This window comes from Meles meles, chromosome 14, assembly GCF_922984935.1.
Source record: "Meles meles chromosome 14, mMelMel3.1 paternal haplotype, whole genome shotgun sequence".
Taxonomy (NCBI): domain Eukaryota; kingdom Metazoa; phylum Chordata; class Mammalia; order Carnivora; family Mustelidae; genus Meles; species Meles meles.
The window spans coordinates 23,364,303-23,508,481 of NC_060079.1; the positions used below are offsets into that span (position 1 = coordinate 23,364,303).

General features: G+C 39.6%; 2 protein-coding genes across 5 annotated transcripts in view; one reads left to right on the top strand and one right to left on the bottom strand.

Annotated features, from left to right (window-relative positions):
* Positions 1–17,055: 17,055 nt before the first annotated feature.
* RNASEH2B (ribonuclease H2 subunit B) lies at positions 17,056–84,520 on the bottom strand. Of its 4 annotated transcripts, none has more exons than XM_045978298.1 (11): positions 83,797–84,512; positions 58,764–58,835; positions 56,865–56,972; positions 51,603–51,679; positions 46,892–47,006; positions 39,351–39,415; positions 37,697–37,802; positions 34,971–35,052; positions 33,032–33,074; positions 28,629–28,709; positions 25,555–25,993 (listed from the first exon to the last, which is right to left on the bottom strand). In XM_045978298.1, the coding sequence occupies exons 1-11, from the start codon at positions 83,846–83,848 to the stop codon at positions 25,877–25,879; spliced, it is 918 nt and encodes a 305-aa protein (XP_045834254.1). In that variant the 5' UTR covers positions 83,849–84,512; the 3' UTR covers positions 25,555–25,876. The 4 variants fall into 4 exon arrangements, with proteins under 4 accessions (XP_045834257.1, XP_045834254.1, XP_045834256.1 ...); XM_045978300.1 differs by having other exon boundaries at positions 56,865–56,986; positions 83,797–83,829; XM_045978301.1 differs by lacking the exons at positions 25,555–25,993; positions 28,629–28,709 and adding an exon at positions 17,056–17,720 and having other exon boundaries at positions 83,797–84,517.
* A 50,187-nt stretch (positions 84,521–134,707) lies between these two features.
* DLEU7 (deleted in lymphocytic leukemia 7) overlaps positions 134,708–144,179 on the top strand; it is a 17,749-nt gene continuing 8,277 nt past the window's right edge. Inside the window, exon 1 of the mRNA XM_045978291.1 lies at positions 134,708–135,166. Within this exon, the coding sequence (XP_045834247.1) occupies positions 134,708–135,166 (459 nt within the window). The remainder of the gene's footprint in view (positions 135,167–144,179) is intronic.

Below are 144,179 nucleotides of genomic sequence, written 5' to 3' on the forward strand. Positions count from 1 at the left end.
GTTAGCCTCAAAATATATGTCATAGCTAATGTCATTCAATTTGTTAGTGTACAAGATCAGTTATTAGCATATAATATCTTTCCATAAAGAACTTGGCTTAATGTCTTCATCATAAGTTCTTTATATATCAAAAAGTATTTTTAATTAAACATTTGACAAAAAATAAATCAGTTCAGAGAAATCTCTAAAAAATTTTCAGATTCAACCATTTGCCATATAAAGGTTTTTTGTTTTTTTTTTAAAAAAACCTCTGAAGAGGAGTTTGGTTTGTTTTGCTTTTTTCTTCTCTTTAACACATTTATTTGAAAATATTATTGTAATCTTGTGATTGTGACATTTTCAAAGTGAGTATGATTGGCAAAATCAGAATTGATTTTGACCCAACTCTTCCAAAAACTAATGTGTGTGTGTGTGTGTGGTGTGTGTGTGTGTGTGTTTGAATATGAACCTGGCTCTCAGGTAACATGTATTGTAAATGTATTGTAATTCTGTATGTGACTTTGTGTGCATATCACCACAGTACTTAGCATCTTAAGAAAAGTGAAGCAGGTTGCTATCCAAAGAGGGTACAGTAGAAATGCGACAGTGCAGGAAAGCTTTCCACCAACCAATCTAGCAAAAACATATCAAATTTCTTTATACCTGATTATGGACAATATGCACTTTGAAAAACCATGCCATTTATTAGAAGAGGAAATAAACGAGACAGTGAGCAGACCATATAAAAATCACATGTGGGATTTTTCAGATCACACCTTTCACACCCTCGAGAAAAATCTTTTCAGAGGGCGTCCCAGTTACTCAGTTACTCGTGAGTCACAGACCTCAGCTGGACTGAGTTGAAATGATTGAAAGCCATTGGTTTAGATCAAAATGGTAATGGTAGTCATCTTTGGAAGCTAGAATTATGGGTGACTTCATTTTTCTTAATCATGAGTTTCTGAGTTTTCCAAGTAATAATGTGAAGCATTTACAGCATGATGTTTACATGAGTGGGCACTCGGGCCAAGCCATGAGATTTGGAGTCTGGCTCTATGGCTCATTGGCTTATCCAAAGCATTTTCCACCTTTGGGCTCTCCGTTTCATCTCTGAAGAACGGAAACCATCATAGGGCCTATTTCAAAAGTTGTTAGGATGACCACGGAGATAATGCTTGCAGAACACCTAGTATCTTCCATGTGTAACTAACTGTGCAATAAATGTTAACTATTTAAGAAAAATCCTTTCCTGGTCCACGTCTGTACAGTTTCTTACAGAAAGAGAGAAAGTGGAAACCCTAAGTCTCATTTATGAAGTCAGTATAATTTCCATATACCATCTCCCCTGATCCCTGGTGTACGTGAGCACCCCTTCTGTTCCTTCTCTTCTACAGTTCCCTGTGTTTTTCATTCATACATTCATTGCAACCTGATGCTAGTTTATTTGTTTATGTGTTCCGGAAGGAGCTGCCATGGTCGATTTCAAGCTACCCATGGTTTAACAAATGGCTTGGAAAACTCCTGAATATTTAACAGTTAGCATACCACTGGCTAATCTTCTATTTTGACAATTTTGACATATTGAAAATTGCATTTGAAATGGCACTTGAAGAAAAATAACCCCCTTCTCCATACTCTCAGACCATCACAAGTAGAACAATTAATTTGTAGGCAGTATTACTAGTGGGGGCCATTGGCTCTAACTAACCAGATGACCAAATGCACTATTTTCTGGGTTGATTTTTATTATTGTGATGGTGAAATGAAGATTTCTTGGAAACCAATGGGACTGTCAAAATAGAGCCCATCACATGGATCTCCAAATAGCTCCAGCACCCTGAGGAAATGAGCAGGGTTGAGCATCTTTGCATTTCTTTAAGATTTCCAAGTATTTTGTTTTCCAAACCCAAAAGTCAAAGTAACCTAAAAAGTCATATATTGAGATTGTTTTTCCTATCTCTCAATCTATCCACCTATTGCTCTCATTATAGATAAGCATTTTTAACCAATTTCTTGTTAATATTTTTTTTATGAAAATAGCCACAAAACACATGGGTGTTTTTATTCCCCACACCTACCGACTTTACACAAAAGATGTTATCTACATTGTTATACACTTGGTTTTTTCACTTAACAATAGAACCTGACATTTTTCCACATCAGTAGAGAATATCCTCACTCTTCTTTACAGCTGCATGTTTTCATTATGTGACACATTAAAGACAGCCCCATTTTCTTTGTTCCTCTTCCCCATGGAGAGGTAGATTCTACTTCCCTCCCCTTGAATATGTGTTGGTCTTAAATGATTTGTTCAATTAGCAGAATACAGTGCAAGTGAGCCTGTGTGTGGAGGTTAGGCATGAAGAGGCCGGCTGCCTCCACCTTCTGACACTCTCCTGGGAGAAAGATGCTGGGGGAGAAATCGGACTCCCCTGAGACCATCATGCTGTGTGGAAGCCAAGCTAGCCACGTGGGGAGACCACATGTGGAGAGGTGTTTGGTCAGTCCCTAGCTATTTTAGCCATGCCAGCCTGTGTGCCAGATGTGGCAGTGAAGACCGTGGAGGCCTCCCATGATCTCAGCCCGGCCACCATCTGACTTTAACCCCATGAGAAAGCCCAGCTGAGTCCAGCCAACCCACAGAACACTGAGCAAAGATGATGCATTTTTGTTCTAATCACTATATTTTGAGGTCGTTTGCTACATAGCAATTGGTAACCTGAACACAATATGCAGATGCACATAATCCACTTAATTAGCCCCTTCTAGATCAACATTCGGGTTGTTTCCCATCTTTTGTTATGTCAATCAGTGATGTCATGAATAATCTTACCTATATATTGTTTTGCACATGTGCAGGTTTATAAATTCCCAAAACTGGAATTAGTGAGTCAAAGAACATGCATTTGCAATTTGGTGCATTTTCTTTCATTTAAAGTGCCAAATCCTTGGCCATTTTCCTACTGGTTTGTTCTTTTATATCTCAGTTTCTAGAAAATGGGCTCTTTGATATGAGGTACAAATAGTTTTCCCCACTTGTCTTTTGACTTTGCTTATATTGATTTTTGCTAGGAAGAATTTTATTTTTAAGTCTCTCATATTTCTTCCATTTCTTTTTTCTTTTACCATTTGATCTTTGATCCATTTAGAATTCATCCTGATGCATCTAACTTTGTTTTCTAAATTAGTACTTTTGAAATCACATATTAAATAGGTTCATATTTTTGTTACTGATTTGAGATGTTACTTTTATCATATTCTAAATTTTAGTATGTATTTAGTTCTATCTGTAGTATTTTTATTCTGATTCTTTGTCTATTCATTTGATATCCCACTCTTAATTTTTGTAACCAAAAACTATCATTTAATATGTGAGATGACTAGTTAAGTGCCTTGTTAGTCTTGTTTCAAAGAATTCTTCTGAATAGTCTTCCTAATTAATTTTCTCATGTGAGCTTTAGAATCAATTTGTTGCATCACAAAATAATCTGGCAGTATACTAACTGGAATTACACACAGGGAGATTTAATTTAGGGAGACTTGCCATCTTTAGGAGGGTCACTTCTTTTATCCAAGCATGGTATGCCCGCTTTTGTTTAAAACTGCTTTTGTATCTTTCAAGATCAGTTTAAAGTTTTTGTTTCATAAAGATCTGGAACATTATCCTTGGTTATTTAGCTTTTTTGTTGTTATTCTAAGTGTAAAAAGGTCTTCCATTATATCTCCTAACCAGTTGTTTAAATGTATGAAAGCTTTTAAAAACTATTTATTGATTTTATGTTAAGCCATTTCATTAAATTCTTTTTTTTTTTTGTAGTCTTTTTCAGATGATCAATCTTACTGGGTCATCAAAGCATACAAATATTTAATTTGCAAATAATGATAATTTTATATCTTTTCAATTCTTATGGGCCTAATTTCTCTTTTCTGTTTATGACATTTTTAGCTTATTCTTGACTTTATTGGGAATGCTGTTGGTATTTTTCCTTTAAACATAACATTGACTTTCAACTTGGTTTATGTTAGCAAGTACATATCTGTTCCTATGCCACTGATTTTCTTTTTAGATCAATAGTGGAAGTTGAATTTTACTACACATCTTCAAATCATCTAAAGAGATAATACATAGTTTTTTCTTTGGTCATTTATATGGGAATTCATGTAAGTAGACTTCCTAAAATTGAACCATCTTTGCCTAGAATAAATCCCACTTTGTCATATTATTACTATGCTTTTAATGTGTCACTTGAGTCTATTTTGTAGAATTTTTTTTTTTTTTTTTTTTTTTAATATACTAATAATATTTATTTATTTTTTTTTCAGCATAACAGTATTCATTCTTTTTGCACAACACCCAGTGCTCCATGCAAAACGTGCCCTCCCCATCACCCACCACCTGTTCCCCCAACCTCCCACCCCTGACCCTTCAAAACCCTCAGGTTGTTTTTCAGAGTCCATAGTCTCTTATGGTTCGCCTCCCCTCCCCAATGTCCATAGCCCGCTCCCCTTCTCCCAATCCCACCTCCCCCCAGCAACCCCCAGTTTGTTTTGTGAGATTAAGAGTCATTTATGGTTTGTCTCCCCCCCAATCCCATCTTGTTTCATTTATTCTTCTCCTATCCCCCTACCCCCCCATGTTGCTTCTCCATGTCCTCATATCAGGGAGATCATATGATAGTTGTCTTTCTCCGATTGACTTATTTCACTAAGCATGATACGCTCTAGTTCCATCCACGTCGTCGCAAATGGCAAGATTTCATTTCTTTTGATGGCTGCATAGTATTCCATTGTGTATATATACCACATCTTCTTGATCCATTCATCTGTTGATGGACATCTAGGTTCTTTCCATAGTCTGGCTATTGTAGACATTGCTGCTATAAACATTCGGGTACACGTGCCCCTTCGGATCACTATGTTTGTATCTTTAGGGTAAATACCCAGTAGTGCAATTGCTGGGTCATAGGGTAGTTCTATTTTCAACATTTTGAGGAACCTCCATGCTGTTTTCCAGAGTGGTTGAACCAGCTTGCATTCCCACCAACAGTGGAGGAGGGTTCCCCTTTCTCCACATCCTCTCCAGCATCTGTCATTTCCTGACTTGTTAATTTTAGCCATTCTGACTGGTGTGAGGTGATATCTCATTGTGGTTTTGATTTGTATTTCCCTGATGCCGAGTGATGTGGAGCACTTTTTCATGTGTCTGTTGGCCATCTGGATGTCTTCTTTGCAGAAATGTCTGTTCATGTCCTCTGCCCATTTCTTGATTGGATTGTTTGTTCTTTGGGTGTTGAGTTTGCTAAGTTCCTTATAGATTTTGGATACTAGCCCTTTATCTGATATGTCGTTTGCAAATATCTTCTCCCATTCTGTCAGCTGTCTTTTGGTTTTGTTAACTGTTTCCTTTGCTGTGCAAAAGCTTTTGATCTTGATGAAATCCCAATAGTTCATTTTCGCCCTTGCTTCCCTTGCCTTTGCCGTTGTTCCTAGGAAGATGTTGCTGCGGCTGAGGTCGAAGAGGTTGCTGCCTGCGTTCTCCTCAAGGATTTTGATGGATTCCTTTCTCACATTGAGGTCCTTCATCCATTTGGAGTCTATTTTCGTGTGTGGTGTAAGGAAGTGGTCCAATTTCATTTTTCTGCATGTGGCTGTCCAATTTTCCCAGCACCATTTATTGAAGAGGCTGTCTTTTTTCCATTGGACATTCTTTCCTGCTTTGTCAAAGATTAGTTGACCATAGAGTTGAGGGTCGATTTCTGGGCTCTCTATTCTGTTCCACTGGTCTATGTGTCTGTTTTTGTGCCAGTACCATGCTGTCTTGATGATGACAGCTTTGTAATAGAGCTTGAAGTCCGGAATTGTGATGCCACCAACTTTGGCTTTGTTCTTCAATATTCCTTTGGCTATTCGAGGTCTTTTCTGGTTCCATATAAATTTGAGGATTATTTGTTCCATTTCTTTGAAAAAAATGGATGGTATTTTGATAGGGATTGCATTAAATGTGTAGATTGCTTTAGGTAGCATAGACATTTTCACAATATTTATTCTTCCAATCCAGGAGCATGGAACATTTTTCCATTTTTTTGTGTCTTCCTCAATTTCTTTCATGAGTACTTTATAATTTTCTGTGTATAGATTCTTAGTCTCTTTGGTTAGGTTTATTCCTAGGTATCTTATAGTTTTGGGTACAATTGTGAATGGGATTGACTCCTTAATTTCTCTTTCTTCAGTCTTGTTGTTGGTGTACAGAAATGCAACTGATTTCTGTGCATTGATTTTATATCCTGACACTTTACTGAATTCCTGTACAAGTTCTAGCAGTTTTGGAGTGGAGTCTTTTGGGTTTTCCACATATAGTATCATATCATCTGCGAAGAGTGATAGTTTGACTTCTTCTTTACCAATTTGGATGCCTTTAATTTCTTTTTGTTGTCTGATTGCTGAGGCTAGGACTTCTAATACTATGTTGAATAGCAGTGGTGATAATGGACATCCCTGCCGTGTTCCTGACCTTAATGGAAAAGCTTTCAGTTTTTCTCCATTGAGAATGATATTTGCGGTGGGTTTTTCATAGATGGCTTTGATAATATTGAGGTATGTGCCCTCTATCCCTACACTTTGAAGAGTTTTGATCAGGAAGGGATGCTGTACTTTGTCAAATGCTTTTTCAGCATCTATTGAGAGTATCATATGGTTCTTGTTCTTTCTTTTATTAATGTGTTGTATCACATTGATTGATTTGCGGATGTTGAACCAACCCTGCAGCCCTGGAATAAATCCCACTTGATCGTGGTGAATAATCCTTTTAATGTACTGTTGAATCCTATTGGCTAGTATTTTGGCGAGAATTTTTGCGTCTGTGTTCATCAAGGATATTGGTCTGTAGTTCTCTTTTTTGGTGGGATCCTTGTCTGGTTTTGGGATCAAGGTGATGCTGGCCTCATAGAATGAGTTTGGAAGTTTTCCTTCCATTTCTATTTTTTGGAACAGTTTCAGGAGAATAGGAATGAGTTCTTCTTTAAATGTTTGGTAGAATTCCCCTGGGAAGCCGTCTGGCCCTGGGCTTTTGTTTGTTTGGAGATTTTTGATGACTGTTTCAATCTCCTTACTGGTTATGGGCCTGTTCAGGTTTTCGATTTCTTCCTGGTTCAGTTGTGGTAGTTTATATGTCTCTAGGAATGCATCCATTTCTTCCAGATTGTCCAATTTGTTGGCGTAGAGTTGCTCATAGTATGTTCTTATAATTGTCTGTATTTCTTTGGTGTTAGTTGTGATCTCTCCTCTTTCATTCATGATTTTATTGATTTGGGTCCTTTCTCTTTTCTTTTTGATGAGTCTGGCCAGGGGTTTATCAATCCTATTGATTCTTTCAAAGAACCAGCTCCTAGTTTCATTGATTTTTTCTATTGTTTTTTTGGTTTCTATTTCATTGATTTCTGCTCTGATCTTTATGATTTCTCTTCTCCTGCTGGGTTTAGGGTTTCTTTCTTGTTCTTTCTCCAGCTCCTTTACGCGTAGGGTTAGGTTGTGTACTTGAGACCTTTCTTGTTTCTTGAGAAAGGCTTGTACCGCTATATATTTTCCTCTCAGGACTGCCTTTGCTGTGTCCCACAGATTTTGAACTGTTGTGTTTTCATTATCATTTGTTTCCATGAATTTTTTCAATTCTTCTTTAATTTCCTGGTTGACCCATTCATTCTTTAGAAGGATGCTGTTTAGTCTCCATGTATTTGGGTTCTTTCCAGCTTTCGTCTTGTGATTGAGTTCTAGCTTCAGAGCATTGTGGTCTGAAAATATGCAGGGAATAATCCTAATCTTTTGATACCAGTTGAGACCTGATTTGTGACCCAGGATGTGATCTATTCTGGAGAAGGTTCCATGTGCACTAGAGAAGAATGTGTATTCTGTTGCTTTGGGATGAAATGTTCTGAATATATCTGTGATGTCCATCTGGTCCAGTGTGTCATTTAAGGCCTTTATTTCCTTGTTGATCTTTGGCTTGGATGATCTGTCCATTTCAGTGAGGGGAGTGTTAAAGTCCCCTACTATTATTGTATTATTATTGATGTGTTTCTTTGATTTTGTTATTAATTGGTTGATATAGTTGGCTGCTCCCACGTTAGGGGCATAGATATTTAAAATTGTTAGATCTTCTTGTTGGACAGACCCTTTGAGTAGGATATAGTGTCCTTCCTCATCTCTTATTATAGTCTTTGGCTTAAAATCTAATTGATCTGATATAAGGATTGCCACTCCAGCTTTCTTCTGATGCCCATTAGCATGGTAAATTGTTTTCCACCCCCTCACTTTAAATCTGGAGGTGTCTTCGCGTCTAAAATGAGTTTCTTGTAGGCAACATACTGATGGGTTTTGTTTTTTTATCCATTCTGATACCCTGTGTCTTTTGATTGGGGCATTTAGCCCATTAACATTCAGGGTAACTATTGAGAGATATGAATTTAGTGCCATTATTAGCCTGTAAGGTGACTGTTACTGTATATTGTCTCTGTACCTTTCTGATCTACTACTTTTAGGCTCTCTCTTTGCTTAGAGGACCCCTTTCAATATTTCCTGGAGAGCTGGTTTGGTGTTTGCAAATTCTTTCAGTTTTTGTTTGTCCCAGAAGCTTTTTATCTCTCCTTCTATTTTCAATGATAGCCTAGCTGGATAGAGTATTCTTGGCTGCATGTTTTTCTCGTTGAGTGCTCTGAATATATCATGCCAGCTCTTTCTGGCCTGCCAGGTCTCTGTGGATAAGTCTGCCGCCAATCTAATATTTTTACCATTGTATGTTACAGACTTCTTTTCTCGGGCTGCTTTCAGGATTTTCTCTTTGTCACTAAGACTTGTCAATTTTACTATTAGGTGACGGGGTGTGGACCTATTCTTGTTGACTTTGAGGGGGGTTCTCTGCATCTCCTGGATTTTAATGCTTGTTCCCTTTGCCATATTAGGGAAATTCTCTCCAATGATTCTCTCCAGTAGACCCTCTGCTCCCCTCTCTGTTTCTTCTTCTTCTGGAATCCCAATTATTCTAATGTTGTTTCGTCTTATGGTGTCACTTATCTCTCGAATTCTCCCCTCATGGTCCAGTAGCTGTTTGTCCCTCTTTTGCTCGGCTTCCTTATTCTCTGTCATTTGGTCTTCTATATCACTAATTCTTTCTTCTGCCTCATTGATCCTAGCAGTGAGAGCCTCCATTTTTGATTGCACCTCATTAATAGCTTTTTTGATTTCAACTTGGTTAGACTTTAGTTCTTTAATTTCTCCAGAAAGGGCTTTAATATCTCCAGAGAGGGTTTCTCTAATATCTTCCATGCCTTTTTCGAGCCCGGCTAGAATGTTCAGAATCGTCATTCTGAACTCTTGATCTGACATAGTACCAATGTCTGTGTTGATTAGGTCCCTAGCCTTCGGTACTGTCTCTTGTTCTTTTGTTTGTGGTGATTTTTTCCGCCTTGTCATTTTGTCCAGATAAGAGGATATGAAGGAGCAAATAAACTACTAATAGGGTGGCAAAGACCCCGGAAAAATGCGCTGTAACCAAATCAGAAGAGACCCCAAATTGTGGGGGGTGGGGAAGGGGATAAAAAACAGGTTCTGAAAAAAAAGAAAAAAAGAAAAAAAAAAAAGAAAAAAATTTAAAAAATAAAACAAATAAAAAAATATAAAAAAGAAAGAAAAAATATATATATTTAGATGAACTAGTCAAAAAACGTTAAAAAAGAAAAGGGTAAAAGTTTTTTAAAAAATTTAGCAGAAGAAGAAAAAAGAAAAAAGAAAAAAAAATTGAAAAAAGAAAAAAAAATAAAAAATTGAAAAAAGAAAAAAAAATTGAAGTAGCCGCAAGACTAAAGAATCATGGGGAGAAAGCCATGAGTTCCGTGCTTTGCTTTCTCCTCCTCTGGAATTGCTCTGCTGTCTTAGGAATTGAATCTGCTTTCTCCTTGATAGATGAACTTCGTCCTGGCTGGATATTTTGTTGATCTTCTGGGGGAGGGGCCTGTTGTAGTGATTCTCAAGTGTCTTTGCCCGAGGCGGGATTGCACCGCCCTTACCGGCGGCCGGACTAAGTAATCGGCTCGGGTTCGCTTTTGGGAGCTTCTGTTCCCTGAACGCTTTCCGTAGAGTTCCGGAGGACAGGAATGAAAATGGCGGCCTCCCAGTCTCCGGCCCGGAGGAGCCAAGAGCCTGGGGCCCCACTCCTCAGTGCGCCCCCCGAGGACAGCACCCAATCACTCCCGTATCCCCAGCCTCCAGCCGCGCTCCGAGCTCACCCAGCCCGCGACCAGTTCAAGGTACCCCGAGCTGAGAGTTCAGTCCTCGGCTCTGTCTTTGCAGCCGGTTTCTCCGTTCTAATAGCTGCGAGCTCTCCGACACTCTGACACCCCCGATCCTTCTGTGACCTTGCGGGGCCTGGGGCCACGCTGGCCCCGCGTGGGCTTCACCCCGGTTTAGCCCCTGGAGCAATGTCCCTCAGTGGAACAGACTTTTAAAAGTCCTGATTTTGTGCTCCGTTCCTCCGCCGCTTGCCGGGAGCCGGCCCCTCCCCCCGCGGTCTATCTTCCCGTCGTTTTAGATTCACTTCTCCGCCAGTCCTACCTTTCAGAAAGTGGTTGATTTTCTGTTTCTAGAGTTGCTGTTCTTCTTCTCTTCGCTCTCCCGTTGGATTTGTAGGTGTTTGCTATGTTTAGATAAGCTATCGAGCTGATCTCCTGTTACCTGATGTAGTCTCAGGCTGCTACTTCTCCGCCATCTTGACTCCTCCTCCTATTTTGTAGAATTTTGCTTTGTATTTTTAAATAGCTTTGGTTTTTAAAAGTTGTACAATTATAACCAGGTTTTTGTATCAATCTTAAGCTCAGTTCTCGTGTCCTGCTTAATAAATCTTTCCTACACCCATATCCATTTCATTCTGTTTGGTTTTCTCATATCTTATCCTCTAAGCTCCTTACTGTGTTTTATCACTGTTTATTTTCTCTCTCAGTTCATCTTCATTTCTTTGACGGTTTATTTTTTCTCCCATTTCTACCCTGAATCTCTCCAGCTCACTCTTGGTCTCTTGTCTTGCCATCACTGCCATTGGGTAGGACAGTCCTGCCTCTCCTTTGTGCCCCGGCTTTGTAGAGGTGGGCACAAGTATTTATGACTGTGCCATTAAATATTTCACATCTGTAGTAAAACACCTTTTACTATTTTCATCTGCTCTTTGGCAGCACTTCACCTGCCATTTGCTTTTCCCGATCTTTCTCTTGTTTCATTTCTCGAATCTCTAAAATAATTTGGGTAGGTTATTTTTAATGTCTCGCCTTGGAGGCCCGCGAGTTTTTCTTGGACCAAATATTTGCAGGGTCACATCCTAACCTAGTAGGGATTTTCGCTATGAGTCAAGGTTTTGTGCATGAGTTTTAGATCTATTCTCCCCAGCCAATAAAGAGAGGCAGCTATGGGGGTTTTCAAAAAGCACCTCTCTTCTTTTTTGCTGTTTACAGATAGGGCTTGCCAGACAAGAAAGAGTGTGTGTGTGTGTGTGTGTGGGTGTGTGTGTGTGTGTTTTCATCTGGTCATTTCTACTTTTCACAACTAAATTGGGTCCAGAAAGTTCTTGCTGCCCTTATTTGTGCATTGTCTCCTCTTTAGTAACACGTGAAACTCAGATTCTGCTCCTCACCTCATCTCTCCCTTTTTATGAAGGTATTTTTCTGACTCATCTTGATTTCTGAAGCCATACACTCTTCTCTCCTCTTTTTCATGCCCCAGCTTGCTCCCCTGCTGTGTGGGGAGCTATTTTTTTATTATTTATTTACTTTTGCTGTTTTTGTTTTTGCTATTTCGCTGTTCTTAGTTTTAGCTCCCTCTTAGTTTTGCTGAAAATGGATATTTTATTTTCATTTTTTATTTTACCTTTGCCTTCCACAACTTCAAAGAAGGGGAGAGACAACTCTCCCATTTTTATACTCAAACCGGGAAAGTCCATGGACATTCATATTTCAAATTCAATGTGAACAGTCTAAAGGATTGAAGCCGTGAACTTGGTGAAAATGTTCTAAAGGAAAACAATATGCGATTTACTTTCCAGAGCATGGAGATGTTTTGAAGCCTAGGATGGATTTAAAGTATTCAGGATATTTTCTTGGTTTATCACTGGGGCAAATCATTTCTCTGGACCTCATTTCTCCAACGAAGGGAAGGATTTCTAAAGCCTTACAACAGAGTGGACAACCCTAGGTTTTAACTCTAAGAAATGAATCACAGATGGTGGAAATTAGGCTCAAGATACGTAGATGGGGTAGAAGACCTTCCTGGTCTAGGAGCCCAGTGTTCTTCCCTAAACAATTCTCTTCCATGTGCTGGCCTGTTCTGCGAGAAATGCATGGACTATGGTAACATTTCCAGTCACTAAGCCCTTCGGCTCCCCTGCCTTCCTTCCTATCTCCATGGCAGTTATTTAAAAACCAGACATTTTAATACACATCGTATTGATATAATCAAGAATACAACCACGATAATTAGATTCACTCTGCTATTAATCCCCCAATGAACAAATCCAGGGTGTGTTACGGTAACTACATTCTGTCTGTTCAGGCTAGTGCTCTGGAAACTATACTCCAAACAAAGGGGTATTCATTTACTCAAATTTTAATCAAATAATTGTAGGCAAATTAGTCATTTTTAAAACGGACAAAACACGTCTTTTACCGAGCTTATCTTTTAAAACAAGACAAAACAAACAAAAAAACCATTGGTACTTTTGATCACATTTTAAAAACTTAACCCTGCATTTCAACCATTTTTCACTGTTCACTAATAAAATCAATGCAAATAACCTATATATTTGTTAAAAGAAAAAAATGTGAAAAATCAATTTCCCAAAAATATATTTGCTTAGAAATTCTTTTTACCTTATGAACTTCCTTGGCCTTATAAACCTGTCAGCAGAGCAAACTGGGAGCCAGTTTCCTGCAGTCATAAACCCCACCACCCTTTTTACGAGTCTTTATTCTTTGGAAATGTAAACACTTGTGCTGAAAAGCATTCACTGGGAAGATAAATGAGTAGTAAAATGATTAGTGCCCATTTAATGATTTCTTACCTCTGGGCTGGTTGACAACTGAGACCTGGACGGATGGGCTTTGAAAGCTGACTCCCTCTCCGCACCTGGGTAGATGGGTCTCCTGGGGCCTTGCCTGGGCCTGCTGACCCCAGGGCCTCTGCACAGCTGCTCCTGGCAGGCCTGTTAGTCTTTGGAGTGTCTCCTTGGAGAGCACCTTCTAACCACAAATTATCTTGAAACCTGTCACTGCCATCTTCCGGCCATGGCACCAGGCCGGGAGAAGGGAAATGATATCCCTAGGAGATTCTTCACACCCCTTAGGAGCTGAGGCTGCGTCCTCCTGCGACCTCACCTGCTGCTTCATCTGAGGAAGGGGGCGGGCCCTTCCGCCTCGCGGCGCCTTGCCTCAGGCCACACCCACCTAGAGCCTAATCATTCCAGTTCAGGCGCACCTGCGGGTCTCTCCTCCGCCCCCTCACCCCCCACCCCGCAATCCCCAACGCTCTCTTTCTGCGGCTCTTCTCTTCGTTTGGTGAAGCTACATTTCCTGCCGTTCAACACCCCGCAATCCCCATGTCTCCCTTTCTGGGGCTCTGCTCTTCTCATGTGAAGCTACATTTCCATCCGCTTCCAAGACCTCCACCCGGCTTTCAGGCTTCCGTCACCCAGTTGACCTCGAGCCGCTCCTGGAGCCATGCCCTGGGGCTCGAAGTTAGGATCGCTCACAGCTCTGTCAGTTAACAGCTGATGGGCTTCCGAGCCTGCAGTCTTCCCTGGAGAAAAGTTTAAAGATGGCAAATGCATGGGCTTACATTTGAAGGAAGACAGGGCTTCCCCAAGACAGTAGGTACCATATGCATGCTCATTACTGAGAATGAGTTCTTTCCAAATATTCAAAATCAGCATTAAAATTAATTGGCCTCAGCTTGTATATGTCAAGCAAAGCGTGTAAAACTGAACGTGGTACCGAGAGGTGGTGTAGACTACAGTCATGCTTGAACACATCATTCTCAGGAATGACGGCACCAGGATATTCTTAGGAGGGACCCACTCTGAAATCACCCTGATTTTTATGGTTTTGAGTTCTTTTACTTGTCCTAACTGGTCCCCTCTTCTCATGGTGTTGATAAAAAGGTGGTGTTTTTCCTTATCAGTGTGCCTGCCCACTGGCTGTGTGAGCTAGGAAACTAGAAAAAGAGTTTTAGAAAGTCTTTGAAAAATAAGAATAAATTGGCCTTGAGTGGAAGCCTGGACCTTGTGAAATACAGTTTTCAAAGGCAGGGTCTGGGGTGGAAGGGCAGGGCAGTGGGGGTGTTGGGAGGGGCTGCGCCTTGAAATCCCAGCGCCCAGACACTGCAGACCAATTCTACCAGATTTTGGAGGGGAGAGGCCCTAGCGTGAGTGTTTTTCAAAACTTCCAGATGACTCCCAACGTGCAGCCCAGGTTGAGAAGCCTTCCCTGGTGCCCATACTGTGTATTACCCTATGTGATGGAATTACCAACCTGGGGTGGGGGAGAGGGGAGATGGGGAAAGCCAGGGAGCTTCTATCCAGGCCATTGTTCCCTGTGTCTCCCCCACTTCAGCTGCAGAAAATTCTTCTTAAGAAAAAAGGTTGACTGGCTTTGACTGTATTAAATTTCCTGAATCATTTTTTATTCTGCTTTTTGGGGAAGAGTATACATTCTTTATTTGTGTCATGGGGATGTAGTTAATCAATTGTGTTTCTTAGTTCTTTGGAGAATTTTCACAGGATAGATTTAACTCCAGCCCGCTGAAGTTGTTTTCACTTTCCTTAAAAAATAGGTAATAAACCACTTCATAAATGTCAAGTACCGTGCAATGGTGGGGACACAATGGTGGGTTGAGGGGTCCTGCAGACAACTCCCATGTTTGAATATCTGCTGTAAGGACTCACAGGAGTTGTCAAATAGTTGGATTCACAGCTTAGATTTCTCACAGTGGTGTACTAAGGGTATACAGCCAGAGCACAAGGGACAGAGACACCAGTGGAGTCGGGAGCAATCGTGTACCGTCTTCCTTAAGCTCTCTCTCCCTCCCTCTCCTTCCTGTGAGGGGTCACAGGGTGTAGCTAAATCTTTGCACACATTCCTGATCGTCTCTTATATTTCTAACAGTAGGTATAGCTGAAGCAAAGAGACTACAGCATTTTAAGGCTTTTGATATTTTTTTCCCCAACTTGGTCTCCAGAAGTTGCCCTTTTTAATATCCTTCCTAGCAGTGGCTCATTTCCCACATCCTCTCTGGCTCTAAGCAGGACTGTTTTCTAGAAGTCCTTGACCATCTGACATGGAAGGAGTATCTCATTTTATTGAGGTATCAGTGACCCATGTGCTGAGGGTGAAACACGTGAGGCTGGTTCAGCTCTATGGAAACTAGGGACACAGGTCATATGGTCTCTGCCCTCCAGGCCGCTGACAGGGCAGGTGGGGAAGGGCCTTACGCAGCAGCAGGTGTGCAGAGGAATGGGCTTTTTTGAAAGGACTGGGGTCTTATTGCTGTTGATCTGCTTTTAGTTTTCCTGTGAAGTATTTCTGAAGGAAGAATCAATGGAATAATATATCATATAACATATATAAATATATACCAATTTAATAAAACAATATAGGTAAAATAATAAAGTAGTTTACAGAAAGTGGGGGACTGCCAGCTAGAAAAAGGATAGAAACTGGACATTGGAAATTGGATGACTAAGAAAAGAAGCAGATTCAGAGCCAAGGAAACAGTACCTAGAGGGGCCTGAGCAGAGGTAGGTGTAGGGCTCATTTTGGCCTATGCTTGTCTTTTTAACTTTTGGGGTATATCATGAAATACTGTGTAAAGATTTAAAACGTCATGAATTTTTTATAATTTCGGTGTGTTGAATTTAAAGCGTTAGTTGTTCTTTAAAGTTCAGAGGCCAATGGAGTATGAGGTTGGGCCACAGGTAAGAGAGTGGGGCTTCCTGTGACAGCTCAGCTGTCACCAGTATTCGGTGACTTCGGTCACTAAGGAGTGGGTTATATTTGAGGCAGTAAGTGAGTGAGCGAGTGTGTGTGTGTGTGTAGAGGTGGGGAGTGGGGAGGGAGGGAGAGAGAGAAAGAGAAAGGAAGCAGTAGGCCAAAGACACAATTGGTCGGTGGAGCCAGTGGAAGACACAGAACTGTTCCCACAAGCCTTTCTGAAGTTGGGGCAGCCTTATACCTGTGGGAACATGGTGTCCACACAGAGGTTTCCCAGAAGTGTCTTTCTGCAGGAGAAAGAGATAAGGGACAGCTAACACGTTAGCTGGTTCTCCTGCCCTGAAATGAGGTCCTGAGAGGCAAACTAATTTGCACAAGGAGGCACAACACACTTGACAGTACGTCTCCAGTGTGCGCAGTTGCTTTGGGCCATATACATGGCCTCCGATGACTAGGCTTGGGATGATGCAAGGAGAGGACAGAAAAGGCTAGATCTTAACTCCACAACTGTATGTTGCACTTGGTGTCAGGCTCTTGGTTCTTACCCAAATGGCCTGGAGTCCAAACAGGTGATTTCTGCTGAGCGCTCCCTCTTAGAAGCCTGTCATACACCTGATTTCCACAGCAGGCTCTCAGAGTTGTGTTTTTGAAGAGGAGGGTTCACGTATCAACCTCAGAGCATCAACTACAGAAATATTAAAAGGTCTTCAATGTTAAAGCAAATTTCTCTGTGTGAAAGGAGGTGTGGAAAAAATGACAGAATGAGGTTCTCCTTACCTGCTGGAATTAGAGAACCAGAACAATGTCGTTTCTGGAAGAAGAGGTTTGGGGTCCTGAGCGAATGCAGGAAGATGACTGAGTGGGTTCTACCCTACTTCACTTGTGTGTCATGTGGATGAACCAGCTCAAATCTCTGGGTATTTTTGCACAAATCTCTTTACTACCGCCCCCTCTCCCCCCAGTGTATACACTGTGCATCAGAATTCCCCACTAACTTCCTTTCAACTTTCCCATGTCTTATGCCCTTACTTAAAACAAACAAACAAACAAACAAACAACACATACTAGACTTCTTTTAAAAATGAATCAGTGTTTATACCTCCAGCAGATTGTAAGATGTACATGTCCAGGTATCATTTTAAATTAGTAGCTGCCAAACTGATCAGGAGTAAAGAAAAGTCAAGCTTTTTCTTTTTTAAGTCTGGGTAGGAAGTTGGCTTGTCAAAGTTTTTGCTGTGGAATCAAGTTTTGATAGTCAGCACACATACCGACCCCACGCTCATCTAGCCCCAGGAGGGGACACAGGCCAACAGGGTCAGGTTTCAGAAAGGACGCCCATTTCACCATGTACCTTCCTCTCCCACTGTTTTGAAATGAGAAGCATGATACTGTACCATGGGAGACAGGCCAGGGCTGAGGGGTGACGTGGCTTGAGTTCTCAGACTCGGCACTCTGGGGAAGCATTCAAGTTCCATGACAGAGTGGCCTTAAGGACATAAGGTCATTCATTACCCACTTCCACTAGTGATGTTAATCAAAGAAGTAAATTGTTACTGGTTAGTTCTTTAAAGTACACCTTTTGGCATATGCAGAATTTCTAGAAGGTGCAGAAGAAAAAGTCTTAGCCCCTTGAGAGTGTCTTAAGTTATAGAAGAAGCAGCCCGGCTTTGCGTTCCACCTGCTGTCACTCTGTCACTTGCCCCTTTTCTGTCTTTGTGCTGCCACCTAGAGAGAAAAGGAAAACATGTTGTATTCTGGCAAGCCGAAGTAGTCACCTTAAACCCCAAGCACTCGCTGCACCTTCTAGAACAAAGAAGCAGGGTGGGCTGCTTTAGTTCTGAGAAACAGCAACCTTACACCTTTGCTTCTGAGGGAAGACTTCAGGGAAGGGGTGGGGTCCCCGTCCTGGCCAGCCTCCCTTCCTGAGCTCATTCTGGGGCTACAATTAGTCTCCTGGAGGAGCGTGCATGGGTAGGAAGCCTATTTTCTTTCCACTGTGCAAAGGGAGTGAAATACAAAATCTTCACGTCACCCAGATTTGGGGAATGAACACCATCATTTCAGAAGGAAACCAAAGATATAAGAAACATATGAAAACAAGGTTCTGAGTAATTCTTAAACCCTCTTTCTACTCACTTCCTTTTGCTTTCATTTTGAAAGACAGATGCTTTTTTTTTTCTCTAAAAAGTAGGAGGCCAATGTATAAAAAATAGATAAATGGAGATTTGCCGGGAGCAATAGTGCCATTAGTGGCCCCTAATGTTGCTCTAAAGAATGCCTTTCATGCGTTTAATGACGACATGCAGCTTTCTGACTGTATACAAGGTCAAACATAATTTACTCTGCAGCTATTATGTTCTCAAAAACATTTTTTTAAGTTGATGGAAATCATATTTCTATGCCATAATGTGGAGAAGTTGAGGTCAGACCTTCCCTAACCAGCTGCCTCTGCAGGACCCTGTCACCCTCTGCTCAGCCTCTTCCATAGACCTCCCCCCACCCACTCCTAGAGCAGAAACTTCTTGAAGGTGCTTTTGCGGGCCACACTGACAGCTGCATTTCTAGTGCCTAGAACATTTGGCATGTGGCAGGTGCTCAGTATAAAGTCTTAAAGGGATACATGAATCTGAGCTTGTCCCTGGGCTTTTTTTCTTTAGAAAAGAACAAATCACAAGACTAACTTTACTTGTATACATATTCTGATTAAAACACATGTGTAAGGTTAACAATTCTTTGAACATCTATGAAGTCAGTTCCTCTATAAATCATATTTGGTGATCCCTCTCTCTCAAATAGGCTTGATTAATGTGAGACCATCAAAATAACATTAACAAAAGTACAGTAAATGCGAAAAGGCCGACAGCTGAATTAAAGAGCTGACATGCAAATACACCAGCTGAGAAGCTTTACTTCAATTCTGGCCCATCGCTGTCGAGGATAAATTGACCAGCAGAATTCATTTTGAATAGAGCAAGACGATATAGCACAGTAAATCTGATTTTTCCTCCCTTAAAATAAAATTCACAATTAAAACAGACTTGTGAGGGAAAAATGGCCATAAAGCTAGACACACAATGGTATGAAGAAGCAGCTTAGGTCAGTCAGCAGAAAGGAAAGAGTCCTGGGCTTGAGGGTAAAAGGGCAGCGGTGGAGCCTGCCACTTTCAGTCCGTGCCACCTACTTTCACCAACGTGGAACGGGGTACACCCCCTTTCCGGTCTACCTCAGGGGTTTGTCGTGAAGATCAGCGTAGCTACTGATAAGTGGTTGCTGCAGACACCGTAAAGAACTATTAAACATAAAGTAGGGAACCTCTTTGTCAGTCTAATGACCCTGAGGAGTATAGGAATCCCAGCATAGGAAAGGCGTATAAATCTTGTCATTTCTTGCCATTATTCAGACGAGTCAAAGCCAGTGGCCATCTTCCAAGGACATTAAGAAAATGCCAGTGCCCTTCCCATCCTGGACCGGGAGCTCTCTGTCTTCCACGAAGAGACTGCATCTGACTCTGGTGCTCTCCAAAGCTTGGCTTCGTCCTGGAGAGAGGGCTGTTTGGGAGGACGTATGTGATACCAGGTGTCTAGTCAAGCTAGGTCATATTTAATAGCAGATGGTGTGACTTCCCCGGTGTAATGGAAGTCAGTTCCTCTGGGGAGAGGGAGTTTGGTGTGGAGAGTCTGGGAATCAGAGGTCCTGAGCTGACCTTCTGGTTCAGCTCTTTATTAGCTGTGTGACCTTGGGCTTTCAACTGTAAAATGGGGAAATAATACCAATGGTGCCATACTGTTTCTGGAAGAAGTAATCACGTAAATTCATGTGAAAAGTGCTTAAAACCAGCAAAGCACTTGGTCAGCCTTTGTTAGCACTTTCCGATAATTGTGCTCTTCACATTTCTTTTTACTACAAGGTAATGTAATGTACGGAAAATGAAGAGAAGATGAGATAGTCTGAGAGCCAGAGTATGGGGAAAATTTAAATTGAAGATAAACCAGACATACAAAGAAAAGAATGTTGGTAATCTGAGATCCGTTTCAGAAATATGTATGGTTTGATGAAAATGATGGAGGTGTGTGTACATAGCGGTTTTCTAGTTTGAAGAAAGTTTTAGAAGCCTACCCCATATCAGCACATTAATCAAAAAGATAAACAATGTAAGTAAGAGAAGCAAAGGGCCAAGGGATTTAAGCAAGCCCTTTGGGTTGGCTGTCACTATCCTGGCTGCTATGGTGTCCACCCTATTACTCTAGCTGTTGTGGGGGTTAAAGGACTTACACATAGAGCAAAGAGCTCAGAACAGTACTACTCCAAAAAGGTGGTAGATTGGTTAATAGTATTGCATTATTGTAAATATCCTGGGCTTGATAATTATACTATGGTTATGTCAGGTGTTAACAGTAGAGGAAGCTCGATTAAAAGTATATGGAAACTTGGGGCGCCTGGGTGGCTCAGAGGATTAAGCCGCTGCCTTCAGCTCAGGTCATGATCTCGGGATCGAGCCCCGCATCGGGCTCTCTGCTCCGCAGGGAACCTGCTTCCTCCTCTCTCTCTGCCTGCCTCTCTGCCTACTTGTGATCTTCTCTCTGTCAAATAAATAAATAAAATCTTTAAAAAGAAAAAAAAAGTATATGGAAACTCTACTGTTTTTGCAACTTTCCTGTACATCTAAAATTATCTTGAAGTAAAAAATAAAGAAAAAAAAAGGAAAGAGAAAGAGACCCAGAAGTGACAGCGATGATGCAACCAGTAGACATTTATGGAGTTATTGTAACTATAAAGAAATATTTAAAGAAAACACAATGAAAGAAATGGAAAGACATAAAAAGAACCAAATAGAGCATCTAGAACTGAAAATTCCCATATTTGAAATAAAAATTCACTAGCTAAGGTTAATTGAAGATGAAACACTACAAGACAAAGTAAACTTGAAAATACAAGAAAACTGTCTAACATGAACATAAAATAAAACAAAATCCAGAAACTCAGTGAAAGGATGACGAAGTATTATCAAGTGGTCTAACATACATGTAAATGAAGTCCTGGAAGCTGAGAGGGTGAGAAGAAAAAAAGCAGAAAAATATTTAAAGAAACACTGGCCAGAAATTTTCCAAATTTGATGAAAATTACAAACTCAAAGATTCAAGACGCTCAATACACTCACAAACAAGTTAACACAAAGAAAACCACACCAACACATCATAATCAACTTGCTGAAAACTAGTAATAAAGAAAAAAAAATCTAAAAGAAGCCCAGGAGGAAAGGGGACACCCTTTAATATAAAGTAGAAGAAATACAAAAAGTATCACAGATGTCTCATCAGAAATAACATGAGCCACAAGACAATGATTCTCTGACAGGATCAAAGAAGTTAAAAAACATTCAGCTAGATTAACTAAGAAAACAAAAAAGATACAAATGACCAACCAGGTATGAAAAAAGAAATGACTACTAATCCACAGATATAAAAAGATACTAAAAATATGAGAAATAAGTTATGCCAATAAATTTGACAACACAGATGAAACACATTTCTTAAAAGACATAAATTACTAAAACTGGCATATACACATGCAAAAGAAAATTAGAATAGCTCTATGTCAATTACAGAAATTGAATTAGTAATTAAAAACTTTCTTAGAAAGAAAATTCCAGGACCAAATGGCTTCATTTGTTGAATTCTGTCCAATATAAAAGGAAGAAACAATTACTAATCTTATATAAACTCAGAAAATAGATGATGAGAGGATATTTCTCAATTCATTTTCTGAGGTCAGTTTTGCTCTGATACTAAACTAGACAGAATTATTACAAGTAAGGAAAACCACAGACCAACATTCTTCATGAATGGAGATATAAAAACCCTTAACAAAATATTAGGAAGTAAAACACAATACTGTATATGAAAAGAAAAATACACTATAGACCGGGGCACCTGGGTGGCTCAGTGGGTTAAAGCCTCTGCCTTCGGCTCAGGTCATGATCCCAGAGTCCTGGGATCGAGTCCCACATCGGGCTCTCTGCTCTGCAGGGAGACTGCTTACTCCTCTCTCTCTCTGCCTGCCTCTCTGCCTACTTGTAATCTCTGTCTGTCAAATAAATAAATAAAAAATCTTAAAAAAAAATACACTATAGACCAAGTAGGGTTTATCTCAGGGATGTCATGGTATTTTAACTTTCAAAAATCAATCATTGTGCTTCACATATTAAAAGACAATCCATTATTAAAGGAAAGCTACATGAGCATCTCAATAAATGAGGAAAAATATGTGACAAAATTCATATCCATTCCTGATCAAAACTCTTGGTGAACTGGGAATAGGAGAGAAATCTACAAAGACTACACACATTGATGGATAGAAGGAATGAGCACATCCTGTGCCTAGATTTTGGTTTCTAAATATCATTCTCCATGAAAAGGAACCTTGGCTGTTTAAGAGAAAGACTGATTCACAGCTTGAGCAGAAACAGTACAAGTGCCTGAAAGACCCTGGCACAGAAGAAGAAACCCACTGGACAAAATACAAAATCTACAATTCCATACTGATATAAGTTCATAAATGAATAAATAAGTAGAGAAAGAAAGCTATTCCTCTTAAAGAAAATGTCAGCTAAATATGAAAGAAAGAAATAAAGACAAAATAAAGGAGTTAGAAAAATTACCAGTCGATTCTAAACTTTGTCGGTGAATGTTTAATAAGGAATAGCATACTTAAAAGTCCCCGAGTATTTCCCACAAATTGCCTATTAATTACAAAGAAAAAAGTAGTAACTCTGCAGTGGATAAACCTGTATCAAAGTGAATGAAAGTGAATGTCATTGGAAGTGGGTCACACCAGGGCTCCTGAGATAGTTCACTGAGAAAGACAGATCGTTACTTCTGTGGGTGCCCATAAGGTATCGCTTGAATCTAGTCAAGACAAAACATCAGGCAAACTCAAAGTGCGGAACATTCTGCCAAGTAATTAGGCTGTACTCTTCAGTAATGTCAAGGTCAAGTAAGACAAAGACCAGGTGAGAAATTCTCCAGATTAAAGACTGTAACAATAATGAAAAAGAAGTCTCAGTGCTAAACAGTTTTACCATTTTCTTAAATATGACCCAATAATAGAGTGTTCCTATGCAAAATTATTCCTTCCAGAACACTGGTCAAAATGGGAAGGTTAGCACGAGTCTAACACTAAAACCTAACAGCAATATTGCTTTTGAATTCAGAAGAGAAAATTCTAAGTAAAAGCCCAGAAAAACGAATTAACAGCTACATTTGACATAGCTAGCCCAGAGCATATACTGTGGTATTCTTTATACAACGTCAGGGAGGGTTTATCATGGAACTCAAGCACAGTTCAACAGTGATAAAAACCCCCTCATCACCTCGAGGTGCTAGAAACATATTTGATAACAACCAACACCAATTACTAATTAAAACTTTAAGGAAACAAAGTATGAAAGAAAATATCAAAAATAGATATTCTTTATCATATTAACAACAGCTAGTGTCAGAATTAATGGTAACGTACATTAATCAAATCACAAATCAGACCGATTGACTACTATTACTCTTCAACACTGTTCTAGGTATTGTCATCCATGTAAAAGGATATAAAGGATATCAAAGAGGTATAACTATTAGAATTGAACCCATTTTGGGGGCGCCTGGGTGGCTCAGTGGGTTAAGCCGCTGCCTTCAGCTCAGGTCATGATCTCAGGATCCTGGGATCGAGTCCCACATTGGGCTCTCTGCTCAGCGGAGAGCCTGCTTCCCTTCCTCTCTCTCTGCCTGCCTCTCTTGTGATTTCTCTGTCAAATAAATAAATAAAAAAAAATCTTAAAAACAAAAAAAAAGAATTGAACCCATTTTTTCCCAAGATTACATACCTTATGTATCAAAACCCCAATATGAATATAATAAAGTTAAATTAATAGTTTAATAAATTGGTTATTTAAAAGATAAATATGTAAAAATATAGAAGTTTACCACAAAATATCCAGTTAGAAGATGTGACTAAAAAATAGATTTCATTACTAGACAAAAATACCCAGATATATGCCTAAAAAGAAATATTTAGAACCTATATGAAGATGAAGAGCAAAATGGTAGTGGAAGATATGGTTAGGATTTTAGCAAATACAGAGAAATCCTACATTCCTAAAGAGCAAAAAGGAATTTTATAAACATGTCTGTTTTTCCCCCAAATAATTTATGTGTCTAACAAAAATCTCAATAAAATATCCCATTGGAACTTACTCTTGAACCCTGACAAAATAATTGTAGAGATCTAATGGAAAAATCAACAGGTAAGAAAACAATCAAATTAGAGCTTTATTTCACAGTATATTTAAATACAAATTTTGTAGATAATTTAAGTAATTAAATATAAAACAAAAAATTTATTAAAAAATCAGAAGAAGTGACTGGTTAACTTTCCTACAAAGGAAATGTATGTAAATCGATGTAAAGGAAAAGTTTATATATCTATATCTATAGATATAAGTATCTATCTATATATATAGTGGTATGTTACCATACACACACACACACACACACACACATACATATATATGTGTGTATCTACATAAAAACCAAAAACACCTGCATGACAAAAAAAATCATACACAAAATTGAAGACAATTTGCAGACCAAGAAAAAATTTACAATGAACACAGTGGACAAAAACTAATGTCTTTGAGTTATAGAATATCTCTAGAGTCCATAAGAAAAACACTGCCACTGCCACAATTTAATAGAGGACATACACAGACAATGGTTTAGAAGATGATGAACGGTTAAGTAAATGTGAAAAATGTTCAACATTATTACTAATGGGGAAATGTGAATTAAAATGACAATAAAATGCCTTCCCCCCACTTACTTGCAAAGCTAACATTTGATGTTAACAAGGGGGCAGTGAATAAGATAAGAACTGAAACGACCATGTGTTACAGTATAAGATCCTGTATGCTTTCTATGAAAGATCTACCCACAAATATGTATTTGGACAATTCTGTTATAAACTGGGAAGCCCACATCTAAAATCCATTCTAAGGGATCAATAAAAGATGTGAACTAAACATTGACTTGTAATCTGATTCTTCAAAGAGTGAACACTTGTAAGCAATTTAAATGTACAAAAGAGGGTCATGGTCATTAAATAATCACATATCCAAATAATTTAAAAAGGACCATCATTAAAAAAGCATATTTATGAATAATACTTTAGTAGCCTGGGAAAATGCTCACAAAATGATGCTGCCAAGAAAGAAGATGATAAAATTACTATTATAATTCCTTAAAAAAATTATTACAAGAACACGTGCCACATGATCTTCTGGTAATGTCACACTGAGCAATTACAATTTTAATATTATGCATTTCTTTATTTTCTACAACAAACACAGATTCATAGGACAGAAAATATTCAACAGAAGATTTATCAAAAACTCAAGGCTTTGAAAAAGCAGTGGTTTCTCTGATCGCGGTTATCGATTTCTGTCAGTATGCTGAAAATCATATTGTCACTTCCATGTGGCAGAGTGGCTTAAAAGAACAGGCATACACTCAAATATTGTCACACGCCAGTTTATTGAGGAAACTGTGATGCTAGCTAGAGGTTATTAACTCTATTCACTTGATTACTTTTCATGATGTCAAACAAGAGTCTGAAGGCTATAAGCCATGAATTTACACAATGACTTTCCCATATTTTGTTCAGAAACACAAAAACCAAATACCAAGAAATGTTTGACGCTGAAAATTGTCCTTATTTTTTTTTTTTTTCCCCAAAAGGTGGTAATTAAGGGTCAGGAGGCACAATGGTGTGGGGGAAGGACACAAATGGAACATGTAACAGGCAAATATTTTGGCTAGATTTCATTTTCCAAAGTTTCAGATCTCTCCAATTTTTTTTTTATTTTTTGTAGCAAAAAAGGAATCAATACTTTTCATTCCACTCTTGTCAACTTTAGCCAAAGCCTTCTGAGCTGCAGTCATTTTGCTATTTTTCTGTTAAGGAAAATAAGAGAAGAATTATTACAAATGTAACTAACCTTTATAAATCGTACATGCAAACCAAACAAGACCGTGCATGCATGTCTCACGGTTCACGAAGAGAACTATTGGCTGCTAACATGATTCATAAGGGAGTGATTATTATTATTATTATTATTATTATTATTATTATTTTTAAATCTGATTTCCATTCAGAATTCAGACCTAAGACAAAATCCAGTAAAAGAGGCGGGAGACCAAACTGCCACCTTCTAAGGAGTGGAATGCCACAGCCAATGGTTTACTTTACGGGGATAATTCTGGAGGGTGTATGAAGTACAATAACACCAACAAAGGACCTGACACAGGCGTGACTGTCAGAGAGGAATGCCAGCCTGGCGGTTCTGCGCGATGAATAATTCACCACCATAGGCCGGTGCATTTTACTCATAGGCTCTACGGGAAACCAAGGACAACACTATTATATTCAAAAAATAACCCGTACTGAAGAGCATCCTGGACCAGCAGGATGATTGCCCCAGTTTTCCTCCAACAGAGTAATACTTGTCAAAAAGCTGACTTCAAGTAACTCTGCCTTTGAAATTCCTGGTCCCTGTGTTTTGTTTGTTTTGCTTTGGTTTGGTTTTGTGCCGTATCCTGAACTAGCACCGCGGGCAGGTGAACAGCCGCGGACTCTGCTTCAGTGCATCTCACCTTCTCCAGCAGGAGCAAACCTGATGGGACTCAGCAAAGGGAAAAACTCATCTGTCTCCCTGAGAACGGGGAGACAAGGTCACTGTCAAAGACCCTTTTACAGGCACAGTATATGATCCCTGAAATCTTGCTTCTCACATTCTGTCACTTACATCTTAGGAGGCTTATTTTTTGGCTGGATGGTGAGAAGGGATGGCTCTTTGTGACCAGTTATCCTCCGTATTTAACTAAAACATACTAGCCCAGCCCCTATTTCCCTGGGGCTATGCCCAAGGAGATGTAACAAAAAGCCACAGTTACAAGGGTGGGGCAGAATTAGTACTAGCAGAGAAACTCAACATTCCTGCTTAGGAAGCCATGGGGATAACTAGCTATCTTGCCAAATCTCAGCTGGGATTATCCCCCTGACATCACATGCCCAGATAAATTACATATAGATAAAAGAATAAAATCTATAAAAAACATTAAATGCTAAGGAGGGAGAATGTTGTTAAAACCTAAGAGGAAGTGAATTTATCTTGGGATGGACAAGGTCTAAGCATAAAAATAATGAGAAAGTCACAAGGAAAAACAATTCCTATATTTAATCCCCAGAAAAACTTAAAACTTAAAAAAATCGAATGAAAGGCTAAACACAAATTAGAAAGTTATTTGTACCCTATATGTCATCAAGTGTTAATAATTCCTAATCTAGAATGAGCTCTTAAAAATCAACAAGAAAAACATTACTATCCCAATACCAAAAACGGGCAAGGGACATGAACTGACAACTTCTAAAAATGCAAACGGGCAAATAAGCATTTGGAAAAACAACTAACCTTTCTCATCGAAGAAATGTACCCTAATTAGACAGTCAAAAATTTTGAAGAATAAAAATAATATTCAGTGTTGTCAAGAAAGCAAGATGAGCAATCTTGCAGCAATAATGGTTGGGGATACAAATTTCTACATTTTTGGAAAGCATTTTACATATATATTGTGTATACACACATATAATCAATCATATATATGATTATATATGATATATATCATATATATGACTATATATGATAAAATATATATGATAAAATCATATATATTATTATATATAATACAATATATAGGATAAAATCACAAGCATACACACACACACACACACATATATTCTCTCGATAATCATAGAAAGAGCTCATGTTTTCTAAGCCCTTACTCTTAGTTCTAAATTGTGTATAATGAAATAATCAGAGATACAGACTATAAATAAGAATGTTTATCACTTCATTAAAACAAAGAAAGAAAAAAGCAGAAATAACCTATGTGTCCAAAAACAGGGGAATGACTAAATAGATTATATGCCCTATAGTGAAATAAAATAACACAAATGATTGCATATCATGAAACCATTAATAATTTGTCAGAGAATGCCTAATGACATGAGAATATTTTCATAATATACTACTAACTGAAGAGGACAAAACCCCCAAACTATAAATATATTAAAATGCCAATTTTAAAAGCTGTATATATTTTTATAATGATAAAACTTTGTAAGAAAGGTTCCAAAAATATTTGCTGGGCTGACTGCTGAACGGTAGGGTTATTAATAATTACTGTCATCATTATAAGTTCGGGGAAGCTTCTAGGCAGTAGAGTTGACAGAAAATGAGCTGTGGAAGCTCCCCCCGACCCTGTTCCCCCCCACTCTGAATACACTGCAAAGTGTAGGCATGCTCTTGCTAAGTATAGTGCCTTGCCTTGATTCAGAAAAAGTCTTCCTGGCATGACATATTCACTGTCATTTGTAATTTTGAATTAATTACTGAGTCACAGAAAGGCAAGTTCACAATCCCTTGTGGTTAAAATTGTAACATCAGAATCAAGCATGAAATCACTCCCGGATGTCCTCAGGGCCACCTACTGAATCCAGGAATATGCCACTCCGGCTGGACACACATACCTTTTCAGTCTTCAAATCTTTCCTGTTAAACTTAGTGTAATCTTCTTTTGCTTCTACAGGCTCATCAGATAACTTTACTTTCTGCAATGTTAGAGTAGTGAAGTGATGTCAAATGTCACCTTGACATGTCAATCCATTTTTTTAAAAAACAGTGGGGTCCATTTGGACCTGCATCAAGGCCAAAAGGAACAACAAACCCTGCAAAGGGCTTATTCTGCATTTTGTCAATTATCTGGGGGAAAGAAGCCACATATCCCTTCTGAGAAGCAGCGTCGGTGGTGGGGGGATATGCTAGGGTGAGTCCGTGACCTAGCCCGTTGGGCAGTCTAGTGGTTCTGATCACATATTTTGTATGTACCGGGACTGGGAGGCATTTAGGAGACTGCTGACTTATAGACAGTCTAAAGGGGTGAAGGCAGGCACATAAGTCAAAGATAAAAATTTCCTCTAAGGGGGCCAGGAGTCCAGCCAGAAACACCACTTCATTCACCTTCTGGACTGGTGTAATGTCCATTTGGGAATAAGGCACAACATTATTCTGTTATTACCATTTTTGTATAGCTTCATGTTCTTACCTCCTTTCAATTCAACTATCTCATTTTGTCCACACAGGGACAACCCTGCAAGGCAAGCAGCCAGCGGGAGAAGGAAGCACAGAGAGAGTAAACAAATGACTTAAGCCCACTTAGCAGAGGACAAGGCTTAAGATCTCCATTTCTGGACAAGAGCTCTTTCCATGAGGCCCCGTACAACTTTACTTCATGTTTTCACCTTTCACGTGGGCATTCTGTACCAATGAATGTGAGAGCCTTGTCAAGAGCTAGACTGTGGCCTTAATGTTCACATTATGGAAGGAACTGTGACACATTTACTATGTAAAAGGCCCATAACAGGGCAGGTAAGTCTTGATGTTTAACATGGAGAATTGACTGCATGTGACCACAACCTGGATTTCTGCAGATCTTCCAGCTCTTTGTGGAGACACCAGGGTTGAAAGACCCAATGTGGATCTTCCCTAGGAAATGCAGATTTATTCCCCGCCTCCCTCTTCATAACCCAGCATTTGCCAAACAAAGAGCTGTGGAGTTAGTTTTAAAACATGCCACGGCAGATGTCTAAAACCCAAAGGGATAAAAAAACGTGTCTTGAAATTCTTCACTGTAAAGAAACAGGGGGGACCTCCTGGAAATATAGAACATCATATGGCAAAACTTTCTCTTGGTCTCACAGCAATCTCCAGCAAACGAATCTTCCAAAGAAAAAGACTAGCTTATCACGAATGAACTACTACCAGCAAAGTAGGTATATAAGCAACTTTCTTAAGAATATGTTTCTACTTAAAAATTAAGATCGGTAAAGGGCGTTTAGGTGATGCATATTTTTACTAGAAAAGTATCTTCAACCAGGAGAGTGGAACTCACAGGTCATAACGACGAAGGCTATAATTGTCTCAAACTGCAAAAAGCTTAAAGTTATCAGGTGGTTTGTGCTCTGCTGTGGCAAAATGTTCCACTACAGATGTCGCTAGAAATGCTTGGGCATAGTCCCTTTTTGCTGGTAAGTCAAATGAAAAATGCTCAAGACAAGAGCTAAAGATGAAAAGTGCTTCTTTATTAAGTATACAGAGGTGTCACATATACAGAGATGATGACTCGTTCAGGTGTTTTAATAGCTCCAGGACACCGGTAATCAGTGCTCACAAAAAAGATGATGACTGTGGTCAGCCTCTGCACTGAACTTTTCCTAATGTCACAGCACATGCTGAATATATTTGAAAGAATCACAACTGTTACACTTATTTGAACTGTTCTTATTTAAAAGACCAAATAGGGCCGTGTAGAGTCCGACTCTTAATGTCAGCTCAGGTCTCTGTCTCAGAGTTGTGTGTTTAAGGCCCGCGTTGGGCTCTGTGTTTGGCTCCATGCTGGGCACGGAGCCTACTTTCAAGAAAAAAAAAAAAAAAAGACCAAATCACTACAGATCTGGGGGGAATGTTTCAGAAGAAACAGAGGAAGGACCCAGAAAGACAGTAACAAAGGCTGCGACTGAATGGACACAGTTCTGGCAAGAGAAGAGCCAAGAGCAGAGCACCACGGGAATTAATGCCAGGACGGGTCTTATTCTTACAGATGATCTGCAGGAAGGAACTCCAGAGTATCTCCAGTCCACTGACTGCACTCAGCTCTGCCAGCGATAAATGCAAACGATGGAAGAGCACGGGGGCTGGAGGCTGAGCATCGACACAGGCAAACATGGGATAGTAAGAAACTAATGCAAAACATATTAAGGATGCCAGGCTTTATGCTATTTTTTACACAGATACAAAGATACCTAATAGCCACTGGAACAGATTTGCTGAAAACCATCAACTGTCTGACTGTAAAAACTGATCAAATCCCGGACACAGACAAGAAGGCTGGCAGAAGATGTTATCCTAAGCTTGTTTAAAGCATGGTACATCACCCAGTCCAGTTTGCACTCCAGACACTAGAGCCCCAGCCAGACATCACAGACTGGGAGATCTTGAACAGCAACTAAGCAGCCCAGGAGATGAGGCTGAGGTTTAGGAGAAGCAGGACTGTGAGATCTAGATCAGGGCTTGGCAAACCGCCCACCAGCCCAGCCCCACCGGCCGCCTGTTTTTATAAATGAAGTTTGGCTGGAACGCCACCGCCCGCATCCGTTCAGAAATCGTCTGCGGTGGTCTCTGTGCTCCCACAGCGGAGCTGAGGAGCTGTGATACAGACCATCTGCCTCGTGAGGCCTCCAACTGTCACTATGTGGCCTTTACAGGATAAGCCTGCCGACCCCTGATCTGAATCATACACTATGACATCACAAACGATTTAAAGTTTGGAAATTAAAATAGGCAAACAGAAAACCGGGTTAAAAATAAATGCAGGGGGGCGCCTGGGTGGCTCAGTGGGTTAAAGCCTCTGCTTTCAGCTCAGGTCATGATCCCAGGATCCTGGGATCGAGCCCCGCATCGGGCTCTCTGCTCAGCAGGGAGCCTGCTTCCTCCTCTCTCTCTCTGCCTGCCTCTCTGCCTACTTGTGATCTCTGTCTGTCAAATAAATAAATAAAATCTTAAAAAAAAAAAAAAAAGTAAATGTAGGAAATGTATTACCCTGGATGGTATCAAAGGCCAAACCTTCAAGAACAGGCTTTGATCCTTCACGAATGATCTCTAAGTTACTAAGGAAGACAGATATTTGGGAGAAAGAAAGATGCTTTGTTTCTGGAAAGAGAGAAGTAAGAGAGGAACAAATACGCCCATCTTCTTAGTTCCAGCAAGGCAAGCATGGCTCTGTCGTCCAGAGCTACTGTCAGAGATGAACTATGAGACTGGAAGAAATGTGGGTCTGACCTAGAAGGACCTTATGCCTTATAGCAGCTGACCTCTGCCTAGCGCTATTCCTCCCAAAGGAAAAGGATGGTGCTCCTTTAACAGCCTGCTGAAAATGGCCACTGCTAAGGTTGACACACTTGAAATTTTCTGTCCTTCTCATAAGTCAAGGTAATGAGCGCTTTCAGAGCTGTCACAACCTCCAAACAGAACATGAGACCAAAAAAAAAAAAAAAAAAATCCAAGCATGTTGGCCACCTTGAAGGCCGGGAGAGAGGAAAGTTCTTCAACATGCACTTTCCAGTCTCAAGGGATCCATTATTCTATTGGCAAGAGAATGGCCTCACGGACGAGCTGGTGCGTGTATTTATTTCCCCGTCTCTGAGCAGCGCTCACTTGTCTGAGATCAGGCCTGGACTGAGGGACCCTGCAGTTTGACATCCCATGTGGTTTACCGCTGGTTTCTCTGCTCTCCGCATCTGGGAGACAGAAACAAACTGCGGCCCATGGGAACGAGGAGCTGTGGGTGGCAGTTTGAGAACATCTGGAAGAGGAAGGGTTTTTTGCAAGACACAAATTGCGCTGATCATTCCTAGCACAGAAAGAAAAAGTTTGGCTATCCTTGCTCAAAGGATTCTTTGTGTGGCAAAATCATGCTCTGTTCGCCTCTGCACCCGTAACAGTTAGATCAGGCAAAATGAGTTGTAGTTACCCGTCGAGTATTCCTGATGATTAATCAGGGTAATTGCGGGACCCTGCTAACTCAAGAAGGCTGAATCTTAATTATGTATCTATGAGGCCTTTAGGTAGGTATCTGGTACAGCCAACTCTTACCTGGTTTTCTCAGCACTACAAAAAAAATCTACAAAATCTACAAATCTACAAAAATAAAAAAATACTAATGGAGAGTTCCTTACAACCTTTAATCCACACAACATCACTCCACCCAAGGAGGATTTAGTATGCTTTAAAATGGACTAGAGCGCGCTAATCCTATGTGGTAAAAATGTACTATTTTTCCAAGTCCCCCAAAGATATCTTAGTCACAGCTCCTTACCTTTGATGGAGGGTTTGGCAACGATGCTGAAGTTTCTGGAAGCCTATGGAGTAAAAAATAAGAATCAGTCATGGTTTTTCATAGACAAGCAAACAGAGACTGGGCCAGCGGATTTAGCAAGTGCTACTTTCATGGACTCGCTACACCTCCATGTGTCTTCCTGGACTATCACCCCAGCGTCAAGAATGACATTTCTCTAGGGGCGCCTGGGTGGCTCAGTGGGTTAAGGCCTCTGCCTTCAGCTTGGGTCATGATCTCAGGGTCCTGGGATCGAGCCCCGCATCGGGCTCTCTGCTCGGCGGGGAGCCTGCTTCCTCCTCTCTCTCTGCCTGCTTGTGATCTCTCTCTCTGTCAAACAAATAAATAAAATCTTAAAAAAAAAAAAAAAAAGAATGACATTTCTCTAAATGAAGAAATCTTTATTTTCTTCACATTGGAAATGTCTGAACTAAAAAAAAAATAAAATTAGAACTCATTTGTTGCAATGGAACTGCTTTTCTTTAGCCTCTATACATTTACATTTTGGCATTGTAATTTTTTTTTTCCTTCATAAATGACAAATCCAGCATATATATATTTTTTATTTAAATACAACTTAGTTAACATAGAGTGGAATCCAGCATCTATTTAAAAGTAAAAATTATTTTAACTATTGACAAAAAGTCAGACAAACTTGACTTTTCTTCAGTTAAAGAGAAGTTTAATTGACATATCTTTCCACTTGAATCTTTAACCAAAAGCTAATCACTTCAGAGGAAAGAAAAGAATCTAAAAAGTAACGGGAGTACAAAGACATTGGTCTTGAATGAGATAAACAGGCACAGAGGAACCCAGGGAAATATTAAACAGAAAGACAGGGTTATCACTTTAAAGCAGGCTTTCAAACACTTCAACTACTACAGAAACCAGTTTCCACTAATTGTTTTTTAAATTAGGACCTATGCAATTTGCTAAAACACCAACTATATATCTATTAAGAAGCCACTTTAAAAAAAAAAAGAAGCCACTTTATCTTCATGTATCAGAAGAGAAAGCTATTATAAGAATCAGGAAAAGCTATTATCACACCCATAAAATCTTAACAATAGTTGCTAAAATCAAGAAAAGAAACACATTCTTTTAAGCCTAAGGTAAAGTCTTTATATTATATTAAATATCTTTATGAAGGACATAACACAAATCAAATCATTCATAAACCCATTTTCTGCCCTCAGACACAGATTGTGTTTCATCCTTTGAGTTCCAATCCTGGGCATAATAAAGGTACTTGGCAAACATCTAATGAAAGTGAAAATGGTACAAAACCTTTAAATGTAACTTTCAAAAATATTCTAGGGGCACCTGGATGGCTCAGTTGGTTAAGCATCTGCCTTTGGCTCTGGTCATGATCTCAGAGTCCTGGGATCGAGTCCTGCACTGGGCTCCTTGCTCAGCAGGGACTTGCTTCTCCCACTCCTTCTGTCCCTCCCCTCCACCTTCCCCAACCCCCGCTCTTGCTCTTTCTCTCTCAAATTAAAAATAAAAATCTTAAAAAAAAAAAATTCTACATGCCATCTCTTATTTTCTTCTAATCTTTATTTCTCTTAAAATAATCACAGAGCTCGCTTCAGCTGCACATATACTAAAATGATCACAAAAAACCACATTAGTGAAGTCTAACTGGAGATAAAACTGTATACCATTCACACTCTAAAATCACACCAACCCATAATTCCAGTCCTAATACTCACCAGTTTCTACAATCAGTATCCACCAAATCATTTTGTTCCAATAAATCAGTGTCTATTAAAAACCACCTTCAACCATAGAGTCTAGGAGGTAACTCAAGAATAATTTATGAGAAGCAGTGATGTGATAGAGCCATTAAGGAACCTGTTGCTGGGAAACCAAGAAGCACCAAGGTACTTCCTAATTATGGCTAAAGATGAATGATACTTACTTTAAATATTTCGCTAAGTCATCACTTAATTCTTTAGGGATGTAATCAGAAATCAGGCCATGAGCATAACAAATATAATCCTCTGAAAGAAAGAGAATGGAGAGTGCAAGAAAAAAAATCAGTTGCAATTATGGTAATTTTAGTCAAATTGATCAGAGTTAAGTTCTGGCTCTCTCTGGCCTTAGAGACTCACTTAAGCTCTTAGCCTCAATTTTCCCATTTGTAAAATGGGGATGTTAATATCCATGGTTACAGCAGTGAGCGATTTCATGGATGCGATATGACAGAATATAGCAGATGCCCACCAAATGATAATTAAAACAAAAATTTAGGGTCTTTTTCTTGGTTGAGGCCTTTAAATACAAATAAGCTCAAAATCAGCTGTAATAGTGTGACATATTCATGCTTATAAAGACTAATTTTTTCAGGTCTGTTTCAATATAGAATGAATCTAGTTAGTGAATAGTAATGAATACATTCATTTAAGAGACATCTTAGATGACATGTCTCTGTCAAGTACCTGAACATTATATATACTCTCAAACTAATAAAAATGTCTTCAAAAATGGAAAAAACTAAGCTCAGCAGAATGTATGATCATTAATTCTAAAGCACCTGGACACTCAGTACTAAAAGGAAGCTGTGGTATGGATGAGACGCAGTTATGGAAGTCAGAATCTGTTCTGAAGCCCTGTTTTTTATTCATATTTTATGTAGAGTACTAGAGGATAATCAAACTTAATATATGGGATGACCACACGGGGAATATAAGCTACCAAAAGGACCATCTCAGGTTTGTTGCTGGGATATTCGTTCGCTTCTTTTTTTCTTTCTCTTCTGCCTTCAAGCTAAGACAATAATTTGCCTGACCATTAAAGTGACTGCTTTCTGGAGCACATAACCTCAATGTCTTCAGTGAGAGACCTTGACTACCAACATAGTAAAGTTATTTACTGAAAACTGAAAGTTATCACTGGGCCCTTCTAAAAAATGTGCTCTTGGTTCTAGGTTAGTATTTATCCAATAAGTCATGAATAGACAAAAGGAATTAAGAAAGCTAACACATTATTCGTTTGCCACTTCTGGTGCCTTACTAAGCTAAAGATCTAAAAAAAGGAAAGCTTACTTTCTGGCTAGGCCTTAAATGGCAATATAGCCTTGCCCAGACCGTTATGTTTAGAGACTGGCACAAACACGGGATTCAGAGCAGAAGATGTGGCCTCCCAACTAGGACTGGTGACCTTGGATAAGTCATCTACTCTCTGAAACCACAGTTCTTTACTTTAAAAATGAGATCTGCCTAAATCATCTCTAACATGAGAGCTGGTAAACTCAGGATGGCCAAAGCTGTCCACCATTTCCAGGATGCTGGGAGTCCTCCACCATCTGTATGTGCAAAGGTGTTTTAAGCTAGATTTCTGCAAATCAAGGACTGCCTGAATTACCTTCAATCACAAACAGGACCCTGGTCCTAGTTTTATTTGTTTTAATGATGATAATCAGATGCTTTGGAGTTGTATGCCCACAATAGGGGAACACTGAATTGGAGCTTAAAGTCAGAAAAGTTTCTGTCCCACCATTTGGGAATGTTAATTGCATTATATAGCTGTTTTTATTCAACTATACATACAAAAACAAGAGGACACATACTATAAAAAGCAGAAGAATATATTATGTTAATAACCTAAAAGAAAAAAATTGCCCAGGGAATCAATTTTCATCTAAAATCGACATACTAAGACCAATAGTAGGACATATACTTTTATTTTTTTTTTAAGATTTTATTTATTTATTTGGCAGACAGAGATCACAGGTAGGCAGAGAGGCAGGCAGAGAGAGAGGAGGAAGCAGGCTCCCTGCTGAGCAGAGAGCCAGATGTGGGGCTCGATCTCAGGACCCTGGGATCATGACCTGAGCCGAAGGCAGGGGCTTTAACCCACTGAGCTACCCAGGTGCCCCAGGACATATACTTCTTGAGAGTAAGATGCAGAGAGGTGCAGTCCCTTGGAAACCCAGGGCCACACAAACAGTAGGACAAAAACAGGAAGCATGTGGGCTTCAGAGTCAGGCAATCTCCATGGGTCGCTCAGCTTCACCACTCACCCACTGTGGGACTCCGGGTGCAGCCTCCAGACTCTCACTGTCAGATAAGACTTACAGGGAGGGTCGGCTGACATCCTGTGTGTCCACAGGCCACTCAGGCAAAGGGCTTGGCACAGAGAACACCCTCAATAAATGATAGCCACAGCTGTTAGGCTGGTTATTGCTATTAGTGCAAAATAGTATATGTGCCGAAGGCATGATGTAAGTATCAATTGGTGACAGAAATGATCGATGGTAGAAATATTCCTGAGTTCTGAACTGAAACGCACACATGCCACAAGATCTAAGAGAACACAAAGGCAAGATAGCGAAGCTTCTGAGACACTAAGACGGTAAAATCGGGGATGCCTGGGTGGCTCAGCCAGTTAAGCGTCCGCCTGCAGCTCAGGTCAAGACCTCAGGGTCCTGGGATCAAGTCCCATGGCTGGCTTCCTGCTCAGCAGGGGTTCTGCTTGTCCCTCTTTCTCTTCCCTTCCCCTCCTCCATACTCGTGCATGTGCCCTCTCTCTCTCTCTCAAACAAATAAAATCTTAAAAAAAAGATTTTAAAATCATAAGACAGGCATTTATACACCAGCAACTTACTGCAGGCAAAAATGATTTCTGACAAAATGACTTACTTACCTTCCTTGTCACTGGAAACCTGGTCCCCAGAGAAAAATGCATTTGCCTGTACCCGGGCACTGACATTTATGTTATTGGTTTTTAAGGCTGATACAGTCTGATGAACCTGTGAAGTAACCAAAAAGGAAACATCAGGGTATTTCCAACTAACGTTAGAAATCCACCACCTTCCAGATGGTTCTCAATCCATTTAAGATGCAGGAAGAATATCTGAGGATCTAGAAATGTCTTCACTGGGTATCAGACGAAGAGAGATGGCCACAGCATTTTGGCATAATGTCATGACATGGACTTCTTAAGGCCTGTACAATATGAGAGCACTGGCTCTGGAGTTGGGCTGCTTGGGTATGCTTTGTGACCATGGACTACTTACTTAACCTCTCTGTGCCTCTATCTAATGGGGATGTGAGTAGTACCTAATGCATAGTATAGCTGTGAGCATTAAATGAGTTCATGTAAAGCCCTTAGAATAGAACCCGGCACAAAGTTAATATGCAATCATTTTTCTAAATAGAATAAATCATAAATTTCCTGCTTCCTAGGAATTTAAGAGACACAATCAATAAATATAAATATAACTTTGCTATTCATGTCATTATCATTTGCTAAGGACAAAAACTAAACGCCAAGATCCTTCTCAGGACTTACCCTGATTCTTCACGTACCACTAATGCAGATAAGGGTGAATGGTGGGGGCACTTTTGAAATCCTTCCACTACTTTGGATAGAAGCGACCTAACTCTGTAAGGTTCATTTCCATGTTTCCAGGTTCTCCATGTGCCCCATAACATGATATGACAAGCATGTTTTTACATACAAGATAGAAGAGAATCTTAGGAATCTGTACTATACCGGTATCCACTGAACTTGAAAAACTTTGTTATCAATAGACGTGGTCTGGTGAGATTCTTAATGAGTATCAAAGTGCACAATTTTCTTAGACCAGTGGCTTTCACAGTGGTTGGTTTGTTTGTACTATAAGCACAGCAAGAAATACACAGCAACCCAATAAACACATATATAAATACATGTTTCAAAGAATCATACTTAATACTTGTCTTTACTCTGTGCTATATTTTAATACATCCCATCCCATCCCATCCCATTCCAAGAGAAATACTGGTTGTGAGCCACTAAACATGTTTGAAAAACACTGTCCTAGACCTTATATTAGTTCTAGCATTTTAGGATCACTAAAATCCCTCAGGCTAAAATCTCACCAGACGGTGAGAATGAGGCAGACTTCCTCTAAGCCTGGATCCTGTCTGCCTCAGACCCCTGCCTTGCTGTGTGAACAACAAAACCTCTGAGACAACAGCAGGACTAACAGCAGCAAATGTGCATCCTGCCTCACCTTATCTGGCATGGAAGACACAAATCTGTATCACCAAGTAGTGAGAACTTCTTTCGTCCAGTGGTGAGGATCACGGGCAATGGGGATGCAGGTCAAAGGAAAATGTCAAGCTAACTCCAGAGAAGAGTTAGGGAGGATGAAAAGTAAAAGATTTCTTTTCATATTTGGATATATTTATACAAGTTCTCTTTTAGCTGGATATGTAAGATGGCCATTTGATTCACACTTAGCACCTTTTCTGAACAGTTTTTTTAGAGCATTAAACTTTTTCTGCCATAAGGTATTGGAGATGTACTATACCTTTTTTTCCAGCCACTTTATTGTCTTCTCTTTGCTGTACTTGTAGTATTTCTTTTTGTCTATTTCTGGATTAAAGAGAGAAAAACAGAAAAGTGTATTAAACAAAAAATAAATTAATAAAGTTATATACAAGACACACATATATATATATATACACACACACACATATATAATATCAACAATTTTAAAATGTCTCATAACAGTTTATACTCTTGAAAAACTCAATTTATAAGCCTGAGAGCATATTTAGAGGTTAAAAAAATCCCCAAACAGAACTTAGGTGCCTCAGGTTTCACTCAACCATCAAATGAATGGGAATTTAAGCAAATCATCAAATAATACTACAGTTCTCATCCCAAGGAGAAATTTTTCTTTTCTTTTTATTACATCTTTATGAGATGACAGATGTTAATTAAACTTATTGTGGTGATCAATTCATCAAACATGTGAGTCACCTTAGACAATGATGTGTATCAATTACTTCTTAATAAAACTGGAAAAAAGTATACAAACAAATCTGTAGAAAATCTCTAATTTTTACAACTCAGCAAATTAACATGCCAAGGAACCTTCATTTTTGGAACTGATTTGAAGCTTAGCTCAGTATTTTCAATGAGACTTCTTTTCTAAAATAAGGATGGAAATCCCAAGAAAGGAAACTGAAACTAAATGCAGACGCGCTGCAGACATTGAGGGAAAAAATCTTGTTAACTACTTGGTACTCTTCTGGTGGGATTAGCAAGAAAGAAGAAAAGATATGCCTATCTTTGAATGCATTACCAGTATAACCGACTATGTTTCAGGAGAATTTGGATTTACAATAGGCTTGACCTGGCCCTTTTTGGGGATAAAAGTGCCACCTCAGATTCTAAGTTACACTTCCGCCCTTCTCAATCCACCTAGCTTTACATACTGTGACATGAGCTGTTATTTCCTCGGTAACAATTCATTCATGGAGTTTCTTGCTTTCTGTGCAATCGGGAGAGGCAGATGCCTGCGCTCCCAGCCCCCTGCCTCATGCAGGAGTGATCTTTGGGACCCCTGGAAATCCTAGGGCAGATGCAAACTCCCCCCATGTGACTTGGCTAGCCATGTGGAATGGCGTTTCTCTTTCCTCCATATTCGTCGTGGGAGATGGAAATGCTTATTCAGGGATCATTTTCGGCAGTCTTCTGAAGTCAGTCTTCAGAAGTCTTTCGGCAGTCTTCGGAAGTTGCTTGCCTTCCACAAAATGATTTATATATATGGGAGAGGGGCTGGCCTTAGCTCCTGTACGTGCCCTTCCCCATTCCAGCCTGTGGTTGTTAACACTGTGGTGATAGGAGACAAGATGGAAGGAGGAGGGCTGGGCCTCTGCGCCCATCTCCTTGGGATGTGTCACTGGAATCACAGAGGACAGACAGTTTGGGAATTCCAAGGCGACAGCTGCTGTGTGGGAGCCAGAGGCAGACCTGGGCAAAGAGCCCGCTGTGGAACCAAGGCAGGTAAGACTGGACTCAACTTCCCTGGAGACAGCGTCCCGCCCACGTACAAAAATAAGCGGAATTCTAAGAGCACACAGCAATCACTCAATAAATGTACACTGTCGTGTGGGTTAAAACGTCTAAAGAAGCTCCCTTCGTTGTCTGAGATAAATCTCCGAAGAAGTTCAGTGTAGAGGTCTCTCCTAAGAAATCCCTCCTAAGAAATCCCACCTAGACTCTTCTACTCACTTCTCTCTTGCCTCTGATGTCTACATTTCTTGAAAGAATGTTCTACAGCATTTCCTTCCTCTCTCTCACTCCCTGAGCCCCTTGTAGACCCTTCCTTAATCCTCTTGCAAATGCTCTGTTGGTAGAAGTGGAGACCACAGGCTCGGGGACATACTGCCTGGGCTCCGGCACACCCAGTGCAGACTGATTTTCTAATGTATGGATATTGGCCTGGTTTTCTTTCTTTCTTTTTTTTAAAGATTTTATTTATTTATTTCACAGACAGAGATCACAAGTCAGACAGAGATCACAAGTAGGCAGAGAGGCAGGCAGAGAGAGGGGGAAGCGGGCTCCCTGCTGAGCAGAGAGCCTGATGCGGGGCTCGATCCCAGGACTCTGGGATCATGACCTGAGCCGAAGGCAGAGGCTTTAACCCACTGAGCCACCCAGGCACCCCAGCCTGGTTTTCTTTCAAAAGTAATTTGGTAGTGGGATAATTCTGGCTTCATAAAATTAGTTGGGAAATATTCTTTTCTCATGTAATTTCTGAAAGGGTTTGCGTAAGTATCACTATTTGAGTATTAGTTCTATCTTAAGGTATGGCAGAATTCATCAGTGATGCTAATTGGGCCTGGAGGTTTTTTTCCCTAGGAAGTTTTAAATTGTCCGTTTATTTCTAACTGAATACTCCCTGGACAAGAATAAGCACTAAGAAATATCCAACTTGGATATCCCAGGATGCTACAAAAGGACCAAGTGCAAAAACTGCTTAATTTTGAAATTCGCAAATTTCGATAAGGAGGTTCAAAATATTCATGAAGGCCACAGATTACCCAAAATTATGAAAAATACCATGTTGTTCACATCTTAAATTTAATATTCGCAAGAATTGGTGAGTTAGATAATATGTGCATATGCTGGAAAGGTTTCTTTCCTTAATGTGTCTGGTGCCTATAAAACTGGTCTCAAACATCTGGAAAGATTGGGTTTACAAAATAAAGATGGAATAAAAGTGAGTCCACAATTAAATAACATGTTCAGCAATTGGGTAATCGGCTCATAATCCTGAATTTCCCTGATGTATTATTGAACAAACTGCCTAGAGCACATTTTCACATCTACTTTCCCAATGTTTTCCATAACAGAAACTCATATAGTCTCTTTTTTCCCCTGCCTCCTGGGGACAGAAACTTGGCAACAGTACTTGGGGTATTTTAATCAGGTAAGTTTTCCTGCTCTTCTTGTTAATCACATCGGACAGCCCAGTGCAGCTCTGGCTAGCAATAGGAAACAGTGTTATACTCAAGATGAAGTTCAAGCCTTTATTAGGCCCTTCCCCTGTTATCCCTCCACTGAACGTGAGCTTCTTCGGCAAGAAGTGTACTGAGCTCCAGAGCTAGAAAACACAGACACATCATCTCCTTCACTAATAGAGCAGGCAGTGCTAACTAAGGTCACCGCCATCGTCATTTAGGATACAAACAACTGGGGCTGGGTTTACTGGGCAGGGACGAGGTGCGTAGGGGGAGGTGCTCATAAACCTACAGGCTTAACTAGATCCTTAATGCCACAGACTTCTGAGACAGCATCTGAAGTCTGATATCGAAGCAGCTGGCTGGGGAATCTGAGTGTTTCAAATTTTGCTCTACCTGCAGAGTGCCTATGGAGAGAATGGACGTTAGAGACCGTCAGCTCTCTCCTTCGTCTTTGCTCCCTCTTCTGGATATCACCTGACCACTCCTTAGCAGTCCTCTTTGTTTATTTTGAGAATCCTAGCAATAAAATATGGAACGGAACCAAACAGTAATTTACAAATGGACAGTAAGCTAAATTCGAGTAGGCAGCTGGGACTTTTCGAATAGGCAATTGCCGAAAGGAGGGAAATGGGTGCTGGAGAATAGAAAGCTCACTGCCGGGATGAGAATCATCTTTTCCTTACGTTAGCATAGTTCTCCGTCTTTCCCGTCTCTCTCTTTTTGCCTCACAAAGGGAAATTATGAAGACGGGATATACAAGATTTTTTTTAAAAATAAGTTTCTATCTTTACATGAGATACCACCTAACAATTCTACCCGCGTGTTCTGGAAGGTGTGGCACAGTTGCAAGAAGGAGAGGAAAGAGTGGCTGTCAGACACAGGCTCCAGTTCTGGTTCCCCGGCTTCTACTTCTGTGACGCTAGTCCAGTGACTTCACCTCTTTGAGACTTGGTCTCCTCATATGAAAAATGCAGGTTGTAAGGATAACGAGAGGGAATTACTGTAAGGATATGATGATATATAACTTTGCATTAGATAGTAGATATTTTTATTATCACTTATCCCCATTCTACTTAAACCACTTCAATACGTATTTAGCAATGGACCATCAAACAGATGTGTATGGGTGTGCCCAGCACTTACACATCAGCAAAGAATTAATAATTTCTAATTCAGAAGTCTTAATAGTACTTATATTAACTGAGCTTTTACTGTCTATCCAGTACTCTCTGGGCATTGATTTACCTCTACTACATAATTTAATTCCAGAAGCATCTCTTTATGGTAGACACCAGATACTATTAACTGCAATACTTAAATAATGTTCACATCCTGGTTACTCAATAATTTCAACACTATAAAGCTAAAAGAATAAAATCATTGCTTTATTTTATGATCTAGAACAACTTTGCAAAGTACTAATTATAATGTATGGGGGATACTCTCAACCCTTCAAACTCTTCATCTGATAGATCAAGGATGTTGGAAAGTTTGAATGATTTCTTCAAAACTGTATAGCAAATATACTTTTAATTTCCCTTGCAAGCCATCAGATCCTGCGATCAGATTACCAGACTGTTCTTAAAGAAATTCTTTCCCCAAAAAGAAAGGAAGCAAATATAATAAACTATTAACATTGGTTGATTATTGGATTGAGTACTAAATAATATTTAGTTTTTTATTTGAATTTTTTGTATCTTTAATTTTCTTAAGTTAAAATATTTGTTTTACCAGTCCATGCACTTTCATTTTCAAAGCAGATATATTATCAGCCTATATATTTTTCAGGTTTCTAACATGCTAGGCTTCAAATTTTTCTTTCTTTTTTAGTGATAGTAAGACAAAACATAAAGTGATAATTCAGCTTAAATTTCATATAGTAAAAGATGTATGCAATTCTTTCTAAAAGTCTTGACAGTTTCTTCATAATCAAATTCTTCTCCTAATAAATGACATCTGTATATCCTAAAATGATGGAAAGTTTAAAAACAAAACCAAAAATTTTAAAAATGAGGAAAAAAATGATATAGAAATAGTAGGATCTCTTACATCTCTTAAAAATGCATCATCCTGAAAAAGTCCTCTTCATTAAAATACACATAAACAATCTTACATTACTGGCCTTACCCCTTAACCCAGAACACAAATATGTGAAATATTTTCTTTATGTCAGTTCTGTATACAAGGTCAGCATACTGAGATAGAAATCTTTTCCCATGAAGATCCAAAGGGAAATTCATAGTATTTTGAAGTTTACTTAGAGCTGGTCAAACAAGATAAGCATAGGACATGCACTTTCTCCTGCAGCTGAACTCCGTCAGGCAATGTTGAGGAGTGAAAGAGATTAGGATAGGAGCTCAGATAATGATTCAATCAATGGTCAGGGGATCCAAGTGAAAGAAGGAAGGAATGAGAGAGAGGGAAGCTCTTGTTTTGAAATGCAGGTTATAACAAATAACAAATGCCAGTGCATTAACATCGTTTCTGAATCTGGGTTTCTGGGTTTTAAGATAACTGTTCTTTATATAGCTCATGTAAGAATTTGGGATAATGAATTAATTGCATTTTCAATTTATGTTAGCTTGGCAAAATTAAAATGACTTTTACTTATTTAAGCTTTCAGAAATGGCTGTAAGCCACTTCATTTGTTCACCACAAAAAGATTGTTATCTCCTCCAAGCTCAGCATCGGGGAATGTCTTTAATGGGACTGTTTTGATATGAGGACATGGAGAAGCAACATGGGGGGGTAGGGGGATAGGAGAAGAATACATGAAACAAGATGGGATTGGGAGGGAGACAAACCATAAATGACTCTTAATCTCACAAAACAAACTGGGGGTTGCTGGGGGGAAGTGGGATTGGGAGAGGGGGAGGGGGCTATGGACATTGGGGAGGGGAGGCGAACCATAAGAGACTATGGACTCTGAAAAACAACCTGAGGGTTTTGAAGGGTCAGGGGTGGGAGGTTGGGGGAACAGGTGGTGGGTGATGGGGAGGGCACGTTTTGCATGGAGCACTGGGTGTTGTGCAAAAAGAATGAATACTGTTACGCTGAAAAAAAATAAATAAAAAAAAAAAAAAAAAAAAAAAAAAAACCTTGGTGCCACATTCCAAATCCAAAATGGAGCCCGAAGCTTGGTCAAGGGTGATTTAGCTGAACCTACAATGTAAAATGTAATCAGCGAGGTTCTCTCCTTTCCCACTGTAAGCTTACACTTCTTGGAACCACCACTTTGTTGGGCTCAGAACTGTCACGGTTGCCAAACCAACCATGACTAACCACAGCTCATCAGCCTGTTGGTTTGGTTCCCACACTCTATGTCCATGTTAACCCTGAAGCTACTTGGATGACTTTTTGGAGACACGGATGCTAAGTTTGTATAGTGTTTCCAACTTAACAAGACATACTCACATACGCTCACATATGCTTCACTTTATTCTCTCAAAATTCAAATGAAAAGTATCTACAACTCCTCTCTTCAGTAGCCTCAGCCTCCTCCCACCCGTGTCTCCAGGAGGCCACCCTCACCACAGATCAGGGCACAGCTCAACAGTTATCCCTGACTCCCCTGCTGTCTTGACTACCACCCAATACCGAATGACGCTGGTTCTACCTCTTGGGGCTACTGTCTGTTAGTTCCAGTGCTAAGTTCAGGCTGATGGTAGCCTGAGGCTACCAGCCTCTGTGGACCTGACCTTGGATTCTCCAGTAGGTTTTCCACATTATAGCCCTGCCCTGCTCAAACTCTGCTGACGCTCCGCTACCATCACACAAAGTCAGACACACATCAGGTCCTTCATCACCTGACCCTTGCCCTGCATGGGCAAGGGTGGGAACACCTTTCCTTCCTTCCCGACCTTCACGTACCCCTGGAATTCTACACTCTGGCTAACCTGAACTCCTTAGAGGTTTTTACACATGATGAACTTTCCCATACATCCATGCCTCCGTTATGCGGCTACTCTGACTCACCCTTCAAGGCTCCACTTAGAGGCCCTCTCCCACAGGACAGCAACACCATAGCCAACTCCCCGCACTCCCCACTGCCAGGTTATAAATCTGTACTGTGCATCCCCAGAAAGCCAGGAGTTCACTTTGATTACTCTCTGCTGTCATTGCCCTATTTGCATTTGTCCCCAATAGACTCAGAGCCTAGTAAGGGAAAGGATAATGTCTTATTTATCACTAGTTTAACTCTAGTGCTCAACATATGCTTCTTAGCAGGCATTCAATAAACACTTCTTGATTTAATGAAGGTACAGGTTCTATGTAATTTTATAAGAGAGAAATCTGAGGCAGAAAGCAGTCAAGGAACTTAACTGAAGTCACAGACTAGTTCAAAGAAGAACTGAGACCAAAGCCCAAGCCTCATGATTTCTGGCCCTGTGGGAGACAGGCCCCTGTATTCCACTGGTTAGAATTTCCAACACTGAACAGGCCAGTGGAACAGAGGACTAGCACTGACAAGCGGAAGCAAGTCTGGATGACAGCCTCCCCTCCGACTGACACAGAACAAGCCTTATTGTCAGAGGGACCGGCGCCCAGCCTTTCCAGCAGCCATAAGCATGATTTCAAAGGCCACATACTCTACCTTTCTCCTCTGTCACATGTCGAAGTAACTTCTCAAGATCGGGAAGTTTCAGCAACAAGACGCAATTTGGAAACATGTCATCCACCACAACTTGATTTAGGGGCTGGAATTTTCCCTGAAAAAAGACTTCATTCAGTCAGAAGGTAAGCACTCCAGTCAGCAAACTCACCCATTATAAAAAAAGGAAAAAGATACATCACCTCATAGATGGACCTTTAACTGAGTTCAAAGTCATTTGTCTCACCTAAAGAACCCCTCCACTGGGATAGGCTCCAGAATGGGCTCTCAAGTCCCTCTAGGAAGCTCTTGAAAGCCCTGGGGTTCCAACCAGCATACCACCCATATCAAAAGTACAGTCACAGGAGGGAAAAGTTCTAGAAAAGCTCTAGAAGCCGTGGAAGCTTATGGAAATGGTTGCACTGGGCTGGTCCAACCCATTCACTAGTGAGGAAGAACCAACTGAGGTCACAGAGCAGGGGTCCTAACCATCACTCAGGAAAAAGTCCAGATCACACAGAACAAATAGCTTCCTTCCCTATCTTTACCCCAGGGCTGAAGAAAGAAATACTACAGCAAGGAGAAAATTACCAAAACGAATCTGCTCCTGCCAGAACTGTCTGATGGTGCTTCCAAATGTAGACCATGATAAAAGAAAAGATAGCCAGAGGGATAAGTACAAGGAAGCTATACACATATTAAATCAGGCCCATCTACAGAGGTGTGCACGGCGTGGTAGCCAATGGGCCAGAATTCAGAACACAGGAGTTCAGAAGATTCTTCTTCTCAGTCAGGTTATTTTTACTTAACTGTGCAGGAGCATGAAGTCTGTCTAAATCATTACTCCCCTGACTTGGATAGTGGACTTTATAAAAAAATGTATGGTTCTACCCATGTCCCACTTTTAGCTCACTCTGCTTTTCTGTTTTGGTGACAACTCCATTTGGAGACAAAGAAACTGTCTGATCAGTTTTCTTTCTGCAAATGCAGCTTTCCTTGGTTTGAAGGGTGAAATCTCATTCATTCAGTAGCATATGTCAAAGTTTGTCATACTTTCTGTTAAGTCAACGAGTGGCAAGAAATGACTCAATTTCAATCAATACTGTCTTCTTCCTTCAGATAGTAACAATATCCACACACTTTCCAAGTCTGCCTGTCTCCAGATAACTACTTTAATCTATATTCTTTCATGGTCAACAAATATTTTAAGTATTTAGCAATTTATTATTTATTTATTTATTTATTTATTTTAAAAGATTTTATTTATTTATTTGACAGAGAGAAATCACAACAAGGCAGAGAGGCAGGCAGAGAGAGAGAGGGAAGCAGGCTCCCCGCTGAGCAGAGAGCCTGATGCGGGACTCGATCCCAGGACCCTGAGATCATGACCTGAGCTGAAGGCAGCGGCTTAACCCACTGAGCCACTCAGGCGCCCCAGTATTTAGCAATTTAAAACAATAATCATATACAATGAACTGCCACACAGTTATGTTAATTTCATTAAGTAACTAATATTTCATTCTCACTTTCTTTACCATATATACTCAAAAAGGAAATACAAGAAGCAACTTGTTTTGAATATAAAGTTAGTAACAGCTGGGACAGCTAAAAATTCTAGAAGAACTTTCCTGATGTTAAATCTTATGATTAAAAAAGACTAGGTCGGGGTGCCTGGGTGGCTCAGTGGGTTAAGCCTCTGCCTTTAGCTCAGGTCATGATCTCAGGGTCCTGGGATCGAGCTCCGCATCAGGCTCTCTGCTCAGCAGGGAGCCTGCTTCCCCCCTCACTCTGCCTGCTGCTCTGCCTACTTGTGATCTCTCTCTCTCTCTGTCAAATGAATAAAATATTAAAAAAAAAGAAAACAACTAGGTCAATGTTTCAAAAGTGCATACCAATATTCTTTAACTCAATAAGAAAATATCCTGTTTAACATGCAGGGAAGGAAATACCTAAATGTTTCATGAGTTATTTTATAGTGTACTTCAAGTATTTGAGAAAAAAAAGTAAGATGGTTTACAGTGAAAGCCAACCACCACTCTTCTTCACTCTGTATCTGTTGACTTGAAACAGCCCTCAGGACTCCCAAGAGGCCCAGGGTGAGGGTAATTCACCATGGTCATGGTCTCAGTGGAACACAGGGAAACAGCCCCACAACATGGGGTGAGGGGCTTTAAATGTGCACCAGTACAGGTGCTAAGGCTGGCTGGTGACTTTCCCTCTGTTAATGTAACCTAGAAAACAAATGGGAGCCAACTGAAGTATTCAACTGAAAACTACCAGATCCTTGCTTCTGGTGGTGACCAGACCATTTCCATTCATTTAGAGATGAAGACTTACTGTCCTCGCTGCTCATATACCCTAAATATGCTGGCTCCATGATAGCTTCCAGAGAATGAGCACCATGAATGAAGTAAGGAATAAAACTTCGCCAATCCACAGTAACGGACAGAGGATGTAGGAAAGGAGGGGAAGAAAAGAAGCTACGCTGCATCCAGAGACAGCATGACTTAAAGTTTGAAGTCCCTTTTATTGCTTTCGGTTTTTACAGCAAATTAAACTGATATACCCACCGTATGGAAGTTTTGGAAATTTGGTGTAAGGACTAAATAAGATGAGCCCATAAACATTTAAACTATAAGCAAATATCAAAGTACGAAGATTCAGATTCTTCTAAGCAGTTTAAAATAACACTTATTCCTTAAAATTGTTAATTCACAGATTTTCAGACTGTGATTGGTAGATGCTGGGGGGTCTCTCACACCCTTTCAGGGGGTCCAGAGCTCAAGACTATTTTCACAATAATGCTAGGATGCTATCTGCATCTTCACTGTGCTGACACGGGCACGGCCAAGGGAGTAAGAACTGCAGGCTTCTTAGCACCAGTCATGGCCACGGCACCAACCCGTCCTACAGCTCCCGTGCTCTTCACTGCCAGGCAGGGCAGGTTAAAAAAAAAAAAAAGAAGAAGAAAGAAAGAAAGAAAGAAAGAAAGAAAGAAAGAAAGAAAGAAAGCAAGCAAGCAAGCCAATGTCACTTTAGGATACCCTTGATCAAGGAGTTAAAGCAATTACTTTTAGTTAAACCTTGACCCTGAGTGCAAACCTTTCAAATATTCTCTGTGTTAAAAGTGATGCTGAAGCCCCTTCTGCTGCTACCCAGGTGCAGTAATCACCCCGAGGAAAAGTGCTCGCATCACTGAGTCAAAGGCAGAAATAGCTACTTTTTGTGGGATACCATTTTTAACTGAAAAAACCATTACGGACTAGTGCTGTTCAGACTTGGGTATTTGGCAGAACATAAAAGAAGTGAGCCTGTGACTTCAAGGAAAAGACTGAAAGTACTTGCAGCCAGTGATATAATTTTAACTTCCAAGCAAAAATTAGAATTGTAGAAAAGTTGTATCTGCTATGGCAGCTTCCCAATATATAGTTTTCTGATGAGATCAGTGGGGATATTAACAGAGGTGAGAGAGAGAGAAATGAGCTGTGTTAATATTTGGAAGATCTGCAGAAATCAGTGAAGCAGTATTTTCCAAATGACCAAGACATGATATTACAAAGTCCTACATGGGTAAAAAATCCATTCTCAGTGCAAGGCAGACCAATGGATTCTCATGTAAACAGAACACAGGAAATTCACTGACAGGGTTTCAGATTCTACATTGCAACGGATTTTTAAGAAACCACTTCCCCTTGTTGATATTTAGATTAGTATCAAAGAATACGGTTGTCTGAAAGCGCTATTGTACCAGTCCTCCCTTTTCTGACTCCATGTCTGTTGTGAGGCTGCAAATTCTTCATATACATCCACGGAAACAATACATGAAGATGGACCGAATGCAGAACCAGATAGGAGAATCTCGATGTCCTCTATTCAGCCAGACATCAACAAGATTTGCAAAAATGGAAAACATGCCACACTCTTCACTGAATTTTGTTATTTGTTTCATTAAAAACATGTTATTTGTGTTAACATGTAATGGGCTCATTATTTTTATTTCAAAATAAATTAATAAAACTATTTTAAGTTTCTCAGTTTTAATTTCTAATGCAGTAAATATTGATAGATAAAACCCACAGGAACAAAAAGCTTTTGGGGATCCTTAAACATTTTTAAAAGTGTAAAGGTATCCTAAAACCAAAATGTTTTAGAACCTCTGACTGAAACGATTACTGTTAATGAACTCTTTTATTGGAAGGGTCTATTTCATCTATTAAGGATTCCTTAAGTCTCAAGTACAGCTTCCAAGTTAATGAGCTTTTACTAGGCACACCCCAACTGACCTATTTAACATCTCACAGAAAGAAAATAAAAGAAAATGTATTCTTTCCTCTCTTCAGGGCCAGGGTCAGTTTCTTAACATTTGTATTGTATTTCAAAACGAATGAGTACTTAACAATAAAATCTTCCTCATCCTTAGGCTTTTTGTCAAACAAGTAAGTCATGGGGCATAGAGGACTAGGCCAGTCTTAAAAGTCACAGGTAAACCAGTCAGAGATTAGCGCAGGTACTCAGGTTTGTGTCAGTGCTCTAACCCGTCCCAGCACACGTGATACAGGTATTCTAGACCAAATCTACCAACCTGAATCAAACTAAATTATATCTGAATTGTTGGGACTCTACATTTGGGTCATTAAAAGGAGAGAGAGAAGATCAAGTAAAAAACGATCTATTCTGTTCCCTCTCTGTTAAAGTCCCAAACAGAGAAACTCACCTCTTTACCAGTCTTTCTGAGGTAGTGGAGAAGTAGAAATAGAGGGTCCATGGGTGTGGCAAAGTGGAGAAGACCTCCTACAGATTAAAAAGAGAACAAAGGGAATTAAATGTCTTAGAAAGACAATTTAGTTATTTCATCTTAATCCCAGTGTGGAAACCATTCCTTGAAAAATATATGTGAAATTCTCAATTCAGAAACTCTTCTTACATAGACGCATGATTCTACATGACTCCTTCGAAAGGCAGAATGTGCTACAGTTAAGTGTAGTCACCAGAGTAGAATATACTCTTTGTTAAATCAGTACAAGTTCAAATTAAGCAGTTGAGAACACTACCTTCCTAGTTAACAATGAACTAATGAGATTAAATGTTTTTATTAATGTAAATGTCTGTTTCAATGTTTTTATTACATATATAAACAGAGTTAATTCCCTAACTCTAGACCCACGGAATTTACATAATATGTACACAACATAATGGGTAGTACACAAATGTGGTATACTGTTTAAAAAACAAAAACAAAAACACAACACCTGCTTTCAGAAACAGCAATAATGAGAAGTGTAGCTATTGCTACCTCCGTTAACTATATTGTAAAAGGACTGCCGGGAGAATGCAAGCTATCTAAATAAAATTTGTCCATCTGTCAGCACACAACGTTATTACAGTCTTACTGACTGTAGACTCCATGCTATACTTTTCACTTCTGTGACTTATTTATTTTACAACCGGAAGTCTGTACCTTTTTCATCTCCTTTATTTATTTCAGCCACCCCCCCAAACCACTTTCCCTCTGGCAATCACCAGTTTGCCCTTTGTATTTAAGAGTCTGTTTTTTGGGGAGTGCCTGGGTGGCTCAGTCAGTTAGGCATCTGCCTTTGGCTCAGGTCATGATGGGGGTGGGTGCCTGGGATTAAGCCCGTGTTGGGCTCCCTGATCAGTGGGGAGTCTGCGTGTCCCTATCCCCAACTTGTGTTCTCTCTCAAATAAAGAAAATCTTTAAAAAAAAAAAAAGAGTTTTTTAAAAAAAATTTGTTTCTTTTTTTCTTTTTTATTGTTTGGTTTCTTAAATTCCATTTATAAGTGAAATCATACGGTATTTGTTTTTCGGTCTGGCCTATTTCATGTAGCATTATACCCTCTAGGTCCATCCATGTTGTCACAAATGGCCAGATCCCATTCCTTTTTATGGCTGGGTAATAATCCATTTTAAGTGTAAGTGTGTCTGTGTGTATCTATCTATCTATATTTTTTACATATAGATACCGGTATCTATATGTACATATAGATAGATATAGATATATATCTCCTCAGGCAAGGGAAAGAAAAGCAAAAATGAACCATTGGAACTACACCAAAAAAAAAAAAAAAAAAAAAAAGATCTGCAGTGAAGGAAACCATCAACCAAAGGAAAAGGCAACTACCGAATGGAAAAAGATATTTGCAGATGATATATCCCATAAAGGGCTAATACCCAAAATACATAAAGAACTGATATAACTCAATGCCAGAAAAACAAATAATTTGATTAAAAATGGGCCAAAGACTTGAATAGACATTTTTCCAGAGAAGACATACATGACCAACAGACCCATGAAAAGACCAACATTCCTCATCATCAGGTAAATGGAAATCAAAACCACAATAAGATATCAACTCCCAACTCCCACCTGTTAGAATGGCTAAAATCAAATACAAGAAATAATAATAATAAATAAAAATAATAAAAAATATAATAAATAACAAGTGTTGACAAGGATGTAGAGAAAAAGGAACCCTTGTGCACTATTGGCAGGAATGCAAACTGGTTCAGCCACTGTGGAAAACAGTATGGAGGTTCCTCAAGAAAGTAAAAATAGAAATAGCATATGATCCAGTAATTCCACTACTGGGTATTTACCCAAAGAAAATAAAAACACTAATTCAAAAAGATATATGTACCCTGATGTTTACTGCAGCATTATTTACAATAGCCAAGGGATGGGAACAATCTAAGTGTCCACTGAAGGATGAATGAATAAAGAAGATATGAAATATTAGGAATCATTTTTTATTGTTATGTTAGTCACCATACAGTATGTCATTAGTTTTTGATGTAGTGTTTTGTGATTCATTGTTTGCATCTAACACCCAGTGCTCATTGCAATACGTGCCCTCCTTAAGATCCACCACCAGGCTAACCCATCCCTCCACCCCCCTCCCCTCTGAAACCCTCAGTTCGTTTCCCAGCGTCCATAAAAATCATTTTTAACAGAGGTCCTCCTACCACCACAAAAAAAGGAAAAGTTGGGAGAAATATTGACAGAACGTGAACCAGGCAAACATTAGGAGACCTGTATGTGTAAGTTTATCTATAAAACTGCAGTAAAATGTCATTTCCTATGCATCTGAGGATGAAGCCATGGGCAAGCAATATTGTTCTCTCCATGAATAGCTCCTTCTATGGTCTGTGGGTTCACAGCTTGGAACTGCCAATAATTCAAAGCTGAGAAAGTGGTTCCCCACCTAAGACCCCACCCTATTCAGACTTTACCCTACCCTCCTACTCCCTAGGGAAAAGGCTAGAGGAAAGAAGTGTAACAAAGACTGAACATAAGGAACAGGAGGCTCTGTAGTAAGATTACTACCCAGGCTAGAAGGAGAAGAAGGCTCTGTAGTAAGATTACTACCCAGGCTAGAAGGAGAAGAAGGCTCTGTAGTAAGATTACTACCCAGGCTAGAAGGAGAAGAAGGCTCTGTAGTAAGATTACTACCCAGGCTAGAAGGAGAAGAAGGCTCTGTAGTAAGATTACTACCCAGGCTAGAAGGAGAAGAAGGCTCTGTAGTAAGATTACTACCCAGGCTAGAAGGAGAAGAAGGCTCTGTAGTAAGATTACTACCCAGGCTAGAAGGAGAAGAAGGCTCTGTAGTAAGATTACTACCCAGGCTAGAAGGAGAAGAAGGCTCTGTAGTAAGATTACTACCCAGGCTAGAAGGAGAAGAAGGCTCTGTAGTAAGATTACTACCCAGGCTAGAAGGAGAAGAAGGCTCTGTAGTAAGATTACTACCCAGGCTAGAAGGAGAAGAAGGCTCTGTAGTAAGATTACTACCCAGGCTAGAAGGAGAAGAAGGCTCTGTAGTAAGATTACTACCCAGGCTAGAAGGAGAAGAAGGCTCTGTAGTAAGATTACTACCCAGGCTAGAAGGAGAAGAAGGCTCTGTAGTAAGATTACTACCCAGGCTAGAAGGAGAAGAAGGCTCTGTAGTAAGATTACTACCCAGGCTAGAAGGAGAAGAAGGCTCTGTAGTAAGATTACTACCCAGGCTAGAAGGAGAAGAAGGCTCTGTAGTAAGATTACTACCCAGGCTAGAAGGAGAAGAAGGCTCTGTAGTAAGATTACTACCCAGGCTAGAAGGAGAAGAAGGCTCTGTAGTAAGATTACTACCCAGGCTAGAAGGAGAAGAGGCAAATCAAGAAAACTAGCTACCTATTCCCCACTCTTCCTTCCTTTATCACAGCCTCTCTAAACTCCTTTTTACAGACTCCTTCTTCCATGGATGTGAACGAGAAGAGATATTTCATCACATGGAACAATAAACAATTCCTTTATCTTTATACTTATTTTGGTTTCAGGAAACATATGTACTTTCTTTTATTTCCAAACAGAGCAACCTATCTATAACAGGCAAGAAATTCTAACCTTAAATTATATATATGATTCCAATTCACAGAAAGTAAAAAAACTTAAGAAAGTAATTTCATATCATGATATTACTTGATTATTTTTGTAAAGTAGAAGAGAAACTTATGAAAACAACCTATCAGAAGCTCTAAGCTCATTTTATTCGAGGCATCCATGATAGAAATTAGGAACAGGTTTCTAGGTCTGAAAACAATATCCTGGTGGCTATTCTTAAAAGCAGCTCTTTCTTCAAGGCTAAGTTTAAAAAGAAGACAATGATGAAAAAAGCAGGCACCTTTGCTATGAACATAAAACCACTCAAATAATTAAGGTCTATTAAAAAGAAAAAAAAAAAAAAAAAGCAGGTACCAACTCAGACAGTCCAGGAGAGGTGATCAATCACTGCCTCCCAATATTTCCCAGTTTCATCAGGATATTACTGTGTCTACCTAGCTAAACCCAACTGCAAGTGTATTACGTTAGAAGTTAGAACTCTCGTGCTTTGCCAAACGAATAAGCATAGAAGCGACAATAAAAGGGAATATATACTTTCCACCTGCCAGACTATATCACGTCTGCCATTGCATTTTGGCAACTGAAAGCCATTTCAAATATTTTCATGCACACAGGTATATGAAATTTATCACCAGCAATAAAGTCTTGTTCTGGAACGTCCTAGGAGAAAGACAAAGTGGCCTTTCTACATTGGCTCTAAGTGGAGACATACACAGTCAACAGAAAACAGAGGGCTTACAAAGAAATAGAAAATACTCTCAGGAAACAATGAGAGCCCAGGTAGAGGGAATGTAGAATGGACTCAACTATCGCTGACTCGCCCTTCCCCCGACACCTTGAACCATCAGAACATGCGGAATCCCTTCTCCTTCTGAGTCAACACTGCCCCCAAATTAGAGGAACATTAAATTTGGTGTTGGTGTTGGGGACAGTTGTAATTTTATGACAACACGTTAAAAAAATCTTTGCTATATTCTATTTCATTTTAGAAGTGCATCCATTTGCACAGAAATAAGACGTTAACACTTGAAGATCCTCAAAAGTGTCTAAAAGAGGGGCACCTGGGTGGCTCAGTGGGTTGAGCCACTGCCTTCAGCTCAGGTCGTGATCTCAGGGTCCTGGGATCGAGCCCACATCGGGCTCTCTCTCAGCAGAGAGCCCGCTTCCTTTCCTCTCTCTCTGCCTGCCTCTCTTGTGATTTCTCTCTGTCAAATAAATAAATAAAATCTTTAAAAAAAAAAAAAAGTGTCTAAAAGAAGAACAAAGAGTTCCAGTCCACACAATGTACGCTCCCGTGTTAGAAAAATGACCTAATTCCCAACCAGCGAGGCATCTGTGTTTTAGGAGACAAAGTGGAGTTACTAGTTTCAATTTGCCTACTACCTACAATACAAAGATACCGATTTAAACTTGTTCAAACTATCTTTCCTTTCCCCCTGATTAAATCCTTCTCTGATGCCAAGGAAGGCTAAAGCATGGACCAGACTCCAAACTGGGCAGACAGGCCTGTACTCCTATGCATGAAGGATGGAAAAGCTAGAGTATGTGTTTAGTTAACGGAAATATATACACTAGTCACTTACCTGATTGGACTGATTGATTTATAAACCAAGAATGGTGTTTTTCTTTGAAAACTTTTATTTCAAACAGCTGCTGTTGACACATATTGAACAAGTAAATGGTTCCTGCCCCTGTTAAGACAAATCTGTTTTTTATTTGTAAGTTTTCACACACACACACAAAATCAAAAGACTGTCCAATAGTTCTGAGGAATGTTCCTAATATGGACATAAACATACATAGATATATTCTATACAAACTGACTCCGAGGAAAGTTTACAGCTATTATATACAGATGCTTGTTTCTCAGCTCTATAATCCTCACTGAACTTAAACCAATAAATAAAAAAAAAAAAACCGCAATCATTCATCTTAACTGCTACAAAGCCTCTCATTGACTCCTCCATTAGATCGCAAGGGGAAACCAGTTCTTAAACTACCCAAGCCTAACGCTTCCGCCAGATGAACTGAGCTGGCATGTGGGTCCTGTCACCAGAGGGCCCAAGATAGACCCTGAGGGCCAGCACCAAGTGAGAAAGGCAAGGGCCCTTTGATGCATGAAATTTTTTTCTAAACACAGCACTATCAAGGACCCCGAGTTTGAATCTATGTGGACCACATGTTGGGGGTGTGCCCTTGGGGAAGTTGTGCAAACCCTTTTGTGCCTCTGTTTCCATATCTGTAAAATGGAGGGAACCTACCTCACAGGGTTTTGTAAGGATTGGAAAGGCAGAACACATGTAAAGTTCCTAAAATAGTAAATGCTCAGCACATGTTAGCCTTTATTTTTCCACAGTCAATGTAGTAAATGCGAACATTTGTTCCTCTGTTGTTTATGGACATGTAGATAAAACAGAAATTCTACAAGAAGCCTGACTTTTTTGTATACCTTTACTTTCATTAAATGCTTTACAACCTTTACTGCTACCTAAGACTTCTCTAGAAAAAATGTGCTTGCCTCAACTTAGTCTCATGTATAATCAGAAGTTAAAGATAATAGGAATTTTCAATTCAAATTCAATTCCATCTTGAGGAAAAGGAAACTGGAAGAAGCCAGGACTTTTTGCCTTTTTTATGGCTTCTATTTATGTCTTTCCATCAACAACAGTAACAAGGCACTACCCAATAAATTTCTCTTGCTTTTACTATTCAATTTTGTACCCGCCAGCACAATGTTCTAATTTGCTAAGTATCAGATGTCTACACAAAATCTTACAAAATTAATAACAACCCTATAACATATATCTTGTGAAATAAATTAACAAAAAAAACCCACAAAGAGATAAATATCAATATTACTACATTTTATGGTATATTTTAATATTTTTGCCTAAAAATTAGGAAACAAAATGCATTGAATATAAAGTTAAAATGAAATTAGTTGCAATAAAATATGTATCTGTATACAATGCTTTTAGTACAAAAAAATCATCTCTTGAATGGGAACAAGTATACCACCTTTTGGTTAGAACAAAATAAGGAAAGTACCACTAAAAATGAAAACACTCAAAATCTTGGCATGTCAAGTAAAAACTCTATTTTTTCTTTTTTACTCTGTCTGTTTATTTTACAACACAAAATGAATATAAGTGGACATTAATATTGGATAACTATTTAAGAAGAACTGGCTTAAAAAAGCCAAAGAAAATCAGTCTGTTTTCAGAGAGAAGCCAAACACACCACTTTCTGTCTTGTATGCATTTCTGATGAGTGAATAGTTCTATGGATTTAAATTAGAAGAAGAAATAAACAAAATTTAGGCCAAGCTTGCTGTTGTCACCCAGCAATGCCATCTTACTTTTAAAACCTATTAAGGAAGAACAAACGTAGAAAGGTAAATAAGTATATACACTTTTTATGCACAATGTTTAAAAAATATTAAAATTACTGTAATTGGAAGAGAAGGGGGGAAGAAAGCTTACCTGAACACGGGTTAACCAATTTTACAAATATAAGCCCACTTTTCATCTTCTTTGAAGCATCTTTTAAATATTCTGAAAAGAAATGATGAATTTGTTAAATTAAAAGACATTTGCTTTCTTGCTCACCTTATTTACCTTATTCTTTCTCTCTTTTTTTTTTCCTTCTGTTTGAATGATTTTTCTTTGTAAACTCTCTAACTCCAATTTGGTTGTACCCTCTGTGTCATACTTAAAAAGGCCCTCTCTCCCTCAAGCCTATATGAATCACTTATATTTTCTCTCAACAACATTGTTATCTTTAATCTATCTGAAATATAGCTGGGTTTAAGGTATGGAGAGGAGATCCAACTTTTTTTTTTCAATGAATTGTCCAGTTGTACCAACGCTACTTCTGAATAACGCATGCCTGAAATAATTCCTTTATGCTAAATGTTTAAACTACATTTATAAGTCTGCCTATGGAAATTCTATTTTGGTCTACTAGTCTGTGTCAATATTAGCATTACTACTTCAATATTTTGATTATTATAGCTTTAAAATACATTTTAATATCTACTGTAGTAAGTTCTCTCATTATGTTTCCTCTACGATATTTTACTGTCGAAGTTTTAATGGTGTAGATCAAAACACAATGACCATGACCATTTGATTTATAACATCTTCCATATATTTTGAATGCACATTCATAGAATGCATTTGGCGACTCTCTCTCCAAAAGAAACAAAGGGGTCTCATAATCCAGCAGATCAACAACCTACCAAAGAGTAAATCAGAGAGCTTTGGGGTAAGGAGTGGCACTTCATTGTTTTTATTTTCTGTGCCCCCCTTCAGATAAACTTGAATACAGCAAGCATGATTAGAAACCGGCTTACACATAAATGGTTAAAATACAACTTTCTTCTTCAAATAAGAGGAATATTAAATAAGCAAAAGAAAAAATAAACATCAATTTTGAGATTTCCAATCACAACTAAATGGAATACCAAGAACTTCACTTACCCTCCCACCTAAAACCATCAATGACAACAACAACAACAACAAAACATAGGAAACTATTATGTTCACCACACGGGGCATTGAGCCGTACAGGACAGTGATCCCTGAGAGATTGGTGACAATTAAGGTGACCACTACGAATGCCCCTGCGTATTGCCATGAGGAGTTTCCACCTGCCGCAGGGGGAGGCTGGCAGACACCCTGCATTGACAAGGAGGGGCTGCAGATTCACTGGGTGGCGCACAGGAAAGGAGAGAGGTACAGAGAAAGAAAACCCTAGAGCTGTGCAAAGGACACTGCCTGAGTATCCAACTGAGAACTGATTAGTACACGCAGGTGATGAAACTACCTGAGGGCTAGGAGATGAGAGGGGAGAGTACCTCACATTCTTGCAGGGCTCGGAACTCCAGACAGAAGGGGAAGCCTCTTGATTCCGAGGACACAAAAGGGTCTTGCCTCAACAGCAGGGAACAAAGAACCCTAGCCTAAATGCAGCTGTGGTACCAAGAAATTAATTTTATTTAAAAAGCAAGACCTAAAAAAAAAAAAAAAAAAAAAAAAAGCAAGACCTAGGGGCACCTGGGTGGCTCAGTGGGTTAAAGGCTCTGCATTCGGCTTAGGTCATGATCCCAGAGTCCTGGGATGGAGCCCCACATTGGGCTCTCTGCCCAGCGGGGAGCCTGCTTCTTCCTGTCTCTCTGCCTGCCTCTCTGCGTACCTGTAATCTCTGCCTGTCAAATAAATAAATAAAATCTTAAAAAAAAAAAAAAAAGCAAGACCTAAAAGTATCAAACTGTTTCTGAGTACCTTCACTGGGCCCCAGAATGAAGCTCAAGATTATTTATAGGAATACAAAAATATTCCTTGGCCCAAAAGGTAAAATTCACAATGTCTGGCATCTAAGCAAATATTACTGGGCATTCAAAGAAGCAGAAAAATATGGTCCGAAATGAGAAAAATGAAGAACCCAATTATTGAGAGAGGGGTCCTGATATTAGACACAGATGTTCAAATGAACAGGCAGGAGCATAAGGACGGTATTCCTCATGCACAAAAAATTAAGTAGAGACACATAAGTTTTCTCAAAAGACCCAAGTTGAAATGAAAAATACACTACATGGGATTAATGGCGGAAGAAAAGATTAATGAACTGAAGACATGGCAATAGAAACTATGTGAAATGAAAACACAGAGAAAAAAGAATGAAAAATAAATAGACATTAGTGAACTGTGGGACAACTTCAAGCATCCTAATACATGTGTCTGAAAGAGAGGATGTGGAACGGAAAAAATATTTGAAGAAATTATAGCCAAATATTTTCAAATCTGATGAAAACAATAAACCTACACATCCAAGAAGTTCAATAAAGCCAAAACACAGGAAATAGGAATAAACTATGTATCACGATCAATACTTCAAAGCCAGTAATAAAGAGACAGATCTTAAAAGCAGACAGAGTTAAAGAAGACATACTATGTACAGCGGAACAAAACTAAGAATGACAGCAAGTTACTTCATTGGAAACAATGCAAGCCAGAAGACATCTGTAAAGTACTGAAAGAAAACATGATGATCCTAAAGAAATTACCCTTGAAAAAATAAAGGTGATAAATAGACTTTTTCAGACATGCAGGAGCTGAGAGCAATAACCACTAACAGGCCCACACTACCAGGAATGTAAAGGAAGTCCTGGCAGAAGGAATAGGCTACCAGATGAAAATAAGAATTTAAACAAAGAAATAAGAAGCACTGGTAATGGTGACCAAAGGAGTAATCAATAACAATTTTTTTTCTATTACTTAAATCTCTTTAAAGATCACTGACTAAACAAAAATAACAAGTTAGTGTGGGGTTTACAACATACATATAAATAAAATACATGACAAGATAGCATGAAGGCCAGGACAGGGTAAAGGAAAGCATACTACTGTATGTTTCATCCTACTGTGAGTTTCTTCTGCCATCGGTGGAATGGCGTGACATCACCTGAGGGCAGATGGGATCAATATACGTGTGCAATAAACCCCAAAGTGGCCACAAAATTAAGAAAAAATGCTGTCACTAATAAGACAATATAGGAGATGAAATAGAACCATAAAAAAAAATTCAATCCAAAAAGAAAAAGGCAGAAGGGGAATGAAAGAAGTTAAAAGGGGCAGAAGAGACAAACAAAACAAAGAGCAAAATGACAGACTCAAACCTAAACCTATCAATAATCACACGCAACGTAAATGTCTGTACACCCTAATTCAAAGGCAGAAATTTTCAGATTGGTTAAAAAAGTAAGGTAATTCTCTACACTGCATACAGAAACACTCGAAAGCTGCAAGCAGATTAAAAGGAAGAAGATACGCTTTTCATGCTAACACTAATTAAAAGAAAGATGGAATGGCTTTGTTAATAACAGACTTAGAACATTACCAGTAATAAAGAAGATCATCCCACTGACTGCACTTAGCATCATACCCTCTAGCTCCACCCATGCTGCTGCAAATGGTGATTTCATTTCTTTTTTATGGCTGAGTAATAATAGTCCATCGTGTATTCACACACCACCTCTTCTATATCCATTCAGCTATTGATGGACACATGGGTTGCTTCCCTATCTTGGCTATAGTAAATGATGCTGCAGTAAACATCGGAGTGCACGTATCTTTTCAAGTTAGTGTTTTCATTTCTTTGAGTAAATACCCAGTAGTGGAATTACTGGATCATATGGCAATTCTAGTTTTAATTTTTTTAAGGAGCTCCATACTGTTCCATACAATTTCACTCCTATTTGGAATTTAAGAAACAAAACATACGAATAAAGAAAAAAAGAAACAAACGGTAAAACAGACTCTTGACTGTAGAGGACTGGTGGTTCCCAGAGGGGAAGTTGGGTGGGGGGGATAGGTGAAACAGGTGAAAGGGATCAAGAGTGCCCTCATCGTGATGAGCACTGAGTGGTGGACTGTGGAATCACTGTATCATACACCTGAAACTAATATATGAATGTTCCTTATATAGGAATTAAATAAGTAAAATTTTTTAAAAAAGGATGTGATTTCCTAATGATGAAAGGGTCAACAGGAAATCATTCTAAGTGTTTAAGCTCACAGACACAGAGCTTCAGGATGCACTAGGTGAAAGCTCATAGAACCCTCTGCCCCAACTCCAACCCCTGGCAACCGCTAATCTGTTCTCCATCTCTACCGTTTCATGATTTTGAGAATGTTATAGAAATGGACACATACAGATTTAATTTTAAGAGTCTTTTAAGACTTTCCTTTCTGCAACTTATAAAAATGTGAAGGACAAAGTTTAGCACTGTTAAAAACTTTTCCACAAAACTAAAACAGGTTGTGGTTTTCCCTCCTTCGCCCTGCTGTTTCTCAGTATTTCAGCATCACTGTCTCCATTATGTCAAGGCACGGAAAAGGCGACCTCTCTCCTTCAGCAATACACCTGTGATTTTACTTCAAGTCTATAGTAAACATTTCAACTTGAACTTGGTGAATCATTATTGATTTTTTTTTGTATTCTTTTTTTCATTAGAAAGTTCTAGTTCTAGCGATTCTTGCCAGCTCTCCTTTAGCCTTCCCATTCTTCCAGCGCTTAAAATGATTAAAATTTATAAATACTAAAAGTCTAGAATATATATTCTTTTTTTTTTTAATTTTTAAAAATATTTTATTTATTTATTTGACAGAGATCACAAGCAGGCAGAGAGGCAGGCGGGGAGTGGGAGGCACAGGGGAGCAGGCTCCCTGCTGAGCAGAGAGCCTGATGCTGGGCTCAATCCCAGAACCCTGGGATCATGACCCGAGCTGAAAGCAGAGGCTTTAATCAAACACTGATCCACCCAGGTGCCCCTAAAGTAGTAATTCTTAATTGTGACCCCCCAAACTTTTCATGATGCCTGAAAGCTCTCTCTAGGACTGATACTGGTTGGGTAGACTGATTTGTAGGAATACTGTTTTAAACTGAAGAAAGAACAGGGAAGGAGGCAGGCAGGCAGGCAGGCAGGCTATCTTAAGATGGCTTTAAATCTGTGCATGTGTGGTAAAATACATATATAATGTTGACTGTCTTAACCATTTTTAAGCATATAGTTCAGTGGTATTAACTACATTACCCTGTAGTAAAGTCATCACTACCATAGAATATATATTCTTAACAACTATACAAGGGAAGCAGTGTTTCCATTTTTCTCAGGAAGAGCACTAAATCCAGAGGATTAACTATAGCCTAAAATGTCAAACTGTAAACTTTGGAATTACTAAGTACAAATAAATACTGACATTAATGTGTTCTGCTGCAAATGCCACAGTTCTCTGAAATACACTTTGAGATGTATTAGTGTAGATAATGCTGAAATGTCTATGTAGTATGGGAAAAGACATTTTTTTCTCAGTTGTGCCAATAAAATAACCTGCAGTTGTATTGAACATTTCAACACAGAATTCCAAGCGAGATGCTATTCTCAGGTTGTTTTACCTCTTTAACAACAGAATGGATTTTAAAATTAATCTCTCCTGCCTACTTCACTCATTCACTTTTTTTTTTTTTAAAGATTTTATTTATTTATTTGACAGAGAGAGATCACAAATAGGCAGAGAGGCAGACAGAGAGAATGAGAGGGAAGCAGGCTCCCTGCTGAGCGGAGAGCCCGATGTGGGACTCGATCCCAGGACCCTGAGATCACGACCTGAGCTGAAGGCAGTGGCTTAAACCACTGAGCCATCCAGGTGCCCCCACTCATTCACTTTTTAACTATCGATTAGCAAAGCGGACCCGGCCTGTTCCCATGAGGAACGTTTGGATGTTCCCTGGAAGAAACAGATACTGAGTCAAACAATCATACAAAGGTAGACTCCAAATGTAACAGCTACTAAGAAGAAGAAATACATGGAATTTGAGACCTTAAGACAGAGGACACAACATAGAAGAGTAGGTCCGAGAAGGCTTCGTGTGCCTCACATTAAGTTCTTGGCTGTGATGGCTAAGAAGTCACGGGAACTATGCTTACACTTCACCAGGGAAATCTTCAGGAGGCTCCTGGGCCAAACTCAAGCCACAGAAGCGTTTTGTTTGATGTGCACATTTGAAAAAATTTGAATTTAGGTGCCAATATTTGGAAATTGATGTTTTTACATAAAGGGCACACTTCAAATATGTGCTCCCTAGATATGAAAAAAAAAATCACCAGGCAAAGATTTTGCTTTGTACAATCAAACCTGGCAACAACAAACCAACTTTGTCAAACTCCCAACTACCCACTTTCTAGTTCCCCTTAGTCCTCTGTCCCATCTCGTATACCCATCACGTGGTCGGGGGATTATCAGATGCCATGTATGATCTCACTAAACCACATTTTTGTCTGCTAGAATCCATGGACCCACAGCACCAAGTATGGTGCTGAATAAAGAACCATTCACTAATAAACACCACCCTCTTACTGAATCTTTTTTTTTAAATTACCAATCTTTATTTTATTTTATTACCAATTTTCTGTTCCCAGTACTATCCTAGGCACTAAGGATACAGCTGTGAATAAAACAAAGCCCCCTGCTCTCACAGCAAGACTGCATTCATAAGGACTCTTTATCTGCCCCATCCCCACCCCTCACCCCCAACTTCTTCTCCAGTCCACTTCGTCAGTCTCCATGCTCCACCCTCCCCTCTCAATCAACCAGACTTACAGGACAGGGAATAGGGCCCAGATCTACCAGACCCTGGAGGCCCAGGGTGCAGAACATAAAATTCATTCCACAAAGGTGAGCCACTTATAAAATTTTAAATTTGCTAGGAGCCACATTAAAAATAGGTAAAATAAGTGTCAATAATATATCTTACTTAACCCAATAAGCATTTTCATTTCAACATGTAAAGAAAATTTCATATGAAATGTGTTAGCATGAGGTACCTGGGGATTTTTTATAGATGCCCTCTATCAGATTGAGAAGGTTCCCTATTCCTAATTTTTGGACTATTTTTTTAGGATGAAATAGTGCCATATTTTCTCAAACGCTATTTCTGTGGCTGTTAAGATGGTTATGTGGTTTGGGGCTTTTATTTTATTACAATGGTATATTATTATATTGATTGATTTTAGTATGTTGAATCAACATTGCATTCCCAGGATAAATCTCACTTGGTCATAGTGTATAATGCTTTTTACATACTTCTGGATTTGGTTTGTTAGTTGTTGAGGTCTTTTGCATCTATGCTTATAAGGGATCTTGATCTGTATTTTTCCTATGCCTTTGTCTAGTGTTGGTATGAAAGCAATATTGGCCTTGTAGAATTAGTTGGGAAACATTCTCTCTCTTTCCTTTTTTGGGGAAAACTTTGTAAAGGATTCATATTAATATGCTCAATGTTTAGTGGAATTTACCAGTGAAACTATGTAAAGATTGGCCTTTTTTTTTTTCCCTGTGGGAAACTTCTAATTTAACTTAATTTCTTTACTTGCTATAGGTTCATTCAGATTGTCTATTTCTTTCTGAGTTCGTTTTGGTAATTTATACCATTCTAGAGCTTTGTCCATTTCATCTAAGCTATCTATTTCCTTGGCATACAGTTGTTTGTAGTGTCCCCCATGATCCTTTTTAATTTCTGTAAGGTCAGCAGTGTCCCCTCTTTCATTCCTGATTTTAGTAATTTGAAACTTCTTTTTTCCTTGGTCATTTTAACGAAAGATTTGGTAATTTTGTTGATGTTTTCAAAACGATCAACTTTGGTTTCATTGATTTTTCTCTCTGTTGTTTTTCTATTCTCTACTTTCTTTATTTCTACTCTAATTTTCAGTCCCTTCCTTTCTATTTGCTTTGGGTTTGATCTGTTTTCCTTTTTCTAGTTTCTTAAACTGGAAGTTTAGGTTATTTGAGACCTTTTTCCTTTAGGCATCTGCAACTACATATTTTGCTCTGAACACTGATTTACTTGCATCCTTTATGTTTTTTATATATTTTGTGTCATTTTCATTCATTGCATTCACTTTGATCCATTGGTTATTTTAAGACTGTGTCATTTAATTTCCACATTTGTGAATTCCTCAAATTTCCTTTTGTTATTGCTTTCTATTTTAATTTCAGTGTTTTTGGAGAGAATATACTGTATAATTTCAATCCTTTTAATGTAGTGAGGTTTGTTATGGCCTGTGATGTTTTTTTCTAGAGAATGTTTCATGTTCACTTAGGGAGAGTATGTATCCCATTGTTGAGTGGAGTGTTCTACAGATGTTTCTTAAGTCTAGTCATTGTATAGTGTTGCTCAAGTCTTCTGTTTCCTTGATGATCTTCCTCTTAGTTGTTTTAGCCAATTGGAAAAGGATTATTTAAATCTCCTCTTACTATTATTAAATCGTGTATATTTACCTTCAATTCTGTCAGGTTTTGGTTCATGTGTTTTGGGGCTCTGTCATTAGGTGTATACATGATTATTATATCTTCCTAATACACTAACACTGTTATCATTAAAAAATATCCCTTTTTGTGTCCAGCAACAATTTTTGTCTTAAAGTCTATTTTATATGATATTAGTATAGCCACTCCAACTCTCCTTTGGTTACTGTTTACATGGTATATCTTTTCCATCTGTTTATTTTCAACCTATTTGTGTCCTTTAATTTAAAGTGTGCATCTTTTAAATAACATACAGGTAGGTCATGCCCCTCCACACACACACACACACACACACACACACACACACACACACACATTGTGCCAATGTCTGCCTTTTAATATGAAAGTTTAATGCATTTACCTTTAATGTGATTACAGATAGGTAGGATTTACATCTGCCACTTAACTTTATTTTCTATATGCCATATGGTTTGTTCCTCTATTCCTCTATTACTGCCTTCTATTATGTTTAATAGATTTTTTTCTAGTGCATTGTTTTGATTCTCTTGTTATTTCTTTTACTATATTTTGGGGGAGTTCTTTTCTTTTTTTGGGGGGAGGTAGTTATTTTCTCAGTCATTGTCTTGAGAATTATACTTAGTAACTTAACTTACAATAATGTAGTTCAGATTAATATTAACTTGAAAACTTCAATAGTAACCAGAAACTTTCCTGCAATACATTCCTTTTCCTCCCCCTCCTTTGTGCTAGTATTCTGTGCCATATACATACATATATACATAGACACACACACACACACAAATTATATCTTTATATAAGCTCATTAACCATTTTATATCTTTTGCCTTATGAAGTTGTATTTTTAAAAAAATTTTTAAAGACTTATTTATTTAATTTAGAGAGAGCAAGAGCATGAATGGGAGGGGCAGAAGGAAGGGGAGAGAATCTTAAGCAGACTCCAGACTGAGCCCAGAACTTGACATAGGACTTGATCTCACAACAATGAGATTATGACCTGAGCCAAAACCAAGAGTCCGACACTCAACTAACTGTCACCCAGGTGCCCCTAGAGTGGTATTTTAAATCAGATAGAAAAGAGTCACAAAAAAAATTACCATTGTACTGTCTTTTACAGTTTGCTATGTATTATCTTTACCAGTGCTCTGAATATCTCGTGTGGATTCAAGTTACCATCTAGTTTCTTTTCCTTTCAATCTGAAGGACTCCCTTCATCATTTTTGAGGGTCAAGTTTGCTAGTGATGAATTCCCTCAGTTCTTCTGTATCTGAGGATCCCTTTGTTTCTCCCTCAGTTTGTTTGTTTGTTTTTAAGATTTTATTTATTTATTTGAGAGAGACTGAGGGAGAGAGAGAGAAGAGCAAGCACGAGTCAGGGGAGAGGCAGAGGGAAAGGGAGAAGCAGACCACCCCTGAGCAGGGAGTCCAATGCTGGACTCAATCCTGGGACTCCAGGATCATGACCTGAACCAAAGGCAGATGCTTAACCAGCTGAGCCACCCAAGCGCCCCTCTCCCTCGGTTTTGAAGATAGTTTTTCCAGATATAGAATTCTTGGTTCAGTATCTTTTTCTTTCAGTATCTTGAATATGCCCTCCCATTAACTTCTGGCCTCTATAATTTCTAATGAGAAGTCAGCAGTTTATTTTATTGAGGATCTCTGTACTTGATAAGTCATATTCTCTTGCTACTTTCAAGATTCTCTGTTTGTCTTTATCATTTGACAGTTTGACTATGTGTGTGTAGGTATGGATCTCTTTCAGTTTATCCTACTTGGAGTTTGTTGAGGTTCTTGAATATGCAATGTTTTTCCTCAAATTTGGGAGGTGTTTGTCCAATCTTCAAATATTCTTTTTGCTCCTTTTTCTCTCTCTCTTCTCCTTCTGGACCTCCCCTATACATATGTTGGTGTGCTTGGTGGTGTACCACAGGTATATGAGATTATGTTCTATTTTCTTACTGCTTTTTTCTTTCTGTTCCTTAGGCCAGCTAATCTTAATTGACCTGTCTTCAAGTTTGCTGTTTCTCTTCTCTGCCAGTCCAAATATGCTATTAAGCCTGCTAATGAATTTTTCATTTCAGTTATTGTACTTTTTAACTCCAGAATTATATATTTTTTATAAATTTCTATTTCTTTATTGATATACTCTATTTTGTAAAGTTTCATTATCATACTTCCCATTAATTTTTAAGACATATTTTGCTTTAGTTCTTTAAATATATTTATAATATTTATAATAGCTGATTAAAATCTTTGCAGAGTAAGTCCAACAACTTGGCCTCCTCAGGGACAGGTTTTATTTTTTTTCTTCTGTGTAAAAACCTACCTTCCTTTTTCTCCAGGTGTCTCACACCTTAAAAAAAAAAACAAAAAACAAAAAACAAAAAAAAACTAGACATATTACAAATATAATAATTAATGTGACAATTCTGGAAATCAGACTCCCCTACCCCAACTCTCCAAGATTTATTGTTGTTGCTGTTTTTTTGTCATCATTGCAGTTGTTGCTATTTGTTTAGTGACCTTCCTGGACTAATCCTATAAAGTCTGTATTCTCTGTAACCACTGATGCCTCAGTTAGTTTACTGGATAGCTAATGATTAACCTGAGATTTCTCAAATGTTTTGAACAAATCAGCCTCCCAACATTTGCTGAGGAATTCTGCATGTGTTTTGGGATACGCCTGCAACACTCCAGTAATTTAAACTTCTGCCTTAGCTTTTATTAACTGCTTGCCTAGGAACTCAAAATCAGTCAGAGGTGAGAGATTAGGGCCTTTTCAGGTCTTTCCTGGGCATGCACACAGTCCTGAATATGTGCTCAGTCTTTTAATTTCCTAGGACTATGTCAGAGCTTCTAAAAGTCCCTTAGGGCGATACCTTATCCCCATGTCTCACTTTTTTGACCAGGTCCTTATTTGCCCAACTGCTATTGCCCCCTCAGCAGCTGATCTATTAAACAATTGCCACTGATCATTTTTGACAAATGCCCTGAGGACAAGATATTTCCTGCAGAGCTCCAATCAAGCGTTTCCAGGGAACTGCAAGACAGGTCAAACAGGGACAATGCTCTGTCCAGCCCAATGATTGCAATGCTGCTGGTTTTAACTAGCACCATGTTTGCAAGACTGCTATTTTTCAAGGTTACTGTAGACCTGAAGAGAGGGATATGTGAGCAGTTCAAGTTACAATGCCACAAAGACTGCTTAATGAGATTCAGCAGTTTTTCCTGAATAAACACTTCTCAGGTTGTTGGGAGACTTTGGCTAATTTCAAGAGTTTTGAAAAAGTTGACTTTGGCCATCTTTGCCAATGTTTTCATTGCCTTTACGGAGGATTTACCCCCACTGGATTTTGATGGCTTAGCATAAGTGAAGAACTCATATTGCTATAACACTTCCGATAAATTCTTTAGTCTATACCTGACCTTAAGCACACAAAATTACTTGTGACTATAAATTAAAGGCTCTATGAAAGTTAAGGGTTTTTGCTGTTGTTGTGTTTTATTTTTTAAATTTTCATTTAAATCTGGAAAATCCTATATCATCCCATGGACCAGTTTCTCATCCAAAGGCTTAGAAGCGCCATCTTTTTTCTAACTTTTACCTACATCTAGCATAGCTAAAGGATAGCTAAATTAATTAAGGAAGAAAAAGAAATCTGTTTTTAGAATAATGGGAAGGAATCTGAAGAGTAAGAGAGTGGGAGTGTGGTGAAGGCTTCTCCTCTATTAGCCTAATTTTAGTTGAGGCCTATTTCTTTGATACTGTCTGCATAGAAAGAGCACAAGATCTGGAGACAGAGAGGTCCACAATCGACTCACAGCTCCCCTTCTTCTCAGCAGTATGAACTTGGGCATGATGCTCAGACTCTGTTGCCTCAGTTACCTCATATATAAAATGTACATAATAATAATTATTTTATAGGTTTTTCTTAAGCTTAAATATATGTGAAAGTGCCTAGAATACATAATAAGCACTCAGTTGAAAACCAGTTTTCTTTCTCTCAATAATATGGAAACATTAAGAATATGTAGGGAGGGGTGCCTGGGTGGCTCAGTGGGTTAAAGCCTCTGCCTTCGGCTCAGGTCATGATCCCAGGGTCCTGGGATCGAGCCCCGCATCGGGCTCTCTGCTCAGCAGGGAGCCTGCTTCCTCCTCTCTCTCTCTGCCTACTTGTGATTTCTGTCTTTCAAATAGATGAATAAAATCTTTAAAAAAAAAAAAAAGAATATGTAGGGAATACTTGTGATCTCTGTCAAATAAATAAATAAAAATCTTTGGAAAAAAAAAGAATATGTAGGGAATAATAAGATCAAAGTATAAAAGTTGAAGAAATTCTAAGCACAAAATTATCTAAGGGCCTAACAATTAGCTTTCCAAGAAGAGATTACATTAGGACCGGGATTTTTTTTTAAAAAACCCCAAATATAATGCATTTTACGTATGAAAAGTAAGGTTGTATATAGTAAAATACCCAGTTTTTTGGCACATGTGACATGCTCAACAAATGTTATATGAATGTGTTCTTTGATTTTAGAAAAAGCTCAGTAAGAAATGGTAAAATAAGTTTTGATACTTAACAAGCTAAACTTCATTTATCTAGAAGATTGACTTATATGAAATACCTTCTTCTAAAACTATGCTGAATAAAGTAAGACTTCAAATTATATATTTTTTAAAGAGTAGGCTTTACATTTTCTTTCTTTCTTTTTTTTTCTTTAACTGTTTTCTCTTACAGAAGAGAAGACGTAAGCCATGCTGGCCAAGAGTGTTTTCACAAAAATAAAAGAATTCAGACAAATCAGAAGCATACTCAGGTACTCAGTCTTTTCAGTCATTTCGGACTCAGAAATATCTTAAACTTCCCAACAGTCTCTAGCCCTGCCAGTCTAGCTTCTTAGGCCTAACCAATTCCATAGCAGTTTTCTCATGGTCTTTGTGTTTTCTATAAAAGTCCAATTTTATGTCCCACTGGTCACCGTTAACTCTAGCAGCAAATCTTCCATCTGTTTACCATCCTGATCTAAGTACCTCAACAGAAAGAAAGTCTGATTGCTTCTTTCCTGACATTTGAACTTTAAAGAAAATATACCAGCGATAAAGAGACAACTGTTTCCAATGAATGTAAAACAACGAATAGTGGCTAATATGTATTGGGCATTTACTACACATTGGGCAATGTCATTGATATAAGTTACATAATATTATCCTTATAACAACTCTGTGAAGTAGGTACTATTTGGGATTCCCACTTTTTTGTGTGAGAAAGTTTTCCAAAGTTAAGAAACCAGGTCACAGAGCTATTTAACTGTATGTAGAGCCAAGAATAAACTCAGGCAACCAACAGTTTAAACTATGATACTTCAGAGAAACTCTTAATCTCCCATCTCATCCGTCTCAACTCAAAAAACAGAAGCTGCAGCTCTGAAGCACAAGAACTAGTTCATACAACTGTTCTCTCACAACACAGATGTCCCAGACTCCTCCATCTCCTCTTGTCGTGTCCTGCCCGGCCCTGAGGACCAGAAAGTCATCCAGTCAGCTGCCCCCACTTCAGTGCGGCCAGAATCCCACACTGCCAGGGGTGCATGCAGCAGAAGGAAAACGGGAAATGGAGAAAGAGAAAAGGGCTGGATCAAAAGAGACATAAATAAAGGATGAGAGAAATCTGTTGTGGGACACAAGAAACCTCAAGTGATAACCAGACAGAGTCAAGCTTGGCCAAATGCGAGAAAGGGAAACTGATCATCCTGTTAGAGAATGCAATATCCCATACATAGCCACATACACCCCTGAGATTTCCGTGATGACCTGAGTACACAGCGTGTATCAAGGCATGGACTTAACCATTCCGTAACACCGGCAAGTTAGTCAGGAGCTCTTGTAGAAGGCAAAACAGAACATTATTTTTCATCTTCAGACTACATGGTATGGGTTGTAGAGCTGATATGAAGTTAGTTATCAACCAGTGTTTAAACTTGGCAGGTCTTTCTTATCCCTCTTTTGGTTAAGACAAATTTCTCCATATCGTTTAAAGTTCAAAGACATGAGACAGGAGGGAAAGTTACCTTTTTGCCAAGTGTTCTTATGACTTGGAAGCAATGGACATTTGTTCATGGCCCTGTCTGATTTCTGGCACACAGCAGATAAGCTCTGAGAAACACACACCCACTGTTACATGGAAAAGAAAGAACAGACATCAAAGCATCACTTATTTTATTTTTAGATACCGTATCAAGGGTATTCCATTTTCTTAAGAAGGTCCAATAGGGGGGAAAAAAAAGATGAGAACATCATTCTCATGCTCATGCAATACAGTGATCTAAATAGGTTCCAGTTCATTTTCTGTAGTCATCAGCCATTAGAACACATTCAACCCCCCTTGGTTCCGTCTGTTCCATTGCCAGGGATAGCTCCTTGGAAACACTTGGTAAGGACACAAATACAATGCATGCAAGACACGTCAGCATAATTTTCAAGTCACTTGCTACTTCCAGGAATGCTAATTTCAGCATTAACTCTATGTCTTCCCTTCCCAAGATGTTACCACTGCCATCAAAGAGATCTGGGTCATGTTCCTGGCTTTGAAGCTTTCAGCTTCCTTGAACACTACAGGAGGCAAACCAAGAGAGCTAGAGAGAGGCATGCACCAGAGAAATAATTTTCAAGTTATGGGTTCCTCTAAGAGTATCTTTTTAATTTTGAAGTTTTGAAGAAAGAAGAAAAAATAAAAAATGAAAATTGGCCTTCACCAAAACCAGAGAAGATAAAACCTCCACTTTCTCAGGGCTGCCCCTACCCAGAGCCATGTTTTTGGGATTGGTCTCTGTGCTAAAGAAGAAACTGATGAAAAAAATTTAGGTGTGCAGTCAATTCAGAGCCACAGAGACTGACAATACATCAAGATGGAGCTCTCAAAATATCTAGGAAGCAGGAAAATTCTGGAGGGGTTGAAAGGACAGACCTGACTGGGATGTCCAACCATAACCAGGCTGGCTCCAGAATAGGAGGTGTGCTTGGTCCCTGGTCATCAACCTGACAAGAGAGGGAACCCCAGCCCTTTCTGATGCTCCCAGCTCTCCTACTCTGGTGAGGTAGCACCATTCAGGCAGCAGAGTGGCCTCTGGCACATGGCAGAGGTCCCAGAGGACCGGGGAGAGCCTGGAATCTCAGCCATTTCATTCCTGTTGAGTGTTGGTCAGATGATCTGACTTCTTGGAGTCTTGTAAAATGGTGATAATAAAGCTTGCCTTGACTACTTCCCAAGGCCACGGAGACAGTCAGCTACAGTAACATACATCAAAGTGTAGTGCGGGGGGCGCCTGGGTGGCTCAGTGGGTTAAAGCCTCTGCCTTCGGCTCAGGTCATGATCTCAGGGTCCTGGGATCGAGTCCCTCATCAGGCTTTCTGCTCAGCAGGGAGCCTGCTTCCCTCTCTCTCTCTCTCTGCCTGCCTCTCTATCTACTTGTGATCTCTCTCTGTCAAATAAATAAATAAAATCTAAAAAAAAAAAGTGTAGTGCGAAGGTATAGGGGTTAGAAGATACAGACCCTAGAAGATGGGCTTCCTAAAAATTATACAAACCCTGCGTAAAAGAAGGAGCTGCCCCACTTGTCGGCCACCCAGTTAAAGAGACCACTAGTACCTGAGAAGCTGGGCATGCTTAGCTGAGACAAGACCACACACTGGTAAGTGTGGGCTGCAGCTGGCTTTGTGCTGCCGAGCCTCACCTTTCCTTCTTCTGGAGAAGCGCTCCTTACCCTCAGGTACCCCTCCGTCCTCCCAGTCCCAACTGGTGCTGTAGTGGAGCTGGCCCTCAAGGCTACAGCTAATTGGGGGTGAGGCTGGGCTTGCATGAGAGCTCAGTGGGGCCAGTCAGAAGGCTGTCTTGAAACTAGAAACAAGAGAAGAAGGGCAGCTTCTCCCAGGAGACACCAGGAGATCTGAGGCTGGTGCAATGTGCAGCCTGTTTTCCACGAAGTGGAGGAAGCTGGTTTGAGAAGAGGAAGTGAACTCTCAAGAGAGGCAGACACTCTGGACCTCCTGGTGCTGTGAGGCGTGTTTCCGATGTTCTCAGACTCTCCACCCTGCCCCTGCCTCTGACACCCAGCTGGCCCTTCCTAGGAAGAGATGACCCGGCTAGGAAACTCCTAAAGGAGTACAGGCCAGGTTTTATAACACAAGTCGGATAGACTGACTCTACATGAAGCAAACAGTAATTTCCATACCAAGGCAGACTGACTCATGATCCATTCAAACTGTCATTCTATTTATGGCAAGCGCCCCAACAGATGTTTGCAGGAGGTCATGGTTGTCCTAAAAAATCAACCTCGAATGGTTTTTAAGAAATCCCAACTTGTCATTTTGTCTACTAGAGTTCTGTGAATTTATGCTCACCTTCTGGCATCCATTTGTGTTTTCAGTCTTTACCCACTCTTAAAGATAATCCATCCAAAATATGTACGCTGTGAAGTAGTACTTATTTGGTATATTTGTTACAAAAGAAATAAACTTGCGGGGCACCTGGGTGGCTCAGTGGGTTAAAGCCTCTGCCTTCAGCTCAGGTCATGATCCCAGCGTCCTGGGATCCAGCCCTGCATTGGGCTCTCTGCTCAGTGGAGAGCCTGCTTCCCTTTCTTCATCTCTCTGCCTGCCTCTCTGCCTACTTGTGATCTCTGTCTGTCAAATAAATAAAATCTTAAAAAAAAAAAAAAAAGAAATAAACTTGCATGTAGAAAGAGTAAATAGTGAACTACGGGTAAAAATAGAAAAATGAGAAAAAAATTAAGAACACTGACTTCGTACTGGGATACACACAGGATAAAGACTGGAAAGAAATATTTCCAAAATTGGTATTTCCCAGTGGCAAGATGATAGAGAATTTTCTTCTTTATGTTTTTGTTTCTTACTAAAGGGTATATATTACTATTGTAATAAAAGAAGTCACTAGGCGCCTGGGTGGCTCATTTGGTTAAGCAACTGCCTTCGGTCTGGGTTATGATCCTGGAGACGCAGGATAGAGTCCTGCTTAGGGCTTCCTACTCAGCAGGCAGTCTGCTTCTCCCTCTGACCCTCCCCCCTCTCATGTGCTCTCTTTCTCATTCTCTCTCTCTCAAATAAATAAATAAATAAATAAAATCTTTAAAATGAAGAAAATAAAAAACAGTTACTAAAAAAATATTGGGAGAAAAATGTCTAAATGAAGATTTAAGTGCTCAAAATTGAGCAACGGATACAGCAGAGCCTCACCAAATGTCTTAGGCTCCTGCAGGAAATCAGCTCTGGCTGCAGACCTTGGCCAACTTGGATCCTAGTTGTTTTAGGGGCAGACAATAAAACAGTCCTCAGAACATATAGATCTGACCCTTTCGGCACACAGCCCATTCACTTTAGCAACAGTCATACCTGGAAAGTAAAGTTACCTTTTAAAGATATTTAAAGGGCACATACAAAGGACTTCTGAAAAAAAGGCTGGAAGTCCCAAGTGGCATGCTCTGCTCCCAGAGACACTGGGCTAGGGTGGGCTCTGAAGCTTAAGGCCAAGGCGCCCAGCATTCAGAAGCCGATGGTGGTGACGCAGGACGTACATACCTGGATTCTCTCCAGCCGCTGGCATGTACTGGAGGTTCAATACATCTTTATATGAAAATGATAGCGAAATGGGGCACCTGGGTGGCTCAGTTGGTTAAGTGTCCAACTCTTGATTTCAGTTTAGGTCACGATCTCAGGGTCGTGAGTTTAAGCCCTGCTCCATCCTCCCCCCTCCCCCAAAAAAGACAGTGAATTGAATAATCATGACAAAATGTGTAGACAGGTCGAAGAGGTACCACTAGCTTGCACACTAACAGCGGGGAGGCTCAGAGGGAAGATGTCTTGGAAGAGCCATGGGCCGAGTTTAAAGGATAAGGAGGCATTTGCCAGTCAGAGAATGTGGAGAAGAGCAGCCAGAGGTCTAGGCAGACCCAAAGTCACTGGGATTCAAAGAGACATTATATAACCCCAATATCCCTCAGTATTTTAGAAAGTGTTACAGTGAATAAGTAGTATGAGTACATAGCGAAATAAAAGGCAGAAACAGAAAAATGAGAAAAATTTAAGAATACTGGAATTCATTTTGTGATCCATACAATAGCTTAGCTTTGTGGAAACTAAAGTCGAACTGAGCCTTGAAGAAAGGCTAGAATTTGGACAGAAGTGGAAAAGGAGGATAAAGGGCGTGTAACAAAGACTGCAGGAAAAAAATGGAATGTGAGACATTTTTCCTTTCAGTGAATGCTGATTCAATGCTTACTCTGTCCCAAGTCTGAGGCTAAGATCTTGGGGTGCAAGGAAGAGCTTTGGAGGCTGGGACTGTGCTCCCCACTGTTACGATGATGAAATTGAGACTTTACAAAGAGGATGCAACTTGTCGGAGGACATGGAGCCAAGAAAAAGCACAAGCCCAGTTTCAGCTGTATTTTATTATAACATGTTAGAAAATACTGAGGAGCTGTTTGTTATCATGGTGAAAGCTTAGAGGATATGGGGGAAATCCATGCAGCCCCTCTTCTGCTATTCAAATTAAATATTATGTTTTATTTAGGTAAATACCCAGTACTAGAATTACTAGATCATATGGTAGTCCTACTTTAAATTTTTTGAGGAACCTCCATCCTGTTTTCCACAGGGGCTGCACCACCTTAAAGGCATTCCCACCAACAGTGCACGGGGGTTCTTTTTTCTCCACCTCCTCACCAACACTTATTATTTCCTCTTTTTGTGATTGAATCCATTCTGAAAAGATAAGGGGATATCTCATGGTGGTTTTGCTTTGCATTTCCCTGATGATGAGTGATGTTGAGCACCTTTTCATGTATCTTTTGGCCACCTGGATGTCTTCTTCTCTGCAAAAGTGTCTATTCAGGTCTTCTGCCCATTTTTTTTATCAAATTATTTGAGGTTTATTTTATGTTGAGTTATATATGTTCTTTATATATTTTGGAAATTAACCCCTTATTGGATATGTTTGCAAATATATTCTCCTATTCAGTAGGTTGCTTTTTTTTTGATGGGTTTCCTTCACTATGCATAAGTTTTTACTTTGAGGCAGTCAAAATTTTTTTAAAAAGCTTTTTGTTTTGTTGTGCTTTTGTTTCCCTTACCATAGGGGACATATCTAGAAAAATGTTGTTATGACCATCCCTATGTTTATTGCAGCATTATTTACAATAGCCAAGATATGGAATCCAAGTGTCTATCAGTAGATGAATGTATAAAGAGGAAGTTGGTATCTCAACACACACACACACACATACACACACACAAAACTGAATATTACTCAGCCATAAAAAGGAGAAGATTTTGCTGTGGATGGACCTAGAGTGTTTTATACTAAGTGAAATAAGTCAGACAGAAAAATACCATGATTTCACTTACACGTGGAATATAAAAACAAAAACAAAATAAACAAAAAGCAGAAACAGACCTATAAATACAGAGAACAAACTGATGGTCACCACAAGAGGGGAGGTGGGGAGAAGGGCAAAATGCGTGAAGGGGAGAGGGAGATACAGGCTTTCAGTTACGGTATGAGTAAGGTATAAAAGTAAGTTTTAAGGTATATGAGTAAGGATAAAAGGTACAGCTAGCAAGTACAGAGTCAGTGGTATTGTAATAGCCTTGCATGGTGACAGATGGTAGTTACAGTTGTGGTGAGCATGACAGAAGGTACAGACTTGTTGAATTATTATGTTGTGTACCTGAAACTAAGGTAACATCATGTGTCAACTATACTCAAATGAAAAAAAAAAATTAAACATGTCTTACTCTTGTTTTTTGAAAATTTATTTCTCCCTTGGAAGATAAATACATGAGAGTTATAAGTTCTTGTAAGTGTCCTAAATCTTTCAGAACAATTACTAGCAGAACAGCATCAAGCTCAGCTTGATCACACCAACTGACAACTGACTAAGCCCATCCCCTCCAGAACGTGCTGGGCAAGCAAAGGGAGCAGATCTAATGACCATCTAAGAAAGGTCGGTGGGGCTCCCACCAAAAACGACTTTGTAAAGACAAAACCAGCCTCAGGATTTGTGTGGGAAATACTACATATGTTCCATGCGGGGGAGTTTAGAGACTCCCACCCCGCAGAAGGCCTGCAGAAGACCGCTCAGCAAATGACACATCTTCCAAGAAGCTGAGCTTCACTACTCAGAGGTTGTCTACAATTAGCGCTTGAATTGTTCCCCATCCCTCACCATGCTAAGTACAGTTTCCTCCCCTGTGAATAAGCTCTTCTGAAAGTAAGGAAACTTTCAGCTCACAGGCTGGATTTCCAAACACAAACATGCACGCATGCAAACAATGCTGCCAAAGAACAAAAAAACCCACTGACATTTTTCTTCTGAGATTAGCCTTCTGTCTTGTACATACAGTTATATGTGCTGTATGTACCTTGTACATACACTTATATGTACTGATTTTAGGGTCACTGAAAAGTCATTTAGATCTATAGCAATTCTTCCTTTACCACATACTTTCAACTGTTACTTTTTTTCCAAATAAGAGGTGCTTCTTGTGGGCTTACAAAAAAGCTATAGGACTCTAATCAGAAATAACATTAATATAAATTGTCTCTACCATTAAATAGGAAAATCAGTTTTGCCTCTTCAATTTGATTTCTTTTTCAATCATTTAATTAGAACATAGTTCTAAAGCCTGCATTCATACAATGCTTTCAGATCTATTTTTGTATTCTATTTGGAGAGACAAATCTGATATTATTATTTGTGAATATGTGCTCTTGCTCATAAAAGGCTCCTTAATATATCTGGGATAACTAAGGGAGGCAGGCCGCCTGTGATTCTTATTTCCCAAAAAGCAAACCATCCTCTAATCTCACAAAAGCAGGCACTATTCATGCTGTGGGGAAATAAATAACAAATATGCTTCTCCCTCAAAATACTTTTCCACGTGTATTTTTTTGAGATAAAGGGGAATAACGTCATTGCAAAATTTGTCTACAGCTGAGGATGTGATGTGGTCTACTTTGATCTGGGAGGCTGTTTAATCAGGGGGCCGACTGAGACATGCTTTCAGACCAAGCTAACCCAAATGAATTTAGTGGTCCTGAGATCATTTCTGTCCTTCCTTTTATCCTTCACACAACATTAGGGTTTCCCAATGTTTCGACATCTCCTTGGAGCTGATGCAGTGACAAGGTTCAGCCATGCCAGCAGTCCACACAATCTTGTATCCTACTAGGCTCAGTGGACCTGTTCTCAGCCCACCTCTCACGTTAGGGCAGATTTCAACTTAGCAGAATTGACCAGTGTAGAAAACATGGAGTAGAGAAAAATGTTAAAAAATATGACTTAAAAAATTTTACTTTTGGGGCGGCAAAGAGGGATAGAAACTTACACCAAATTCTAAAAAACAGAGATGTTGATGGTCTCTTACAGTAACTAAAACTGCAAATAGGGTAGTACCCACAGACCATTTTGGAGAAACATTTAAGACCATTCCAAACTACAAGAACTGCCTACCTTGCTTAAACGGGAGGCAGTTCTGTCCCCACTGGCCTATGAAAATCAAGTCCCTAAGCTGGACTACTTCACAAGTATCCCTTTCAAGTTCCAGCTTTTGTTTTTCTGGGACATCCGACTTCTCTAAAGAAATTGAAAATAAGAGGCCTACATAGTACTTTTTAATATATTCTTCAACATATAACACAATGCTATTGTGGCAACTTGATAAACAATGGGAATTAAATGGCAGGAAAGAAGTATCATTCCAAGGTCCAATGGCTTTGCATTTGTCTCATGGATAAATCTCTGAAGTTCTATCTGCCTCTTGGCTAATACGCTTATGTTCCAGTTCATAGAGTAAGTTCTTCGGATCCCAGAAATTTTCTAAAACTGAATACAAACTGCTTCCACCAAAAGCTTTTGAAAAATTCTTATACAAATTTTTGTTTTCTTTCTTAAGGGCCCAGCTTCACTATAGCTATGGTGCTCACTCCACCCAAGATGTAGTCTCCTTCTCTCCAACATACAACTTACTGGGGCTGATTTCTCATCTGCTAGAAACAACAACCGTGACAACAAATGTGTATTTGTGAAGACAGGCCTTACAACCTGTGCTTCCTTGTGCACCCCTGATGATACTTATTCTGGCCCCCACAAAGAGAGCTAAACCTGAGGCTGGCCAACCCTGCCTCCTGGCCCACTGCCAAGGGCTGTCCCTGCGCAGGGTTTCCTGGTGGTGTCCCCACACCAGCAGCATCAGCATCACTGGGAAACTTGTTTGAAATGCACATTCCCGAGCCCCATCCCAGAGCCACATTATCAAATACTCTGGGGGTGGGGCCAGTTGCCCAGGTGACCAAGGCCCTCAAGTGTGAGAAGCATTGTTGCCTGACAGGAATGATCAATCCACCAATGTTTGTACACTCAAAGCCTGCAGGTGGCAGTAAAGGCTGGCTAGAAGGACAGGAGCAGGAAACTAGTTGAGTTTCAGAACCTGCTTGCCTGATAACCCCCGGCCCCAGCAGCCTGCCCTGCCACTCCAGTAAGCTCAAAGGTCATAGGACATTTCAGCTTGGAACAGGAAGCTGACTGAAATTCTCACAGCGCAGCAGTAAACACATCAAACCTAGGATTGTCAGGGATGCAATCAATATTTAACTATTTTGAAGGTTTTGTATTGAATACAGTGAGGCTACAAACACACCTCAAGAATGAAAATGTCAATACTGATCAAACAGAACAAAGATCAAACAGAAAACAAAAAACGCAAAGTATCATCGGCCCTTGTGTGTATCTGAATCATAAGAATGCCCTTCATTCTGCAAGAATGATTAGAGTTCCTGCCCTTAATCTCATTGAACTGATGTGACAAAAGCAAGAGGATTTTTCTACTATAAAGCATGTTTACAGGTAAGCCTTTGCTAGATTCTGCCAAAACCCCGAATTTTGCTTTGATGGCTTTGATATACAGACATCTACAGTGAGGACGTGGACCAATGGGAACTCTCATACACAGCTAGTGGGAGTATAAATCGGTACAACCACTTCGGAAAACAGTTTAGCAGCATCTGCTAAAGCTGAACACACAGGTACCTAGAAGCAGCAGTTCCACTCCTGGGTATATACGTCCCAGGGAAATGAGTGTCTCCTTCTACCAAAAGCCCCATAAAAGCATGTCCTTAGAAGTATAACTCACAATAGTTACAAACTGGAAACATTCCAAATGCCTGCCCACAGTAGAGGAAATAAACATGGAAGTTCATACAATAAGACACACACAGCAATGAAAACACAAACCACCCGAAAAACCAAACCACTGCTAGACACAATATGGATGAATTTTAGAGATATAAGGCTGACTAAAAGAAGCCAGACCTAAAGGAGCACACACTTATCCAAACAGGCAAAACAAATCTCTAGTGACAGAGGTCAGTATAAAGGCTACTAAGGCTATCTAACAACAGGCATGTGCTTGCTGGAAAAGTTCTATATCTTGACTTGGGGGATCATTAGAGGGGTATATACATATGTATACATGATGAAAATACAGGGGTGTATTCACTGAAATGCACACTTAAATTTGTATACAGTTTATACCTCTTTATAAAGGGAGAAAAAGTTACACACATACACAAATTATACTTGACAGACTGTCACATAATAATTTTCAATATTCATTATAAAAGTCTAGGTTCCTGAGTAACTATCACATCATCAGAGTATTATCTGCTGTAAAAATAATGCATTTACTGAGCTAAATGTAAAATTAAATACAGTGAACAAAGGATATTCCTTATTTCCAATGTTATGCCATCATATCAATGTATCTATTATAATGGGGTCAAACTTCTCCAACTTGCTCTCCCTAGTCCCAAACCCCTTTTATTCTGACATTGACTGGAGTCCATCATGTTTGGAAACTGACTGACTATCCATTATCCCAAGCCCTTGCAGACTCCGAATGGTTCCTCATCACCCAGGGGGTGGCTGAAGAGGCCTGGCTCCAGCATTCCTGTCATGATCTACCCACCGGAATGTCTCTGAACCACCTTTGTCCTAACCCCTACCACCACCTGGCTTCCCTCCTGCCTCCTTCCCTCCACCTACGGCCCGGCCCAGGGCTGGGACCCTATAAAAAAAAGTGCAGGATCCGATCCAGTAGGAACCCAGAGGCTGGACCAGCTGCCGAGTGCAAGAGTGCGGGACAGCTAACTGCACCCCAAAGCAGACACTCCAGGGCTCCACTGCGTGCCCCGAGACCGTGAGCCCTTGTCGCTGCGCGCAGGCCTGGGCCCCTCCTGCGGCCCATCCTAGCAGAGGCAAGACTCTCGGTCCGTTTCTGCGCTTTCGCATTTGGGTTGTGAGTATGGCAGCCAGCCGTAACGAGCGACCAAGATGAGGAGCAACGATCTGGGAAGGAATCCCGTCCCGAATCCGGGTTCGAGGGGCGCGCGGCACCAGTACCCACCGCGCCGGGGGGCGCGACCCGCTGGGGTGCGCGCGTCAGGCCGTGGGGGCCGAGGGCCGACGGGGGGCGCGCCTCGCCGCTCTAAGTGGAAGTCCGGCAGTGCGCCGTCCCCGTCCGCCGCTCCGCGCTCTCGGGCCGGGCCAGGCGGGCAAGAGGCAGGGCGAGGCGCGCCGCCGTCGCGGGCGGCCGTGTTTACCTGGTAGCAGGAACACGTGTTGCCGGGCGCGAGCCCCGTTCCCACAGTCCATGCCTGCCGCCTCCTCCGGGGACGCGAGCCCGACGCCTGCAGGCCCGGCGGCTGAAGGCCTCACCCGCGGGGCGCGGGGCCTGCCACGAGCCGGCGGAAAATGGCGGGAGAAGGGTCTATTCCGGAGAGCGCGGCGCGCCGAGGCGCCGCCAGAGCCCGGGAGGCGGCTCGCGGGACGAAATTACTTTCGTTTCCGGAGCCAGCCAGCTGCGCCGGTTAAGTTTTTAAATTTAGCGCCAGGTCAAGGCAACCCGAGGGGTGGCGCGTCGCCCGCCGGCCGGGTAGGGTCGCGGCCTCTCCCCTCCGCGGCTCGGCCAGTGGTAGGTGCTCGCCCAAGGCGCCGAGTGACGCGGCGCGCAGGGCGGCTGCCCTGGGACACGGCGGCGGGAGGGGTCGCCTGGGCCCGCCGAGTGGTGGCGCGGCCGGCTGGGAGAGTCCCGGGGCGAGAGCCGGGTCCCGGGGGAGCGGAGCCCCAGGACAGAGGATCCTCCACCCCCGGAGGGCTGGAGCATTCGCGCCCACCCGGCGGGGAGGAAGAGCCTGCGGCAGGTTCCTTGTTGGGGCGACCCCTATCCGATTCTAGTCCCGAGGTCGCTCTGGTCGGTGCATCTTGTTCAGCGGTCGCGTTCTGCGTTGGACTTAATGTCAGAATATTTTGTTTCGTGATTCATAACGCAATGTAAGTAATCCTCAAACTGGGTCTAGCCCTTACCACTAAAAAGAAGTTAGTGTGCGATTTGAGGCTCAAAATACAAATTTGTTACTTTGGAAGACTCTTGGTAATGAGTTAAAAATTGCATTTGAAAAATGATGTTTAAAAGGAGTCATGAAATTTGGGGATTTAAACTTTGAAAAATAAAATTTTGTTTGAAAAAGGAGTGCCTGGTACATGGTCTTTAAAAGGAGGATAATAAATACTTCCCTTATAACTTTAAAGAAAGATATGTCTCCCTCCCCACCTCCATTTCCAGTCCCCCTCCCTGGAGGCAATTACTGTTAACAGCTCATCCCCTATTCTTCCAAAAATTTTCCTTGCACCATACAAGTCCATGTCTTTTTTTTTTTTTTTTTTTTTTTTTTTTTGCACAAGTGGTAGAATAATATTACATAACTTTTAATGCACTTCACTTTTCTGGAAGATAGTTAAATCTGGCAGTACTAGATCAGTCTTCCGAAAGGGGGTTTAACTTCAATTCCATTTCCCACGGGGGGTGGCAAGTGCGGTTGAAGTTGACTGCAGAACACCCCTCTCTGGCTGAGGAGGGGCATCGCAATGCCAGCGCTGGAACAGGCAGAAGATTAGTATTGCTCTGATCTCTTCCCTCCCCCAATATTATACCATGGGAAAAGTTATGGTGTGTAAGCTAAATCCCTAGGCACACCGTCATCATTACTAACAGCTACGAGAGAAACGTTACCCACAGTTCCCTCTCTCTGACATGCAGAGTTGTTTTCATTCTTCTCTGATCCTTTCCAGCCCTTGGCTGTATGAATATGTATTTGTTATGTGGTTGTTTCACAGAGTAAAGACAATTTTGTCTGTTTGTCTCCCTTACGTTGTATAAATGGGTTTTCCACGGCATCCAGAATATTGTTATTGGAGACATTATTTCACACTGTTAATGTACCAAGGTTACTTAGCCATTCCCTAGTGAGCAATATTTAGATGATTTTAAACTGTTATTATAAATAGCAATGAACTAGATGTACACATAGCAACATGGGTGCTTCATATCAAGGGGGAAAAAAAAAAAGAGACAGGGCTAGATTCACAGCAGAATACCAAGTAGATAAATTAAAAACACACATAGAGGCACCTGGGTGGCTCAGTGGGTTAAAGCCTCTGCCTTCCGCTCAGGTCATGATCTCAGGGTCCTGGCATCGAGCCCCACATTGGACTCTCTGCTCAGCAGGGAGCCTGCTTCTTCCCTCTCTCTCTGCCTGCCTCTCTGCCTACTTGTGATCTCTCTCTCTCTATCAAATAAATAAAATATTTTAAAACACACACACACACATAAAACAACACTATATCTTTTATAAGGATACATGTACCTTTAGGAGCATGTATCAGACACATAAGGAAAGGTCTTCAAAATGGAGGAGAATGGGGTAAGGGACAGATAAGGAATGAGGGGGCAAGAAAAATCAAATAAGAGAGGAGCCAGGGCACACATGGGCAACTGTCACTATGTCTTATGAACTGGAGAGTATAATTAATCCTCTGACATTTAGGTCCAGGGACAAAAACCTTTTTTTAAATGTGTTGCAGGGGCGCCTGGGTGGCTCAGTGGGTTAAAGCCTCTGCCTTCGGCTCAGGTCATGATCCCAGAGTCCTGGGATCGAGCCCCACGTCCGGCTCTCTGCTCCGCAGGGAGCCTGCCTCCTCCTCTCTCTCTGCCTGCCTCTCTGCCTAGTTGTGATTTCTCTCTGTCAAATAAATAAATAAAAAAAAAAAAAAAAAAGATTTAAATGTGTTGCAACAAACATTTCTAAAAAATTTCCTTTATCCACTTAAAAAAAAAAAAACATTTAAGTACCTTCTCAGAAGGTTACCAGTGGTGATATAGGAAACCGACTCCAGATTCCTGTTGCCCTCGGGGTAAATAAAGTCCAAGGTAGTAACCTTGGAACACAGGGACCCTGAGATCTGGTCCTCACTTGCCCCTCCAGCCACACTTCCCATTGCCTCCCCTCCCTGTCCACAGTGTGGCCACGAGGACCTGCCCTTGCCACATCTAGCGCTTGACACTGTTCCCAATACTGGGATGCCCCTGCCCCCCAGTAGCCTCATTCTTTCACCTTCTCTCTCACCCTCCACCACTTAGCCAACTTCTACTCATCAGCGGGGTCTTAGACAATTCCTTCTCTACAGCCCCACACTTCCCTAAGAATGAGAGAGATTCCTCCAGTCTTCCCAGTTATGTTACCAAGTAATGGAGCCCAATCCTCCTTCAGTTTCTTGAGGAAGGACAGCATCTAGTAACTCACCACTTTATCCTCAAAAAATAACAATGGCTCTCTTTCGGCACTAACTGTGACAACACCGTGCTCAACACTTAACTCAGAAGATCCCTTTCCATCCCCCAATAGCCTAAAGGGGAAGTATTAGTGTGATCCCCACAGTTTACGGAGGAAGAATGTAAAGTTTAGAGAGATCAACTAATCACCCAAGAATGCCCAACCAACAAGGGCAGAGCAGGAATACCAACCCAGAAACAGCTTCTCACACTCCCTCCCTCCTTCCCTAGTGTCCAAGCCTAGGGCAGAGCTTACCAGCACCGCATGAGCTTAGCATGGATCTTTTGAATAAACACATTTGTGGACAGATAGGCAGTTATGGCCCAGTGTGGCTTGTGGCATTCCTACGTTTGATAAATAAGAACAAACTGATTATATGGAGTATACCATAAAATTTTCCATAAACTAATTTTTATACCAGTTACATTAACATGCAAAGAGACAAGTAGGTCATTTCTCAAAGAATAAGAAACGGCAAGTAGAAAATTGTGTGGAGAATCACAGAAGCTCTTCTATATGCCAGAACCAGAGATGTTCATTTTCTAGTTAGGGGAGAAAAAAAAAAAAAAGGAACTGGGGGAAAAAATAAGTTCAGAGTCAGAATTTCAGCGATGCTTCGTGATGACCAAAGCAGAAAATGTTCTAGCTAAGGGTAGAGAAAGGATTTCTCTTTCTCGGAGATTATTAAAAACTTATGAGAATGCTTCTTTCAAAATAAAATGCAAATGAAAAGTCACATTTATCATCACTTTCAGCATGAGAAAAGATTGTTGCTTTGTGTTTGTCTTCTTGCCAAATATTCATCTAGTGACAGTAAAGAAGGCCTCAGCAAGCTTAAGTTGGGGAGGAGAAAAGGATCAGCTCTCAAAAGAGCCAATTGTTTAGAAAGGGGGCCACTGAGTACTAGTGAACCAGCATTTCTGGGGAGAATATTTCCTTTACGTTCACTCTCTTAACCTACCCAAACTAAAACTGGATTGTGCTTGTTGCAGAGAGGCAGTGGGGCTCACATAAGCTAGTGAGATCTGCCAGTTCGGTTCTAGAATAAGAATGACTGAGGCTGTTAGGGAAGGAAGAAGAGCAACCCTGATATGGAGAAGCTGGGTCTGGGGCTCACAACTAGACCATGTGACTATACCGGGAGACAGAAAAAATTTCCCAGAATACCAGCCTCACACAAGGCTGCCCTGAGACCAGAATAAAAATAGAGAAAGCCAGGCCGCCTCATGATTTTGGCAAAGCGCAGACAAAAACGGGTCATTGTGGCACCCACAAAATGCCACACGCCTCCCTGCTTAGCCAAAATGAGTGACTGCTACTTGTTGACTATGTACGGCCTTTTCCTCATTCCGGCTTCCTCTCCCTGTAGATAAGATTCCGAGATACCCAACCATGAATTGCCCCACTTTCCAACAGCACCCAGTCTGGACGTAGTTCTTGCTTCCTTTGACTCTCCCCACAAGTCACCCAACCAAAGCCCAAACCCTCCAAACCTTCCTTCTAACACCCTCTTAGTAAGACTCGTGATTTTCCATGTCATGAATTCACCCTCCCTGCAGCAAATAACAAACCGAATTTGTTCAACTATCCCTGTGTTCCTTGTAGTTTTTGACCGAAGCCTACTGACACCATGTTTATACATTTCAGTCTGTGTGTGTGTGTATACAGTTATAAACATTACATGTATTTACATAAAACCAAGGTAGCAAGAAAATTCAGGCAACTCAAGCTCCCTAGAGGTATCTTCTGAAATATCTGTAGAGATATTGAGCAAATGAATGAGATAATCAGATCATTACATCTTTTGCTGCATGAAAGCCTGAACAATCACCATACACTTCAGAAAATTTTAATAACTCGGTGCCCTAGTTATTCACTTAATTTGCTTTTATATATGCCGTTAATATTTTCTACAGGGCAGTGCTTTTGAGATGTTTTTTTTAAAGCCATGAATTACCTAGCAAGTCAATTAATTGAGAAATGCTAAAATGTTGGCTACTTTTCATTAAAATATTTATTTTCAAAAGCAGAATACATACTCCTATACAAAGTATGGCCACAACTAAGAAGAAAAAAAAAAGAGTGGTGACTAAAATCTAAACATAGTTGTTCTTTAATTATTTCAGTTAATATTTCAATTTGATAATAGAAATAGTATTAATTTGTAGTTTCACTTTACTCTGTAATTCCTCCTATCTGTTTAAACAATAATATTCTGGTTCCCTTTTGTTCCTGCTTCCTTTCACCACTGGTCTCAAAATTAAGAGGCTTAAGGGTACACATTCACCGATAAAATCAAAGCAGAACATTTCTGTGGCTTTCTGCCTACAAGTAAAGTACTCTTCAAATAGTAATGAGATACTCTATTATAAACTCACTCTGTCAAACGATCTAAAAGTAGGACCCACAACTGTTAAATATAGCTAATGTATTGCAAAAGAGTAACAATTTTTCCTGGTAGTGTGACTTCCACCCAACATTTTGCTCAACAGCAAAAATTAGTAATATTGATTATTTAAAGAGGAACTTCTGCATTCTGTACAGAACATTTAATTTTACAGTAGCTGTTCTACTTTCATTGACTATATAAGTTTTCTGAGATCTTAGAATCTGCTTTGTAAGTCCATGAAAAATCCTTCATTCTTTAAGAACCTAATAAAAGGACTGTCCTTTAAAAGTCATTTAAAAACTTTAATTTCAAGTTTTATAGTGATAACTGTAAATGGTTTGGCTGCTGAACTCTGTTACAGTTTTTATTATGTTGTACATTATATCATACATTATCATTTCTCTATTTTTAGCATAAACATGAAGCACTCTTTTAAAAAAAATTCATCAAAGTGTCTAGACAGAACAAATGAATGTGGTTAGTTCATGAATACCCCTAATTCTTTAAGTACTTAATTAAATTAATAAAACAATTGTCTTTTAAAAGTGCTTACACTTTTTTTATTTTTTAGCATAAATAGTAAATGCACTAAAAAAACACATCAAAACTTCTAGACAGAACAAATGAATCCCATGTATTTCTTATCAAGATCACCCCAGAGGTAAAGAATGTGTAACCAAATAAGTACCCCTTGTTCTACAGTTGGGAAAAAAAACAAAGATTTAAAAAAAAATTAACATTGACTTCAATTGTGAAAGAATTTCCCTAAACTTAAAGACTGCAGGTTTTTATTCCACGGCTTTGGCAATATTGACTGAACTGTGACTAAATTGACTAAAATGTGACAAGCCTATAATGAAACAGATTTTGTCATCTTTCTTGTAGATGAGAACCATCCAGACATGTTTCCATTTATTTAAAATGTAGCTTAAAATAAAAACAATATTAAGAAGTACGAACAAGGGGGTGCCGGGGTGGCTCAGGGTCCTGGAATGGAGCCTGAACCTGCACTGGGCTCCCTGTACAGTGGGCAGTCTGATTCTCCTTCTCCCTCTTCCTCTGCCCCCACTCTCTCCCTCTCTCAAATAAATAAGTAAAATCTTAAAAAAAAAAAAAAAAAGTATGAGCAAGGTATGGTGCAATGCTTCCGGTTTCGGAGATAAACACCGAGAGAGAAGAAAGCTTTACAGCTGAGTTCATGTTCAAATTGCTCTAAGATCAGTACAGATTGGGATGAAGGAAGTATAAGTGGGGACAAAAAAAAAAAAATGATAATGCTTTCAGCTTCTCACAGAATTGTAACAGTATTCTAAATAAAGAGGCACAGATTAAGATCATGATTAAAAGAAGTGGCCAAATTTTTAGTCATCCCTTTTGTGAAGCTTTTTGTTATATTTTGTTTTTGGGTTTTGTGCTATTTATAGGATGTCAATCTATTTGCAGTCCCTTGCTTTTGTGATTTCTAACATCAAATATATCTTCTGTGAGTCATCTCATAAACGGCATCCCTAGTGCAATTATGTACAACCCCAAAATGATATTTGTATGGTTTCTTCTCCAAATTATTTATTTCACAGTCCTCTAGCTTTCAAAAAACTTACACTACTTCATATATGATCCTCATAACACAAACTAGATCCAAGTACACTGTTTTTGGGAATAAGTACAGAAAGACATCATTGATTTCCTTAGGTGCCAGGACGAGAAGTCCCTGCTTCTATGTTGGAAAGTATGAAGTAGAAATAAATGAACTGTACTGAAGACCTAACCCTCCTGCCTGGGTTGCAGAGCTAATTCCCCCCAGGACTTTCATTCCCTAACCTGGGTGGCTCCACAAATAAAATTTCAGGGCCCATCACACTGATCCAGTTACTTTTCTCCTGAAGTTTTATGTTGTAAACCAAGTGATCCTGCAATTTATTTTCTGACCTCCTTTACGACTTCATTTTCCACATTGGATAAGAGGTACAGGTTTTGATGATTTTACCTAGATTAGCTCTATTATATCTACAAATTGTAACCAGAGGCTCATTTCTTAACTTGTGCTACATTCCTTGGGGTTGCATTCCTAGAAGTTAGTCAGAGGCCCTTGGTCTAATGGCTTTTCAAGCCAGATGAGGATTGGGCCTTATAAGGAGAAAATGTTAAGTTAGAATGCCCACTTTCTAAAAAAAAGTTAGAAGTTTCTGATAAAAGGCAGAAAATAACCTATGAATGCAGTAACAATCTCCTGGTAATTTTGAATTTGAGGCTTGGTCTCTCTCCCTCTTAATGTGGGCCCCAATCTAAATTAATCTAATGATTTATGGACACCTACTCTATGCCAGACACTGTCCTGTTTGGGCTGTATCAGTAAATAAAACAGAAATACCCGCCTTTCTGGAGCCTACGTTGAGTAGAGGGAGACAGACAAGTAATACACATAACAAATAAATTCTATAGTACAACTGAGATGGGCTAGCTCTATGGAGAAAGGAAATACAGTGGGGAAAGGCGGGTTGTGAGTATGAGGAGGGTTGCAATTGTAAATCAAGAACTCAGAGAGGGTCTCATTGAGAAGGTAACATTTGAGCAAAGACTTGAAGGAAGAAAGGCAATTGGGCAGGTACATATCCAAGGGAAGGAAGGGTGTTCCAGGCACAGGGAACAGCTAATGGGAAGGCCCATGCTGCAGTTTTCATGGCACATTCAAGGACAGCAGAAGAGATTGTACCTTAAGTGGAGTAAGCAGGGGGAGAGGTAGTAGGAGGTGAGGTTAGAGAAAGGATCTTGCACACCACTGAAGGGGGACGAATCGGACCCCTCAGAGGGCTGACCAACGAGGGCTTAGAGGGTGCAGAAATGCATCAGAAAAGGACTTTGATCAATAGGTGGCCAAGGGAAAACGGTAGAACAACCAAGGGCCCTTGCAGCTATAAATCTGAAAGAAGCCTGGTGCTGCTCAGAATGTTTCCAGTGTTGTTCAGAATATTTTCACTGTAATCCACAGGAAGAAATACATTTTATAGCATGACCCAGAATTCATACAAAAGACACACATAAATGCAGGTTTTCACAAACCAAGACTTACAGGCAATACTTACCTGCAGTTGGAAGAGCATTGCTCTCGGTAATGTGATCATTTTGGCTCCACTCTAACACAGGGATGATGTAATCAACGGCATTGACTCTGATCCTGTTTTGGGTAAACACCACACAGGGCCTAATGGCTTTAAACATGGAACCACCACCATTAGCTCATTAATCAAAATCCAATGTATTTACAAGATTTTCTGCTTTCATGACAGCTGTCATTATATAAAAATACTGTGTGGGCTGGATCGCTATTAGGAAATGTAAAACATGTAAGATTTGGGTACATCATTTCTGACAGGCAGCCAATATTTATGGTAGTTGGCTAAAGAGATTTTTCTTCAAATAAACAAATGTTTAATGTTTCCAAAAAAGCATAGACATAACCCTAATTAGTAAATTCGGTAATAGATATTTGTTCATTATCTCCAGACTAATCTTAAGTTACATCTATCCATCTACCTATCATCTATCTTAGATAATACAAATTTTAGAACTGCATCTCAAAATGTTTTGACAGTTTCTCAAAATGTTTAAGAGCAGCTTGTTTTATGAACATATAAGCACTGGTACTTTTCTGGCCTGTTAAATTGCTCTTTTAAAATACAAAATTTGGGGGTGCCTGGGTGGCTCAGTGGGTTAAGCCTCTGCCTTCGGCTCAGGTCATGATCTCAGGGTCCTGGGATCTAGCCCCACATCGAGCTCTCCACTCAGCGGGGAGCCTGCTTCCCCCTCTCTCTCTGCCTGCCTCTCTGCCTACTTGTGATCTCTGTCAAATAATAATAAAAAAATACAAAATTTGTTTTCAATGAGATAATAGTTTTAAATATTTTTTCCCCTGCAAAAAGTTCTTAGATTTGCCACTGGATAGGTTTAAGTCTATTTGTGACTTATTTATTTTACAAGTGGAAGTTCGTAACTTTTTTTTTTTTAAGATTTTATTTATTTATTGCATACAGAAAGAGAGAGAGAGAGAATGGGAACACAGCAGGGGGAGAGGGAGAAGGAGAAGCAGGCTTCCTGCTGAGCAGGGAGACCAATGGGGTGGGGGGAGTGTTGATCCCAGGTATCCAGAAGTCTGTAACTCTTAATCCCCTTCACCTATTTCAAACATCCTCCCAGCCACTTCCTCTCAAGCAACCACCAGTTTCTCCTGTGTATTTAAGAGTCTGTTTGTTTTTTGTTTGTTCATTTGTTTTGTTTATTAGATTCTACATATAAATGAAATCATATGATATTTGTCTTTCTCTGTCTGACTTATTTCACTAAGCATAATGCCATCTAGAGCCATTCATGTTGTCACAAATGGCAGGATTTTATTTTCTTATGGCTGAGTAATATTCCATTTTGTATACATATACATGCACACCTTTTCTTCTTTATCCATTCATCTATCAATGGACACTTGGGTACCACCATATCTTAGTTATTATAAATAACTGTAATGCTGTAATAAACACAGGGGTGCATATACCCTCGCAAATTACTGTTGCTGTTTTCTTTGGGTAGATATCCAGTAGTGGAATTACTGAATCATATGGTATTTTCATTAAAAAAATATATGTATATATATTTTTTTTTGTAGGGGCGCCTGGGTGGCCCAGTGGGTTGAAGCCTCTGCCTTCGGCTCAGGTCGTGATCTCAGGATCCTGGGATCGAGTCCCGTGTCAGGCGCTCTGTGCGGCAGGGAGCCTGCTTCCTCCTCTCTCTCTGCCTACCTCTCTGCCTGCTTGCGATCTCTGTCAAATTAAAAACAAAAAAATTTTTAAAAAGTTAAAAAAATTTTTAAAGATTTTATTTATTTATTTGACAGAGAGACAGAGATCGCAAGTAGGCAGAGAGGCAGGCAGAGAGAGAGAAGGAAGAATGCTCCCTGCTGAGCAGAGAGCCCGACCTGGGGCTCGATTCCAGGACCCTGGGATCATGACCCAAACTGAAGGCAGAGGCTTTAACCCACTGAGCCACCCACGTGCCCCCATTTTTAAATTTTTTGAGGAATCCATATCATTTTCCATAGTAATTTTACCAATTTACATTTCCACAACAGTGCACAAGAGTTCCCTTTCCTCCATGTCTTTGCTAATACTTATTTCTTGTCTTTTTGATCCTAGCTATCCTGACTGAAGTGAGGTGATATCTCACTATTTTTTTGTTTTGCATTTCCCTGATGATGAGTGATGCTGAGCATCTTTTCATGGGTCTGTGGCCATCTGTATGTCTTCTTTGGAAGAATGTCTATTCAGGTTCTCTGCTCCCGTTTTAATTGGATTATTATCTTTTGGGGGGGTGTTGAATTGTGTTGGTTCTTTATATGTTTTGGATATTAACCCCTTATTGGATTCTTGCAACTGGACCTTTGCACATATCTTCTCTCATTCAGTAGGTTGTCTTTTTGCTTTGTTGCTTTCTTTTGCTATACAAAAAAAAAAAAAAAAAAAAAAAAAGCCTTTTATTTTGGTGTGGCCCAACAGTTTATTTTTGCTTTTGTTTCCCTTGCCCAAGGAGACGTACACATAAATAAGGTCCTGAGGCCAATGTCCAAGAGATTACTGCCTATGTTTTCTCTTAGAAGTTTTATGGTTTCACATCTCACATTGAGGTCTTTAGGTTCAAGTTTTACAGTACACTAAAATCATCCCCTCTGAACCACTTACTACACAGCAGAGTCCAATTTTTTCAACAGTGTTATCCAATGAATTGTTCTGCAATGATGGAAATATTCTATATCCATGCTTTCTGTTAAGATAGCCACTAACTGCTAGTGACTGTTGAGCACTTGCTCTGTGGCCCATATGACTGAGAAGAGGAAACCTTAATCTTGTTCATTCCGAATTTATCCAAATCTAAATAGCCATGTGAGGCTAATGGCTGCCATATTGGATAGAACAGTTTTACAAAGAAAAGCTGAGCAAGCCACTTTCCCACTTAAACCCCACCAAGTTTCCAATGACCTTTCAAATAAAAATTTAAAGTCCTCAGCTTGATATTTAAAGCCAAGACGAGCTGACCCCTACCTATTACTTGCTCCCCGTAACCCCAGCCTCCTTGGTCATCTTTACGCTCCTGCGACCTACCACCGTCCTTCCACCCTCAAGGTGTTGATACAGGTTGCTCTCTCCACCAGGAAAGTTCCCTCCACCGCCCACCCAATCTCACATGGATTATTGAGTCACGTACTCACTCATTCAGCAAATATTTGTTGAGTTCCAACTATGAGCCAGGCATCGTGCTAGTGAGTGACACTTAGGCAATAGAACGAGACAAAACAGCCCCTCTGTCCTCCTGGAGCTTATAGTCTAGTAAGTACGGCAGACTTTTTAAAAATAAATAACCAAAATGATAGTAATTTGTGATAAGCTCCTTATATCTGGGGTCTGGCCAAACCAGAGAATAATAGCAGGGAGGGAGAGGATTGTCAATGGATAGGACATTTTCAGTGGAACCCTGAAGGGAAAGGAGCTACCTTGTGTGAGAACAGGAAAAAGAGCCTTGGACAGCACTTATCACCGGGATAGTTAGAGCTTCCCCCTGTGATTACGTATTCATTTAAATCTGTAAGCTCTGTGAGGACAAGGATTCTATCTTATCCTATTTACTCATAGCAAGAGGCTGGCATAACACTGATGCTCAGTAAATGTTTGCTAATGGATATATAAGTAAGTTTTTTTTGAAGTCTAAAACAGAGCAATTGTTCTAGAATAATTATAAAAGGAAAATCATTAGTGGTTATTCATTATGATTCAGTTTGTCTTATAAAGATAACTTTATCCAGTCTTTGAACCTTTAAAGTACAAAGTACAAAATAATTTCTCAGGAATCAAGAATTTGTTGATACTCCACGAATTCTCAGAATGTCTTAATGAAGCCACTTTTCCTTGAGTCTCATCTTCATGCCCAAGTTCTTACTGTTATTAAATTAATTATTAAATTAAGCCTAAGCAAGGCCATTCTTCCCATTTGTGCTTCAGATCCCCTCCTGGCTATTCAGATCAGAAACATGTCAACTTAAGAGGGATTGCACAGTTCATACTTCAAGTCCCCACCTACACTAGTCCAAACAAATAACACTGTAGGTATGAGATAAAAATTGAAAAGGCATAGCTCATGTTGTAAAACATCCCTATGGGTTACTTTTAGAGAGAAAGCTCAGAATAGTAACTTGGGGCTAGCTTTGCAGGCTTATAGGCTCGGAACTGAGAAGCAGGCAGAGGCAGCTGGGAGTCCCACTGTATTGGGTACCAGGATTAAAGGTGCCCTATGTGAGATGGGGTCAGTGTAGTCTCATTATTTCAAACCAGCAAGTGAGATAGGAATGAAAAGAGGGATATTGGGATGAGGGAAGACACAGACATGGCCCTGCAGCCAGGACCTTTGCAAAGCCTTCTGCGACTAGGTGACTGGATCTGGGAGCTCTCCAACATGACCAAAGGTGGAACCCCTGAGCTACAGATACTAGACTTGGCTCTGAGCTGAGAGCTGGGTGGAGGCCATTACAAATTTGCTAGATAAAAGGGCTGCTAGATAAAAGAGCTGGAGGTAAGAATGAGCAGGACAAACAAAAAACAACCCTTCAAGATGAGCCTGCAATCAAGAATTCCAAAGCACAATAGGAAGACAGTTATTACTCAAAGCGTGGCACACAGAACCTACAGGAGGAACGTGGATTCTCTCAAGATAATATGAAATTATTTCATTCATTCATTCATTCATTCATGAATTATCAATTATTTCAGATTGCTCTGCAATCTGAAATTGATATTGAAATAAATGTTTCTGAGCCCCAAAGAGATAAAAGAACACCCTCACAAGAAAAGACAAGAGATCATAAAATAAAACTGATGGAAATCGAGAATATAGATACATATATATATAATCCATTAAGATTCCTCAAAATAAAAAAAAAAAAAACCACAGGCATTGAAATAAATGCACAAAGTGGAATAAATTCTAGGCTGGACACAGTCAAGTAGACAAGTGATGGGTGAGAAGGCAGTAATGAGGATATAACCAAGAAATCACACATGCAAGCTGGTGGAAATAGGAAAGGGTGGCTGGTAATCATGGTGGCTAGGTTAAGAGGCTCCTGCAAGAGTTCTGGAAAAGATTGCAGGGAATGGGAGAGAAGTTAGACTTGGAGAAATAATGGCTGATTATATTCAAGAATCGTTGAGGTATTTGAGTCCTGATAGGAAAGTGCATGGAGTTTGTCTTCCATCTCCTGCCTTTCTCTAACTCCTGAACCTTCCAGGGTGTCCACTGGAACTCACCGTGGTTACCCCCTGAATCCTTTATATTGCAATCTCTTCTGTGAACATTCCCTTCTCCTACTTGCTCTAAAGCAAACTTGGTTCACCCAAGAAAGGGTTTTCCTGGAAGCCCTCCAGAGTTTTCTCTCTCATCTCACCTTACTTTGAGATGGGATAAGTGTTCTTGTTCCTCACTGCTCGGAAGAAACTTTTAGGAACATAAAATGAAAGGCAAAAATAAAAAACTCTGAAAAAAAAAAAGATTGATGAATTTGACTACATTAAACAGTTTTTTAAAACCTGTAAAATATGACAAAGTTAAAAGGCAATCCACAGACTAGGAAAATATATTTGTCACGTCTTAACTGATGAACGATTAGAAAAACAGAATGTATATATTTTTAAAGCCTGCTTATCAATAAGAATGAAAAAACAGATGTGTATATGCCACAAATAATTAACAGAGGAGGGAACCTGAATGATCAACAGACAAGAAAATATGCTTACCCTTCATGAACAATCAGAGAAAAGACAAATAAGACATCAAGTTTACACCTTACACCCTAACAGTATCAAGTGGTGAAAAACTCAGAACTTTTTAGTGGAAGTGTGACTTTCTATAGGCAATTTGGAGAGCAAATTTTATTATCTAGTAGAATTTAAGATATACATATTCTATAATTCAGCATTTCCACTTATAAGTATTATATCTTAGAGAAACTCTCAAATACGTGGTCATTCTGATCTGTACATATATGTTCAATATATAGTTTGTAATAGAGGAAAATTGGACATGTTTTAAATGTCCACTAATAGAGGAATGAGTAAATAAATTATATCACTGTTGTACAAAGGAAAACCATATTGCCAACTTGGAGAAATCTTAAAAACACATTCTCACATGTAAGTAAATTTCAGAGTGAAACATACACTCTGATTTAAAGAATACAAACACTCAGGGCACCTGGGTGGCTCAATGGGTTAAGCCTCTGCCTTCAGCTCAGGTCATGATCACAGGGTCCTGGGATCGAGCCCCGTATCGGGCTTTCTGCTCGGCAGGGAGCCTGCTTCCTCCTCTCTCTCTGCCTGCCTCTCTGCCTACTTGTGATCTCTGTCTGTCAAATAAATAAATAAAATCTTTAATAAAAAAATAAAGAATACAAACACTCAAACATGGAGACTATTATATCCCATAATACATGTATGTATATGAAATGGGTGTATGATATATGTATATGTGATCTACATATATATGTGTGACCTAAAAACTGGACAGGAAGAATATGCACTTTGCTTCAGGAGTCCTTAGCCTTCTAGAAAGAGAATGGGCCATAGTATAAAGGGGGCATCAATTATACCCCTATATCTTAATTTTTAAAATAAAATATTTAAATATTTTATATTTTATAAAATATGACAAAATTTCTCTGTACTTTCTGAATGCTTGAAAATTTAAAGGACTTGTCTTATTACAGTCAATAGAACAGATGGCTATTTACGTTAAAACTGAGACCAGATATAAAACTCAATACCACATCCTAAATTTGTAAAGAAGACAGGCTGGCTAATAACATTTTTAAAAATCAGTTATGTGGTGGAGACGTGGTTTTCAGCAAAGAAAGTCCTGGTCCCTGTTTCCACTTAGGGTTGTGATAAAGGGAACGGACTTGAGTTCAGCCAAAGAGATTTAGATTAGGCACTAGAAATAACTGCATATCTCTGCCAGACACTGAGGATTGCCTAAGGATTTGGAGAAAGAGCTTTGCTGAAACAGCTGAGATCCTGGTCTGCTTGGAGCTAGAAAGGATTACCAGTGTCATCGATGTCCTTTGAAATTTGAGTTTCAATCTGTGCACTTTACAGATAAGAAGATCTTAATGGATCTCAGAATCGACTGCAAGGCAGGAAGGACACCGAGGAAGAGAAGAAGAAAGCTTGGTCCTCAGTCCTCATAAGAACCTATACTAATGAGAAGCTATTATACCCTAAAGGACCAGTGGTGACCAGGCTCCGGGAGAGCATGATGCAGGGTCAGGTGCAGTTTCCTGTGTCCGCCAGGTTATTTCTAACCACCTGTCAACACGCACTTGTAGAGCAGCATTGGAATTCCATACTGCACAAGGGGCTCCACAGAATGAGTACAGGAAAGAATGACATCACTGTTTGTGCTTAAGAAGTGTGCAATCAAATCAGAAGAGACCCCCGCGTTTGAAAGAATTAGAAAAACATAACACAACAGTTGATAATCAGGGGTGAGCTCACCTGAAGGCAAGGAGGGATTATGGACCAGGCTCCCTGTCATTGAGGAGGGATTTACGACGAGCTTGGACAGTCACAGAAGAGCTGAGGGCATTTCAGATGTCCGCTAAAGGTGGGCTGAGAGCTGAGGGGGGAATGTTCATGAATATCAGAGAATGCTGTTCATGGAGGGTGGCTATGGTGCAGATGTTTTGGAGAACACGGGAGGTGATGAGGTGAGGTAGTTGATTAGCTGTGTGCGGTCACCAATGCTTTGGAGATCAGCCAGCGAATTCCAGAACTAAGTAAGCATGGAAGCCTGTGTGTGTTCTTGAGTCCGGCAGGGATGTGCTGAGACCCATGTTTCCAGGTTTTGGCAGCCGTTTTCACCATTAAATATTTCATATGGATTAGGTATAAATAAAAGGTCTGCATGTTTTCCTTCTTCTTTTTTATATTAAAATTTTGGATCCTTCTTGCTGTGAAATGACTCCTCTTAATGGCTTTAGAACGCACTGAAGAAAAGAATACCCCCTCATCAGTCGGACGACTTCGCCTGAGCTTTAATCTGGAGCCGAAAACCTTAGTTTTTCTTTAGGTTTTCACTGCATCTTGGCGTGATTTCTCAGAAAATAGCAGTAGCGGGTTTAACGTGGCAGAGCTATGAAAAATTCAGACTTCCTAAATAAAGACTCTCAACACTTTTATGTCAGATCCCAACATAATGCTTACATAATGCTCATGTGCCACTGGGAAAGGGCATTAGGGTTACGCTTGAAGACTCCATACTGCAGAGCAGGGGGCTGAGCACGGAGTACACAGCAGGAAATGTGGGCTCTATCCTGTCTCAGGGTCTCCTCAGCACTTCCTGAGTCAAGTCAGGCCAAGTCACTTCCCCCACTCCAGGTTTTATCTAAAACTGAGGGGAATTAAGTTTCATAAAGTAAAAAAACGCAACAATTTTCAGCTCAAACTTTATATAAAGATACATTTATTTATGTATCTGGGGTTCTTGCTTGAGTCCAAGCAGGTATATTTGAGGGCATCCCTGGGCATACCTGGTGGGTGGGTAGAAAAGTCTAGTCCCAGTTGCATGAGGAAGAGGTCTTTTGGGAAAAAAAACTAGTCGTAGAGAGCACACTGGTTCAAAAACAGTTCTCCAGCACTGGAGAATGGAGACAACAGGGAGTACGTTGTTTACTATTTAGAGCCCCTGTGGCCCAGCCCTTGAGGACCGGTGGGGGAATTCTAGGAAAAATTCAGAGATATTGGTGTACAAATTTCTCAGAAGACCATTTAAATCAGTCGAGTATTTTCAACTTCAAGGAATCAAAATCCCCGACTCGAGCTGGCATAAACAATAAGAATATTTATTTATATAACTAGATTCCAAAGGTAGAGAAACATTAGTTTCCTCCTAAGACTGGTTCTGTTTGTGCTCACAGTTTGGTTGCCAGCACCAATGGGAGCTACCTACTTCTTGGTCTATCTGAGGCATCACATACAAATCCTTTTTATGTTGCCTTTATCATGCCAGATTCTGTGCCTTTCCTCATCACCGTGGTTAGGGGACTACCACTGACTTGAACTAATCAGGTTCTATTGTTGGTGACCCAGGTGGTGCTCAAAGCGCCCTGAGACTTGTGGAAGAGGGGTAGGGCTCTGAAAAGCACTTAGGTTCTATAAGGTGTTAATGAATATTCTGCAAGCAATGAACAGTTTCTCAAGACTCTTAACTAGCATCTGGATAGCATCTGGAGAGGTGGAGAGAAAAGAGCATCTCCTAGTGATTGAAAACACTTACCTTGAGGACACCAGAACACGGGGGTTATTGCCACGAAGGTGTCTGTGATAGTTTTCTAAAAGCTGAAAAGACACGGTTTCCTCAAACTAATAGGTCGTCCAAAATATAGCTTTGGTAATTCTGATGGTTCATGTTCTTTAATATGAAGTTTCTCATTCACTGCTACCGACTTGGGCGAAATCACATGTTCCATACAGCTGGAAGGAAGCTGCCTAAGAGAAGTTATCCAGTGTGTGTGAGGAATGGAGACGATTAAATGTATAGATGGGGAACCTCCTGCCTGGGATCTGGGATACATGAAAATTCAAGAAATGCATTTGGACAGACCCCTGGGGATTTGGCTAAAGCAGAGAAGGGAAGATATTTTTTAAAAATGGTTTTCCCTTGATTAATGGTATAATTATGCTTTCAATCATGAATCGAGCCCACTTTTTGGTAGGTGGAGTTGATGAACTGCAGAAATTCTAGTTCAGCTTTACCTTGGCTCATGGCATCATTTTAATGTTAATGCCGATTGATTGATACCGGCCTCTTTGTTTTAGGGATAAAACCTCCTGAGCTTATTAGAAAAGCCATGTTTCCTACCTCATTCAGTGCCTCTACTTTGCATATAAACAGGGAACTTGGTTGTGGCCTAACTGAATTTCTATGCACAGAAGTGTGGTTTCCTGATAAAGAAAATGAAATCCTGTCTCCATGTCATTATGAGTCTAACATGCATGCTAACTTTTTTTTTAACTGTGTATCTGACTCACACCGAAAAATCCTATTTCTACTCCAAAGGGAAAAAAAAAAAAGTTAAATTTATGTTACATGCCTGTAAGGCATTTTAAAGTTAATCGGGCCCTTTGGGTCTAATTTAATTTGTGTAAGATTGCTGTTGATGATTAGAATAGCTATTTAAGATTTTTGTTAACAGTCTGTTATGCGGACTTAATGGAAATACTCCAAAAGCAGTCTGTTCACTTTCCCCTGTCAAATTCAGGTTACAGAGCCTTCACAGATGTTGTAAGTAGACATCGATATGAAAAGGGAATAGAACACAAATTAAAATCATAAGTGTACTCAAACTGCCAACGTTGAGCTTTGGTTAAAAACATCTGTCACATAAAAGCAAACATTCAGAGCCATTGCGTCTTGTAACAATTGTCTTTATTTTTCATATCTTTGGCATTTTCATCATTTCAATGTACTGCTCCCTTTGGAATTTTTCTTACGAATGATTGCTTTCTTAACACGGCTGATTTCTCTATACAAATAGCGTTTGTAAGGCTTTGGTACCAACACTATAAAGTGAAAGAATCGCAAGGAGAGCTGGAATTGTAATGGTCTCACAGAATCAGAAAACTAACGCGGAGCCCTCAGAGAAAGTGAATGTATTTAACTCGTACAGGCTCGTTTTAACTCAGTGAGCTCTCTGAGTCCTTCTACAAGGTTCTGTTTCCTCATTTACAATTTACAATGTCCTTACAGACATAAAATGACCATGGACTTGGTCCGGTTCTTGCATCTCTATAACGGAGGGGATTCCAGGATGCTCCAGACCTGGTCTCCTGTTATTTGTCATAAGCAGACAGGTGGGTTTGTTTGTTTGGCTTTTTTTTTTTTTCCAGATTTAAAACTTTATTTCTCTCATGACTTTGTTCCAAAGCTTTTGATTTTTTTATTCCTTTATTCTGTTTTAATTTTCTGTTATCCAGGCTCTGCGTTTCCAAACCACAGACCCTCTAGTTCACCTTCGCCTTCTCCCTTTTCTCTTCCATCTCCTCGATTTCCTTTCCTCTCTTTGACTCGTGCTTCTCTAAAAGAGGGGGAGATTTCTCAGGGCAAATGAGTGTCCTGTGAGCTGCAGTCTGCTGCTGCCGTGGAGCAAGAGCGAGGAGGCCATGAGCACCTTCTCTGCACCACGTTGCGCTGCCCAGGGACAACCTCTGCTTCCTGGATGGCAGGGAGGGACGACAATGCATGGCAGTATGGATGTCTGAGATTGCAGCAAAGATTTTGAAAATAAGAAGTCCACTCTTTGAGTGGGAAGTGGTTGAACCAAAATGCTGGCCTTTATTGATTCTTGATTTGCTGTTAATGGTGATAGGTTATGATACTATAATTTATACATTATAATCAATCAGGTGACCGAAGATTAAACTTATGTGGAAAGCATTATCTTGATAGGTATTTGGCTGGAGGTTTGCCATAATATACTCTTTTCCTAAAATGTCTTTTAAAAAGTATTAATTTGGGGCCCCTGGGTGGCTCAGTTGATTAAGTGTCTACCTTCAGCTTGGGTCATGATCCCAGGATCCTGGGATGGAACCCCATGGCAGGATCTCTGCTCAAGAGGGAATGGGGGTCTCTTTCTTCCTCTTCCTCTACCCCTCTCCCATGCTCATGTGTGCACGCCCTCTCTCTCAAATAAATAAATAAATTCTTTGGGAAAAAAAGTACTAATTCACAGAAGGGGAACATAAGATTTAGATTAACCTTATTCCTTAATTTGAGGGGAAATCCCTATTTTATCTTGCCTTATGTAATGGGTAATTGGCATTAAGAGACTAAAAAACTAATAGAAAAGGTTATGGATCATGCTGCCCCAACCTACTCTCTTCCTGATCAGCCCAGGCTGGTCACCACGCTCTCCTTCCTTAGGCTGTCATTTGCACCATCCAGCAGATTATAACCTCTCTCTCTTTTCATTCAAAACAAAATCCCTTTTATACTAATGTATTCAATGTCATGAATGGTAAGACTCAAATACAAGGCCCAGTGATCACATTTCCCTCCATAACTGATTAGGTGATTGTACAGTTTGGTTAAACCTTTGTTCAAATATATTTTTAAAGATTAAAAAAAAGAAACAACTAACCTTTTGTTTCTACACCTCTGACAATAATGATAAAAACAACTTACCTCTCCAATTCCTACATGTCTATCGTCGTTGTGATACTCTTGAAAACAGGGGGAACAGGATGAAAACAGGGCATCACTGGAATTACAGTAGAAAGATCTGGCAGCCTTTCCATCTGTACTTGGACTATGGAGATCTACTTTGAATGTGGGCTCTTTTCGAAGGCTCAGGCCACCCTCCTGCATGGAGCTTTACCTGCTGTGACTCCATCTTAGGAGCTGTGTTTTCTTCCCTGTTGCAGACATTCCTTATATCTGCCTCAGTGCATAGTGTGCTGGTAAAGGTTAACAGTTGGTTGGGGCTGAGGGTGTGGGTACAATGTGTAGCATTTGCCAATTTCTATGGTATAAGTACTCCCAGCACTGCCACTCTCAACCTATCGCCTTGGCATCACTAAATCCAAAATCGGGAAGTAATATGCATAATGGGCTCTTGGGAGCAAGAACATGCCACCTCAGAAATTATTAAACTACTGTTAAAAACAAGACAAGAGATCCAACATGGGGTCCCTTGTGCTAAGCTCCACATCACCGAACTGAGATTGGCTTACAGTTCTGGCTTTCCCAGAAACTGTCAATTAGGAATCTCCTGACCAGTACTAGTTAGGTAGACTGCCTGATAGACCCCTGTCCTCCCCCAAAGGAAAATAATCTTGCAATAACCAACATCCTTTTTTGCCTAGTATCAGTTCTTTTATCCTGCTCCCTTCTGGCTGTAAAAGCCTTTAATTTTGTATGACTCCTCAGTTCTTTTCTATCTGCTACATTGGATACTACCTGATTTGAAACCAGGTTTTTTTGCTTGAACCCTTAAAAATGATAATATGCCTCAGTTTATCTTTTAACACTACTCACCAAACATTTACCTACTGTGAGTCCACTACTTTTGTTATGTTATGTACCATGGGAGGATACGGTGTATAAAATCACATCCCTGACAAAGCAGAAGGAGACCCAAAGCAATGGCCAGAGAAAGACGGTATGCAGCAGTGATTCACCAGCTCCCCCAAAGTGACTCAGAAAAGCTCAACAAAAAGGGGCATCTTCGGGGAGAAGAAGTGCCTGAAAGATGCTGAAGAGTTCACTGTGTGGTGGGAAGGGGAGAAGCCATTCCAGGCAAGGGAAGGCTTGAAGGCTAAAATAGTCATGGTACCTTTTTAGAAAAATACAACAGATTTCAAGTCACCAATACTGTTCCAGTGACCACAAATGGAAAACTTTTTGTACTATTACAGAATATTTGTTTCCCATTTACCAAGCATTTTTACACAGAATGTTTCTTTGTATCCTCACTAAAACCTTGGGAGACAGGTAGAAAAGAATAGGTATTACTATTACTATTATTGTTATTATTATCTTCTATAAATAAGGAAACTTCGAGTAGTGGAAGGTGAGAGTCTTCCTGTGCTCCTATAGGCCCAGGTCCAGTATGCTGTATCCCACACCTCACTGTCTGCCATTTTGAGGGTTCTTCTCTGAGGTCCTTTGTTAAGATGCACATCCATACAGTGGGCTCTCAAATGGCAGAGCCCCTCAGGCATGAACATCATCTGTTATTCCGTATAAAGAAACTGAAGGACTGCCTCAATGGCTTTATAAAGAAAAGTAAATCTTCTAACAGTGCCATTCTTTACAACATGTTTTCAAGATACTGTGAAATTACTTTGAAAGTAGACTAGTTATCTGACATGAATAAATAAATAATTTTTTTTAATAAATGCTTTTACTTTATTTATTATTCCTCCTCTGTCTACTTCACAAAATCCTTGAAAAGCCTCACAATGAAGTGGTTTACATTAGGTAGGGTCCTTTTGGTTGCAGGTGATAGAAATCCAAACAGAAACTAGCGGAAGCTAAGAGGAACATTTATTGACTGACTCACTTAATCTAACTGGAGGATGAATAAGGTCATTTGTAATTTTAGCATGTATTTAAGATTAAACAACATACATTTATATTGTGTGCTTATAAATTATACCAATATTGCGAATATTTTAAGTATTCAGTTTATTCTTTGTAGTGGATACTGTGATGTGGTCACTCAGACCTTCAGGACAAGGTACTTTCCCCCCATTTGGGAGTGTTGGTCATGGTTGGTTCCCTCTTGGAGAATTTCCACTGGCCAAAAGTAAATACCTTGCCCAAAGTCACACTCCGTCCCTAGGCGCATCTGGATGGGAAAGGAGAGTCAATCAAAAGACCTGGCTTCTTGTCTCAATGTGGGGCAACTCTGAGGGGGAATCCATCTCCAGAGCTCCCCAAGGAATTAACACAGCTTCTTTTGCGCTGACCTGTGGTTCAACTTGTCCCTTTGCCCGTTCAGCTCCCCTCATTCCCTTACAGGTGTTGATTCTGAGGGCACTCCCCAGTACACAGTACTTCCCGTGGCAGAACTAAATTATTTCCAAGGTGATGTAGCAATTTACTCTATAACCAAAGATTTTTATGAGTTTTTCTTCTTCTACATCCCCAGCAACATTCTGTGTTGTCGGGCCAAAATATTTTCTTTGTAAAGCCAGTGAGTGTCATGGACCATTTCAATGTTGTTTTAATTTTAATTTCTCTGAGCACTGGTGAGATTAACCATCTTTTCACCTGCTTATTGGTTATTTGCATTTCGTCTCCTGTAAACTGCCTATTCACATTCTCTGCCCATTTTTTTCTATTGAGTTATCACTTTTTGTTGACTTGTCAGAATTCTTCACATACCAATAATTGCTATGTGCTATGCAAATATCCTCGTGTGTCTCTTGTTTTTTTACTTCTTCTTGTTAGTTTTGGGTTTTTTAAATCTTAATTTTGTTTTTTTTAATTTTTATATAGTATTATGTGGAGTTTTTTTTTAAGTTTAAGATATTCGAATGTATTATATTTTTATGGTTTGTGTTCTTGAATTTTATACAATAATTACTTCTCCATTCCAAATCCATAAAGAAATTATTTTCTATTTTCTTCCAAACTTTTATAATATTGCTTTTCTTATATTTAAGTTTTTCATCTGTCTGGATAGTCAATTTCCTCAAGATTCCTAACTTGACTCAACTCCTAATTTGAAACAACACCGTTGTTTCAAATGTCTATATGTAAGCTCTTACGTTTCTAGACTTCTTTGTCTTTGGCATTCTGAAGTTTCACTGTGGTATGTCTAGCTATGGTCTTATTATCTTCATCTAAGAGTGAGGGCAAAATAGACTTTTACAGAAACAAAGCCCGATAGATTTACTAGATACTTGCTAAAAGAACTACTGAAAGATATACCTCAGGAAGAAGAAAATTAAAACCAGATGAGAGAATTAGGTTGTAAGAAGCAGTGCATCATTGTTTCATTTGGCGAAGATGCAACTGAAACAAAACAAGAAGTTGAAAATAGAGCTACCCTATGACCCAGTAATTGCATTGCTGTGTATTTACCCCAAATGTACAAAAATAGAGATCTGAAGGGGCACCTGAACCCCAGTGTTTATAGCAGCAATGTTCACAATAGCCAAACTATGGAAAAAGACCTAGATATCCAACAGCAGATGAATGGATAAAGAAGATATGGTATATATACACAACGGAATACTACTCAGCCATCAAAAAGATGAAATCTTGCTATTTGCAATGACATGGATGGAACTAGAGGATATTATGTTAAATGAAATAAGTCACTCAAAGACAATTATCATATGATCTTACTTATATGTGGAATTTAAGAAACAAAACAGAGGGTCATACAGGAAGAGAGGAAAAAAACAACACAAGATGAAACCAGAGAGGGAGACAAACCATAAGAGACTCTTAACTCTAGGAAACAAACTGAGGGTTGCTGGAAGGGAGGGGGTGGAGGGGATAGGGTATCTGGGTGATGGACATTAAAGAGGGCATGGGATGTAATGAGCAGTGGGTGTTATATAAGACTGATTAATCATTGACCTCTACCTCTGAAACTAATAATACATTATATGTTAATTAATTGAATTTAAAATTTAAAAAATTTTAAAAGTGAAACAAAACCAGCACTAGCTATCAAATAGTAATCACAACGTATGTTGGCTCTTCTAAGCATTATTTAATGGCCAATCTCTTCTTACTTATATTGTGAAAGGTAAGAAAGGGCAAAGTGGAGAAAATAACAGAAAGACTAAATAGAAGGTGGAAGATATTGAGAAATCTGTGCTGCTTAAGATCATATTTGATGCTTTTTGTCTTTTTTCCACTTTGTGATCAGTTGAAAAAATGACAGATTTATGCTTTTCCTAAAAAATGGATAATTTACAGGTATTTTTAATTTGGAATAATATAAGCATCTTTAAAATGTTATTTTGGGCTTTAAAAAGTAGGTAAAAAGCCAAAAGCTGGAAACAACACAACTATCCATCAATGAATAAACAGGAACAAAATATGTTATGTAGGTAGAATGGAATATTATTTAGCTTTCAAGGGAAATTCTGACATACACTGCTACATGGATGAACCTTGAGGTTTGCCTATGCTATGAGAAATAAATCAGTCATTAAAAGACAAACACTGTATGGTTCCATCTACAGGAGGTACATCAAGTAATCAAAATCATGGCAATTGAATGTAGGTTATGATCAGGTATACAGGGGGAAGACAATGGGGAGTTATTGTTTGATGAAGACAGGGTTGGGTTTCTGTTTTGCAAAACATGAGGGAAGTTCTGGAAGTGGATGATGATGGTGATGGTGCAATAATGGAACATACTTCATGTCACTGAACGGTACACTTAAAAATAGGTAAGATGGTAAATTTTATGTTATGTGTATCTTAAGACAATATGCTGAGTGAAATAAGTCAAGCAGAGAGAGTCAATTATCATATGGTTTCACTTACTTGTGGAGCATAAAGAATAACATGGAGGACATGGGGAAATGGAGAGGAGAAATGAGCTGGGGGGAAATTGGAGGGGGAGATGAACCATGAGAGACTGTGGACTCTGAGAAACAAACCGAAGTTTTGGAAGGGAGGGGGCTGGGGGAATGGGTAAGCCTGGTGGTGGGTATTATGGAGGGCATGGATTGCATGGAGCACTGGGTGTGGTGCATAAACAATGAATCTTGGAACACTGATAAAATTAAATTAAATTAAAAACAACAACAACAACAACGAACAAAATAAAATAAAATAATTTAAAGAAATGAGTAAAATTATGTTAGCTTCTGTTTTATCATGTGTTCAGGGATGGAAGCACCTCTGACAGAGAAGTCCATTGCCCAGTCAAGGTTTGAAGACACCAAGTTTAGTCTGGTGGGGCCACACCCTATCTGCCTCCCACAACGCCACTTCTAACCAGTCCCTACTCCCTGAGGTCAGTTTTTCTAATAACTCTAGAACATTACTCCCCCTCTCTATTAGCACTCCAAGTCTTGGGTCAGGCCCTCTCACTTCTTACTTTGAATAACACAACACAGTACTCCCTGAAGTATTTTCCACACTTCAAGCTAAGTGGTCTTCCAAAAACAGGAATCTGTTTAAAAAAGAGTGGGGGAGATAAAGTAATCATGTGAAATGATGCAGTCCAGTCCAGGAGAAAATGCAGTCTGAGAAACAGTTAATGGATTGCAATCCTTCAGGAGAGAATAGTTAAAGTTGTGGAGATAGTTCAAGTCAGATGACAAGAAGTTAAGAAAAAGTGAAGAAAGTGAAATGGAATTGCCTGTTTGTCAAAAACTGTCTATTCCATTTGTCTGTCTGGCAAACACTCAGTCTTTAAAGACCAAATAAATGACCTGTTTTTCACAGTCTTCCTTAATATTTTCAGGAAAGTTGAGTTTCCATTTCCTCATATCAGACTATCTTGTTCACTCTTTTACTATGGAGCTTATTAAACCCCACTAATTATTAGTTTTTCATCACTTTCTGTCACTAGACTGTGTGCCTTTGGGAGCAGATATTATTTTCTGTTTATCTTTGAATCCCCAGATCCCATCATGATGTGAACAATATCAGTGCTGGCTGAATGAGGGAATGGTGTTGAGAACATCTATAACTTCGAATAACTTTGAAGTGATCTTAATTTAATTAATTATTCCCCATTCAGAGGAAAGTTACTAAGGCAGAGTCCATTGAGAATCCATCTCCGTGACTACCCTCAGACACAGCATCATTATGTACTGACATGATAACCACTCATAAATCCCATCATATAGGTCTGGAAATATCTGCATGATAGAGTCATATTTTATGCATAACACACCAACAGCCATTGATTTTTGCCTAAAACCAGCCATGGATCAACACATTTTACACATTACCTGAAATTTCTTCTGGAGATTCTAACTCCAACTCCAATGCTGTCAACTCTTCTGTTCAAGGGTTGGGACACAGGCCAGATCCAGCCCATTGCCTGTTTTTGTAATAAAGTTTTATTAGAACACAGCCATGCTCGTTTACCTATTGTTGATAGCTGCTTTTGCACTATAACAGCAGAGCTGAGTAGTCGTGGCAGAGATTGGACAGTGTACAAAGGCTAAACTATTCACAATCTGGAACTTCAGAGAAAGTTTGCTGAACCCGCTTTAGTCGATAAACTAAAGGGTAGACATGATTTCATGTCTTCTGATATGTTTGGTGACTAGTACAATCGTTTGACTTAAGCTATTAAGAGCATACCCAATAAAGCCTCTGCCTTCGGCTCAGGTCATGATCCCAAGGTCCTGGGATCGAGCCCCACATCGGGCTCTCTGCTCTACAGGGAGCCTGCTTCCTCCTCTCTCTCTGCCTGCCTCTCTGCCTAGTTGTGATTTCTCTCTGTCAAATAAATAAAATATTAAAAAAAAAAAAGAGCATACCCAAGGGGTGCCTGGGTGGCTCAGTGGGTTAAAGCCTCTGCCGTCGGCTCAGATCATGATCTCAGGGTCCTGGGATAGAGTCCCACATCAGCTCTCTGCTCTGCAGGGAGCCTGCTTCCCTTCCTCTCTCTCTGCCTGCCTCTCTGCCTCCCTGTGATCTCTGTCTGTCAAATAAATAAATGAATCTTGAAAAAAAAAAAAGAGCATACCCAAATCATGAAATGCATTTTTCTGCTTTTCATAGTCTCAGAGTTTAAGTAGAAGAAATGAATGCAATGACATAATTCAGGGTGTAACTATTTCTAGGTTAGCTCTTTGCTCACTGTTCTTCTGTGCACAGACACAACGAAGATGAAGATTCATTTTAACTTATATTCATAACTTCTGTTAAATTACACTGGATTGCTCATTAAGTGAGCATTATTATCCACATTAAATCTGTCACCAATGAAAAAAATTACACCCAGAGAAGAGTGTAATCCCCTCATTAGCCTGTAACCCCAGGGCATGGCTGCGGAGCTCTGACTTTGCTGAAAGATGTCTTGAAACTGATAGAATCAGGCGGCTCCCTGCTGGCTACATATCTGTACAGAACTCAGAAGCATTGTTTATTTCAGCAGAGATCTGGAACAAATTATCCTTAATAATTTGGCTCCTGAAATAACTGTTTCAAATGTTAGACCATGGTGAACTTGCACGTTATGGGAGTTCTCTCCTCTAAATCATGATCCTTTTGTTTTTCTAGAAGTCCACTATAACACAAGCTCCATGGGACTTTAATCCCACACCTCCAGGCCCTGAGATGGTCCCCAGCACATAGTAGGCACTCAACAAGCATTTATGTTATACGAAGTCCATCACAAATATGGGAGATCCTAGAGGACATTTTTGAAGACTAAGGAAAGTTTAAGCTCCTTCACATTTAATATGGATTTTGAACTTTGAGGTTTTCAAGCATTTTTTAGCCACATTTAAAAGGAGTGTGTGTGTGTGTGTGTGTGTGTGTGTGTGTGTGTGTGTGTGTGTGTGTGTTTCAGGTAACCTTGTGAGAAGTACACAACCCGAGGACAGTGCATATCTAATGGGAGGATAAGAGTTAATTTCCATATAAGACACCGCAAGTTAGAAGTCTGTCATTCTTATCCTGAAAAGGAGAATAGCCAGGAATGCTACAAAATCACAGCTGGATTTGTTGCTGTTTTTGTTTACTTGTTTTTACACCCTTCAGAGAAATCATGAGGCAAAGACAACTCAGTTGACTAAATTTTAGAAAGAATCAATTACTTTCTGGAAGAGGAGTCCGACAACTGCTTTCATCTCTAGGACAGTTTGGAAGTGTCATAGAAAAGGAAGGAAGAGACCAGCCTACTTTTAAACACACTATCAATGATTATATGTGGGCGGTGATCATGGATGAGATTCACGGGGTTCCCAGAACAGTCTGCACCCGCTCAGCCTGCTCTGAGTGTGTGGGAGCAGCACATGGAGAGTTGGTGGTAGGGCAGGAGGGCTGAAGAATATCTCCCAGGGGTACATCAAGTCTTCCCTAACACAAGAAAATACACATTCAGGCACATCACAGTCAAACTGTTGAAAACCAAAAGTGGAAAGAAAACCCTAAAAATATCCCAAGGAGAAAAATACATGTTACATATTGTATATACATATTGTATGTACATATGTACATATTGTACATACAATATACATATCGATGATACATATATCAATAGGAATGATGACTGCTTTTCTTTAGAAAGGAAAATGGAGGCCAGAAGATAGTAGAGTAACATTTTTAAGCAGTGAAAAGAAAAGAAAAAGCATCAACATAAAATTTGCTCTATATTTCAACTGTCTAGTAGTTTTAACAATGTGTGTACCCACTGCTGATATCTACATATAAATTTATCTATATATTATCTACATATTAGGTATCTATATATTTATCATAGATATGTCGTATTTATGTTTACTTATAAATCATATAAAATTTATCTATATTTTATGTATATATATTATATATCATATATATAAGCAGCATTTGATACTTTAAGATAGATAAATACTGAGACCCTGTTCATAGATGAAAGATTTAATATTAAGATGCCATTGTCTCCAAACTGATCTACGGATTCATCACAATTCCAACTGAAATCCCAAAGGCGCTTTTCTCGGAAATCACAAGCTAATTCTAAACTGCATATAGGAAAAAAAAAAACAAGTCCATACAGGATTGCGAAGAGCCTAAAATAGCCAAAATGACTTTGAAAAAGAAGAACGAAGTTGGAGAATTGGCACTTCTTTATTTCAAAGCTGAGCATGAAGCTGCATGAATCAAAACAGTAGTTCTGGCATAAGGAGAGACAAAGTATATCTTTGTCTCAGATCTCAGTGCCACAGATCACTTTATTCTGTATTATACATATACATATTATGCATATATGTGTTACACATGTACACATTAGGTATTATGCATATACATATGTATAATGTGTGTATACATATATGTATGTACGATATATAGATATATAGATCTATAAATTTATCTATAGATCTGTCTATTGAGCTATCTAGCTATCTAGCTACTTAATTGTTTCTTTTTACTCTGGAGAACTCAGACTAATACATGCTCCTAGGTGTGTACCCAGGAAAAATAAAAACATGTCTATACAAATATTAGACACAAATGATCATAGCAGAGCTTTCCATATTAGTCAAAAACAAGGAATAACCCCAATGTTTCAGCAGGTGAATCCATAAACAGAATGTAGTGTATCTATGCAGTTAGACACCACTCCGCAATGAAAAAAGGACTGCTTATATTTACATCCACACAGACGAATCTCAAAACCAAAATGATGAGTAAAATAAACTAAATGTAAAGGAATATATACTATATAATTTCATTTATATAAAGTTTAAGAAAAAGAAAATCTATGGTAACAAAAATACGATCAGTGGAGGGACCATTGGGTTGCAAAGGGACATGAACAAAATTTGGGTGTGATAGGAATGTTTTATGTGTCGATTACGGTGCCAGTTTAATAGGGAGACACAACTGTCAAATTCATTAAACTATACAATTTAAATAGATGCAGTTTATTGTGTGTAACTTATATCTTAACGAAGTCATTTAAAAAATATGGATAGACACTTTTTGCGTATGCAAGAACACAGAAAATGATTTGAATAGTCACCTCTGTATAGAGACATAGGGTGGCAACTTTAACTTTTTACTCTATACAGTACCAGATTTTTAAAATGTATCATAGAATGTATAGCTTCATTACAAAGATTGGTGAAGCATAGAAATTTATAAGAAAAATTACAGATTACCCATAATCTCATGACTCAGAAAAAACCTTCTTAACATTTTGGTTCCATTTGAAATAGTATCATGTGTGTATATTCCTTGGGAGCACGATTGCAAAGATGAACATAAAATTGAGATCATTCTGTATATAATTTTTGCATCCTGCTTTTTTATTGAATATTATATCCTAAGCATTTCCAAATGTCTTTGGCTGTTGTTTGAAAACATGATTTTTACAGAAGTGTAGTGTTCCACTATATGGGAGCAGCGTAATTTATCTAACCAATTCCCTATTGTTGGATTATTGTGGATTATTTCCCATTTTTTATTATAAATAATGCCCCAATAAATATAGTTAATCTTTCCATGTATCCCTCTTTATCTCTAAAAATAGATTCTTGGGAGTTGGGATTTTGTATCTAAAGCAATACAGACACTCTTTATATGGTTCTCATGTGATTGAGTTTCAGTTAAGCATGACAGCATGAGCAAGGGAGGGCCACCTGCCTTTGTACGGCTGGATACACAGGCCCCATTGCCCTTCAAAAACTGTACCACTTTATATTCCACTAGCAACCTCAGTACATCCCAGCCAAATCCAGATAATGTCACTTTTAAAAAGGTGATAATCTGAGAGGCCAAAACATGGCATCTAATTTATAATTTATTTTTCTTTTATTATTAGAATACCTTAACTTCTGCCATATGTTTATTACTCATTTGTATTCCTCCTTTGGGGAACTGCTTTAAATTTTGAAGCAAAATCCTCTACATGGGGCAAAATGGAATTTTTAGGTAAACTTTATATTTCTATAATAATCCCCCTCATCTCCATCAAACTTTCAAATCTTTACAATCACCACAATATAATATTAAAAAACCTCTTGGATGGTATCAGCAAGGGTGGGATCGGTAAGTAAGTAATCCACGGCAGACAACTGGCCAGAGTAAAAATGGCAAAAGGAATATAAATCTCATTATCTTTCTTCACTTTAATCTCAAAGCTTACACACCCATACATTTTGGGCTGACTCAGAACATTAAATTAAATCATTTCTCAGATACACAATTTCTATTCCTATGAAAATAAGCTACATTTTGTTTCATACTGTAGTGGCTGGGGAATACAAATGCTTCAGGTTGGTAGTATAATTATAATATGTAACTTTCCACGAGTGATATAAGAAAGACCTGTTTGAATATATAAAATTTGTCCTTAAGGAAGGCAATATGTCTGGTTTGAAGTACATTTGTCAGACAACAGGACAGAGAATCTCACAACAAAATGGCCTTCCAGTGTGAAGGCTCAGCATCGAGAGTAAATTCTAATGAAATAAGTAATTTCCTTGCCTCCTTGGGATTTTTTTTAAGTTTTAATGAGATACAATATTATTTTTAATGAGATACAATTAAATATATATATACGTGTGTGTGTATATATATATAGTGCACAGAATTTAAGTACTCAGTCTAATAATTTTGGTGGTGGTGTTAATTTGAGTATAGATAACACACAATGTTACATTAGTTTCAAGCGTACAATTTAGTGATTTGACAGGTGTATACATTATGCTATTAGTCTAACAATTCTTCATTACTTTCTCCTGTGTCATCATTATCCAAAATAAAATATAGAATACTTCCATCACCCAGAAGTTTCTTCCTGGTCCTTCCCAATTCATTACCCATCTCCCAAACCCAGAGGCAACCATTATCTGATTTTTATCACTATAGCTAGTTTTTACTGCTCACAGACTTCACAAAAATTGAATCAACAGTATTCATTCTTTTGTGCAGAAATTATTTTGCTCCTATATACCATTTTAAAGATTCACGCATGTTGCCATATCACTCTTTTTTTTTTTCCACTGAGCAGACATTGTATTCATGGTATGGATATACTACAAATTGTTTTGCCATTCTCCCACTGGTGGACATTAGGTTATTTTTTCAATTTTGGGCTATCATGGATTAGACCGCTTTGAACACTGTTGGGCAAATCTTTGTGTAGACATAGCTTTCAGTTTTCTTAAATTCCTGTGAGTGGAATTGCTAGGTTATGGGGAGAATGTATCTTTAACTTTATGAGAATTTGCCAAACATTTTCCAAATTGGTTGTACCATTTTATACTCTCAACAGCAATGCTCCACATTCTTGCCAACACTTATAGTCAGTTCTTCGTGTGTTTGGTTTTATGTTTTTTTTTGTTTTTATTTTTTATTTTTATTTATTTTTTTGCCATTCTAGTGGGCATTGTATTTCTTTGTTGTTGATGAAGATACAAAGTTTAATGAGTTTTGATGATTTCATAAACCATACAATCAGCACGTAAAACAACATATAGAACATTTCTATTACCCCAGAATTTTCCTTGTGCCCCTTTGAGTTATTTCTCTCCTTGTAAAAGCAACTATTTTGTGACTTTTATTACCATAGATTAGTTTTGCTGTTCTAGTAATTAAAATAAATGAAATTATCCAGTGTGTTAGTTCTACCTATTTCTGTGTAAAACTTTGCCACAAATTTAGCAGCTTAAAACAGCAGACATTTATCATCTCACAGTTCCTATAGGTTAAAGAAATCTATCACTGCATGGCTCAATTCTCTGCTCAGGGTCTCACAAGGTCAAAATCAAGGTGTTGGCCTGGGGGAGTTCTCATATGGGGCTCAGGGTCAGGGTCCTCTTCCAAGCACTGGTTGTTGGCAGAATTAATTGCCTTCTCACACTTTTCACATGGACCTCTCCACCTTCAAACCAGTCTGATTTCCTCTCAAGCCTTGAATCTCTTTGACTTCCCCTTCAGCCTCCACTTTTAAGGGCTCATGTGTTTAACTGGGCCTCCTGAATAATCTCCTTGTTTTACAGTCAACTGATGAGTGACCTCAATTGCACCTGCAAAGTCCCTTTGCCAAGTAATGTAACATATTCACAAGCATAACAACACGACCAAGGTCATGGAGCCAAAATTTTCTCACCAACAGTAAGTGTTCTTTTTTTGTTCATTTGCTGCAATCAGATTAATATCTGTAAGATTTAGGCATATTTTGCAATTATCTATAGTTTTAAACTTTTTTTTTTCCTTGAGAAGTATTCTATTCCCTGAATATATCATAGTTTGTTTATCTACTCTCCTAGCTGATTGACATGTGTGTTTTTTCAGTTTTTGGCTATTGTGAATAAGAATGCTGTGAGTATTCTTTTACAAGTCCTTTAGTTAAAATGTGTTTGCATTTCTCTTGGTAAGTACCTAGGAATGTAACTGCTGAGTCATAGGGGACATGTATGTTTAATTTTATAAGAAGCTGCCAAATAGTTCTCCAAGCTGCTTGTACGTTTTTTACGTTTCCACGAGCAATGTATGAGAGTTTCAACTGCTCCATATGCTCCCTACATGTGTTATTGCCAGTCTTCCTTTTTTTTTTTAAGCCATTCTAGTGAGTGTGAAATTGTAGCACATTGTGGTTTTAATTTGCCTTTTCCAGATGACTGATGATGTTCAGCTACTTTTCTTGTGCTCGTCGGCTAGTAATTTTTTTGTGAAATGTCTGTTCAAATTTTGTGTCTATTTTAAAAATAGGATTTTCTCAATTATTAATATGTGTGTATATATTAATATATATTTATATATTAATATATTAATGTTAACGGTAAAAATTTTCTCCAGTCTGTGACTTACCTATTCATTTTCTCAATAATGGCTCTTGAATAGCAGAAAATTTAATTTTCACAAAGTCCAACTTATCAATATTTTTACTATTATTGTTAGGGTTTTTGGAGCCCTCTTTAAGAATATCTCTTTTTTTCTAGAAGCTGTATAATTACATATTGCTTATATTTAAGGCTATGATCCATCTTAAATTAATTTTCTTCTACAGAGTGACATGGGGGTTAAAGTTTATTTTTAAAATATAGATGTTGGTTTTTTCTAGCACTTTCCTTTATTAAAAAAGACTTTCTTGGGGGTGCCTGGGTGGCTCAGGTGGTTGAGTGTCTGCCTCTTGGTTTCAGCTCAGGTCATGATCTCAGAGTCGAGACTGAGCCCTGCTTTGGGCTCTGTGCTCAGCTGGGAGTCTGTTGGGATTCTCTTTCCCTCTCCTGCTCCCTCTGCCCCTCCCCCTCCATAAAGGAGTATGAGAGTGTGTTCTCTCCCTAAAATAAATAAATACATCTTTTTTTCCTTTTTTTTAAGAAAAGACTTTCCTTTCCCCGTTGATAGATTTTTGTCAAAAAAATTACCTGAAATATATACAGAGAGAAGTTCTCTAGTTTCGTTCTTCTTTTTCAGAATTAATTCTCACTATGTTAAATCCTTTGCAGGTATTTCAGCACCACTTGTTAAAATGATTTTCTTTCCCCACTTAATTACTTCAACAAATTTGTCAAAAATCAATTAATCATATGGGTCATTCTACTTCTGTACTCTATTGCTTCATTGATCTATTTGCCTAGCTTATTCTAACATCACACCTTCTTGACTACTGTGACTTACAAAAAGTCTTGAAATCAAATTTACTCTTCTTCTGAGTTGTTTTGACTATTTTAGGCCTTTGCATTTCCATATAAATTTCAGTATCAGTTTTTCAATTTATACAAAAAAAGCCTGCTGAGATTCTGAATGAGATTGTGTTGACTCTGTATATCCTGACTTACAAAAAGTCTTGAAATCAAATTTACTCTTCTTCTGAGTTGTTTTGACTATTTTAGGCCTTTGCATTTCCATATAAATTTCAGTATCAGTTTTTCAATTTATACAAAAAAAGCCTGCTGAGATTCTGAATGAGATTGTGTTGACTCTGTATATCCATTTCGGATGAGTTGATATCTTAATAACATTTAATGCTTTCAGTCAATGAACATGGTATGTCTCTCCATTTATTTGGATCTTCTTTAATTTCCTTGACCAATGTTTTATCATTTTCAGCATACAAGTAATGCACTTATTTTGTTAATGTGCATTTTGTTAATTATCCCTAATTATTTCTTACTTTTTGTTGTATTAGAAATGATACTTTTTTAAAGTTTCAATTTCTAATTATTTGTGGCTAATGTATAGAATGTATAGAAATACAATTGATTATTGAATATTGACCTCTTTCCTGTAAGCATACTATATTCATGTTCTAGTGATTTTTTTTATAGGTTCCCATTGGATTTTCTACAGAGTTGATCATGTTGAATGTAAAAAGAATGATAGTTTTACTTTTTTCCTTTCCAATCTAGATGCATAATTTATGCCAAGTTGACACTGGCCAGGATCTTTCAGAACAATATAGAATAGAAGTGGCAATTGTGGATATCCTTTCCTTATCTCAGATCTTAGTGAGAACACATTCAGTCTTTTATGATTAGTATGGTGTAGCTGTAATTTTTTCAAGGATGCACTTTTTCAGATTGAGGAAATTCCTTTCCACTCTTAGTTTGCTGCAAATTTTATCAAGAATGGATGTTGGATACTGTCAAATGCCTTCTCTGTATCTATTGATACAATCATATGATTTTCCTTTTTTAGTCTGATAACCTGGTATGTTTCACTGAATGATTTTTAAATATTCAATCAACCTTGCATTCCTGAATAAGCATCAATTGACTATGATGTGTTACAATTTTTATGTATTTTTATATTGCTAAAATTTTTATTAAAATTTTGAGGTTTATTTATGAAAGACATGGTCTGCAGTTTTCCTGTAATATCTTTCCCAGGTTTTGTTATCAGGATAATACTTGCCTCATAGAATGTATTAGAAAGTATTCTGTACTTTTTTATTTTCTGGAAGAATTTGTGTAGAATTGGTACTATATCTTCCTTAATCATTTGGTGGACTATACTACCAGAACAAGGAGTTTTGTTTATGGATAAATTTTCTGTATTAAATATATATTAATTTTTTTAATACTTTTATCAGGTTATCTGTTTCTTCCTATGCACTCTGTAGTTTGTGTCTTTCAAGGAATTCATCCATTTTATCTAAGTTGTTAAAATTGTTGGCCTAAAGTTGTTCATAATAACTTCTCAAAATATTTTAAATATTAAAAAAAATATTTTAAATATTTGTAGAATCTGCAGTGATATAATGGTGTAGTGGTTGTATTTAGGGCTGCCATTTTGAATTTGTTCTTTTGCCTCATCTTTGTTTTTGTTTCTCTATTCTTTCTTCATTTTTATTTTAAGATCAGATATTTTGTAGTATTCTACTTTTATTGTTTCCTAGATATAACCCTTTGCTTTATTTTTATTTTTTACCTATATATTACAATAATTAACATAATCCTGGCTACTTAGAATTAATATTGACTGGCCTCAGGTACAATATAGGAATCTTAACAACAGTATATTTTCACTTACCACCCCTCCTTTTTTTTTTTTTTCCATTTTATTTATTCATTTGAGAGAGAGAGGGAGAAAGAATGAGCAGGAGTGGGGGTGTCTGCAATAGCAGAGGGAGAGAGAGAACCCATAGGCAGACTCCCCACTGAGTGTGGAGCCTGATGTGGGGCTTGCTCAGGATCCTGAAACCATGACTTGACCCACAACCAAGAGTCAGCCACTTAAACAGCTGAGCCACCCAGGTGCCCAGATATAGAATTCTTAAGTTACATTTTCCCCCCTCAGCATTTCAAAGTCCTCTGACATCCGTATTTTGGTTATTAGATAGTCTTTTAATGTAATTTTATCTGTCAAGAGTAGATATCATTCTGCATGCTTATTTACTAGATCCCTAAGATCTCCTCCAATATCTGTAGATTTCAGCCATAATAGGTTTAGGAAGAGTTTATATTCACACTTTGAAATTCATTTTTTCTCTTGCTCTCTTACTGCTAAGATTTCCCCTTTAAATTTCCAGCTGCTTTTCCATCTTATCTTATAAAGATGTGGGGTTTTTTTTCCCATAATTTTCTGCAGCCATAGACACCAGGATTGGGCAGTGCCCTTGGACCAGAAAACCACAACCTCATAATTCTTACCCTTCCTAACTGAAATTTTAAACTTGAACTTGCCTGCAACTTTGGTCTACTTTTGGATGTCCCACTGTTTTAATTTTTTATTTTTATCCTATTTGTGTAATTTTTATTTGAAGAGAAAGTTCGTATAACCAGTTTACTCTTTTGCCATTAACGCAAGTAGCAATCGATATGTATCTTCTTGTAGAATTTAAAAATTATAATTGGGATCATTGTATATAAGTTCTGTGAGTTTTTATCAAATAAAATATGCCTTGGTTATTTTTCCATGTTAGCACTATATCATTCTTTTTAATGGTTTCAGTGTATTTCTTAGTATAGTATGCTATAATATATATATCTATTTATCTAAATACAGATATTTAGTGGATCTCCAAATGTGTGTTTTTGACAACAAACACTGATATTATAAGTCAAACATATTACAAGTGATACATTTTTATGAACATGTGTGAGGGAATTGCTGGGTCAAAATACATGTGCATTTCAAATTCCCTCACAGAGGGAATTGCTGGGTCAAAATACATGTGCATTTCAAATTCTGGTAGATAATCTCCAAACCATCCTCAAAAATGGCTGACTCAATTTACCTCCTACCTATAGGCTGAGACTGCTCACTCCTCTTTCCATACCCTCACTAACCCAGGATATTATCAATTGAGGATTCATGTTAGACACAGAAAAATCAAGAATACAAGTCACAGTCAACTAAGGCATCATAAAGTTGCATAATGTTGAGTTACAATATATATTTTGTTAATGATGAAGAAGGAGATTCATAGAATATAAGTTCTAAGAAGTATGGATTTTGTTTTCGTTCGCTGCTATATCCAAAACAGTGCCTTATACATAGTAGACATTCAGTGATAGTTGTTAGGTAAATGAATAAAAGAATGAATAAATGAAAAAAAAAATAAGAGTCAGAACTTGCAGAGGTATTAGAAATTATAAATGTAACTTCTGCAAATGGGGAAAATGAAGACCAAAGAGCTAATTAGCTGTTCAAGGTGTCACACATGATGAGTTGCAGAGATATAACTGGACCACAGGCCTTATAAGAACTCAGGGCACTGGAAAGTCAGAAGTGATGTTGACTTTTTGACTATTACTTTTCTCTGATTGGTACCTCTTCAAGCCACATAATACCCAATATCTTATCTGAGGCAAAATATTTAGCCATTTCTTTGAAACCACAACATAGACTAAAATTTTAGGCGGGATCTAGAATTTCATAATTGAAAGTACTTCCTATTTCTAGAGGACTAAAATGCAACGCCAACGTCCCTGAGATTGAAATCTGCACCGTATCCCTGTGAAGCTTGCAAAGTGACTGGGAGTGTTAAAGCCCCCACAGTTGTTACTTTCACTGGAGCACAGAGTGCCTAGTGAGTGCCCTTCTTCTTATCCCCATGGACCAGGAGCATCTTCATTGGTCTGTCATTCAAGCAAGAAATAAACTGCTATTTTGTTAAATGACTGAATATTTGAAATTTACTTGTTTCAGTGTTTAACTAGCGTAATGGTATGGTAGGGGTTTTTGAGACTATATAGAAGAGACAATAAGCCATCCTTAGAAAGTGAGAGAAGGTGTCCTGGAAGTAATAATACTTAAGGTAAGCATCCCTGTACCTGACAAAAAGAACAGTACGGGATGTGGATGGGGGAAAGAACAGCATGGGAAGAGCTCCAGTGACAAGAAAAAGTATATTGTGTCTGAGGAACTGAGTGTGGATGTGACGCTAAGTGGCCACAGTGTAATAGGTAAGAGAGGCAGAAAGAGATACAATGCTGGAAATTGAATAGGGACAAGTTCATGTCCCTATTCACTGTGTTCATAATTCACCTTTAGGGTAATGAGAAGCTAGTGAACATTTTTTTTTTAAGTAGGTATTTGTCTTTATTGGATTTGTATTTTAGAATGACCCAAAATACTGGTGCCCTATTGCAGATGAGTTAGCTGGTAATAACAAGAGAAGCTGAGAAAACAGGAGAAAATAGTAGCCATCTAGATGTCAGAAGGGGATGATGGTTTAGAGTAGGGTATAGGTAGTGGGTGGAGAGAAGTGGGTTGACTCTAGGGATATTTCAGAGGCAGATGGACCCATTACAGTCCTTGATATCATGGAGAAGGTGAAGGACAGGGAAGAGTCAAGGATGACACCTAGCTTTTTGTCTGGGACACTAGAAGAGGAGCTGGGAACATAGGAGAAAGAGTGAAGAATATTAGGCCAGTCCTGAATAAGACGAGTTTGAAGTGATTATGATATATCCAAGGGATATATCCCATGTCTCACAGCAAATTGTCATCTGTCCACAGAGCTTTGGAGAGAACGAAGTCAGTGTTACTTGGGGATGCCATTATCATGAAAGTGGTAGGTAATGCTTGAAATAAAGCAATGGCTCAGGAAGAATGTGTAGAGTTTACTCATTCATCAAACTGGTCATTCACTATCAGCACTGGGGAAAAAGCACTGAAAATGCAGGGTTTTTGCTCACTGAAGTTATAATCCAGAGGGGGATATTCTGGGGGTGACAATATACATGTAAACACATCAATAAAACACAGAGTCATTCTCTGTGTGTTAGACCCAGTGTTCAGAGAAGGAACTCTTTGAGGAGATGCTGTACTATTGGAGCCAAGAGACAAGGGGACCAAAGACTGGAGCCAGAAGAAGACTGACATTTAAGGGCCAAAGAGACAAAGGATCCCACAAGGAAGACTGGGAAGGCCCAGCCTGAGATTTGGGAAAGCATCCATAGACAAGGTAGCACAAGCCCGAAATGGGCTCCCTGCTCAGCGTGGAGCCTGCTTCCCCCTCTCTCTGCCTGCCTCTCTGCCTACTTGTGACCTTTCTCTCTCTGTCAAGTAAATAAATAAAATATTTTAAAAAAAAGTTATGAAGGGAAAAAGAGACAACAAAATAAGAAAGAATTCAGAGATTGCTTTGTGTACTAAGTGTTTTATGTATTTTTTTCTTATTTAATTCATACAATACTAATATCATTCCCAGTTTGCAGATGAGGAACTTAGATCACAGAGTATAAATAAATTCTTCAATTTACACAGCTGGTAATGGATGTTTTGGGTCTAAATTAATATCTGTCTCACTTCAGACTTTGTTTATGTTTTTAAAAAATTGTTTTTATGGTATGGAGTTCCCTCAAAAATTTTAAAATGGAAACACCAACATATCCAAATCAGTAAGAAAGAAGTAAACTTTCACAATTTGTAGATGACAGGATACTATATATAGAAAACCCTAATGACCCCACCAAAAAACTACTAGAACTGATTAATGAATTCAGTAAAGTCACAGGATACAAAATCAACATGCAGAAATCTGTTGCATTTTATATAGTAATAATGAAGCAGCAGAAGGAGAAATTAAGAAAACAATCCCCTTTACAATTGCACCAAAAATAATCAGATGCCTAAGAATAAACCTAACCAAAGAGGAGAAACATCTGTATTCTGAAAACTATAAATACTGATGAAAGAAATTGAAGATGACACAAACAAATAGAAAGACACTCCATGCTCATGGACTGGAAGAACAAATATTGCTAAAATGTCCACAGTACCCAAAGCAATCTACACATTGAACACAATCTCTATCAAAATACTAATAGCATTTTTCAACAGAACTAGAAGAAAGAATTCTAAAATGTATACAGAACCACAAAAGACCTGAATAGCCAAGACAATTTTGAAAAAGAAAAGTAAAGTTGGAGGCATCACAATTCCAGATTTTAGGTTATATTACAAAGCTTTGGTAATCAAAACAGTATGGTACTGGCACAAAAATAGACACATAGATCAACAGAACAAAATAGAAAACCCAGAAACAAACCCACAATTATACGTCAATTTATCTTTGACAAAGCAAGAAGGAATATGGAATGGGAAAAAGGTAATCTCTTCCACAAATGGTCCTGGGAAAACTGAGCAGCCACATGCAAAAGAATGAAACTGGATGACTTCCTTATACTGTACATAGAAATAAAAACTCAAAATGGATTAGAGACCTAAATGTAAGGCCTGAAACCATAAAAATTCCAACAATAATTTCTCTGACATTGGCTATAGTAAACACTTTTCTAGATAGGTCTAGATAGGTCTCCTGGGGCAAGGGAATTATAAAAGCAAAAATAAACTATTGGCACTACATAAAAAAAAATTTTTTTTTTGCAAGGCAAAGGAGACAATCAACAAAACTAAAAGGCAACCTACAGAATGGGAGAAGATATTTGTAAATGACATATCCAATAAAGGTTTAGTATTTAAAATATATAAAGAACTTACACAATTCAACACCACAAAAACCAAATAATCCAATTTAAAAATTGGCAGAAGAAATGAACAGACATTTCTCCAAAGAAGACACACAGATGGCCAAAAGACACATGAAAAGATGCTCAACATCACTCATCATCAGATAAATGAAAGTCACTTACTGAGCATCATCAATTCCATTTACTTGTTGATTTTATTGTCAAACTGGCATTAGAATATAAGCTGCTCGAGGGAGGAATGTGGTCTGTTTTACTCATGTCTATATCCTCAAATGTACATGAGTTACCTGACCAGTTGAGATACTCAGTGTTACTCTTTGTCAGGTGAATGCTTGGTGGCTTGCTCCTTTCCATGTTAATGACTACAGCTCTGCCTATTTTTTGTATCAGCTTTCTTTGTAACAGGGATATGTACTATCTTGCTGTCCCATGACTTTATTTATCCATTGCCCTAGATACCTACAGGCATTTCAGTTATTTGCATTTTTTCCTCTATGTACCACTGTGCTCACATGTGACTATTTCTGCAGGATAGAAATTATCCTCCAAAAGGACTGACTTATATATCCTCTAACAGCATATGAAACAAGCCTTTGTCTGACATTGTTGGCCACGTGCATATGAATCAGCTTTTATTTCTGCCAGTCCAGGGGTTGAGGAGTAGGAAGCCCTATCTCACATGTTGATTCACCTGCATTTTCCTGAGAGCTAGTGATGTTGACTATCTTAGACCATTGATTTTCTCTGTATCTTTTGCTTATATTTGATCAAAATCCATATCATTAAAATGTGTATAGTTGTTTTCTATAAGTTCGTATATTGAGTCTTTGTGGGTTTTTTTTTTAATGCTGCAAATATATTTTCTCAGACTGCACTAGTTTTAAATGTTATTTATGGTCTTTCATCAAATAAAAGTTTTATAATTTAATATAATAAAATCTATTTTTCCTTTGTGATGTATATATCCTGTATCTTGTATATATTTATGAGCACTCAGCACTAGGGGTAAGGATCTTGGAGCCAAGAACAGAGCTCCAGGAAGGCTGTGCCAAAATCTTCCTCTGGAAGTCCTTCCTCTGTCACATAAATCAGTTTCCTGCTCCTGCTGCAGGCCCTTTCCATATGTGCAGCCCTGGTTCTGACTCTTGAACTATTTGTCCATTTTAGTACCACTATCACACTTTAAAAAAAAACCTTTTTAAATTTAAATTCAATTAATTAACATATAATGTATTCAGAGGTAGAGGCCTGTGATTCATCAGTTTGGTATAACACCCAGAGTTCCTTATATCACATGCCCTCCTTAACGTCTATTGCAGTTAACCCCATCCCTCCACACCCCCCCTTCAATAGCCCTCTGTTTCCTATGATCAAGAGTCATAAGGGTTTGTCTCCCTTTTTTAGTCTTGTTTTATTTTTTCCTCTCTCTCTTCCCCTATGATCCTCTGTTTTGTTTCTTACATTATCACACTTTTAAAATTAGTATAGCTTAGAGCACATTTTGATACATGGTAGAGAAAGTCCTTCCTATTTTTTTTTAAAGATTTTATTTATTTATTTGAGAGAGAAAGAGAGTGGGAGAGTGTGTGCAGGGTTGTGCATGATTGGGGAAGGAGTAGAGGAAGAGGGAGACGCAGACAGCAGGGAGCCCCATTCAGGACTCAATCCCAGGAGCCCGAGATCATGACCTGAGCTGAAGGCAGACACTTAACAGACTGAGCCACCCAGATGTCCCCTAATTGTTCTCATTTCAAAATTTTCTTAGCTATTTTGACGCTTTCTCTTCTAGACAAACTTGAGAATGAGCTTGTTTACTTTTATAAAAATCCTATTGAGGTTTTATTGGGATTGTATTGAATTATTTAATTTAGAGAAAATTTATAGCTTTATAAAGTTGAACTATTCAATCAGAAAGGGAATATTTGTCTCCATTTATTTAGATCTTCTTTTACAGTTATTTAAAAAGATTTATTTATTTTACTTTAGAGAGAGTGGGGGGAAGGGCTGAAGGAGAGGGAGAATCCTCAAGCAGACTCCCCGCTGAGCATGGGGCCGATGCGGGGCTGGATCCCATGACCCCGAGATCATGACCTGAGCTGAAATCACGAGTAAGATGCTTGAGCGACTGAGCTACCCAGATATCCCTCCTTTTACAGTTTTTAATAATTTTTTTCTCTATAGTTTTTTATATAAGTCTTGACCATGTTCATGTTTACTGTATTCCCAGCTGTTTTGTAGGTTTGTAGTTATTATAAATTGGACCATCTTCCCCCTGACATTTCTAGTCAGTTATTGTGGTATATGGGAAGCCAATCAGTTTTTGTATGTTGACTACATACACCTGAAGTAAACTTTCCTCTGTTCTTACAGTTTTTAAGCTGATTTCTTGAATTCCCCAGACAGATGTTTCTATCATCCATCAGAGCCCAATCTGTTAGCTTCCAGGCTACATTGCTTCCCTGTGAAATTTGGGAATTTAAATATCAGCATGGAAATTTAAGAAAGCTAACAAAAGTCTTACTTTGAAGCGTCGTATAAATTGTGATAAATAAAATGAGATATTTTAAGGTATATTTCTTGCCCATCATATGCATTTTAAGGAAGCTTTATGCCCATATGGGCCTCGAACTCATGACCCTGAGATCAGGAGTCACATGCTGAGCCAGCCAGGCAGCCCCTCACATGCATTTTATACTTTATGCTGACTTTAAATCTAAGCCTTTGTAAAATGGAATCATGTATTAAAATTAACATTTACCTGGAAAGCATAAGATTTTATTCTTAGCTGAAATGAATAGGACGTTAAGAAATCCTTCACTGGGGACACGTGGGTGGCTCAAGTCACTGAGCATCTACCTTTGGCTCAGGTCATGACCCCACGGGCCTGGGATCAAGCCCCACATCAGGCTCTCTGCTCGGCAGAAAGCCTGCTTCTCTTTCTCCCACTCCCCCTGCTTGTGTTTTCTCTCTCACTGTCTCTTTCTCTGTCAAATAAATAAGTAAAATCTTAAAAAAAAACCCAAAAAACCTTCACTGCTTTAATAGATTATCTACCATTATCTATGAATGATCTAGCAAAGACTATAATTTAGGCCTGAGTAAGCTTAGATATTTGAACAGAGTTATTAAAGATCCCATTGAAAGTGGTTTCAATTATCAAATGGGAAGTACAGATGAAAGAAAATTTACATATGATGTTTTTTGAACAAATGCTTGAAATTTGATCATTTCTACGGACCATTTGCGTTTTACGGTCAGAATCCCATCTATAAGACCCCACTTGATAATGAACAGTGAATAGTAAAAAAAAAAAAACCAAAAAACCAGATGATGAGAATTAAGATATAGACATTCTTTTTGCTAAAATATGCAGTCATATTTTTATGTAAACTTAAGTTTTAAAATAGTTTTTATCTTTTTCCTCCAAGCAGGAAAAATAGATCACTTCAATCATGCTCAACAAATCTTTATTTTTAAAATGCCTTTTACCTTATTTCAACTCTTCTGACTATTCTCAATAATATTTTGAAACAAAAGGACTGAAATGACCAAACAAATAAAACAAGTAGATCTGTCGGGCTCTCTTGTTTTCCTAACGCAGAGAGCCAATGTGGGAAGGCACTAAGCCAGTTCCCAAAACTGCATGAGCTCCCCCTTGCCGCACGCAGGGTTTAAGAGTTGGAAACTAGACCAAAACTCCCAGTAAGAAGTTTTGACTTCACGGAAACATAAGCATAGTAATCTTGTTACACAGAAGAACCATGTGCCTCCAAAATCCCTTGTCCCTGCCCCCCCTTTTCTCATTTTTCTTAGGAAAGAAAATTCTGGAAAAATACAAGGGAGGGAGGAGGAAATGAGAGGATGGATAAAACCCCAAGGTCTGTTCCACCATAAAGCCTGACAGAAGAGAAATTGGGAAAGAAGGGCAGAAAATTTCTTAGAGGAAAAAAGTGCAAAAGGGAATGAAGATAAATATAAGGAAAGGAATTTTTTTAAAAATTTTAAATATATTAACCCAAGTCAAGAATTTCTTTCAATGGTATTAAGAGAGTACCTTCTAGAACTTGAAAATATGAGGGCAGTCATGGGAAGTGATGAGGGTGATCAAATTTTTTTTTCCCCCTACTGAGATGAAAGAACCCGCAAAAGTTCAGGAAATTAAGCAGCTTTTAAATTCTTCCCTCTGAGGGGAAGGATAATCTTCAGGGGTTACATTTTGTAATCAGAAATTGAGGGGAAAACCCAGCAAGGTTGTCTTGTTGAGATTATGTGTAGGCAACAGGAAAATCCCTGCTACCCCCTCATTCTTCAACATGAAATCATCCACCAAAGCTACAAGAAATTAGGAAAAATCCTATTTGTTCTTTTAAAGTCCCTTTCTTGACTTTTTTCTGCCAACATCAAGGATTCCTCCTGAAAATAAACTAAACCAAGTGAAATGATTCACACATCCAGAAAGAACTGCATTTTGTGTTGAGGTGAATTGCACATTAAATTATGCTGGATCAGGCAGGTGAGCGCCAACATTTCAAACTTCTCTTTTCCCTCCCTTTACTCCACTGGCCTATTTTTCTACACTTAGTTGTACCCAGCCTCACTTAGCTTCACCAGTTTAATAGGGTCTGGGCAAGCGGTGCGTATATGATGTCCCTAAAACACATTGCCCTATGTAAACAATTGTTTTTGGCAATTCAGACGTTTCGTGGCAGGACTGCATTTTTTTTTTCTTCTGAAAATCAAATGTTTAGGCCAAAGCTGGAATTGCATGTGCATTTTTATGACCTGGCATATTCGAACATCACAACTGTATGTTTAAAAAGGCAATTTGATCTTTTTTGCTCTTTCTTCTTTGGGCTTCCATCTTTTCGGTGCCGTTGTTTTCTTTTTTACAGAACATTTTCAGATCTTGGTCTATCTCTTCAGCATCTGTTTCTCCTCAACCATAATTTTCATTCAAAAATAATAACTCTCTATTCTCTTTGGACATGTTTTGTTTTGCTCCCGCCTATGAACTTTGCCAGGGTGTGCTGAAGGTTAACAGCTCCATTTCTGGAATTCTCTTGGATCCCTTTTGGAGAAAAGCGCCAAAGTATATAAGGAGGGCTCAAACGTGTCTGGGCTCTGCCGAGTCCTTTGAGGAAGGCTTCACAGGGCGGCACCCTCTCCCATTTCCCCCTTCTATTCCTGCTGGGCCAGGCTTCCTCAGGATTCTACATACAAGTTCATATCTTGCCACACTTCGGGTGAGCACAGCAAAGTGCAGAGATGCTGAATCGCTACTTTATACACTTGAAACTAATGTAATGTTGTGCGTCAACTACACTCAAACAAAAGAGATAATAAAAGGAGGAAAAAGGAAAGAATCCAGAGGAAAAGAACCTCGAGATTCACAGAAGGGCCAGAATACTTGTTTCTCTAACCACACTCTATCAGTTTACTAACACTGCTTCTCACTTTCTGGAGTTTTCATCCCACATTACCCAAGGTCATGAGTACTTCCATTGCCCACTTAATAATGCTCCCATCAATTGTCAGGAAAGACCAGAGTTACTCAGAGAGGGTTTTCCACAATTGTTGAAATAGTGGAAAGTTTTGGTGAATTGCAGAAGTGTTGCTGGAAATGGCTAGAGGGACCTTTTGGGGCTGTTTTGCCCGAGAGGCACTAGGTCACAGACCACTCCATTAACAATATTTCTGCGCTCAGTATAGTCAAGCAGTTTGCTTTAGTTGTAGCTTTCTGTTGCAAGAAGCCATACATTCAACCCAAAGTGGCTCAAGCAAAAAGTTTTTGGTGGCGTGTATAACTGAAAAGCTTAGAGGTGGGGCTATCTCCTTGTGCTGCTAAACATAGGTCTTGGATGGTGTTGTAAGACCACTGGCTTCTCTCTATAAATCTCTTCCTTTTCTCTCTTCACTGTTGGCCCTCTCAACCCTTGGACTCACAGGAGGGCTACAGAAGCTCTGGCGCTTAAAACTTCTTAGTTTCATGACCAGAAGTGGTCATTGCAGTCAGCCACTTGATAGTGGAAGGGTGAGCTGCGTGAGACTGAATTGCCAGGGTCTGTGGAAAAAGGAGCAATCTTGGAGCTCTGACACTCCTAGAGATTAATCAGCCCTGGAGCCTTCCTACCGTTAAGTCTTGTGATTGGAGACAATAACTTATTCTTCTCAATTCAATGACTTTGTATTAAGTTTTCTTGTTAGAAAGGAATTCACTGTCTGACCTACACTTTCTTCTAGTTCCATTATTTTCTTTTATACAGTACATTCAGCTGAAAGCATCCTAAATATTATTGTCATATTGGCTCCATGTGGGTCACATGCCCCTTCCTGACCATTCACAAAGAGAATGTGATGTGCGATTGGCCCCGGGCTCAGATGCGCCAGTCCACTTCTGCAGTGGGACAGCTTCCTTCTCCCTGACTATATGGACCAAACATGGAGGAGGAGGAGGAGGAGTATCTACTGGTAAATGAGGGTATGTTTCCAAAAAATAGTGAAATAGATACTGTAAAGCAAAAATATCAGGTGTCCAGGACTTCATCCTTTTGAGAGTGCCCCCTAATACACTATGGCCTTGACCTGTCAGTACAGTGAGTAGGGAGTGTGTAATTCAGTACTTGATCTGGTAGCCCAGCGTGTATAACCTCGGAGGTGTTCAGATCAAGGGCAGATCTACTGTGCTACTGACCTGTCTCAATAGCTTATGAGTGCTATTCCTCACTTAGAGCCTTGTATCTCCAACTTTGGAACATCAGCCATTCCAAAGTCATGGCAAAGAAAATGTTGTCCAAGGCTGGGACAGACAACCCTTGAGAAGCTTGATAGTCCAGGGCTCTCTAAAAGATAGGAGGAAACCCAAACAATGACTGAAACAGCACGTACCATCCCAGAAGCCCCATGGTTCTCTGGCCCCTTCTCTCATATTCCCTGAAGTTCAGTTGGTCTCATAGGTCTCTAAGTTAGCCTGGGATGTAGAACAGTGGGGCCTCAGGTCAGGCTGCGTCTAGTGATTTCAATTCTGCTGTTGACTGGAATTCCATCTGTCAAGAAGGTTTTGCAGTCAGCCATTTGATAGTGGAAGAGTTAGCCCATGAAACTGGATTTCCTGCTTATCTGGAAAGAGGAGCACCCCAGGAGATCTGACATGCTCTGTGAAAATTAGGGTTTTTGCTATTCCTGGTTAGTCTCTGCTAAACCTAGTGTATTTCAATATTCGAGGATTAAAACATACACACACACACTCAAAGAAGGATTTTTCTATTTTTTTCCCCATGAACTTAAGTAACTTCATCAAGAGAATCTAATCAACTTCAAACTATTTACTTCCCTCCAAAGTAATTTCCTGTCAATGCACAGACATACATTTTTACTTAGTTATAATTAGTGTGAACATACTCGTTTTTATTTAAGAAAGGTTTTCTTTACCTTGGCATTCAGATTTGTTTTCATAGGCGAAGAAAACACTGGGAACTAGAAGGAACCTTCACTGGAGAGTTGGGAGGATTATATGGGGTCATGTTATCCTAGAGTTGAAGAAACCTTAAAGGACCCGGAATTCCACCCCATATCTCTGATGACCGCCCTTTAGACTAATAGACTCACTGGGGCAGCTTTCCCACACAAAGGCCTCTCCAGTTCTCACTCCACCACACTGAGCGGGGGTGGGGTGGGGGACACTCTCTCTTCTAAAGGAAGGAGGAAATCCCAGCCTCCAGGTGGGGAGGGTCCAGTGTCTGTCATGTGCCTGCACCCTTGTTACCTGCCTCATTTGTGTGGTGGAGTTATGTTCAATGGTTTCCCATGAAGGAAGAAGGCCACCGCCAGGCTACTCTGTAACACTCCTCCATACCATTCTCCTCAACTGTGTGCTGCTTTTTAAAAACATATATAAAATGTAATCACACACCAATAGTTTCCAGTCTATCAAAGCGTAAATTTCCCAGTCTTTTCTCCTGAGTCAAGGAAGCAGCGAAGTTAGGTTTAATTAAAAGCAGCAACTATTTGTACAGCTGTCCCTGGGTTCATGGCTCCTAGAAGGATTTAACTTCAAACTCCCGCTACCCACGTCCTTGGGGAGTTTCACACAAAGCTATTTGGGCTCCTCCTCTGGGCAGTGCCAAACCGGCACTTCCCGAGTGGCAGGGGGCCGAAGTGTGTCCCACCCCAGCTGTGCCCTGGTGCCTCCTTAGCCATCAGAGTCCCTGAGTGCCTGTGGCATGAGCAAAGCAGAGAAGAGCAGAACGTCCACATACCCAAGTCCCCGTCTTCTGTTTGGGGGATACGAGGCCTTGAAGGTTATTCCAACAAGTTCCTAAAAATTCTCCCAGGGGTGGGGGGAGGATGGGGACAAGGTCTACCTTTTGTGAGCTTTCTCTGGCTCTTGGCACCCTTGCTCAGGGTGGATCTCTTACCTGCCACCTTCAGGACCTAAGGCATGAATGGTCACTGACAGGCATCCATCAGAGGATTTGGGGGCGGGATATCCCTGCGGACCGACGCATCTGCACCAAGCCCCACGTTTTCCCATCCAAGTCCTGGAGAAGAGAAAAAACCCACTCTCAGCATTTAGGGAATTTTCGAGAGTACAAGGATCCCAGCCTCAGGCAGCCCTGGGTCCCGACACTCCCTTTAGTACTAAGAATTCGGGGGGCCAGCGCAGGCTATCTCCAGCGGGCCTGGGGCGGAGCCGGCCCCACCCTCGAGAGGCAAGAAGGCCGAGAGGCCGCGGGTTGGGAAATGTGACCTTGGTGACCCCAAACGCCCCCGCCTCTCTTGCTCACTGCTGCACCTGCCCGCGGGGCGCGCCGAAGAACCGCTTGCAGAGGCGATGGCTAGCCCGGCGCCCTTAGTGGCCTCCATCAGCCACCAAATGGTAGCTCTGCAGACTCTGCAGCTGCTGCAGCAGGAGTGGGGCTGGGGTGACGGTCCGGGCGACCCGGGGAACCCGCACGATCCAGACCACGTGTCCGTCGCCCCAGGGCGTCGCACAGGCCCGCGGCGGGCCCGGCCAGGGCCTGGGCGCCAAGACGGGGGCGGGGCGCGGGGGTTCAGGAATGGCGGGTCTAGGGCTCCGGCAAGCTCCCCAGAAGTGGAAGTGGTGCGAGGCGCCGAGGGGGGCGCGGAGCTGCTGCCAGTCCCCCGGGGTCGGGGGCCCTGCACCCTGGCCCAGATGGCGATGCGCAGTGCGCTGGCCCGCGTGGTGGACTCCACCTCGGAGCTGGTCAGCGTGGAGCAGACGCTGCTGGGCCCCCTCCAGCAGGAGCGGTCCTTCCCCATCCATCTGAAGGTGAGTCGGGCCTCCAGCACCCGGCTCGCGCGCAGGATCCCGCCACAGGGCGGGGCTGCGGGGCCGGGATGAAGGGATGAAACCGGGAGGGGCCACCCGTTGCAAAGGAGCCATCCACAGGGATTCCGCTCCTGTGAGAGGGAAGGGGGGAGGTGACACCCCCGGGACTTGAGTCCAGGAACTCAGGGGCCCACCTGGGACCCACCAGGCTGTGGAAGTGAGACGCGGGTAGGCCTTGCCAAATACCTTCCTTCGGAACTCCTCTCTCTCTCTCTCTCTCTCACATAAATCAGCTTCCTGCTCCAGCCTAAGGCCCTTTCCACATGTGCAGCTTCTAGGGGAGGAAGACAGCTGCCCCTGCTTTCCCCTTCCGAGTTAATAACCCTTACTCCAGAGCCTTAAATGCACGTATTAAGTCCCCTCTGCCTTTTGTGTGACAAAATCACCTCAATTTATTTAAAGTTCCTTCACACTTAAGAATCAAAATTATTTTTGCAGAAACCCAACTCCCCACAGAATTCAGAGGCCTTTACCGAGTCAACCTAAATTGTCATAAAGTGGGGTGAGAGCCGGGTGGGGCCCGGGTGTTGAAGCGTGAATACTAATGCTAAACTCCGGCTAAGTCCCTCAGCTTGTGTTTGTAGGGTACCAAACTATGTTCGTCAGCCTAGCCAGGGAGCAGAGCAGCTGCCTCCCGGGCCAGGTGGGACTGGGGAAATCTGCAGATCTTGGGATCCAGTGTCTGCCTTGTCATTAACTAAGCTAATTGGCTTAAGGTCACAATCTCTTTGAGATCTTCTGGCTTTCCAATTTTGCTTCCTTCCTTTCCCTTGGGAGGCCAGCAGAAGGAAATGGGCGGGAATGATGAAGAAAACTTAGAGGGGTTCTCCAGAGTTGCTATTCTTGCTCTTTAAGCCAAGGTTTGAAAAAAATTGCTGTGTTTTTAGGTTACTAGACACTGTAAAAGGTTGATCTGAAATTAAATATAATCAAGCCTATGATACAGGCATATAAGTATTGTTACTCTTAACACAATGGCTTCTCAATCACCTGATACTGACATTTTGGGCTGGATAATTGTGGGGCTGTCCTGTGTGTTATAGAATGTTTAGCAACATCCCTGGCCTCAACCCGGAAGATGCCAGAAACGTTACTTCTCTCCCCTCCAACAAACTGATACAACCCAATATTCTCAAATGTGTGTTGGGGGGAGGGGAAATAAGATCTCCTCCAAACGCAAAGCACTGCCCCACTCACATTAGGAAGTTAAAAAATGAAGCTGCATTTCATTAAAGCTTGTGTGTAGAATGACCTTTTTTTTGGTACTATGAAGAAATTAAAAATCCTACCAACTGAACTATGATGCACCATCTATTATAAGATCACATCAGAGATTTTGAAAACGTGAAAAAGTGTGCATCTTAGAATTGCTGAAATAGGAAGGGTTGTGTGATGTTAGGGGCATATACAGGGCACATGTAGGTTGGCAGAAGGAGAGACTGAGTGATTGGCTTTACCTTAGGTGATCTCGGTAGGCTTCTTGGAGGAAGTAATCTTAAAAAAATATGAATATTTGCCCCACAGGCATAAAAGGGAAAAATCACTTTAGGGGAGCTGTGTGATCGAAGGCCCAAAGCAATGAAAAGACTTGGGCTTTGGGGGAACTAAAATTAGTTCATTACGGCAGAGAGTTTAACAGGATGATGGACAGGTAAGTGGGGTCTGATGGCAAGAAAGGTCTGTGTGTCATGCGGAGGGCCTTGAATTTTCTTGCAGACCAAAGTAACCCTTGAAATGACTGAGGCGTGGACGTGACCCTAGATAAGTCACAGCAGGTGAGGCTGCAGTCTGGGGGTCAGCTTGGAGACCAATGTCTGAGGTCCCGGCCCAGCTCAAATGCACTGGAGCTCTCTGCTCTGGCCTATAAACCATGCCACTTGAGCTTCATGCCACTGTCCCTTCTACTTGGTCATTCTTCTGATGCTTTCTACTTGACTTTTTGTCCTCAACATTTTCCACCCTCTCAAGCTTTCTTTATCCAAACCTCAACTGGCTCATTCCTCTTCTAAGAAAATTGAGGCCATCGGACACAAATATCTTCCTCTCTACCTAAAAAAATCTCACTTCTACTTATCTTCCTTCTTGTCTTTAATATAGAAATGCTGTTTGGTCCCCTCAACCCCCAACCCAAAGGAGCCTTCCTATTGGAGTCTGCTGGTCACCTGCAGGGGAGTAATGGGTTCTGAGGGCTCCCGAGAACAGCCAGTGTTTCCAGAAGGGAGAGATTTCTTTGGATGATTTGCCTCCTGGCAAACATCTCAGAATTTTGCTTGGTTTTTAGTTTGGAAAAAAGGTAGTATCTCTGGTTGTAAAGTAGAGATTACAAAGAACTTAGATTTAAGGACACAGTAGTCTGTCTTTCCAGGGGGCTCGTTATGCTGACTTGGCTTCATTATTACTAGTGTTAATTTGATTTTTCCATACACTACAAAGTGATCTCCACCATAAGTCTAGTTACCATCCGTCAGCGTACAGTTTATTACCGTCACCCACATTTCACCCATGTCTCAACCCTATCTCCTCTGGAAACCACTAGTCTGTTCTCCATATCTATGACTTTGTCTTTGTTTTATTTTATTCGTTCATTTTAGATTTCACGTATAAGTGAAATCATTTAGTATTTGCCTTTCTCTGTCTGAATGAAGTCACTAAGCATAGTACCCTTAAGGTCCATCCAAGCTGTTGCAAATAGCAAGATTTTATTCTTTTTTATGGCTAAGTAATATTCCATTGTGTGTGTGTGTGTGTGTGTGTGTGTATCTATCTATCTATCTATCTATATCTATCTATCTATCTCACCTCTATTTCCATTTATCTATCACTGGACATTTAGGTTGCTTCCATATCTTGGCTATTGTATATAATGTTGTAGTAAACATAGGAGTGTATATATCTTTTCAAATTAGTGTTTTCAAAATTTTTGGATAAATACACAGAAGTGGAATAGTTGAGTCATGAAGTAGTTCTGTTCTTAATTTTTTGAGGAATCTCCGTACTGTTTTCTATAGTGGCTGCACTGACTTACAGTCCCACTCACAGTGCACAAGGGTTCCTTTTTTCCACACTCTCACCAACACTTGTTCTTTCTTGTCTCTTTGATAGCAGCAATTATAACAGGCGTTAGGAGGGGTCTCATTGTGGTTTGGACTTGCATTTCTCTAGTAATTAGTGATGTTGAGCATCTTTTCATGTGCCTGTTGGCCATCTGTATGTTTTCTTTGAAGAAATGTCTGTTCACATGCTCTGCACATTTTTTAACCAGTAGTTTATTTTTTATGTCTTTGAGTTGTAGGAGTTCTTTATATGTATTTGGATATTAACCCCTTGTCAGATATTTAGTTACAAATATATTTTCCCATTCAATAGTTTGCTCATTCATTCTGGTGATGGTTTCCTGTGCCCTGCAGAATCTCATTAGTTTGATGTAGTCACATTTGTTTATTTTTGCTTTACTTTCCATTTCCTTTAGAGTCAGATCCACAAAGATGTTCCTAAGACTGATGTTGAGGAATTTACTGCCTCTGTTCTTTTTCCTCGTAGGACTTTTGTGGTTTTAGGTCTTATATTCAAGTCTTAAATACAATTTGAGTTAATTTTTGTGTGTAGTGTAAGATAGTGGTCCAGTTTCATTCTTTTGTCTGTGGCTGTTCAGTATTCTCATTACCATTTATCGAAGAGACTGTCCTTTCTCCATTGTATGTCCTTGGCTCCTTTGTCATAGATTAATTATCTATATCTGTGTAGATTTACTTCTGGGCTCTTAATTCTGTTCCAATCTGATTTGTGTGTCTGTTTTTGTACCAGTATCATCCTGCTTTGGTTACTCTAGCTTTGTAGTATATCTTGAAAGCAGGGAGCATTGTACCTCCAGCTTTGTTCTTTTTCAATGTTGCTTTGGCTATTTGGGGTCATTTGTAGTTCCACACACATTTTAGAATGACTTCTAGTTCTGTGAAGTATGCCATTGGAATTTTGATAGGTATTGCACAGAACTTATAGGTTGCTTTGAGTAGTATGGACATTTCAACAATATTAAAAATATATTAATTCTTTCAACACAAAAACATGGATTTGCCATTTATCTTGCCATTTATGTGTGTTTTCTCCAATTTTTACATGTTTTCTTTATTTTTAAATAAAGAACATATGGATTAATTTTATACACAAAAGGATTTCGGGAGGAGTTGTGCTAATGGAAATAACACCTGTGTATCACTTAGAAGTGTGTGGAAACATCTCTCTAACATCAGTTCCCTCCCACAGTGTTACTTGCCACAGAGAGGAGGAGGACTCGCTTGAATTAAAGCCCTCGGCCCAGATGAAAGGCATCAGGGACCCGAAGTAGAGACAGTGCAGGACAGCTCAGTGATCTGGTCCTGTGAAGCCTTTCAAACCGACTATGCCACTTCCTGCTGTAGGCCCTTGGGCAAATTATTTAGCCTTCCTGTGCCTCAGTCTCCTTTCCTTAAAGTGGAGATAGAGATATCTATCCTTACAGGGTTATTAGGATAATGCACATGAAGACTTAGCTAGTGGCTGCCCATACAAATTCTCAATACCTTTGAAATTTTGTCATTATTATTATTATAATTATTAACAAGTTGATGCCTCATGTTCTCATTGACTATTTTTTTAAATATTTTATTTATTTGACAGAGAGAAATCACAACTAGGCAGAGAGGCAGGCAGAGAGAGAGGAGGAAGCAGGCTCCCCGCGGAGCAGAGAGCCCGATGCGGGGCTCGATCCCAGGACCCTGGGATCATGACCCGAGCCGAAGGCAGAGGCTTTAACCTACTGAGCTATCCAGGCGCCCCTCATTGACTATTATTATTGTGAATTCCAGTCTTGATATTGATGGATCTAGTCCACGGACTCTATTTACTTTTTTGAGACTGTTGACAAAGGCAGAGTTAGGATGACCCAAGGAGATTTCCAAGAAGCCTCCACTATCCAGAGGTCAGCTTTAGCCCATACCTGATGACTGACTTAGAGATGCTGCCACTGAATGACTCGCTGATCAAGCCACTGAGGCTTAAGGAAGTGAAATTTTCAGGCATGAAGGCAGAGAAACTCTTAATACAATACTTGTAGACATTTTTATAGTATTTTATTCTTTTTTGAAGAAACCAACACTTAATATTCTTTTTGAATATTTAGAGATTATCACACACATGCAAAACAAGCATGAAGTGAGCTTTTTTATAGTGGATAAAAAATGCTTCATAATCCTGAGTCTTGTTAAATTTGTTGGAGAGGCTCGAGTTAACCAGCTAGACAAACATTTATTATAGAAGGAGACTGAGACTCAGAGGTATTTAGGATTTTGCTAAAGATCTCACAGCTGGGAAGTGATGGCCCATGACTCAAACATGGTTTTGTCTGTGTTTTTTTTTTTTTTTTTCTTTTCTATCATATCACAGTGCTGGATTAGAGAGGTGTGATGAACATCATGCAGAAATAAAGTCCATGAGTGTGTACCGTTGGTTGACAGTGGGTTGGACGTGCTGTGCACTGCACACTGCTTGGGCTGCAGGATCACCTTGTAGACTGGATATCTTGGTCAGCTCGAGCTGCTAAGACAGCATGCCATAGGCCAGGTGGCTTAAACCACAAACATTTATTTTCTCATTGTTCTGAAGGCTGGAACGTTGAAGATCAAAAATTTGGTTTCTGGTAAGGTCTTTCTTCCTGGCTCTCAGACTGCCACCTTCCCTCTCTGTCTTGAATGGCTTTTTCCTCTGTGCATGCTTAGAGAGAGGGAGAGATGTTGGATATCTCTCCCTCTTCTTACAAGGACACCAATCCTACTGGAGTAGGGCCCCACCCTTATGACCTCATACAACCTTAATTACCTCCTTAAAGGTCCTTTTTCCAATACAGTCACACAGGAGGTTATGTTTCAACACACAGATTTTTGTGTGTGTGTGGGGGGGACACAATTTAACCCATTATATGGGTGATTTGGGTGTCTCTTTATATGAGGACCATTTTACATAGTGGCCCAAAGCACCAGGTGAATGTAGGAAATCATTATCCAACTAGTAATAACTATCAAGAATGCCTTAGGCACCCACCACTCAAAGAGAGCATAGAAACACGCAGAGGACCAGACGGAAGCTAGTCCAGGATTTTAAGAACTGCTGAAAATGACCAACTCACATAGACACCATTAACCAAGCCAATTATGAAGTCACTGATTTTTTTTGTCTTCCTTTGAGAGTCAAAAACATTTATCGTTTCCAAGAGTTCTGCTGTGGTGCAAGTTTCATGGAAACTATGGCTGATGCCAACTTTCAGAGGCAGGAGACCTTTCCTGCTATTATAGATTAAACTTGCCTATGAGTTCACCCATTTCAATTAGCTGATCTGGTGCCAGTTATTCTATCACATTCCGTGGTCCTTGCTGGTTTTCTCATTCTATATACCAAGCGTGGTGGTTATAAAACCACTGGCTTTGGCTTCATGGTCACTGCTAATGCTCTTTGCAAATTGCAAGTGTGAACATTGGGTCACTCAGAGAAGACGGTGATGAGTGCTTTTTTCCCCATTAACGTGAGTGTGAAGCCAGTTTCTGCAAATTTGGGAATTGTGTCTTTAAAAATTACTTGCAAACTATTGAAGGAATAAATGCTCAGAGTTACACGATTATAGCATAGCCAGGGAATTGCTCTTCATTTGGGATAAAATCGTGGTGTTCTGGGACAAAAAGGCCCAGTGACTACTCTTTTAATAGCTTCATTAACAGCTTTGTCCTTGCTCATAACGTGAGTGATAGGAAAATCAGGACATTTACAATTGCCAAAATGAGAATGTTGGGAAAGATATCGCAGGAAGGCCCTAAAACATATGTTATGGGCCTTCTTATGTTTAACGTCTTGATGGAAACATATGTTATGGGCCTGCTTATGTTTAACGTCTTGATGGAAATGCTGCCGTGCTTTGTGCTATAATTTTGGGGTTTACCTTGTGTGCATACCTGAATCAAGAGCTTGTATCCATCACAAAGTTCTTTAAATGGACTTTTCTAATGAGAATGGTACCATATCCAAAGCAAATGCATAAGGAACCTTAGTTCCTTGTGAGTGTTTACACTGGGTACACCACAAGGAAAAATGTTTAATTTCCTGTGGACGATAGACTTTTTATGGTGACTGGCTGATACTTTGGTTCTTCTTTGAGTGTTTTATTAACACACAGTTACATATCTATTTGAGATTGACTGTGGGTTCAGGCCACTGGGGGCTCCTCTGGGCCCCATGAATTTGTAGTTCAAAGCCAGATGCTGATGAACCAAGGGGACAATTTGTAGTATGCTGTTTCTGCTAGCGTGGTTTTCACACCATCCCTCTAAATAAGAGAAATGGCTTTCCCATTTTATGGACATATCCAGTATGGGGGTAGGTGATGGGTCTGGGGAAGGGATTTGTGCTCCTTCATAGGTCCCAGCACTTGGCACCTTTAGTGGAGAGTGGTCTGCTGAAGTTCATTAAGGTCAGGAGGACCCCACCACGAAAGCTGGGAAAAGCTCTTTCTTCAGTGCTCTCCATAGGGGGCATTAGGCATTCAGGGCAAACTAGAAAGGAAAATGTGAGAAGAAACAAGTTTGTGGAAGACATTGCAAGAGACTATAGCTTGAGATGTGACTGTCTTGAAAAGAACCAACTTATTTTAAAGACAGTGGTGAAGGGGATATGAACTGATTTATAGTTTATATAGATGGAGAAGTGATTTTGAAGGTGACAAGGTAGGAAAAAAACTAAAAATCTTCCTTGTGGATTCTTTAAAAGTTATCTGCATTGTAGAGCCCATAAAGTCATATTGTATTTTTTACTTTATTATCCACTGGTGTTGGTTTCAGAAAATAGGCTTTGAAACTGACTGTTGAAGCCAGATTCTTTTTGCCTTCAAGACTTCAGTTTTGATGGGAGTGTTTATTTTCAGTACAAAGCTAAAAAAAAGCCTTAGCTTTTCTTCCCTTTTGGACTTTGCAGGTGCATTTGCAGTCGCTCAAGGATTCCAGATGTGTGCATTCCTACTAAACACAAAGCATAATGCAGAAAAGTGCAAGTGTGGCAGTTTTTCTAAGAGACCTCCCGTATACGGGGCAGGAGAGAACAGAGTGGAGGAGAGAGAGCTCGAGCTAGGGGGGTTGTTGATTAGCTAGGAGTTGGCTTGACATGGGAGGTAGAAGTTTCCATGCCTTGAATATCTTCCAGACAGCCAAACCCTCTCAATTATGTTGCAGCGAAGTGGGATGGGCCAACAGACCAATCTCAATTTGGATGTGACCAATGCCAACTGGAGCTTTGTTAACACTCAGTTAACCTTAAGAAGAACAGTGTGAATATAGGGCCAAAAAAGAAACATTCATTAGTAGATATTTTTGTTCCATCTCAAAGCTGGTTTGGTGCCTCCCTGCTTGCCTGCATGGTATCCCCGCTCATCCCACGAGGACATGTGAGGCTCTGTAATTTCAGTTCCCCAGTCTGTCTCCTACCCTGGGTAGCAGGCTCTGCTCTCCAAGTCATCATGGTACCTAGCCCGGTTTCTAATTTGGAGTGGGTCTTTGATGAACATTTGAGTTTGGGAAGAGAGGATTCGTTAGGATTCACTAGCACACTTGCTGGGTTATAGGGTAGCACTATTTTTAACTTTTAGAGGAAAATCCATACTGTTTTCCAGAGTGGCAGTACCAGCTTGCATCCCAACCCTTTCTATCTTGTCAACATCTCTTGTTTCCTGTGTTGTTACTTTTAGCCATAATGACAGGCATCAGGTGATATCTCATTGTAGTTTTGATTTGTATTTCCCCAATGCCAAATGATGTTGAGCATTTTTCATGTGTATGTTAGCCATCTGCATGTCTTTTCATGTCTTCTGCCCATTTCTTAACTGGATTTTTTGGTTTGGGAATGCTGAGTTTGATAAATTCTTTATAGATTTGGGATACTA

Excerpts from the sequence above, each read along its gene's own strand:
- RNASEH2B (XM_045978298.1), bottom strand. The coding sequence starts at position 83,848 with ATGGACTGTGGGAACGGGGCTCGCGCCCGGCAACACGTGTTCCTGCTA. Across the intron at positions 56,973-58,763 it reads ATTGGTTAACCCGTGTTCAG|GGGCAGGAACCATTTACTTG; the intron begins GTAAGCTTTCTT and ends TTGTCTTAACAG. Across the intron at positions 28,710-33,031 it reads TGCCAAACCCTCCATCAAAG|AAAGTAAAGTTATCTGATGA; the intron begins GTAAGGAGCTGT and ends CTAACATTGCAG.